General features: G+C 45.9%; 7 protein-coding genes and 1 pseudogene across 14 annotated transcripts; 6 read left to right on the top strand and 2 right to left on the bottom strand.

Moving 5' to 3' along the window:
- The first annotated feature begins 390 nt into the window (after positions 1 to 390).
- bcl10 (BCL10 immune signaling adaptor) lies at positions 391 to 4,077 on the top strand. Of its 2 annotated transcripts, none has more exons than XM_029642992.2 (3): positions 391 to 724; positions 1,992 to 2,280; positions 2,461 to 4,077. In XM_029642992.2, exons 1-3 carry the CDS (start codon positions 674 to 676, stop codon positions 2,901 to 2,903), a joined length of 783 nt encoding a protein of 260 aa, XP_029498852.1. In that variant the 5' UTR covers positions 391 to 673; the 3' UTR covers positions 2,904 to 4,077. The 2 variants fall into 2 exon arrangements, with proteins under 2 accessions (XP_029498852.1, XP_029498851.1); XM_029642991.2 differs by having other exon boundaries at positions 393 to 724; positions 2,458 to 4,077.
- An 8,106-nt stretch (positions 4,078 to 12,183) lies between these two features.
- Positions 12,184 to 35,518, top strand: LOC115114598 (afadin- and alpha-actinin-binding protein-like). Of its 2 annotated transcripts, none has more exons than XM_029642989.2 (14): positions 12,184 to 13,303; positions 19,031 to 19,145; positions 19,304 to 19,476; positions 19,714 to 19,926; positions 20,209 to 20,319; positions 20,557 to 20,692; positions 20,862 to 20,937; positions 21,066 to 21,285; positions 22,001 to 22,148; positions 25,821 to 25,960; positions 28,465 to 28,641; positions 32,978 to 33,095; positions 33,213 to 33,363; positions 33,864 to 35,518. In XM_029642989.2, the coding sequence occupies exons 3-14, from the start codon at positions 19,333 to 19,335 to the stop codon at positions 34,015 to 34,017; spliced, it is 1,788 nt and encodes a 595-aa protein (XP_029498849.1). In that variant the 5' UTR covers positions 12,184 to 13,303; positions 19,031 to 19,145; positions 19,304 to 19,332; the 3' UTR covers positions 34,018 to 35,518. The 2 variants fall into 2 exon arrangements, with proteins under 2 accessions (XP_029498849.1, XP_029498847.1); XM_029642987.2 differs by having other exon boundaries at positions 12,185 to 13,303; positions 19,031 to 19,149.
- Positions 35,519 to 43,947: 8,429 nt separating this feature from the next.
- On the top strand, positions 43,948 to 45,128 carry LOC115114597 (guanine nucleotide-binding protein G(I)/G(S)/G(O) subunit gamma-5-like). Its single transcript, XM_029642986.2, has 3 exons — positions 43,948 to 44,113; positions 44,505 to 44,668; positions 44,843 to 45,128. The coding sequence occupies exons 1-2, from the start codon at positions 43,979 to 43,981 to the stop codon at positions 44,628 to 44,630; spliced, it is 261 nt and encodes an 86-aa protein (XP_029498846.1). The 5' UTR covers positions 43,948 to 43,978; the 3' UTR covers positions 44,631 to 44,668; positions 44,843 to 45,128.
- Positions 44,842 to 48,168, bottom strand: samd13 (sterile alpha motif domain containing 13). Of its 3 annotated transcripts, none has more exons than XM_029642985.2 (5): positions 48,030 to 48,168; positions 47,458 to 47,559; positions 46,661 to 46,703; positions 46,437 to 46,548; positions 44,842 to 46,344 (listed from the first exon to the last, which is right to left on the bottom strand). In XM_029642985.2, exons 3-5 carry the CDS (start codon positions 46,696 to 46,698, stop codon positions 46,195 to 46,197), a joined length of 300 nt encoding a protein of 99 aa, XP_029498845.1. In that variant the 5' UTR covers positions 46,699 to 46,703; positions 47,458 to 47,559; positions 48,030 to 48,168; the 3' UTR covers positions 44,842 to 46,194. The 3 variants fall into 3 exon arrangements, with proteins under 3 accessions (XP_029498845.1, XP_029498844.1, XP_029498843.1); XM_029642984.2 differs by having other exon boundaries at positions 47,462 to 47,559; positions 48,030 to 48,167; XM_029642983.2 differs by lacking the exon at positions 47,458 to 47,559 and having other exon boundaries at positions 48,030 to 48,165.
- Positions 48,169 to 48,302: 134 nt separating this feature from the next.
- On the top strand, positions 48,303 to 52,115 carry fuz (fuzzy planar cell polarity protein). Its single transcript, XM_029641915.2, has 2 exons — positions 48,303 to 48,523; positions 48,882 to 52,115. Exon 2 carries the CDS (start codon positions 48,964 to 48,966, stop codon positions 50,296 to 50,298), a length of 1,335 nt encoding a protein of 444 aa, XP_029497775.2. The 5' UTR covers positions 48,303 to 48,523; positions 48,882 to 48,963; the 3' UTR covers positions 50,299 to 52,115.
- A 5,456-nt stretch (positions 52,116 to 57,571) lies between these two features.
- LOC115114594 (alanine aminotransferase 2-like) lies at positions 57,572 to 108,819 on the top strand. 4 transcript variants are annotated; one of them, XM_029642981.2, is made up of 11 exons: positions 57,572 to 57,658; positions 103,765 to 103,854; positions 104,090 to 104,198; positions 104,382 to 104,515; positions 104,754 to 104,997; positions 105,387 to 105,466; positions 105,572 to 105,708; positions 105,868 to 106,042; positions 106,430 to 106,585; positions 108,074 to 108,186; positions 108,388 to 108,819. In XM_029642981.2, exons 1-11 carry the CDS (start codon positions 57,587 to 57,589, stop codon positions 108,476 to 108,478), a joined length of 1,401 nt encoding a protein of 466 aa, XP_029498841.2. In that variant the 5' UTR covers positions 57,572 to 57,586; the 3' UTR covers positions 108,479 to 108,819. The 4 variants fall into 4 exon arrangements, with proteins under 4 accessions (XP_029498841.2, XP_064869597.1, XP_029498840.2 ...); XM_029642980.2 differs by lacking the exon at positions 57,572 to 57,658 and adding an exon at positions 59,712 to 60,518; XM_029642982.2 differs by lacking the exon at positions 57,572 to 57,658 and adding an exon at positions 65,525 to 65,591.
- An 8,476-nt stretch (positions 108,820 to 117,295) lies between these two features.
- Positions 117,296 to 120,153, top strand: LOC115113982 (complement C1q-like protein 3). Its single transcript, XM_029641914.2, has 2 exons — positions 117,296 to 118,005; positions 118,331 to 120,153. The coding sequence occupies exons 1-2, from the start codon at positions 117,391 to 117,393 to the stop codon at positions 118,508 to 118,510; spliced, it is 795 nt and encodes a 264-aa protein (XP_029497774.1). The 5' UTR covers positions 117,296 to 117,390; the 3' UTR covers positions 118,511 to 120,153.
- Positions 120,154 to 120,383: 230 nt separating this feature from the next.
- Positions 120,384 to 121,896, bottom strand: part of LOC115114868 (phosphotriesterase-related protein-like) — a 17,008-nt pseudogene continuing 15,495 nt past the window's right edge.

The following is a 121,896-nucleotide window of genomic DNA, read 5'->3' as shown; positions in this document are numbered from 1 at the left end:
CTTTTTGAAGGTTTCTGTAACCAACAGATGCATGTCTGTATTCCATAGATCAATGAATTTATTTCAATTGATTGATTCCCTTATATCAGTGTAGAATAAACCTACTGGTACTTGCCTCAGTGGCACTGATATGATAGCCTGTTGCTTAGTGTTATAGCCCCATCCCAAGGTCTCTTTATGAAAGAACATTCTATTTATTTATTTTTTTGCAAATGTTTAGTAAAAAATATAATGGTAATTAAATAATTAATCAAATTGAGTTGCACATACATTTTTTTATGGTAATTACATTACATTATTTGAAGACTGGAATATGTGGTTTATCACCAGGGGAATTAACTGTGGTGGTGTGCTAGTACAAGTAGCGTTATTGAATGAAAAACACTCACTCGTCGTTCTCTTGCCCGCACATGATTTGGGTAAACCCGTTCATGGAATCAGGAAGTAATATTTTGCAGCTGTGCCCCTGGTGAGAAACTTTCCTGTACTGGGGCAGTCGAAGCTTTTGTTTTGTATCCGCAAATATAGGCTATTAGAGTTACACACTGGAAAATATAATATTCGTGGACGGGAGCCTATCTTTTGGTGTAAGTCTTTTTAGTGTGCATTTTTATTCTCTGAAAGTACCCGGAAGACTTGAATTTGACACCTTGGCTTAGGTAGGGTAAGTAGAATGGATGTTCCTCACCTGACAGAAGATGAAATGGCAGATATTAAAAAGGAGGTAAGTTGCCTATTTGTCTGACTAACAATTCAACTGTCCGGGAGTCTGTTTTACAATAATGATTTGCCAGAATGTTGTTAACTTACAGAGATGAGAACTTTAAATGTAGAAATGCGCAAAATGAAGAAGTGAAAGTAACGAACTTATGCCGCACCCTAGCAGGGCCGACCAAACCAGGGCACTAGGGGGTCCCAGAGTCCAAATGTTTTATTTTTTAGGAAGTCAGTCTCAACTTAATGTTGAGAGATATCATATTAGAACACACAACATGCAATTTCGAAATTAGGTAGTTCATTAGAAATGTTCCACTTGTTAATTCAGTCACATACAGTCAAATCAATTGGCCCATGTCAGCTAACATGTGTAGCCATCCCTCTAAACCTTGAGGTAATCATGGCCAAATTACTGACGGGCCCTGACCTCCAGTGGGCCTCCATAGATTTTGTTAGTCACTCTCACTACTTTAGGGCTCCCAAAGCCTTCCCACTGGGCACAGATGACAGTTCAATGTCTGGATTTGATTTACATTTGGTTGAGTTGTCAACTAAACATGAATTCAACGTGAAATCAACAAAAAAATGTCACCATGTCATTGGATTTAGGTTAAAAGTTGGGTGAAGAAAATATGAAATTTCAAATGAAATCAGTTTTCCATGATGATTCAACATCTTCACATATATCTTTTTGGTTGAAATTACGTGGAAACAACAATGGTGAATGACTTAATACATATTTAATACTGGCAATCAGAATGTGTTCTTAGGTGTCAAGTTATATGGCGACGATTGGATAATGTTTTAAGTGTAATTACTTTCAAAAAAGTATTATTTCAAGACTCTAAAAAATAGATTTTTATCATTCTAAATAAACAAGGTAAACAATGTATATTTGTCCGGCCTGTGGCCCACAACTCGGATTATGTACGAAGCCCAAACGTTTGAGCACCCATGCTCTATAGGCTACCCAATTTTTACAGTAGCCTATATGTGTGTATAGTGTAAATAAAGTTGAGTAATGATGTGCATATTATAACTAACCCCTTTCTCATAATGATCAACAAAGGCATACCCTTCCTCTAATTATTCTTTGTCCAGACATGTTTACATGTCCTTCAGTACAGTTACAGTATTGCCATCAGCAGTCTGTTCCCTGGTCACACACACTTGATAAAACACATTAACAAATTATGTCCCAATATAACATACAGACCCAACCCTCAACACAACACAAAACACCCACAGTTTCCATCTGGCTCATCTCTGTCCAGGTCCTAACGAGGCTGCGACCGTACCTCTGTGACAAGATCCGGGTCGACCGCCATTTTGACTACCTGCGCTCGCGCAAGATCCTTACGCGGGACGACACAGAGGAGATCAGCTGCAGGAGCACGCAGAGTAAACGGACAGGCATGCTGCTGGACTACCTGGCTGAGAACCCTCGGGGGCTGGACGCCCTGGTCGAGTCCATCCAGCAAGGACGTACCCTCAACTTCATCATCACCAAGATCACTGATGAGGTGCAGAAAGTGAAGAATGAGAGGATAGAGGCTCTCAGAGGTACGTTGTGTGTCTGTGTATAATGAAAGTACTGCAGTGAACCACACTTGAGTGATGAGTAATCTTGCATGAGACCTGAATATTTGTGTTAGCTCCCTAAGCTAATAGGCTTTAGCTCAGTGTGCTAACACAGTCTTAGAATCATTATCATGACCATCTCCCTTGGGTCCTCTACAGCAGGGGCTTCCAGTTCCTCCTCGAGCTTCCTGCCAACCCAGGACACATCCAGGGCCGCTAAAGACCTGTCCAGGACGCTGTCATATGAGACCAACCTGGCATCCACCATGCCGTACAACGGAGAAGGGAGCCCATCCACCTCTGACGCCCTAAGATCCCTCAACCTGCCCACTGCCTCCAGCCAAGGGAAGGTGTCATCATCCATGGGAGGAGATAGCATGGTTGCGTCTTCATCCCAGGCCTCGTCCAAACTGCCCAGGCCTGGAGACCCAGGAGCTCCCCACCTGCCACAGGAGGCCTTATCTAACATGGATGCTGGACCACACAGGAGCACAGCGATCAGCGGAGGGGACGCCAACTTCCAGCCCCTGAGGTCACGCTCCATCCCCCCCACTTCCACATCATACAGGGACCTCTCGCCTCGGCCCCCACCGAAATCTTACTGAGGATCGCCCCTTGCCCTGGAATGTCTCCCACATCATTACTCATCACAAACATTCACACTTCAATTTTATTGTTTGTACCAGTTTGTGTTTTCTCTTGGGTTTTAGTTCAGTGATACATCAAACAAATAGCAACTCGTAAAGTATATTCCATGCCTTACATTATACTCTGGATTATTAGAAAGCTGGACACGCTTATTTTGAATTCAATGAAGAAACCATACAAGTAACTACTTACTAATTATGTCTCAATCATAAGCTGTACCTTCATGAATTTTACTCTGCTCCTATCAAGTCATCTTTCATAAGATGCCCCTTACCCACAGAGAGACAGATTGAGATAGCTACACGTTATCCTGAACTTGGACTAAAGTTGTAGGTCATCATTCTCCATCAACACTACTGCTCATCTATTTTCCTATGAATTATGGGCGTTCTTCATGAGAGACTGGCATCAACATGCCACACCATGAATTATGGGGGTGTGAGTTCTTCATGAGAGACTGGCATCAACATGCCACACCATGAATTATGGGGGTGTGAGTTCTTCATGAGAGACTGGCATCAACATGCCACACCATGAATTATGGGTGTCTGGGTTCTTCATGAGAGACTGGCATCAACATGCCACACCATGAATTATGGGGGTGTGAGTTCTTCATGAGAGACTGGCATCAACATGCCACCATGAATTATGGGTGTCTGGGTTCTTCATGAGAGACTGGCATCAACATGCCACACCATGAATTATGGGGGTGTGAGTTCTTCATGAGAGACTGGCATCAACATACCACACCATGGCAGCTACAGTAGAGCTGTTTCCTTGTAAGGAGCCCAGAGCATCAGAAGACAACTTCTCTGTATTGAAACATAACACTGGAATTAATGGTTCAGCATATGCTTTATGGTACACAAACTGTAGCCACAAACTTTGGTAGACCTATGCTGAAATGGTTAATGTTTTTACTCTAGACTAAAGTATTCTTATACTATAGATACATTTTCTTATTGTGAAAGGGCATGAATGTGTAATGTAGTACAACGGTGTTACTTATTATTCAGAAAGTGAACTTTAATACCTGCTATTTTGATAATTGATGTACCAGTACTTTTTATATTTGAGATCTTGAAAATGTAGACCTTCTATAAATAAATCAAAGGAATATGAGACACAGGAGACATTTCCTGTAAAATGTGTGATTCATTAATGTTTGTTAAAGATGGCTCACAGGAATACATTCTATCCTTATTTTCTGAAGTTTCATTGTGATTTTATGACAATTAGATTAGGCAATTACATGCATGAAATTTAAGCTGATCAGTAACATAGGCCTACTGTATTAGATAACTTTATTTTTGTTTTGGGAAAACAGGTAAATCTCAGAATGCCGCTCGAGAATGACAGTCACAGTGATTGAGTGTCTCCTTCCCTGTTCTGTCCAATGTTGACAGAAGAAATTAGATTTGTCACATGTTAAACAAGCTGCTCTGTATAGCGTAAGCAAGTGCTTCTCTGGAGTACAGGTAAGTGATAAACCGTCGCCATTCCAATTATGTAAAAAGAAATTGAGGAGGCTTAACCTAACAAGTACAAGAAGTACCACAATGACCTCTGCAGAGTCATCAAATGAGCAAAAGGACAATATAGGAATAATGTGGGATCATATTACACAGGCTCAAATTAAATTGTATTAGTCGCATACACATATTTAGTAGATGTTATTTCTGTCACACCCTGATCTGTTTCACCTGTCTTTGTGCTTGTCTCCACCCCCCTCCAGGTGTCGCTCATTATCCCCAGTGTCTTTATACCTGTGTTCTCTGTTGCCAGTTCGTTTTGCTCGTCAAGCCTAACAGCGTTTTCCCCTTCCTCCTGTCTGTTTCTAGTTGTCCCGGTTTTGACCTTTTTGCCAGCACTGATGCTGAGCCTGCCTGCCGTTCTGTACCTTTTGGACTCTTTCCTGTTGCGAAATGCTTGTGTTCCTAGCTCCAACTGAGTAGTAATATCTAACAATACACAACAATACGCACAAATCTAAAAATGCAAAAGAATGAGATGAAGTAATATAGAAATATTAGGATGAGTAATCTCGGAGTCCGGAGTATAAAAAGCCTATGTACAGCACCAGTCAAAAGTTTGGACACACCTACTCATTCAAGGGTTTTTCTTCATTTTTACTATTTTAAAATTGTAGAATAATAGTGAAGACATCAAAACTATGAAAAAACAGTGTCAAACAAATCATAATAGATTTGAGATTTTTCAAAGTAGCCACCCTATGCCTTGATGACAGCTTTGTACAGTCTTGGCATTCTCTCAACCAGCTTCATTATGTATGCAGCACCGGAGAAGATGGTTGACGTGCTCCTAAACTATTGTTATGTTCCTTTTTTGCGTTGTTTGGAACTTATTTTTTTACTTATTTTGTACATAATTTTGCAGCTACCGTCTCTTATGACCGAAAATAACTTCTGGACATTTGAACAGCGGTTACTCACCACGAACTGGCAGAAGCTTTTTTATCCTTTAACGAGTCCGATGAGCCCGACATGATCGACATACTGCTTTCCCAGGGAACAGGCCCAAATCCACGTCATTTCCGTGAAGAGACGACAAAGAAAAAGAGGATGGAGGTCGGACTGCCTTCAGAGAATTCGTAGGCGATCAAATAAACCCCCCCCCCCAATGCCTTCCATTCTCCTAACTAACATGCAATCATTGGAAAATAAAATTTACGACCTATGGGGAAGATTAAACTACCAACGGGACATTAAAAACTAATATCTTATGCTTCATGGAGTCATGGCTGAACGATGACATTATCAACATACAGCTGGTTGGTTATTTGCTGTATTGGCAGGATAGAACAGCGGCGTCTGGTAAGACAAGGGGTGGAGGACTATGCATATATGTAAACAACAGCTGGTGCACGATATCTAAGGAAGTCTCAAGGTTTTGCTCGCCTGAGGTAAAGTATCTCATGATAAGCTGTCAACCACACCATCTACCAAGAGAGTTTTCATCTTGTAATGTTCGTCGTCCTCCTCCGATGAGGAGTAAGATAGATCGGACCAATTTGCAGCGTGGTATGTGTCCATAATTTAATAAGAAACTGAACACTACAAAATAACAACGTGAAACAAACAAAACAGTCCTGTGTGGCACGAACACAAACACGGAAAATAAACACCCACAACTCAAAAGTGAAACCAGGCTACCTAATTATGATTCTCAATCAGGGACAACGATTGACAGCTGCCTCTGATTGAGAACCATACTAGGCCAAACACAGAAATCCCAAATTATAGAATAACAAACATAGACAACCCACACCATTTTTTTATTTATTTTTTTTACATTTATTTAACTAGACAAGTCAGTTAAGAACAAATTCTTATTTTCAATGACAGCCTAGGAACAGTGGGTTAACTGCCTGTTCAGGGGCAGAATGAGAGATTTGTACCTTGTCAGCTCGGGGATTTGAACTTGCAACCTTCCGGTTACTAGTCCAACACTCTAACCACTAGGCTACCCCACCATACTAAAACAAAGATATAATAACAGAACTAAGGTCAGAACGTGACACATCTGTATTTTTTGTAGCTGTCTACATACCACCACAGATCGATGCTGGCACTAATACCGCACTCAATGAGCTGTATTCCGCCATAAGCAAACAGGAAAATGCTCACCCAGAGGCGGCACTCCTAGTGGCCGGGGACTTAATGCAGGGACACTTAAATCTGTTTAAGCAAATTTCTATCAGGATGTTAAATGTGCAAAAAAAACTCTAGACCACCTTTACTCCACACACAGAGACGCGTACAAAGCTCTCCCTTGCCCCCCCATTTGGCAAATCCAGACATAATTCTATCCTCATGATTAAAGCAGGAAGCACCAGTGACTCGGTCAATAAAAAAATGGTCAGATGAAGCAGATGCTAAGCTACAGGAATGGTTTGCTAGCACAGACTGGAATATGTTCCGGGATTCTTCCGATGGCATTGAGGAGTATACCACATCAGTCAATGGCTTCATCAATAAGTGCATCGAGGACGTCATCCCTGCAGTGACCGTATGTACATACCCCAACCAGAAGCCAAGGATTACAGGTAACATTCGCACTGAGCAAAAGGCTAGAGCTGACGCTTTCAAGGAGAGGGACTCTAACCTGGAACCTTGTAAGAAATCCTGCTATGCCCGCTGGCGAACCATCAAACAGGCAAAGTGTCAATACAGGACTAAGATCGAATCGTACTACACCAGCTCCGACACTCGTCGGATGTGGCAGGGCTTGCAAACCATTAAATACTACAACGGGAAGCACAGCCGAGAGCTTCCCAGTGACACGAGCCTACCAGACGAGCTAAACTACTTCTATGCTCGCTTCGAGGCAAATAACACTGAAACATGCATGAGAGTACCAGCTGTTCCGGACGACTGTGTGATGACGCTATCCGCAGCCGATGTGAGTAAGACCTTTTAACAGGTCAACATTCAGAAGGCTGCAAGGCCAAACGGATTACCAGGACCTGTACTGCGAGCATGCGCTGACCAACTGGCAAGTGTCTTCACTGACATTTTCAACCTCTCCCTGTCCAAGTCTGTAATACCAACATGTTTTAAGCAGACCACCACAGTCCCTGTGCCCAAGAACACTAAGGTAACCTGCCTAAATGACTACCGACCCGTAGCACTCAAGTCTGTAGCCATGAACTGCTTTGAAAGGCTGGTCATGGCTCACATCAACCGCCATAACAGATCCACAGATGATGCGATCTCTATTGCACTCCACACTGCCCTTTCCCACCTGGACAAAAGTAACACCTATGTGAGAATGCTGTTCATGACTCAAGCTCAGCGTTCAACACTATTGTCCCGTCCAAGCTATTCACAAAGCTTAGGACCCTGGGACTGAACACTTCCCTCTGCAACGATCCTGGACTTCCTGATAGGCCGACCCTAGGTGGTGAGGGTAGACAACATCCCCTCCGCCACGCTGACCCTCAACACACAAGGGTGTGTGCTTATTCCCCTCCTGTACTCCCTGTTCACCCATGACTGCGTGGCCACGCACGACTCCAACTCACTCGAGGTCAGTCGTTGTACAGAGGGTTTCAAAGCATAGTGCCCAGCATTTAACTAAAGAATTCGGGCTACTGTGTCAGAATTCTCAGGGTTTACCAGTTTGTTAGCTGATGTCAGCGAGCCAGTTAGTACAGGATCGAAAACCGCAACAAGCCAAAGTTTCAGGTAAGAGTTAAAAATAGGTGAACCTAGTTGTGGGTTTTGTTTCACCGGCGACGATGAGACAGCCTACGCACTCTTAATTTTTTGCACTGTCTCCATGCACACTCACAGGGCCCTACACACTACACACACTGATACTCCAACACACATACAAAAAGTCACACAATCATTTGCTCACACACATATAATATCCACATACATTTATACTGACTCTATACTCTATGTGTCGGGGGGCTAGGGTCAGTTTGTTATATCTGGAGTACTTCTCCTGTCCTATTCGGTGTCCTGTGTGAATTTAAGTGTGCTCTCTCTAATTCTCTCTTTCTCTCTTTCTTTCTCTCTCTCTGAGGACCTGTGCCCTAGGACCATGCCTCAGGACTACCTGACATGATGACTCCTTGCTGTCCCCAGTCCACCTGGCCGTGCTGCTGCTCCAGTTTCAACTGTTCTGCCTTATTATTATTGGACCATGCTGGTCATTTATGAACATTTGAACATCTTGGCCATGTCTGTTATAATCTCCACCCGGCACAGCCAGAAGAGGACTGGCCACCCCACAGCCTGGTTCCTCTCTAGGTTTCTTCCTAGGTTTTGGCCTTTCTAGGGAGTTTTTCCTAGCCACCGTGCTTCTACACCTGCATTGCTTGCTGTTTGGGGTTTTAGGCTGGGTTTCTGTACAGCACTTTGAGATATCAGCTGATGTACGAAGGGCTATATAAATACATTTGATTTGATTTGATTTACACACACCCACTCCCATACAATATTCATATGCGCTGCTGCTACTCTGTTTATCATATATCCTGATGCCTAGTCACCATACCCCTATACATATCTACCTCTATTGATCCAGTATCCCTGCTCATTGTAAATATGGTACTGGAACTGACCTTGTATATAGTATGCTTACTTACTTTAACCTGTTCTTCTTATTCTTATTTTTTATATCTTGTGTGTTTTTGTTCTACCTTGTTATTTTTAGTACTACATTGTTATTGATTACTGCATTGTTGGGGTTAAAGCTTGCAAGAAAGGCATTTCACTGTACTTGTGAATGTGAAAAAATAATAATAATAAAACTGTGAGGCGATAAAATGGGATTTCACTATTATGGAAGTTCCTAGAATGAGCATGTATAAAAATATATATTTTTTAATTCAAATATAATCTGAAATGGTTTGTGTTATGCAGAATTCATTTATGTATCTATTTCATGTTTGTTTTCCTCGGCATCTTTTGGATTGAGTAACGAGATGATGGAGACATACATTTACATTTACATTTAAGTCATTTAGCAGACGCTCTTATCCAGAGCGACTTACAAATTGGTGCTTTCACCTTATGACATCCAGTGGAACAGCCACTTTACAATAGTGCATCTAGGTCTTTTAAGGGGGGGGGGAGAAGGATTACTTTATCCTATCCTAGGTATTCCTGAAAGAGGTGGGGTTTCAGGTGTCTCCGGAAGGTGGTGATTGACTCCGCTGTCCTGGAGACCTTCAAAGAGGAAAACCTGATGGTGTTTAAACACCTCTTCTTGAAAGAACATAAGGATCAGCCTGTGGACAGATATGCCATGTACACCAAAACAGATATAGTATATTACCACCTCTATTGCATCATCAATTGTGTAATGTAGACTTCAATTTACCTAAAGTCAGTGAAGTATTTCCCACTGTTCGTTGACTGCCCGTGTAGAATCATTGTCTTCTGCAGATTACAGTGCAGTATTTAAAGCACACTGTAGTTTATTCACCAATGTGTCATCTACATCACTTACACAGTCATGTGGGACCTATCAAACAGTGGAGCAAGGTGTTGTTTACAGTGTTGTTTATAGTGAACCTGTAATATTTGCACCCAGAGGCAGTTTGGAAGTCTGTGGTAAGTGTTGCAACCGAGGACAGAATTCAGCACTCGGCAGTCCCGTTCTGTGAGTTTGTGTGGCCTACCACTTCGCAGCTGAGCTGCTGTTGCTCCTAGATGTTTCCATTTCAGAATAACAACACTTACAGTTCACAGGGGCAGCTCTAGCAGAGCAGAAATTAAATGAACACAACATAGTATGTTTCCTCATTTGCATCACTTAAAACAAATCTGGCCAAGAACATGTTTGTATATGTTGAGTTGAGTTTATATTATTTATTTTATTTTGTATTTTTACTGGGACAGTGCACATTAAACAACATTTCATGTAAAAATACCAATTTTAGCCAGCAGGCTAATTTTCAACCGCAGTCCCTGGGCAGATTATTAAAAACAATTACAATACAGACAATCAATGAGCAGTGAGCAACACACAGAGCAACATAGGACAAGCAAGACATAGCATACAGACAGAGCAACATGGCACAAGCAAGACATAGCATACAGACAGAACAACATAGCACAAGCAAGACATAGCATACAGACAGAACAACATAGCACAAGCAAGACATAGCATACAGACAGAACAACATGGCACAAGCAAGACATAGCATACAGACAGAACAACATAGCACAAGCAAGACATAGCATACAGACAGAGCAACATGGCACAAGCAAGACATAGCATACAGACAGAACAACATGGCACAAGCAAGACATAGCATACAGACAGAACAACATGGCACAAGCAAGACATAGCATACAGACAGAACAACATGGCACAAGCAAGACATAGCATACAGACAGAACAACTTAGCACAAGCAAGACATAGCATACAGACAGAACAACATAGCACAAGCAAGACATAGCATACAGACAGAGCAACATGGCACAAGCAAGACATAGCATACAGACAGAACAACATAGCACAAGCAAGACATAGCATACAGACAGAACAACATAGGACAAGCAAGACATAGCATACAGACAGAACAACATAGCACAAGCAAGACATAGCATACAGACAGAACAACATAGCACAAGCAAGACATAGCATACAGACAGAACAACATAGGACAAGCAAGATATAGCATACAGACAGAACAACATAGCACAAAAAGCAACAAGACAAAATCCATAAAAGCAACAAAGTGTTTCCACACCTCACAAGCTACAGACAACAGACAACATGGAAAGCGGCAATACACAGCTAGGGATTATGTTCACAAATCTGATTGGCCTTTAGCCATGTCTTCATGTTTTTTGTGAAAGTGTAATAGATGGTGCAGTTACGTGTGTCTGATGACAGTGTGTTCCAGACATGGGAAGCTCTCACAGAGAAATCAGATTGACTAAAGGTGCCTTAAAATCAGATACCACCTGAAGCTTCTCCCCTGACACATAGACATCTGGCTCAGTAGCATCGGTTGCCCTCTTTGTGAAGACCATGCACATTGAGATGCAAACACGAGTCACTGAGCCACTTTGTAACCTGGACCATTACAGTAGTGAGTTCTTGTGCAGCTTGTTGTTTGCTCTTTGCATGCATATATATCACTATCATCTGCATACATTTGAACTTCAGACCCAGTACAGACAGAAGGCAGATCATTAATGTACAAGCTGAACAGGAGGGGCCCAGTATTGACCCTTGGGGCATGATATGTTAATCATATCATGTCTCACTATACACTATTTTCCTATTTTCAGTTCATAAACCTGCAGAACCCGACAGCAGGGAACCATGCATATGAGAAGATAGAGGTGGAGTACACCCCTCTGTCCCTCTCAGAAATTCTACTGAAAATGCAGCATCTCTCCTGGCAACTACATCTTTGACATAGACTGATACGTCGACAAAGGTACAAGAGCACACCATTTCATGATTTTTTTTTTTTTTGGGTGATAGCCTCAGGTGTTCTGAATGAGAGGATAATAATATGGTTTAGATAGCTTTAAATATATATATATATAATGTATATATATGGTAAAGGGAGAAGAATCTGGAGTTTTAATATATGCACGTGCATCGACTGTGTGCATATATTACAGTTGGCACTATGCATTGGGGCAGGTAGGGTCCTCTTGGCAACCCAGATTCATCACTCGGACTCCCAGGTGGTGAAGCGGGATTCATCACTCCAGAGAACGTGTTTCCACTGCTCCAGAGTCTTTACACCACTCCAGCCGATGCTTGGTATTGCGCATGGTGATCTTAGGCTTGTGCGCGGCTACTCGGCCATGGAACCCCATTTCTTGAAGCTCCCGACAAACAGTTATTGTGCTGACGTTGCTTCCAGAGGCAGTTTGGAACCCTGTGGTGAGTGTTGTAACCGAGGACAGACGATTTATACTGCTATGTGCTTCAGCACTCGGCAGTCCTGTTCTGTGAGTTTGTGTGGCCTACCACTTCGCAGCTGAGCTGCTGTTGCTCCTAGATGTTTCCATTTCACAGCACTTACAGTTTACCTGGGCAGCTCTAGCAGAGCAGAAATGAACTGACTTGTTGGAAAGATGCCATCCTATGACTGTGCCAAGTTGAAAGTCACAGACTTTCAGTAAGGCCATTCTACTGCCAATGTTTGGAGATTGCATGGCTGTGTACTACATTTTATACGCCTGTCAGCAACAGCTGAAATAGCCGTATATATAACGTATAATCACTCATAGGGAGGATAAATGCACCTGACAGCATTCCTAATTTGCAAAAATGTCCGTAGAACGTCCAACTCTGAAGTCACCCCATTGAAGTTGACATTTAAAACGTTAAAGGTAAGGGATATATTTTTATTTATTTAACCTTTATTTAACTTGGCAAGTCAGTTAAGAACACATTCTTATTTACAATGACGACCTTATTTACAATGACGGGTTAAGATAAAGGTTATGGTTATATGGTTAGTGTAGGGGTTAAAGTCAGTGTTTAGGGTAGGGACTTCCCAAGGATCACAGATAGCCCTAACCTTTGGATAAATAGTCCTTCAGAGGAACGACGGTTGTGCACATGATCCAATACAGTGGACTGATACTGGTTGCTTGACAACGCGCCCGCCAATGACGGTGGTGTTTGTTTTGAAGCCAAGAAGAGGAGGACTTTAAAAAAAATCTATCTTGCCAATGTGGGCTAATATGGCATTCACGGTTAAGAACTACTTAGTTAGCTAACTATAACTCGATAGAGACGGATTTCACTTATTTAATAAAAATAAAAACTATTGTAGCCTTCTGGAATTGGCAGGCAGGCTAAACAATATAATCCCTCACTCCACGTCGGACCCAAAATCAAGTGAGTATCCATACTAAATTAACGCCGGCACCCAGCCATGGGGAGTTACAGAGAGTCCTAGCTAGTTAGCTACAAAAATATTTTGCAACGTTTCATCAAAACCTAACTAGCTGCTAGTACTCCAGCAGCTAACTATATATACTGTAGTAGCTTTCTACCTGGTTAGCTAGGTAAACCAGCCAGGCCAACAACGCCAACGGAACAGATTAGCGAACGTTAATAGTAGTTTACAGAGTTAACTTTTAGCTAACGTTAATCAAACTTTAGATGACGCCAACTTAATTTGCTAGCTAGTTAACGTTATCTCGCTAAGTGTTTACATGCGAGTGTGACTACGTTTTCAACTGAGCCTCCTGTTTATTGATCTCGCTTGCAGCATCTCAAAAAATGATAAGAAAATATAGTTTGGTGTGTTGATACTAACGTTCGGCTATAACGGTATACTCACACAATGTCTGCTATTGTCAACACTAAAATGTTTGCTTCTTGTCAGTTGCCTGCTCTTATTGGAATCAGATTTATTTTGGGACGTAACGTCGGGAGACTGTATTGGTTGGACTAACTAATACCGACTCTCAATGTTGTGTCCAAAATCATTGGTTGTGTCCCAAAGCTAAATTCAGATGGAGGCACATTGAGTGGTTTTGGCTCTGTAACTCCCCTGTTTTGGTTAAGCGTGACATAGGGAAACACTAACTCCCATTTAAGTTGAGTGCAGATAAGAGACCAATGCAGCCTGGTTAAATGGATAAGGACACCACATAGCTTCTGCCACTGTGGCTCGATTTACCTTCTACTCCGGTGCTATCAGCAGCGGTGTGTGGGTAAAATCACTGAGGAAGCCAAGCCAGTATAAAAACAATATTACAACCTATGTTGTGATAACTGTTTGCTCCCATTCGAACATCACCGTGATAAACAATAAGGCATGTAAATAAGTCAGTGGTTGAATAAATGTAACTACATATGTTTGTTTCATCACAAAACAGGTGAGCAACATCTGTTCTGTGAAGTCCACAAAGCAAATATTATACAATGAACAAAAATATAAACACATGTAGTGTTGATCCTCATGAGCTGAAATAAAAGATTCCAGAAATGTTCCATTTGCATAAAAAGCTTATTTCTCAAACAAATTGCTGAAATTTGTTTACAACCCTGTTAGTGAGAATTTCTACTTTGCCAAGATAATCCATCCACTGGACAGGTGTGGCATGATCATTACATGTGCAGTTTTGTCATACAACACAATGCCACAGAAGTCTCAAGTTTTGAGGGAGTGTGCAATTAGCATTCTGACTGCAGGAATGTCCACCAGCGCTGTTACTAGAGAATTGAATGTTCTCTACCATAAGCTGCCTCAACGTCATTTTAAGGAATTTGGCACAGCCTCTGCTATTTGACTCCTGAGTGGCGCAGTGGTCTAAGGCACTGCATCTCAGTGTATCACATCCGGGCATTGAAAAATCATAATAGGTCGACCTCTACTCTGTAATACAGTATGCTTTCATTTTTGTAATCGTAGGCTAGCTTAAATGCTGGCTAGCCTAGGATATCAACACAAGCAGACCAGAAACTAAAATGACCTTTAGGGGGCGGGTGTTTTGCTGCTCCCGTACAACCCACAGTTGAGCTCTACTCAATGCTGTTTCTTTTATTTAAAAAATGTATCAAGGGAAGCCAAATGCTTGCTGGCATCAGTCAATCAAATTCTACAGCTACAATGTCACTCTTTTTGTCCAGACAGCATTAGATACATGGGCTACACATACTGAGACAGAGGAGTGCGGTTTCCCTCGTGCGGTTAATTTCTCTGGTGAGATCCAGCCACTTGCTAATTGATGGAAAATGATAAAAACACTCATTGGTCAAATATTTGTGAAAGCCTGGGTTTCCTTTGGCATCCACAAATACATGCCACTGATCACGTGTTGCCCAAGGCTATCAAAACAGTCCAGTCTACAATGGAATGCACACCATGTTTAAACAGAGCACAATAACTACACCGGGGCCTATTTTTAAAGTGTAGTTACGAGAGTGTAGAATGTGGTTCAACTTGTTGCACCAGGAAAGTCTTAGGATCATATAGTCAAAGGGATCTGACAAATGGAAGGATCATACAGAGGCCCACTTGAAAAATGTGTCTGTAGTTGTCTATAGTTTGTTAAAGCACTTTTTCTCAATCTTAGCATTTTGAATTCTGTGACATTGTTAAACCTTGCACACATCACACAGGTGTGTGTGTGCCTAAAAGCCTCCCTCTGGCATACAGTCACACGAGCCCAGAGATGGCCACCTCCTTCGCGTTCCTAGGAAACTATGCAGTATTTTGTTTTTATTGTGTTATTTCTTACATTGTTGCCCCAGGAAATCTTAGGTTTCATTACATACAGTCGGGAGGAACTATTGGATATAAGAGCAACGTCAACTCCCCAACATTACGACCAGGAATACGACTTTCCCGAAGCGGATCCTCTATTTGGTTCACCACCCAGGACAATGGATCGGATCCCAGCCGGCGACCCAAAACAACGGCGCCGCAGAAGGGGCAGACGGCGCAGTCTTCTGGTCAGGCTCCGTAGATGGGCACATCGCGCACCGCTCCCGAGCATACTACTCGCCGATGTCCAGTCTCTTGACAACAAGGTAGACGAAATCCGAGCAAGAGGTGCCTTCCAGAGAGACATCAGAGATTGTAACTTTCTTTGTTTCATGGAAACATGGCTCACTCGGGATACGTCATCAGAGTCGGTACAGCCACCCGGTTTCTTCACGCATCGCGCCAATAGAAACAAACCTCTCTAGTAAGAAGGGCGAGGGTGTATGCCTTATGATTAACGAGACGTGGTGTGATCATAACAACATACAGGAACTCAAGTCCTTTTGTTCACCTGACCTAGAATTCCTCACAATAAAATGCTGACTGCATTATCTACCAAGAGAATTCTCTTAGATTATAATCAGTTGTGTATATTCCCCCTCCAGGCAGACACATCGACGGCCCTGAAATAACTTCATTTGACTATGTAAACTGGAAACCACATATCCTGAGGCTGCATTTATTGTTGCTGGGGATTTTAACTAGGCTTATCTGAAAACAAGGCTCCCTAAATTTTGTCAGCATATCGAATGCGCAACCCTGGATTATTGTTATTCTAACTTCCACGACGCATATAAAGCACTCCCCCTCCCTCCTTTCGGAAAATCTGACCACAACTCTATTTTGTTGCGCCCAGCCTATAGACAGAAACTAAAACAGGAAGCGCTCGGGTCTGTTCAATGCTGGTCCGACCAATCAGATTCCACGCTTCAAGATTGCTTCGATCACGTGGACTGGGATATGTTCCGCATAGCGCCGGGCAATAACATTGATGAATACGCTGATTTGGTGAGCGAGTTTATTAGCAAGTGCATCGGTGATGTTGTACCCACAGCGTCTATTAAAACGTTCCCCAACCAGAAACTGTGTATTGATGGCAGCATTGGCACAAAACTGAAAGCGCGAACCACTGCTTTTAATCAGGGCAAGGTGACCGGAAACATGACCGAATACAAACAGTGTAGCTATTCCCTCCAAGGCAATCAAACAAGCTATGCGTCAGTATAGAGACAAAGTAGAGTCGCAATTCAACGGCTCAGACATGAGGTATGTGGCAGGGGGTCTACAGTCAATCACGGACTACAAAAGGAAAACCAGCCCTGTCGCAGACCACGATGTCTTGCTCCCAGACAAACTAAACAACTTCTTTGCTCGCTTTGAGGACAATACAGTGCCACTAACACGGCCCGCTACCAAAACCTGCGGGCTCTCCTTCACTGCAGCCAACGTGAGTAAAACACTTAAGTGTTAACCCTCGCAAGGCTGCCGGCCCAGACGGCATCCCCAGCCGCGTCCTCAGAGCATGCGCAGACCAGCTGGCTGGTGTGTTTACTGACATATTCAATCAATCCTTATCCCAGTCTGCTGTTCCCACATGCTTCCAAGAGGGCCAGCATTGTTCCTGTTCCCAAGAAAGCAAAGGTAACAGCTAAATTACTATCGCCCCGTAGCACTCACTTCCTTCTTTATGAATTGCTTTGAGAGACTAGTCAAGGACCATATCACCTCCACCCTACCTGACACCCTAGACCCACTCCAATTTGCTTACTGTCCTAATAGGTCCACAGACGACGCAATCACTCTGCCCTAACCCATCTGGACAAGAGGAATATCTATGTAAGAATGATATTTGTCGACTACTGCTCAGCATTTAACACCATAGTATCTTCAACACGCCCTGTGAAACTGGGTCCTGGACTTCCTGACGGGCCGCCCCCAGGTGGTGAGGGTAGGTAACATCTCCACCCCGCTGATCCTCATCACTGGGGCCCCACAAGGGTGTGTTCTGAGCCCTCTCCTGTACCCCCTGTTCACCCATGATTACGTGGCCATGCACGCCTCCAACTCAATCATCAAGTTTGCAGACGACACTACAGTGGTAGGCTTGATTACCAACAACGATGAGATGGCCTACAGGGAGGAGGGGAGGGCCCTTGGAGTGTGGTGTCAGGAAAATAACCTCACACTCAATGTCAGCAAAACAAAGGAGATGATCGTGGACTTCAGGAAACAGCAGAGGGAGCAGCCCCCATCCACATCGACGGGACAGTAATGGAGAAGGTGGAAAGTTAAGTTCCTCGGCGTACACATCACAGACAAACTGAAATGGTCCACCCACACAGACAGCGTGGTGAAGGCGGCGCAGCAGCGCCTCTTCAACCTCAGGAGGCTGAAGAAATTCGGCTTGTCACCAAAAATTTGGCTTGTCACCAAAAACACCCTCAAACTTTTACAGATGCACAATCGAGAGCATCCTGTCGGGCTGTATCACCGCCTGGTACGGCAACTGCTCCGCCCACAACCGTAAGGCTCTCCAGAGGGTAGTGAGGTCTGCACAACGCATCACCGGGGGCAAAATACCTGCCCTCCAGGACACCTACAGCACCCGATGTCACAGGAAGGGCAAAAAGATCATCAAGGACAACAACCACCCGAGCCACTTCCTGTTCACCCCACTATCATCCAGAAGGCGAGGTCAGTACAGCTGCATCAAAGCGGGGACCGAGAGACTGAAAAACAGCTTCTATCTCAAGGTCATCAGACTTAAACAGCCATCACTAACATTGAGTGGCTGCTGCCAACATCCTGACCCATCTCTAACCACTTTAATAATAAAAAAATGTATGTAATAAATGTATCACTAGCCACTTTAAACAATGCCACTTTATATAATGTTTACATACCCTACATTACTCATCTCATATGTATATACTGTACTCTATACCATCTACTGCATCTTGCCTATGCCGTTCGGCTGTTGCTCATTCATATATTTTTATGGACATATTCTTATTCATTCCTTTACACGTGTGTGTGATATAAGGGAGTTGTTGTGAAATTGTTAGGTTAGATTACTGCATGGTCGGAACTTTCGCTACACTCGCATTAACATCTGCTAACCATGTGTATGTGACAAATAAAATTTGATTTGAAGTTAACATGCAAACCCTCTTTACTCAAGCTCAAAGTATCACTCTACAGTCCAGTGTAACAAGGCCTGAAAGCCCGTCCCATGCTGGCACGTCACACAGATGACGGTTAATCCTGCATGGTGTTGAAGAATTGACCCAGATTATCCTGCATTAGACGCTTATGTCATTGGCTTGCTGCTTGATGCTCTATTTCAGGATTCTGTTCCAGTGAGGGAAGCCTCCAGTTGGTCTCTCACAGATGATCTCCCTACTATCTTGACGCTGTGTTGGCATGGAAAACTAGTGGACTTCAGCAACTATAGAGCCATCAGTAGGTAAGTTAATTCAAATTGTGTCTCTGGGGGGGGGAATTGTTTGATTTTATGGGATGCATTTTTGTTACCTAATTTTAAACCTCTTAGTCAGCCAGTCTGAGTCAACTCTTAATGTATCAATTGGTTGTTCTCTGCATTTCCCTACTATGTTTAGAAACCCATGAGCTCTCCGGCATAGCAAGAATGACTATGTCCCCCTCGTGGCATCATAACAACCTTCCTACAATGCACTCCTCCACCATGCCACTGTCCAAGAGTTCCTACAATGTGTTAAGTGCCTTCTGCACTGAGGACAATGTTCCCCGGTGTATCTCTTACATTAATCAGGTACTGCACCATTGAAATGGCTATTATTTAGGTTACATTTAGAATATCAATACTTTCCCAATACTCTGAAGGTCGCATTGTGTAATGTGCTGCTTGCTTGTTTATATAGCCAGGTATCAATATTCTTCTTCACTACTTGATTTGAGGTTTTGTGTATCTGAAGCTTCATTTATCTCATGCACTGAATCCTCTGAGTGCTAACCTACTTGTCTGCCCTCTTTTGGGGACCTTGTACAGGAGATGGACTCTCTGGGGTTCTCCTCTGCATGTATTGAGGCCAGCTCACCAGAGGTAAGCGGGGGGCTGAACACTGTGCCAGCCCTGAACAGCATGTATGAGCTGCTCCAGATGCAGCGCCGCAGCCAACACTGCCTGCAGGAGCAGGAGGCGGAGAGTCTGAAGAGCTCCAGCGTCCTGGAACACCTGCAGATCACCAACTCCAGACTCAAGGTCAGGCTGTCTTTCCCATACATCGTTTTCCAGACAGGGTGCATATTGTCAATAGAAAGCTAGGTTGGGGCACCTATAGAATGACAGAAGAAACACTGAGACGGGGTTTTACCGCAACAACACTGACACTCATTTTACTATGTTTTCGATGTACAGTTCATTGTCCTTGGGTGAAGGGTGCTTGCTTACTGCTTATAGGAGAACTTAGTCTTAGTCAAGGTGAGCACAATCACATACACTAGACTATATAATGTTGACATGTACATTTGTGTTTGTTCCCAGGATCAGCTGGAGCTCTCTAAAAGAGAGACGTCAGGACTGCACGAGGCAGAGAGGCAGCTGCAACTCAAAATCAAGACTCTGCAGAACTGCCTTAAAACTGAAAAAGATGAGGTAGACTTTGAAATAAAATTGTTAATCATTACACTCTATATTTAATGATATGCTTATTTAACTGCAATCATCCATGGGAAATGTAGTTTCAGTGTGTGAGCCTGTCAAACCAGGGTCGTGTTCAGTAGGGCACACCGTAGCAAAGCATTATGCAACAGGAAATTGTGTTCATGTTGGACAAGTTCAGGTAGTACTTCCCCGTTTCAAAATGTTTTCTCCCTACTGAACACACCCCAGGTGCAGAAGCTCCAGAGCATCATCGCCAGCAGAGCCTCTCAGTACAGCCATGATGCCAAGAGGAAGGAGAGGGAGAGCACCAAACTCAAAGAACGCCTCAACCAGCTACTGGTGGAAAAGAGGGATAAGAAACTTGGTAGGGGTGCTGGACCATGTTCTCAAGACATAGTTTCCTCCTCCTTATTCCAAAGGTTGTTGGAAATGTGGATCTTTGCAACCAAGTATCTTAAATATACAAAATAAACACCCATGAAAAACGATCTGTCTTTATAAAAAGTCCCTCATTTTCTTTTTATCTCTACTAGCGATTGACGTATTGAACTACTTGGGACGGGCTGATGGGAAGAGAAGCCAATGGAAGACTGGAAAGGTCGAGGCCAGGTAGCAATACTCCTCAAACTGAACCATGTCTGTTTTTAAGTGCATTCATCAACTCTTGATGCAACAAATCCTACATTGCTTTGGAGAAGCCACTTTGATGGGGGTGTGTTTATTTGCCATTATTGTAGACATGAGGGGGAGATGTACAGGTCCCTGCTGAGTGACTATGAGGTTCGTCATAGAGCCCTGATGCTGGAGAACGTTGAGCTGAAGAAGGTGCTGCAGCAGATGAAGCGGGAGATGGTGTCCATTCTGAGTCCTAGTCCTAGGAAACCATGCTCCAGCTTCAGAGACCATGTGGAAGACAGCCTAGAACTGAGTACCAGAAGTCCCCTACGTGACAGTACAGTGAGCTCCAAAAGTATTGGGACAGTGACACATTTTAAATAAGAATAGAATGTTTCTAAACTTCTACATTATTGTGGATGTTACCATGATTACGGAATTCATCTTGGATAATGATTGAGAAAGTAATTATCATATCTGCAATCATGGTAGCATCCACATGAATGTAGAATTGTTTAGAAACATTCTATTCTTATTTACAATAAAAGGGACTCCAAAATGACATGTTATTTACCATTCATTTCTATTGGGCACAAAATAATATGAAACACAACCAAAACAAACAGCAAATGCATCCAACAAGTTTGTAGTGACAATCTTCATCTAATCATTGCGTGCTATGAATTTGGGAACAAATACTAAACTTTTGACTACTAATATAAATATGTGATTTGTTCAAATTCTTTTAGTCCCCTATGATGGACTTTGTACAAAAAGTGTTGTAATTTCTAAATGGTTCACCTGATATGTATGAAGAAAAAAAACTTGAATTAAAAATGTCTGCACTTGAACCTTATAGCCGTTGTATAGTTTAAAATCCAAAATGTTGGAGTACAGAGCCAAAACATTAAGATGTAGCGCTGTCCCAATACTTTTGGAGCTCACTGTAGATGCAAGACCTAATACATTTTGATAATACTCTTACAAGATCTCTAAGCACTTTACATTACGTATGGGAGTGACATCTGGTTAACATTGTTCATTGTTGTGCCTTCAGGCCGGCTCCGACAGGGATAAGGAGGTTGGCGACTGCAGTAGAGAGACCCTGGACCAGTCATGTGAACACGCCCGGGAGCAGCTGACCAATAGCATCCGGCAGCAATGGAGGAGACTGAAGAGCCACATGGAGAGACTGGACAGCCAGGGTACAGACATCATCACATCACCCATATTACCAAAGAAGTTAACAATAAATCTGTAACTCAGTGGTTATCAATGGTTTTCTCTGGGAATTAACTGGTGTTGTATGTTAGCAGTTGATGTTACTCTTCAATTGCACAGCAAATCAGGGGGAGAAAAATGGGTTTATTCAAAGAGGACAAATCATAGATGTTATGCTGAGAGGTAGATTTTAATTCTCCCCTGTCCTCAGTGATTCTCTTCACAGAACAAAGTGACAGGATGTAGTTTCATAACCCAACCCTAGCCTGTGGTTGACCAATTAAAATTCCTTACAATAAAACTGGGACATTGGCCAAATAAGTATCCGGTTTCAGGCTAACTGCCTTGACAAAATCCTCCCATGTCTCTGACCCATTGCTCATTAATTTCCTATTACAGAAAAACCACTGTTTCCATTGATTAAACACAAAGGGCATATTTTACTTCTTGTTACAATAAGAAATAGACTTCAAACAAAGTTATAGAAAATAAGTGTTAACAGGTGTAATGATGTCTCTTACGATTCCTACCACATCCTGCATTAGGAGAGAACTCATAAAATAAATAATTGTCTGCAAGACAATAATATTAAATCGTCCTATTGTCAAGGTAATCATTCATAAAGTCCTTAAAGTGACCAGCCGGTATTAACTGTAACCCATGATAAGGATGTAGTTTCTTACAGCGCTTACACGTCTGCCTTTACGACCCTCACCTGTAATTGTTGAATTTCTTCTTTTATCTGTTCACAAAGAGCCCTCAAACTATCTGTATCTCTCCAACGTCCGATCACGCTTATCAAGACATTTCTCATCCCGCTTCCTTACTTTGGCTAATACAGTTAGACCATCTTGTTTTTGTCAACGAGTTAGACGTTCTCTGTATTTTCCCCAAGCTTTTTGTATATCAGACCGATTCCATCTTTGTCAACAATGACAGAATATTTCTTTATTGCTTGCCTACACTTCTCCAGTTTGAAATGGTTCTTCATATCACTAGACCGTGACATTAATGTCTTTTTCATGCTCACATCCGGAGGAGCTGTTCTGCCCTTCTCCAGTGGTTCTCCAACTTAAAAATGGCATTACATTAACTTCAAAAGATGTATAATATATATCTCTGGTTATATACAGTTGAAGTCGGAAGTTTACATACACTTATGTTGGAGTCATTAACTCGTTTTTCAACCACTCCACAAATTTCTTGTTAACAAACTATAGTTTTGGCAAGTTGGTTAGGACATCTACTTTGTGCATGACACAAGTAAATTGTTTAGACATTATTTCACTATCACAATTCCAGTGGGTCAGTAGTTTACATGCACTAAATTGCCTTTAAACAGCTTGTAAAATTCCAGAAAACGATGCCATGGCTTTAGATGCTTCTGATAAACTAATTGACATAATTTGAGTCAATTGGAGGTGTACCTGTGGATGTATTTCAAGGCCTACCTTCAAACTCAGTGCCTCTTTGCTTGACAGCTTGGGAAAATCAAAAGAAATCAGCCAAGACCTCAAAAACATTGTGGATTGCCACAAGTCTGGGTCATCCTTGGGAGCAATTTCCAAATGCCTGAAGGTACCACGTTCATCTGTATAAACACCATGGGATCACGCAGCTGTCATACAGTTCAGGAAGGAGACGCGTTCTGTCTCCTAGAGATGAACGTACTTTGGTGGGAAATGTGCAAATCAATCCCAGAACAACAGCAAAGGACCTTGTGAAGATGCTGGAGGAAACGGGTACAAAAGTATCTATATCCACAGTAAAACTAGTCTTATATCGACAACCTGAAAGGCCTCTCAGCAAGGAAGAAGCCACTGCTCCAAAACCGCCATAAAAAAGACACACTACGGTTTTCAACTGCACATGGGGACAAAGATCGTACTTTTTGGGGAAATGTCCTCTGGTCTGATGAAACAAAAATTTAACTGTTTGGCCATAATGACCATTGTTATGTTTGGTGAAAAAAGGGGGATGCTTGCAAGCCGAAGAACACCATCCCAACCGTGAAGCACAGGGGTGGCAGCAACATGTTGTGGGGTGCTTTGCTGCAGGAGGGACTGGTGCACTTCACAAAATAGATGGCATCATGAGGTAGGAAAATTATGTGGATATATTGAAGCAACATCAAGACATCAGTCAGGAAGTTAAAGCTTGGTGGTAAATGGGTCTTCCAAATGGACAACGACCCCAAGCATACTTCCAGAGTTGTGGCAAAATGGCTTAAGGACAACAAAGCCAAGGTAATGGAGTGGCCATCGCAAGCCCTGACCTCAATCCTATAGAAAATCCGTGGGCAGAACTTAGTGTGTGCGAGCAAGGAGGCCTACAAACCTGTCTCAGTTACACAAGCTCTGTCAGGAGGAATGGGACAAAACTAACCCAACTTATTGTGGGAAGCTTATGGAAAGCTTCCCAAAATATTTGACTCAAGTTAAACAATTTAAACGCAACGCTACCAAATACTAATTGAGTGTATGTACACTTCTGACCCACTGGAAATGTGTTGAAATAAATAAAAGCTCAAATAAATCATTCTCTCTAATATCATTATTTCACGTTCTTTAAAATTAAGTGGTGATCCTAACTGACCTAAGATGGGACATTTTTACTAGGATTAAATGTCAGGAATTGTGAAACTGATTTTAAACGTATTTGGCTAAGGTGTATGTAAACTTCCGACTTCAACTGTATTTATTTAACCCTTCAGACTCAAACTTCCTTCTCAAACACGTTTCTGTAGGGCCTGGTTACCCATAACTTGTTTACTTCAATACATTGAAGTCTTTTATATTACCCACACGTGTAAAAATTGCTACTCAACTAGCAACTCACTTCTATGCAAAAAGGTTTCACAAAAAGGACTCACATTTTTTTAATAGAGGACTTGAATCGCTATAATAGAGATTTAACAAACCTAGAGCAAAGGACCCAAACCTTGTACATCACAGATGTGTATCACTCATTGCATGCACTAATTTTAACCTAATTTGGTTCTTTTAAATGATATCGGTCTAGACTCACCCAACAATATGTTAGCAGTCAATCAGGAGATTAAGAGTTGAATCCTGTGGGTTGTGCTCATCCCTCTCTTTCCCTGTATAAACACACAGTTGAGTTTTTCTGTGTTCAAGATCAATTCATCTGCATCAAGGCACCAAGTGTTAGCAGTTGATGTTACTCTTCAATAACAGACCCCAAAGCAAATCGGGGGGAGAAAAATTGGTTTATTCAAAGAGGATAAATCAGATCTGTCCTCAGTGATTCTCTGCACAGAACAAAGGGACCGGATGTAGTTTTATAACCCTATCCTGTGGTTGACCAACTAGAAGTCCTTGCAATAAAACTGGGCCAATTGCCAAATAACAAGTATCCTGTTTCAGGCTCACTGCCTTGACAAATTCCTCACGTGTCTCTGACCCATTGATCATTAATTCCCTATTACAGGAAAAACTACTGTTTCCATTGATTGTTAGTACTCTTGACCTTTAGTCCTCTGCATTGTGTATTTATCTTCAAAATATTCTTACATGTAGGTACTGTACAGGACAATCAATTTAAAATCACTACCAGTACTGTGGCATTTGAAACTATTCTGCTGCCAAAACATTCTATACTTCTTCACCGTTGATCAGAATGTGTTGTGTCATCAGCCTCCCTGGTGCAGCAGAGCCAGCAGCGTGCTGGTAAAGAGCTGGTCCCCAGACAGATCCATGAGGAGGAGATGGAGAGGATGAGACTGGAGGTCCAGCAGTGTAAAGATTTCATCCAGACACAGCAGCAGCTCCTACAGGTTAGTAAGACCCACATCACAACCCAAGGCTCTTTTCAAACCGAGCTACAAATATCTATAGTATATCTGGTTTTATTGCCTTGAATTTGAGCCTTACTAATCTTGTTCCCAGACACTTACGACCAAATGCGTGAAGGGTCTGGTGGACCAACGTGTGGAACTTGGCCTTCGTTAGAGAATACAGAAAGGGCGGGAGAACGTCCTGGTGCATATGCATTGGCTTAATCTACCAACCAATCATCTCCCACAACACCTTCCCCCTAACCCTCCCCTGTACGCTAGCACACCACAAGCACAGAGCCACACCTTGCAGTTGTGTCATTCGCTAAAATTAAATTGACACTTTACTCAGTAAGGTCACTCCCACTAAGGCCAACTTTGAACCATTGTTGTACCAGGGGTGTAATCATTAGTTCAAACATATTTGCAACTAAAATCAAATTTCAATCAAATTTATTTATAAAGCCCTTATCAGCTGATGTCACAAAGTGCTGTACAGAAACCCAGCCTAAAACCCCAAACAGCTAGCAATGCAGGTGTAGACGCACGGTGGCTAGGAAAAAGACCAGAACCTAGGAAGAAACCTAAAGAGGAACCAGGCTGAGGGGTGGCCAGTTCTCTTTTGGCTGTGCCGGGTGGCGACTATAACAGAATATGTTCAAATGTTCATAGATGACCAGCAGGGTCAAATAATAATAATCACAGTGGTTGTCGAGGGGTCAGTACCTCAGGAGTAAATGTCAGTTGGCTTTTCATTGCCGATTTTATATTTTTGTATCTCTCCTTCTACTGCTCCTGCTGTCTCTACAGATTTGAAAACAGCAGGTCTGGGAAAGGTAGCACGTCCGGTGAACAGGTCAGGGTTCCATAGCCGCAGGCAGAGCAGTTGAAACTGAAGCAGCAGCATGACCAGGTGGACTGGGGACAGCAAGGAGTCATCAGGCTAGATAGTCCTGAGGCATGGTCCTAGGGCTCAGGTCCTCAGTGTCAATTAGAGAGAGCATACTTAAATTAACACAGGACACCGGATAAGACAGGAGAAATACTCCAGATATAACAGACTGACCCTAGCCCCCCGACACAAACTATTGCAGCATAAATACTGGAGGCTGAGACTGGAGGGGTCGGGAGACACTGGCCCTGTCCGAAGATACCCCCGGACAGGGCCAAACGGGCAGGATATTACCCCACCCACTTTGCCAAAGCACAGCCCCCACACCACTAGAGGGATATCTTCAACCACCAACTTACCATCCTGAGACAAGGCCGAGTATAGCCCACAAAGATCTCCCCCATGGTTCAACCCAAGGGTGGGCGCCAACCCGGACAGGAAGATCACGTCAGTGACTCAACCCACTCAAGTGATGCACCCCTCCTAGGGATGGCATGGAAGAGCACCAGTAAGCTAATGACTCAGCCCCTGTAATAGGGTTTGAGGCAGAGAATTCCAGTGGAGAGAGGGGAACCGGCCAGGCAGAGACAGCAAAGGTGGTTCGTTGCTCCAGTGCCCTTCCGTTCACCTTCACACTCCTGGGCCAGACTACACTCAACCTACTGAAGAGATGAGTCTTCAATAAAGACTGTCTCACATGGTTAGGCACACCATTCCATGAAAATGGAGCTCTATAGGAGAAAGCCCTGCCTCCAGCCTTTTGCTTAGAAATTCTAGGGACAATAAGGCCTGCGTCTTGTGACCGTAGCGTACGTGTAGGTATGTACGGCAGGACCAAATCTGAAAGATAGGTAGTGCTTTGTAGGTTAGCAGTAAAACCGTAACCAGCAATGCCTTGACAGGAAGCCAGTGTAAGGAGGCTAGCACTGGAGTAATATGATCAAATTTTGGGGTTCTAGTCAAGAGTGCTAAACATGGCTGCTAGAATAACTGAAGTTTATTTAATGCTTTATCCGGGTAGCCGGAAAGTAGAGCATTACAGTAGTCTAACCTAGAAATGACCAAAGCATGGATACATTTTTCTGCATTTTTGGACAAAGTTTCTGATTTTTGCAATGTTACATCGATGGAAAAAGCTATCCTTGAAACAGTCTTGATATGTTAGTCAAAAGAGCGATCAAGGTCCAGAGTAACGCCGAGGTCCTTCAGTTTTATTTGAGATGACTGTACAACCATCAAGATGAATTGTCAGTCAACAGAAGATCTCTTTGTTTCTTGGGACCTAGAACTAGCATCTCTGTTTTGTCAGAGTATAAAAGTAGAACATTTGCCTGCCATCCACTTATGTCTGAAACACAGGCTTACAGGTAGGGCAATTTTGGGGCTTCACTAAATGAGTTAGTATTGGACAAATTCAGGTAGGTCCCTCCATTTCATTAGCTTCTGTTTAGGAAAGGTTTTGCAACAGAGTTGGTGTAATGAATACGCCCCAGACTTATGTGCGGTGTGCAATGCCCTGGGGATGAGGTTAGTCTAATAGACACTTACAGGAGTTATTCAGTCAAATGTTATGTCTGTTTCCTCTTCCTTGTGTTTGTCCGTGTGTGAGCAGCAGCAGTTAAACTCTCCCTGCTATGATGATGAGACTGCTGCTCTTCTGAATGACTGCTACACTCTGGAGGAGAAGGAGCGTCTCAAAGAGGAGTGGAGGCTCTTTGACGAGCAAAGGAAGAACTTTGAGAGGGAGAGGGAGAACTTCACTGAAGCTGCCATTCGCCTCGGATATGAGGTATCTATTTTTGTTTTTGGAAAGTTCTCGAGATGGAAGAAATATATTTGGCCAAGATGTGTCACTTAAAGGCCCAGTACAGTCAAATTCATTTTTCCTGTGTTGTATGTATATCCATACTAAACTCAGCATAAAAAGAAACATTCCCTTTTCAGGACCCTGTCTTTCAAAGATAATTAGTAAAAATCCAAATAACTTCACAGCTCTTCATTGTAAAGGGTTTATACACTGCTTGTTCAATGAACCATAAACAATTAAAGAATGTGCACTTGTGGAACGGTCGTTAAGACACTAACAGCTTACAGACAGTAGGCAATTAAGGTCACAATTATGAAAACTGGACACTGAAGAGGTCTTTCTACTGACTCTGGAAAAACACCAAAAGAAACATGCTCAGGGTCCCTACTCATCTGTGTCAACATGCCTCATCTGTGTCAACTGTGCCATCTGCAGTTCTCCTGCTCATCTGTGTCAACGTGCCAAGGAGGCATGAGAACTGCAGATGTGGCCAGGGAAATAAATTAGAATGTCCGTACTGTGAGACGCCTAAGACAACGCTACAAGGAGACAGGATGGACAGCTGATCGTCCTCGCAGTGGCAGACCACGTAACACCTGCACAGGATTTGGTACATCTGAACAGGACACCTGCGGGACGGGTACAGGATGGCAACAACAACTGCCCGAGTTACACCAGGAACGCACAATCCCTCCATCAGTGCCTAGACTGTTCGCAATAGGCTAAGAGAGGCTGGACTGAGGGCTTGTAGGCCTATTGTAAGGCAGGTCCTCACCAGACATTACCGGCAACAACACCGCCTATGGGCACAAACCCACCGTCGCTGGACCAGACAGGACTGGCAAAAAGTGCCCTTCACTGAAGTCGCGGTTTTGTCTCACCAGGGGTGATGGTCGGATTTGCGTTTATCGTCGAAGGAATGAACGTTACACCAAGGCCTGTACTCTGGAGCGGGATCAATTTGAAGGTGGAGGATCCGTCATGGTCTGGGGCGGTGTGTCACAGCATCATCGGACTGAGCTTGTCGTTGCAGGCAACCTCAATGCTGTGCGTTACAGGGAAGACATCCTCCTCCCTCATGTGGTACCCTTCCTGCAGGCTCATCCTGACATGACCCTCCAGCATGACAATGCCACCAGCCCTACTGCTCGTTCTGTGCGTGACTTCCTGCAAGACAGGAATGTCAGTGTTCTGACATTTCCAGCGACGAGCCCGGATCTCAATCCCTCAATCCCAATTGGTCCAGCGTCATCCGGGTTAGGGAGGGTTTGGCCAGCAGGGATGTCCTTGTTTCATCGTGCACTAGCGACACCTGTGGCGGGCCGGGCGCAGTACACGCTGACCAGGTCGCCAGGTGTACGGTGTTTCCTCCGACACTGGTGCGGCTAGCTTCCGGGTTGGATGTGCGTTGTGTCAAGAAGCAGTGCGGCTAGGTTGGGTTGTGTTTCAGAGGACGCATGGCTTCTTAACCTTTGCTTCTCCCAAGTCCGTACGGGAGTTGCAGTGATGAGACAAGACTGTAACTACTACCAATTGGATACCATGAAATTAGGGAGAAAAAAGGGGTTAAAAAAAAAAGAACTGGTAAATCTGGTGCAGTCCATGAGGAGGAGATGCACTGCAGTACTTAATGCAGCTGGTGGCCACACCAGATACTGACTGTTACTTTTGATTTTGACCCCCACCCCCTGTTCAGGGGCACATTATTCCATTTATGTTAGTCACATGTCTGTGGAACTTGTTCAGTTTGTCTCCATGAATCTTGTGTTCATACAAATATTTACACATGTTAAATTTGCTGAAAATAAATGCAGTTGACCGTGAGAGGTTTCTTTTTTGCTGAGTTGATGAGGTTGAAATCAGGGCTGTGGCGGTCAATGCATGTTGTCCGCTGGTGATTGTCAAGCAAATAACTGACTGTTAATGAACCTCTCTGGGATACGCTAGTGTCCCACCTGGCCAAAAGCCAGTGAAAATGCAGAGCGCCAAATTTAAATAAATTACTATAAAAATCGAACTTTCATGAAATCACACCCCAAATTAAAGCTACACTTGTTGTGAATCCAGCCAACATATCAGATTTCAAAAATACTTTTCGGCGAAAGCAAACAATGCTATTATCTGAGGATAGCACCTCCGTAAACAAAGAGAAAGCATTTCAACCCTGCAGGCTCGACACAAATCACAGAAATAAGAATATAAATCATGCCTTTTGCCGAGCTTCTTTTGTTGGCCCTCCAATATGTCCCATAAACATCACAAGTGGTCATTTTTGTTCGCTTAATTCCGTCGATATATATATATATCCAAAATGTCAATTTATTTGGCTAGTTTGATCCAGAAAAACACCGGTTCCAACTTGCGCAATGTGACTACAAAATATCTTAAAAGTTACCTGTAAACTTTGCCAAGACATTTCAAACTACTTTTGTAATACAACTTTAGGTATTTTTTAAAGTAAATAATCGATAAAATTGATGACTGGATGATCTGTGTTAAATACAGGAAGAAAGCAAACTGACGCTACATTTCTGGTCACGCACCTCTATCAGTACACACTAAGTGATCCTCGTTTTGAACAGGGCTGCTTCATTACACAAAGGAAAAACCTCAACCAATTTCTAAAGACTGGTGACATCCAGTGGAAGCGGTAGGAAGTGCAAGAAGGTCCCTTAGAAATCTGGGTTCCTAATGAAAACACATTGAAAAGAGTGACCTAAAAATTATCTTTTTTAAAATCTGAATGGTTTGTCCTCGGGGTTTCGCCTGCTACATAAGTTCTGTTATACTCGCAGACAAGATTCACAGTTTTAGAAACTTCAGTGTTTTCTATCCAAATCTACTAATAATATGCATATCTTCTGCGGATGAGTAGCAGGCAGTTGAATTTGGGCATGCATTTCATCTGGACGTGAGAATACTTCCCCCTGTCACCAAGAAGTTACCAAACACATTTAGCATCTCCTGGCTTCCACACATAGCTTACAAGCCACTTATGCAGACCTTTGGAACAGTTAAAACATTTTTAAAGTCTAATAAATCCATGTAATATAACATACACCATCACAATAAAGTACTTTATTTTAGACAAGTCTAAAGAAGCATGATATGAAGAAAATGTCTATCTCAGAAGAACAGAATAGCATTGTCCTGATCTGGCTATGCCAAATGGCTATGGGCTCCACTAGTTAATTTAGCAGACACGATTTGCTTAGAATTCCTTGGCATTATAGTATGAAGAATACAATTGAACATGGCTGAATAAAATATAAATAATATTTTCTCAATGATTTGAGGGAGTGCACACATGCAGTTATTGTGTTGAGCGGTTAACCAAAGACATAGGTACTCCTATATGCTTTGAGTTAATGTAACTTTAGTAGTTCTACAAACGTTGGGCTATATATTGATTTTTAATACATTGTAAGGCTGCATGATGCGACTCTAATGGGGATTTGAAAAAAAGTAGCTTGAAAGGCATGAGCTCTGCTTTGTTTTTAGTGCAGGCTGTTCATACTTCATCAGTCTCTCATTCACAATTTGACAAGCACTTGATAATGTATCGAATTCCCCAGCGGCATCCCATTTGTGTGGCCGTAATGTAAAGAGAAGCAATGTGCTTAATATTAAGAAAGTTGAGAAATAATTATAGTAGGCCTAGCCTATAGAAGCTGCTGTGATCCTTTTTTTAATAGAGTCCATCATTTGGTTTTCTCACAATTGCATAGCCTATAGAAATGTTGCGCAACATGAGCTCATGGGCTCAAGTGTTTTGATTCGATTTTCGTTAACATTTGCATTGACGTCGAGTGATAAGAGGGACAATGGAGTGCTGAGTACCAGGCAAATGGCAAGTTTGGTAGGCTACTAATGACCATCTGCAGCATCGGAGCTTGTAAAAGCCTAATTACCGTGACAAAATGGTCAAGTGGAATTGAACTGCCATCATAACTCGTGACCGCTGGTGTGGCAGTAATACGGCCACTTAACAGCCCTAGTTGGAATAATACTGTAAAATTGTGATGCCCTTTTAGTGTAAGAGCTGTTTGAAAAGACCACCTGAAATTTCAGCCTGTTTTGGTAGGATGGTGTAATCACCAGGTAATAAACCAATAAAAGTTTCAAAACTCTGCCAATAACAGCTAGTTTTCAGTTTTCCACTCCTTACTCAGACCACGCAGACAGTCCTAGCAAAATTCTTGCTTGAGAAATTTTTATTTTTGACCATTTTTAATAATTGAGTGAATTTTTTTTTTTAAAGTCTGCATTGGAACATTAACTGCATCTTAGCCCTGTTTTGTCCATTTTGTTTTCACAGAAAAGGGCTTTCGAGGAAGACCGTGCCTCGTGGCTCAAGAATCAGTTCTTGAACATGACTCCATTTGTGGACCGAAAAAGACATTCTGCATCAGAAACTATACATGCCTTATCAACTAGTACGTTGTATATTTATGCTGCAGTATTTAAAAATAATAATTTTAAAAAGTACATTAATATTCTAATGTGTGGTTTCTTTTATGCATGGTTGGTCATAATTGTGTTTTCCTTTCTAGGTAGTGAGCCCGATATGAGGATCCCCTCCACTCCAGCCAGGCTGACCAAATCCCGGACGTACGCTGCGTTCTCCACTCCTAAAGCTGTCGCTGGCATGCCCTCCACAGCTGATCTCTACCACACACTACGCCTCATACCAGACAGCAGCAGGTGCTCCATCCCAGCTTGCTATTGTCATAGGCAGTCATTTGAAGTTTTTGACACGTGTTTCAAGTTTTATTAGTTGTATATATGGGATACGCATGGTATACATCGTCCAATATAATTATTACTAGCAAGTACCTTCTCGACAATGCAACAACAAGAAATAATAAAAGATAAGAAATCGAACGTATAGTAAATGGCTCAGTACAACAGAATAAACTGTGGGCTCTCCAGAGGGTGGTGCGGTTGCAGTAATACAGCCCAACGGGATGCTCTCAATGGTGCATCTGTATAACTGTGTGTGGGTCTTGGGGGCAAAGCCAAATGTCTTCAGTCTCCTAAGGTTGAAGAGGCGCTATTGTGCCTTCACCACACTGTGTGAGTGGACAATTTCAGAATGTCAGTGATTTGTACTCCGAAGAACGTGAAGCTTTTCACCTTCTCCGCTGTAAGGCTCTCTTTCTGTGTGGTTTGTGATCAACCCTTGTTTGTGCTTTATTCCTCAGCTCTTCCAGAGGCAGTTCAAAACGAGGGAGCTGGCAGGAGTCCAACACCATCCATAGTAGAGAAGATTCTCGGGTCAGGTCCAGGGACAGATACGGAGGTGGAGACTGCTGCAGTATCTTCTCGCTAGGGTTAGAGGAAAACAGCCTCACCTGAAGACACTCCAGTGACATTTATATTACTGTGGACTCAACAGACCACTCAGATGGCAGTCCATGGCCGTGTTCATTAGGCACCAAACAGAAGGAAATGTAATGTAACGGAAGGGCTTCCTGGATTTGTCCAATATGTCACACTAATTTTTGTTTTCTATTGTGTGCCCTAATGAACATGACCCATGTTTCAACACCACCACTGTCTCAGGACGAACAGTGGTACATCGTTGTTCACCAAAACTCGATTGAATCAGAACTTTAATGAACATGTAGATTTGTTTTTTTCTCTCTTTATTTTAGATTTTTACTGAGTAAAGCATCTCCAAGTCTAAGTGTGAAGTGGCAGCCAAACCTTGATTTGGGTAAATCAGGGTTCTGCTAATACCAATTCGGTGCCTTTTTTAGATAAGTTACTTGGTCAACAAATTTGTCACAATTTTAACATTCTATCATAAATGGCACATGTTAAACTTTTTTTTTAACACTTTTTCCCATCAAGAGGTGTTGAATCTACAAATGATTATAGTAAGTGCTTATTAAGTTCCCAATAGGGTTGACGATGTCATCCTATATCAGCCATTAATGTCCTTGTGACAGGGGGAATGGAAGTTCGTGGTGTGCAACAGGGAGTGGCAATTGAATGCAAGCTTCACCATTTTTTTATTGTTAAAACATTTTCTAGCCTGTATCTATGGGTAGCAGGGTTGACTTGTTATGCTCGACCTGCTCAGTTTCAATACAAAACACCAGAAAATGGCCAAAAAGAATAGAACCAGCTCACCTGCTTTTACAGTATGATTTTACTATTAGATGTTCAATGTTTCCTTATAAATAAAAAATGATTAGTTTCATTAAAACAAAAGCTCAGTAACAGGGTTGACCTTAAAATGAGGGATAGACAAATGAATCACTAATCCATGAAATAAATAATCTTCAGAAATGGCTGTCAAAGCAACAATAACTGGGGCTTAACAATGATGGTGAAATGTTGGTTAAAATCTTCCTAAAAGTCACTGAGGGTGCATGGAGGGACATATCAAAATGCTGAATTTTGGCACTTTAGCAGGTCTTTACTCATTAAAAATAGGAATTATTTTATTCTCCATGAAAGAGAACTTCATTTAATATAACAGACTTCTAAAATACAATATTGGTGCACAATTTCTACTTAAACAGAAAATCCACTCAAACGATATTTCTGTAATTTTTTTTGTTATTAGTCGCATGTTTTATATGGGCCCCAAAATGTTTTGCATGTCAGCAGTCAAGTTTTCAAGATATTGGACTTTCAAGAGATGCAAAAGGCATTCTTTTTGTGGAACGAACCAGATATTTTCCGAAAATGTGCGAAAAGCTATCAATAGGCTACTGCCTAGTCCTGAATGTTTACACATTTGTTTTCACTCCAGATCATTAATATTATTTTAATTAGCTTTATTCTAAATGTTTGTTAAGTGATATGCTGCTCTGAAACTGCAATAAATTTATTTATTTTTAACTGACATCTCTACTACATCTTGTGCTTGGTGTTTAGCACCCCTTAGCGGTTCACGATGGGAGTCATGAAGATGGCACCATACTGTATGGCTGCAGTCTTGTGATTCTTTTTTTGCACTAAATGTATCCATTATCACTTATGATTGATAACTTTTGAACATCACATTGTCAGTTACTAACCTCAATTCTGGCTTCAACTTAGACTCATCTGCTCTGTAATTCTGACCACATTTTCGGGCTACACGAGGAATGGCTGGCGAAAGAGACAGGAGAGGGAGCCCTGGCGAGATTAAGGGAAAACTGGCCACCTCTAATCTTTTGGCCAATAGATAATCTTGATAATAAGATGGATGACCTCCAATTGCGAATTTGCTTTCAATGGGACTGGTAACTACAATAGTCTCTGCTTTTCTGAAACATGGCTTTCGGACAGATGCCTCGCATGGTTATCCAACTCAATGGATTCGCCATTCACTGAGCGGACAGGACATTGGATTCAGGGAGATCGAAGAGGGGTATGCCTCTTCATCAACAGCAAATGGTTTGCTGTCTACAGCGCAGTGGAATGAATACCTGATGGTCAAATTCTGACTTTTCTACCTCATGAGCGTTTAGCTGTTATCGTGACTGCTGTATACACTGAGTTAACCAAACATTAGGAACACTTTCCTAGTTTTGAGTTGCACCCCACTTTTGCCCTCAAAGTCTAAGTTCATTGGGACATGGACTCTACAAGCTGTCAAGATTTTCACAGGGATGCTTGCCCATGTTGACTCCAATGCTTCCCCCAGTTGTCAAGTTGGCTGGATGTCCTTTGGGTGGTGGACCATTCATGATACACATGGGAAACTGTTGCGCGTGGAAAATCCCAGTAGAGTTGCGGTCACTTGAGACAAACCGGTGTGCCTGGCACATACTACCATACCCTGTTCAAAGGCACTTAAATATTTTGTCTTGCAGATTCACCAGCTGAATGGCACAAATACACGATCCATGTCTGTCTCAAGGCTTAAAAAGCATTCTTTAACCTACCCTTCATCTACACTGATTTTGAAGTGGATTTAACAAGTTACATCAATAAGGGATCATAGCGTTCACCTGGTCACTCTCATGGAAAGAGCAGGTGTTAATGTTTTGTATATTCCTCAGGACAAGAAAAACAAGCTGGCACTGAACAAACTGTAGACGACTATAAACAAGCAGGAAACCATGCACGCGGAGGCTGCTTTTCTGGTTGCTGCGGAATTCAAATCGACAGCATCATTAAGATGTGATGCCTCTACTTCCATCCACATGTCTCCGTCACTAGTGGCGATAAAGTCCTAGACCACTGTTATTCTACCCGCAAACATATAAGGCCCCCCTTTGGTAAATCAGATTGATTCTATCCTCCTAATTTCCTTTCAAAGTGAAAATGTTTGACATTTTTGCTAATTCATTAAATGAAATACAGATCGAATTCACAAGTATTCACACCCCTGAGTTATTAATTTGTAGAAGCAGCTTTGGCAGCGATCACGGCCTTGTCATCTTGGGTATGTCTCACCTTTGCATATCTGGATTTGGGGATTTTCTTCCTTTTTGATTTTTTTTTGTTAAGTTTCCATGAGGCGGCGCACAATTCTCCCAGCGTCGTTCAAGTTAGGGGAGGGTTTGGCCGTCCGGAATTTTCTTGTCCCATCGCGCTCTAGCGGCGACTCCATATGGCGGGTTGGGCGCCTGCAAGCTGACTTCGGTCGCTAACTGGATTGTGCTTCCTCTGACATTGGAGCGGCTGGCTTACAGGTTAAGCTCGCAGTGTCTTTGGTAGTGTTTCAGAGTATGCATGGCTCTTCGCCTTTCCTGAGTCTGTAGGGGAGTTGCAGCGATGGAACAAGACTAACTACCAATTGGATATCATGCAATTGTAGAGGAAAGGTTAAAAGTACCCAAAAAATTGAAATATCAAGCTTTGCTGTTCACCACTGCTCTTTCCATAGATTTTCCATGGGATTCAAGTCTGGGCCACTCCAGGACTTCCACATTCTTGTTCTGATGCTATTCCAACATTGCTTTTGCTGTATGCCACAATCTTTTGCCTTATGATTTCAAGAGTCTTCCACGTGCCTTTTTGCAAGCTCCATGTGTGCGGTCACGTGCCTTTTTTCTCAGGCGTTTCTTCCATCTGGCCACTCTCCCATGAAGCCCAGACTGGTGAAGTGCTGTAAACAATGTTGTCCTTCTGGCAGGTTCCCCCATCTCAGCCAAGGACCTCTAGTTATGTCAGTGGTCATTGGGTTCCTGGTCATCTTCCTGACCAAGGTCCCTCGTGCCCGGTTGCTCATTTTTTGGGACGGACAGCTTTAGACAGTCGGAGTAGTTCCATTTTTTTCATTTCCCAATGATTGAGAACAAGGTGCTCTTGAAGACGTTCAACACGGTTTCATACACTTCCACAGATCTACAGTGCCTTTCAGACCGTATTCAGACCCCTTGACTTTTCCACATTTTTGTTAAGTTACAGCATTATTCTAAAATTGCTGCGATTTTGATTTTTGATTTTTTTTTCCCCCATCTGTACACAGTTAAAAAAAAAAAAAGTTTTGCAAATGTATTTAAGTGTGTGTGTGTGTAACTTTTTACTATGAGACTTGAAATTGAGCTCTGGTGCATTCTGTTTCCATTGTTCATCCTTCAGCTGTTTCTACAACTTGATTAGAGTCTACCTGTGGTAAATTACATTGATTGGACATGATTTGGAAAGGCACACACCTGTCTATATAAGGTCCCATAGTTGACAGTGCATGTCAGAGCAAAAACCAAGCTGTGAGGTCGAAGGAATTGGTCGTAGAGTTCCGAGACAGGATTGTGTCGACGCACAGATATGGGGAAGGGTAGCAACATTTTCTGCAGCATTGAAGGTCCCAAGAACATAGTGACCTCAATCATTCTTAAATGGAAGAAGTTTGGAACCTCCAAGACTCTTACTAGAGCTGTCCGCCCGGCCAAACTGAACAATCAGGGGAGAAGGGTTTTAGTCAGTGAAGTGAGGTCACTCAGGCCTTTATGGTAGTGGCCAGACAGAAGACACTCCTCAGTTAAAGGCACATGACAGCCCGCTTGAAGTTTGCCAAAAGGCACCTAAAGGACTCTGACCATGAGAAACAAGATTCTCTGGTCTAATGAAACCAATATTGAACTTTTAATTAGGATCCCCACTAGCTGTTGCAAAACCAGCTGCTACTCTTCCTGGGGTCCACACAAACATGAAAAATAATACATAATATAGAACATCAATAGACAAGAACGGGTCAAGGACAGAACTACATGAAAAAATGTAAATGCACACACAGCCTACATATTAATGCATACACACAAACTATCTAGGTCAAATATGGAAGAGGCGTTGTGCCGCGACGAGTTGCTTTCTGGTTTTTAAAAAAACCCAGTTTTGCTGTTTTTATTTGAGCAATATGAGATGGACGTTCCATGCAATAAGGGTTCTATATAATACTGTATGCTTTCTTGAATTTGTTCTGGATTTGGGGACTGTGAAGAGACCCCTGGTGGGATACATGTGTGTCAGAGCTGTGTGTAAGTTGACATTGCAAACAATTTGGGATGTTCAACACATTGTTTCTTTATAAAAAATAATTGATGCAGTCAGTCTCCAACTCTTAGCCAATGAACTGAGCTAATTTCACTTCACCTACTTTCTCTACGGTATTAGTTAGTCGGATAGGGTGTAAGCGAGGCCCTGTGGTCTCATCAAAGACCACTTTCCACTCCAACACATCACTACTCTTGCTTCCTTCCTTGGCCCTCTTTATGCTTTCTTTACTAGACACTCCACTGCTTTCTGTATCATGACGTCTCTTCTTCCTGTCTTTCCACTACCGACCATTCCAGTCCTTGACCCTCATCCTCTCGCTCCATACCCTCAGAACTGACACCCATATTGTTCGCATTTTTTACTTCACTACATTCTTAAAGAAAATAATGTACTGTTCACTCCATACTTTTTCCCCTGACACCCAAAAGTACTCGTTACATTTTTACATGAAAATGGTCCAATTCACACACTTATCGAGCGAACATCCCTGGTCATCCCTACTACCTCTGATCTGGAGGACTCACTAAACAGAGAACATCCCTGGTCATCCCTACTACCTCTGATCTGGAGGACTCACTAAACAGAGAACATCCCTGGTCATCCCTACTACCTCTGATCTGGAGGACTCACTAAACACAAATGCTTTGTTTGTAAATGTTACAAATGCATGGAGGCGTGTTATGCAATTAAATTGAACTTAAGATTAACTTTTGCTAAACTATCCCATCCTCATCGCCAAATGTTACAAATGCAGGGATGATTGTTGTGAAATTAATCTGAACTAGTGATGGGTTGTTCGCAAACGAGTCGGCTCTTGTAGGTGAACGTTGGGAGCCGGCTCACATATCAGAAGAGGCAAATCTATTTATAAAAATAGAAAAAAAATTAAGATATGAATAATCAAAATATTTGAACGAATAGAATTAACTCATTCAAAGAACATTATTTATTTTTTAAAACAATATAGGCCTAAATGCTCAAGCGCACACACATCTTATGTCTGCGGCAGGGTAGCCTAGTGGTTAGAGTGTGGGACTAGTAACTGGAAGGTTGCAAGTTCAAACCCCTGAGCTGACAAGGTACAAATCTGTCGTTCTGCCCCTGAACAGGCAGTTAACCCACTGTTCCTAGGCCATCATTGAAAATAAGAATTTGTTCTTAACTGACTTGCCTGGTTAAATAAAGGTAAAAAAATAAATAAAAAAACAGCCTCACCTGTTGTTCCTGTCAAACAGACACGCAGTGTCAAGCAATGAACAAAAGATCCGTGAGGGAGGGCCGAGCCAACACACAGTCACACACTTAGCAGCCGATGAGAGAGAGGAAGGACAGCTGTGAAAACAGCTGGAAAATGAGTCGGAAGCACAGTAGCATTTGGATGCATTTTAATAATGTAGACCATGTTGGAGCACAGTAGCATTTGGATGCATTTTAATAATGTAGACCATGTTGGAGCACAGTAGCATTTGGATGCATTTTAATAATGTAGACAATGTTGGAGCACAAAACAAAATCTCATATAAAGCCGGTTCTACGCACAACCTACACCGGCATATGTGAACTGTGCACTCAACTGTGAAGCTAGCTGGAGCGGAGCTTTGAGAAACTAGCGGGCCTGCTAGTGATAGTGGTGGAGCCAGCACCTCCACATGTGGAGATGTATCCACTTCGTCAAGCAGGCCTGCTCCATGACCCACAGCATTGTAGTCTTCTATGGGCCAGTTTATGCCAAAGTCTATGTCTGTAGCAAAACAAGGCCAAATTGATATTGCACTGGCTAAAATGATCACTACCGATTTCCAGCCATTTTCGATCGTGGAGGACAGAGGTTTTTAGAAATTATAGCAATAGTCTAAATCCAATGTACACAATTCCAAGCAGGAACATCCTTTCAAAATCACTTATTCCACCACTGTACAAGAGCACACAGGCTTCAGTGTGGGAAAGAGTCCAAAAAGCTACTGCAGTTTGTCTTACCACTGACTGCTGGACATCAAGAATAACCACTTCTTACATGTCAGTTACATGTCACTTCATTGAAGATTTTATGATGTCTAGCTGACTGCTTTGAGTTCAGTGACAGAAACACCTCAGAGAACTTGGCAGAGGAACTGTTGAGTGGCCAGAGAATGGCAAGTAGATGGAAAAGTGGTCTGTTGTGTTAGCAACAATGCAGCTAACATAACCAAAGCCATGAACATGTTTAAATGGACCCATCATCCATGTCTTGCCCACACAATCAACCTGATTGTAGGAGATGTTCTGAAGGAGATGAAGCCCACTGTGGACAAAGTGAAATCAGCTGTGGAATACTTCCACAGGAGCACAGTAGGTGCTGAAAAACTAAAGTCTACACAACGCCAGATGGGGATGCCTGAGCTGAGGCCTAAACCAGACTGCACTACAAGGTGGAATTCAACATTTTATATGTTGAAGCGGTTTCTTGAGTCAAAGGATGCCATCATCTCTACCCTGGCCATTGTCAATGCACCTGTTGATGCTCTGACCCAAGAGGAATGGCAGGTGGTGGAGGAGGAGTCCTGGAACCCTTTGAGCAGGTTACTGTGGAGATCAGTGGAGAGAAGTACAGTAAGCAGTTATTACTACATTATCCAGTATTATATATGTATATGAGCAGTAGATGAGAATGCAGTGTCAGTAGACAAAACATGAACCTGAACTAATAAGTTACTGTCTTTTCAGCTATGTGACAGCCTCAAAAATGATACTCCTGTGTAAGGGTCTGCAGCGAATCACAGCCAGCCGCCAGAGAGAAGCAAGTTTAACTACAGGACATGTGACAGAGTTGATGGACACACTATGTTCATCAATAGACAAAAAGTTCCACAGAATGGAATATAATCACGTGCTATCAGAAACCGCTGCACTTGAAAGTTAGCCTTCAGTGATGCCAGAGCGATTGATGAGGCTCTTCAAAGAATAACCTCAGCAGCAGGGAGAGACAGCCCCAGCAGTCAGATGTCTCGGGCACCAGGGCAACAGGAAGAAGAAAGAGCAGATGGAACAGAAGCACCAGCAGTAGTGCCACAAACGTCTGCTGTTTGGATGCTGTTTGACGAGAGAGCAACTGGGATGCAGCATGAAGTAATCCCTCAGCAGATGCCATAATGGAGGTCTGATCCTATTTGGAGGAGCCCCTCCTCCAAAGATCTTCAGATCCTCTGAGCTGGTGGAAGAACAAGGTCTCTGTCTACCCACGGCTTACTAAAGTCATGACAGGGAGACTACGTAGTGGCCACGTCTGTTCCCTTTGAGAGGGTCTTCTCAAAAACGGGACAAATCATTCCTGAGAGAAACCGCATCAGCCCCTCAAAAGGGAGGCAGCTTGCATTTCTGAATGCAAATCTCTCATAAAAGCTAAATATGGTCAGCATTGCTGTGTGCTGTTGGTTATAACATGGCAATAAAGAACAGAGAAAAAAGAGGGACCAGTTTAATGTTTTACGTGGGATGCTGCAGTTTTGCACATTGTTATTTATTTTTCTTTGGTGTGGTGCAATATTCTCTTATGCTGTTCCGATTGTATTCGTTTTGAATTGTTACGTTTATATGCACTTTGTTTATATACATTAAAAAGTTGTACTTTAAATACAAATGTTTAATATAATTTTTTAAATACATTGTGGTTAAGGTAGAGTATGGTTTCATTTAATAAGAATCGTTTTAACACCAATCATAGTCAAACTAACTGTTTGACTTGAAAAAATACAAAACATATTTTTTTAAAGAGCCGTTTGGGAGCCAGAAGAGCCGGTCCTTTTTGGTGAGCTGAGCCGAACGAGCCGGCTCACTGAAAAGACCCGGAATGCCCATCATTAACGAACGTCTTCTATTCGTACAAAACTAACGCCTCCGTTCACGCACCGTGCCTGATACATTCTTAAAGCAACAGTATTCAATATTCAACTGAGCTGCGACAACATATTACTGAACAAAACAGTAAATCTAGTAAGTCTATCCGTCAATAAAACTAACTGTGCCATCTCGTTTGAAAAGATTCACTTTTACTTTTGATAAAGATTATTTTAGCAATTACATTTCCTTTTGATACTTAAATATATTTCAAACCAAATACTTTCAGACTTTTACTCAAGTAAAATTTTACTGATTGAATTTCACTTTTACTTTAATCATTTTCTATTAAGGTATCTTTACTTTTACTCAAGTATGACAATGTATTACTTTTTCCACCACTGCCAGCACACCTGTTGCTTCACAAACTTTTTCTCCATTTCGTCCGCGCTTCTCGCCGCATTTTCCCATTAACTTGACGCATTTCTGCAATAGTGTAACAAGATTCAACGAAATCAAACAACTCTCACTTGTAGTCAAACAATCAGTCTCATTAGCTTCTAGACTCCTCCTTGCACAGTTTAACCGAGAACGTGTCTCTCTAAGTCATGTCCAAACAATTGAATTGGCTGATAGGTGCACTCCAATCAAGTTGTAGTGACATCTCAATGGTGATCACAGGAAATTGGATGCACCTGAGCTCAATTTGGAGTGTCATAGCAAAGGATGTGAATACTTGTAAATTAAATATTTATATTTAATTTTCAATATGTTTGCAAACATTTCTAAAATCACGTTTTCATTTTCTTTATGGGGTATTGTGTGTGTAGATGGGTGAGAGAAAAACATATATTTAATGAATGCAGGCTGTAACAACAAAATGAGTAAGCCAATTGGTGTGAATACTTTCTCGTGTTTATGTCCCACTGTAAATTTATAGTATATTTTTACTACGAATATATTAATTACTGCGGGCAAGAAAGGCGTGACAATATTTTGAAAGTTGAGTCGCGGTCGCTTACTGAGCCACACTGCGACTGCGCAGAAGATTCAAAACCGGATGTGTGATCAACTATTCGATTTGTCTCCGCTTCTTTTCTACAAAATAGCAAAGATGTCTGGCTCATCAAATCTCGTTGCGATGAAGAAAGTTGTTCAACAGCTGCGTTTTGAAGCGAGCATCAACAGAGTGAAGGTAATGTATTTCACACTCAAACATACTTGATAAACCTGTTCAGGGAAACTAGTCAGCTAGTATCAGTATCTAGCTAACAGTGGCTAATAGCTAGCTAAGGGCGTGGAATCTAGGCACAGAAATGGTGATCTTGCGATAACACAATATTTTGCTTAATCGTCTCTAATGGAATTGGAATTGTTGGTCATTATTGAGTGTTTCCTACCGCCCAATGATCATTCATAGCCTAATTAAGGATCTGTGTTCACACCTGATAGCTAGTATTGGCAACATCCATTCAAGGGGGATAGTTGTAGGAGTCTTAAAGCTAGCAATGAGTGCAATGTTACAGGTTGCAACAGGTCATTTTTTTTGTTCACAACTATATTCCTGTATTATGGTTTCTGTTCAGGTGTCCCAGGCAGCAGCAGACCTTCAGCAGTTCTGCATGCAGAATGCCCTCCAGGACCCCCTACTCACTGGGGTCTCCTCCAGCACCAACCCCTTCAGACCACAGAAGGTGTGCTCCTTCTTGTGAGACAGACCCATAGGACAGACAAACCACAGCATTATTTGGTGAGTCTCCCCTTGTGTCAAAACAAAAATGTGCTCTTCTGGTTGTCTATGTAGTCCTTCATTGGCCTGGAATCCAAACAGAATCAGTGTGGATTGCAGACTAGTATTTGGTTGCAATGCAGAGAAATTCAAGATACATGCATGTGCTTATCTCACTCTGTTCCTGTCTTGCAGGCCTTTGTTTTGATGCTACAGGGAAAAAGTTGACCTCAACACTGCTATTCATTTCCCATGGCATTCCACTGCCACAGAATCTCATGAAGTGTAGAATAACGTGTCAGAAATCATGTAAGGAAGACTTGCCATCTATTTTCAGCAAACCACCTTAGAGGAAATTATTACAGGTTTATTTTTTATGGCACAGGATGGTTTTCAAGTAAATTATTGTGCCTTTTTCTATTTTATTCATCATTGTTCTTGACTTTTTGTATTTAGAAATTAAAACATTATTCTTTCTCTACATGATTGTTTGCTAATCGTTCTTTGGTCCGACTGATAGTGGTATCTCAAATCTTAGATGCAAGTAGTTTATTTCATAACAGAATGCAAACAGAGCACCTTAACAATACAAAAGGGAAAGACTACTACTTTTGATAAAAACATCCATATCAATCAAAAAAAAAGCCACCATTTTAAGATGAAAGAATATGGTAAATAAGGAAATCAAAGAACACTTATGAACCTATATTCCCCACCCCCAAGTGCTTAAATATGCAGTCTGGGATCTTATGCACAAATTTGTAAAACAGTACACAAAATGGGGACCCGTTTTGGCTTGTAAGCACCACTTTCAAAACTACAGGCTGAGATTATACAAAGTTCCCAGAGCATCACTTTAAATAGATCATTGATGTACATGATGCTTAAAGATACTGATTTGATCATCTAATATTCATAGTGGCTCATTAGGGAAAAAAATTCAGTGATGGAGGAGCAATATTTCTAAGACTGCTTCAAACACATTTCCTCCAATTAATTACCATGCATTTTTTTTCTGAAATCAAAACCGTGTTCAAAAGTTTGTATATAATGAAAATATCAAGACAAGGTTAGGACATTTATCAGCAGGTCAGACATCTAGTGCACCTTTGCGTCCATCTGAAAAGGACTGTCTCCTAAATTAACCAATTCGGTTGAATCCGCTTCAGTAGCATGCTTGATTAGAATATTTTGAAACAAACTTAGGAAAAACTAAACAAACCTGTACAGTGTACTTTAAGACCTGTAAAATAATTTTATTCAAATAAAGGAATCAAGTCCTTACTTTCATAAACTAATATCACTCAGTTAACTAAAAACCGTATGATCACTGCCATGTCTTTTGTAAATTAATTTCACGGCGTAAACCATTTGGCATCGGTCATCACTTCAAGTAAAAGTACATTGACATTGCATAAGGATGCAAATAAGTTTTCTAAGCACCATCTTCTGCTGTCCATAAACGTCTTCAGCCTGGTCTGTCCGTCCAGCCTCTCAACCCTCCATAGATGACTGTCCTGTTGCACATGGAAGAGCATGGGGTGATGCTATGATGCATTAGCATTACTCTTCAGATGCTGGGTCTGGAGTGGCTTCACATGGTACTCGTAGATCTTCAGTGCTGGCCCCAGTTTGATGGACAGGCCTGTCAGGACATCGTTCCGCGTCATCAGAAGCAAAGACTTTCCATCGATTTCCTACGAAAAGAAGGGATTGGGAAGCTCTGACCCGCGCGAGAGAGAAGAATGTGCAACTTGCAAGGTTAGTAAATTATGTTCTGTTAATTTACCTGGTCCTGGAAAGCAGTAGCCTGCTCTTCAAATCCTGCAGCTTTGAAATAGTTAACGACATCAGTAACCGCCCAGTCAGCAGGATCCGGCAGCTGTCCATTCTCCACCTTACTAGAAAAACAGAACAGAGAGGACAGCATAATGGGTATAGGGACAAGGCAGAAGGCCATCAATCTTATCCCTCATCTATAGCCTCAGAAGGAAGACTACCCTCTAAACTTACGGCTTGGCTTCCACTGATCCATTGGTTTTGTTCTCCATTCCAGCTAGTAAAATAAAAAATAGAAGTTAGATTTGTAGAAAAGAGAACAAGAATCTAATCCAAAACTAGATTACGTTTACTAAATAAACCCAAGGTCTGTCATGAACTGAATACATTCACTACTTGCATGAAGTTTGTTCAATATGATGTGTTAAAAGGTTATCTGGAAATGGATCATTTGGGTTTCTGAAACCAACTACAGAGCATCTGATGAACTGAGTGTTGAACAGAGAAGCCAGAGTTGATTTGGAACAAAAAAATTAAATGATGCAATACTGACATGCATGAGTACACAGTTGCTAAGCGATGTGGAGAATGTGATACTGTTGAAATAGTAGGGTAAAAATGCATCGACCAGAAAGTGCATTTAATGATGCCCAAAAAGCACAGTCTTCATTGGATGATGGATATGGGCCATAAAGGGTATACATAACAAACGTGGAGGATATGATCATCCCATCACAGTAGTGGGCACACTGGAATACAAAGAGAGGTATGTGGGTTTATTAGTTGTGGATTCTGCTCTGATCAAAAGCCAAGGAACTCGTGCTCGGATGGGTCAATTTCAAAGACAGAGGAGCCATTTAAAGTCCCCTTATCTGCATTCTTAGAACTTCCCTATTCAATGAACATCTTCTACATGACCATGTGGTTTTATCATGAGCCGAATAGTCCAGAATTTACCCAAAGGCAATCTGTCTGTATTTGTGAAGCATTGTATATAGTTCAGTATTAGCTACCAATCTACCAGATGCTACCTACAGTCTTGGATTTTCAGCAGGTTATCTTTGGTTGGACAATTTCCAGCAGAAACTTCACTCTCACAGTTCTAACTTTAGACACTGCATTTCATTCAGGACCTATGCACATCAGTGGAAAGAAAGATCGCGGATCGTGATGATATTGTGGACAATATTACAATGTAACATTAATCAGGTGCAGCATGAAATATGGAGTAATTCATTACAATCTTGGAATAAGGAAAGCGCAATTCAGGCTACTTTATCTATTACTATAGCTTGATACCTTAAATTATATTATTGACACCATGAGCATTTCTTATTGACTTAAAAAAAAAGAAGAATTTCTCATCTAACATGTTATACGTTTTGTCAATAAGTATGTCTTGCTAATGCAGGGTTTACCAAACTCGGTGCACGTTTTGCACAGCCGATTAAAAATAATCAACTAATCATCTAGCTTTGATTATTTGAATCAACTGTGTAGTGTTAGGGCAAAAAACAAAACGTGCACCCCTTGGGGTCCCGAGGACCGAGTTCGGGAAACGCTGCGCTAACGTGTTCTGCTTCAGTCTATATTTGACACTTACCTTTTTATTGTTTATTAGTTGGCTTCGTTGATAGTTCTTCTGACAGCGTAAATGAATATCCTGTTTATTCACGAATGTATGCCTGGCGCTGCGCAGTTTATTCGATCTATAAACCACCTAAACTCCTCAAACTAATTCAATTATTCCGTTCTAATGTTGAAAGGATCTGCTAGTTGTCATGCGCCGCCTAGACAATACGCTCGTGAACAGCCGCAACATTCTCGAACCTGACTGGCCAGTTCACCAGAGGCAAAGGCGGAAATAGGAAGAGGGATTATGCGGCCGTAAACACTGATCTAAAGTCAGTTTATTTGATTTATTCTCCAAGTGGTAAATTAGGATTGTGGTATTATAAACTGATGTAAGATCTGCTTTAGAGACATCATCTGATTGATTGAATGAATGGATCATGTGAGAACGGCCAAGGCCAGTTGCTGTGGAAACGTGAATGGAGTCAACTCGTTTCGTGATGGAAGATATTCAACAAAGAAAAAGTAAGAGGGGAAGAAAACATTAGATAGTGAGCTAGCTATTTTACCGGCAACACCTCTTTTGGTGAAATAGCTAGCTACCAAGTTTATTTCGATCATTTTGTCCTGTTTACAGTGAAAAAGTTATTGCTACGTTAGCTAGCTAGCTATCTAGCGTTAGTTGACTTGAAAACAATGAACAAGAGGTCGTATTTTGCGTGTTTGCTTAGTTATAGTAATTGTCTAAATGCTTAAAAGTTGTCTACAAATACACATCTGCGACATGTTTGCATGACAAGTGATATCTGCTTGTATGCATTATGTAATCACGATCTATTATATAACTTCTTGTTGCGTGCATCTGCTCCTGTTTTCTTGCAAGTGTCCCATAACCATGGGCTAGAGCTGAATCTTCGCCATCATTAAACCAGAGGGCCACCGCCTAGCCTGGCCACCCCAGCCACATGATGCTCCAACAGGCAGGCTCTGTGCAGCTTCTCTGCCTCACTGCCAACAGTGGGGTTCCTTTCTTCACCCGGGGGGCCTCTAAGCAACTCCCCTTCTCCATCATCGGCTCCCTGAACGGTGTGCACATGTTCGGAGCGGGCCAGGGGGTGGTGCTGGCTGGCTGTGAGACTGATCGTGGAGGCCGGATGGTGTGGAGGGTATTTCAGGACAGCGTGATGCTCATAGCAGTGAGCAGCGGTAGGCAGGCCCAGCAGGAAGGTGGTGGTGCAGGTGAAGAAGACCTCCACCTGCGGCGCCTGCTGGAGAACGTGTGGAACTGCATGGTGCTGGTGCTGGGGCAGGATGAGCTGGCCAGCTTGAGGAACGTGGAGCGGCTGAAGAGGGACCTGCGCTCCTGCTACCGCCTCATCGACCAGCTCCTAGAGGGGGGACAAGGACAGGAGGGCATTATGGGGGACCTGACGCATTGCGCGGACTGCCTGCTGCCCCCCAATGCCACCCTGCTTCAGGAGGGCCTAGACGGCTTTACCCAGGCAGCAGATAGCGAGTTTGGCTGCCTGATGGTCCACGGACGGATAGCCACTGCCACGGAAAAATGGTGGCGTCTGGCGCCGCAGGAAGTGGTTCTCCTATCCGTTCTGACCCGCTCTCTCTCCCTCTCAGGCTCTGCATCCTGTGACACCCCTGTCTTCCTGCCCCAGGGCAGCCCCACCGTGGCACATCGCCTGCTCCGCTTCCAGCTGCTTCCGGGAGTGGATGTGTGCGTGCTGTGCGGCCCCAGTCCCACCCTGCACAGGGCTGAGAGCGAGCTGGTGGGTTGTTTCTGGTCTCCTCTACTGGAGGCCCTGAGAGGCAGCCTGGCCGTGGGGGAGCGCTGCCTGCCAGGCTCTGTGACCCTCCGCCCTGATGTCCTGGCTCTGTTGCTCATCAACAGAGAGTCCCGTCGCTCTGTCTCCTGTGTGAAGGCCATCATTACTAACCCCAACCATCCTCCCAGTGACCATCCTCTGCCCTCCAAGGCACGCTGCTGGGAGCTGCTCAGGCTCTTCTACACTTTCACCACCACTCGCTACTTTCCTCTGGAGGAGACCCCGGCCCTGACCCCAGGGGAGAAGGCCCAACGTGGGGACTCCCTCCGGGAGGACTTTGCCCTGGGCTTCTCCCACCAGCCGCTGCAGTGCTACCTGGTGACTGAGGAGTGTAAGTGTTTTGGCCTGCAGACTGCCCAACATCAGCTCTACCTGCTCACCCCTCTCTCAGTGCCTACCTTCGCCCTAAGCTCCGTGGCTACACAGACCCTCTCCGCCATCACTTTAGCCACAGGATTTTAGGCCATATTTTATAATGGGCATGGGCACATTGCTGTGAAACCTAGGGATAGCATTACACTGTTCACTATATGTACCACTTCTCAGGTGTGAATGGGGAGCAGGTGTGTTAAATTTGGTGTCATTGCTCTCACACTCCCTCATACTGACTTGGTCGTACATTGTAGCAAAGTGTCATTTCTTCAGTGTTGAAAAGTCATACTCAAATATTTACACAAATGTGAGGGGTGTACTCACTTTTGTGATATACTGTGTTATATATATATATACAGTGCCTTGCGAAAGTATTCGGCCCCCTTGAACTTTGCGACCTTTTGCCACATTTCAGGCTTCAAACATAAAGATATAAAACTGTATTTTTTTGTGAAGAATCAACAACAAGTGGGACACAATCATGAAGTGGAACGACATTTATTGGATATTTCAAACTTTTTTAACAAATCAAAAACTGAAAAATTGGGCGTGCAAAATGATTCAGCCCCTTTTACTTTCAGTGCAGCAAACTCTCTCCAGAAGTTCAGTGAGGATCTCTGAATGATCCAATGTTGACCTAAATGACTAATGCTGATAAATACAATCCACCTGTGTGTAATCAAGTCTCCGTATAAATGCACTCCATGAGGGTGGTATGAGGGCCCGCCGTCCACAGGTGGGGGTTGTGCTTTACAGCCCAACACCGTGCAGGATGTTTGGCATTTGCCAGAGAACACCAAGATTGGCAAATTCGCCACTGGCGCCCTGTGCTCTTCACAGATGAAAGCAGGTACACACTGAGCACATGTGACAGACGTGAAAGTCTGGAGACGCCGTAGAGAACGTTCTGCTGCCTGCAACATCCTCCAGCATGACCGGTTTGGCGGTGGGTCAGTCATGGTGTGGGGTGGCATTTCTTTGGGGGGCCGCACAGCCCTCCATGTGCTCGCCAGAGGTAGCCTGACTGCCATTAGGTACCGAGATGAGATCCTCAGACCCCTTGTGAGACCATATGTTGGTGCGGTTGGCCCTGGGTTCCTCCTAATGCAAGACAATGCTAGACCTCATGTGGCTGGAGTGTGTCAGCAGTTCCTGCAAGAGGAAGGCATTGATGCTATGGACTGGCCCGCCCGTTCCCCAGACCTGAATCCAATTGAGCACATCTGGGACATCATGTCTCGCTCCATCCACCAACGCCATGTTGCACCACAGACTGTCCAGAAGTTGGTGGATGCTTTAGTCCAGGTCTGGGAGGAGATCCCTCAGGAGACCATCCGCCACCTCATCAGGAGCATGCCCAGGCGTTGTAGGGAGGTCATACAGGCATGTGGAGGCCACACACACTACTGAGCCTCATTTTGACTTGTTTTAAGGACATTACATTAAAGTTGGATCAGCCTGTAGTGTGGTTTTCCACTTTAATTTTGAGTGTGACTCCAAATCCTCCAAATCCAGACCTCCATGGGTTGATAAATTTGATTTCCATTGATAATTTTTGTGTGATTTTGTTGTCAGCACATTCAACTATGTAAAGAAAAAAGTATTTAATAAGAATATTTCATTCATTCAGATCTAGGCTGTGTTATTTTAGTGTTCCCTTTACTTTTTTGAGCAGTGTGTGTGTGTGTATATATATATGTATATATCAACATGTCGAGTGCTTGAAACTTCAGTGCTGTTACTGTGTCTATTTTCTTATGATCATAAATAGTTTTGACATACGATGTTTGTTTAAAATATTGTTTAAAACTCCTGTTTCTATTGAGTTACTGCTGATAGAGATTATGGGTTATTTTCACTGTTTTTATACATCTATGTGGATGAATGTAATCTACTTTTGAGTTGTCTGTTGTGTTATTTCTTTGTGTGCAATAGTGATAAATACTTAACATGGCTAAGGTTGCCCCCTACTGGTAAAAGAAAACAACTTGTTGTTGACCATGGTGAGAAACCAGGACCAGGATTTGTGTGGACATTTTTAAAGGAACTGAAATATTGACTAAACTGGTGTCACCAGATGCCTGACCACAGAGAAAATATTTCTGAATGTTGGAAGTAAAGAAAAACTGAATAGCTTTTATATGCTGTAGTATCCTACATTTAAACATCAACATCTAAAAACACAGCACAAGAGACATATTTTCCATGGGTACCTGTTTTTGCATGGAAAACCTTAGCCATTTTGGGTTATTGACTATTTTTAGACTTCCTGTGGATGATGTTGAAAGTATCAATGGGAGTCTGAGACGATGTGGAAGAGGTTTTAGATCACGTAAACGGTCTGGTGTAGGAATCTAAAATGAATGTGCAGCTAAATCTTAATCAAACTGGATCTTTTATTTTTTTACTAGGCAAGTCAGTTAAGAACAAATTCTTATTTTCAATGACGGCCTAGGAACAGTGGGTTAACTGAACGACAGGGGCAGAACGACAGATTTGTAACTTGTCAGCTCGGGGATTTGAACTTGCAACCGTTCGGTTACTAGTCCAATGCTCTAACCACTAGGCTACCCTGCCGCCCCTACCCTGTTTCTCAGGTGTGCCAAAATCAAGTCAGGGTCAAATAGTTGGAACATCTGGCCCTACTTTACACAATAGTTGATGATATGTCATAACTGTTTACTTTGGCTGCAACACTTTCAAGCATCGCTGATACAATGATGATCGCATAGTTCAGGAGATTAACCATGAGGAAGATGGTTTCCCCCTGCTCTACCTGATTCCACTTTCTGTTCACTTCAGGCATGGATGAATGAGATTTTTTTTTAATTTTTATTTATTTTTTACCTTTATTTAACCAGGCAAGTCAGTTAAGAACACATTCTTATTTTCAATGACGGCCTGGGATGATGACTGAACCTCTGGTTCTTGATGACAAAATCTCATGTCGCAAGAAGGAAACAAATCAGAGTAAGCACTTGAGCCACACTGCTTTTACGTTTCAGTAGCTGGTGATAAATAGATGATACCATATGAGTACATTGAATATACTCAAATCGTTCCATTTATTTCTGAAGCTTCAATGGTGTGAACTTTCATATCTGTCTTGCTGTGTACTGCTCTCAACCCTTATCTTGTTTCCACTCAATGTACCTAGAGTCAAAGACCCAGATGAGTTTGTCATCAATTTTCATAAACTGAGAAGGTATGGTATGGAGCGAGCGGTCGCATCCGAGCGCTTCGGTCCGCAGGTAGTATAACTTTTCATTACATTTCATTATAGTACAACGGTTTGATTTGTCTAATCTTAGCAATTTCTTCTTAGCTAGCTACATAGCCGTCTTTGTATCAAAGATAATTGCGTAATTATCGTATTTCGTCGTCCTAACGTAGTCCACACTGCTATCTGCCCAGCAGCTAGCCAGCTAGCCAGCTAGCAAACGTCCACCGTCTTCCGAATAGCAGCACTGTAAAAACTATTACACTCAACTGAACGACTTGATTAGTGTAGTGTTAGCTAGCTACATAGTTGTCTTTGCTGTCTTCGTATCCAAGATAATTGTGTAGTTTAGAGTGTGTAGTCTTAGAGTGATTATCTTAATTTACCGAGGTTAGCTAGCCAGCTATTTGTCGTCCTTAACGTAGGAGACACTGCTAGCTAGCCAACAGCTAGCCAACGTCTACCGAATAGAACTTCCTCACTCAACAACCCGGTCGCATTCCGCTTCGCTCCACAGGTAGTATCACATTTTCATTTCATTTCATTACAGTACAACGGTTTGATTTGTTTGATCGTAGCTAGCTACATAGCTAGCTACATAGCCGTCTTTGTATCAAAGATAATTGTGTAGTCTAGAGCGATTTTCTAGGTTAGCTAGCCAGCTATTGTCGTTCTCTTAACGCAACGTAACGTAATCAACAGCCCCCGAATAGCAGCACTGTAGAAACTATCACACTCAACGGAACGACTTGATTAGTGTAGTGCCAACAACGCAGCCACTGCCAGCTAGCCTACAAAGTCAACAACGCAGCCACTGCCAGCTAGCCTACTTCAGCAGTACTGTATCATTTTAATCATTTTAGTCAATAAGATTCTTGCTACGTAAGTTTAACTTTCTGAACATTCGAGACGTGTAGTCCACTTGTCATTCCAATCTCCTTTGCATTAGCGTAGCCTCTTCTGTAGCCTGTCAACTATGTGTCTGTCTATCCCTGTTCTCTCCTCTCTGCACAGACCATACAAACGCTCCACACCGCGTGGCCGCGGCCACCCTAATCTGGTGGTCCCAGCGCGCACGACCCACGTGGAGTTCCAGGTCTCCGGTAGCCTCTGGAACTGCCGATCTGCGGCCAACAAGGCAGAGTTCATCTCAGCCTATGCCTCCCTCCAGTCCCTCGACTTCTTGGCTCTGACGGAAACATGGATCACCACAGATAACACTGCTACTCCTACTGCTCTCTCTTCGTCCGCCCACGTGTTTTCGCACACCCCGAGAGCTTCTGGTCAGCGGGGTGGTGGCACCGGGATCCTCATCTCTCCCAAGTGGTCATTCTCTCTTTCTCCCCTTACTCATCTGTCTATCGCCTCCTTTGAATTCCATGCTGTCACAGTTACCAGCCCTTTCAAGCTTAACATCCTTATCATTTATCGCCCTCCAGGTTCCCTCGGAGAGTTCATCAATGAGCTTGATGCCTTGATAAGCTCCTTTCCTGAGGACGGCTCACCTCTCACAGTTCTGGGCGACTTTAACCTCCCCACGTCTACCTTTGACTCATTCCTCTCTGCCTCCTTCTTTCCACTCCTCTCCTCTTTTGACCTCACCCTCTCACCTTTCCCCCCCTACTCACAAGGCAGGCAATACGCTCGACCTCATCTTTACTAGATGCTGTTCTTCCACTAACCTCACTGCAACTCCCCTCCAAGTCTCCGACCACTACCTTGTATCCTTTTCCCTCTCGCTCTCATCCAACACTTCCCACACTGCCCCTACTCGGATGGTATCGCGCCGTCCCAACCTTCGCTCTCTCTCCCCCGCTACTCTCTCCTCTTCCATCCTATCATCTCTTCCCTCTGCTCAAACCTTCTCCAACCTCTACATTTTCCTCTTCTGTCTCTGCTGCTAAAGCCACTTTCTACCACTCTAAATTCCAAGCATCTGCCTCTAACCCTAGGAAGCTCTTTGCCACCTTCTCCTCCCTCCTGAATCCTCCTCCCCCTCCCCCTCCTCCCTCTCTGCAGATGACTTCGTCAACCATTTTGAAAAGAAGGTCGACGACATCCGATCCTCGTTTGCTAAGTCAAACGACACCGCTGGTTCTGCTCACACTGCCCTACCCTGTGCTCTGACCTCTTTCTCCCCTCTCTCTCCAGATGAAATCTCGCGTCTTGTGACGGCCGGCCGCCCAACAACCTGCCCGCTTGACCCTATCCCCTCCTCTCTTCTCCAGACCATTTCCGGAGACCTTCTCCCTTACCTCACCTCGCTCATCAACTCATCCCTGACCGCTGGCTACGTCCCTTCCGTCTTCAAGAGAGCGAGAGTTGCACCCCTTCTGAAAAAACCTACACTCGATCCCTCCGATGTCAACAACTACAGACCAGTATCCCTTCTTTCTTTTCTCTCCAAAACTCTTGAACGTGCCGTCCTTGGCCAGCTCTCCCGCTATCTCTCTCAGAATGACCTTCTTGATCCAAATCAGTCAGGTTTCAAGACTAGTCATTCAACTGAGACTGCTCTTCTCTGTATCACGGAGGCGCTCCGCACTGCTAAAGCTAACTCTCTCTCCTCTGCTCTCATCCTTCTAGACCTATCGGCTGCCTTCGATACTGTGAACCATCAGATCCTCCTCTCCACCCTCTCCGAGTTGGGCATCTCCGGCGCGGCCCACGCTTGGATTGCGTCCTACCTGACAGGTCGCTCCTACCAGGTGGCGTGGCGAGAATCTGTCTCCTCACCACGCGCTCTCACCACTGGCGTCCCCAGGGCTCTGTTCTAGGCCCTCTCCTATTCTCGCTATACACCAAGTCACTTGGCTCTGTCATAACCTCACATGGTCTCTCCTATCATTGCTATGCAGACGACACACAATTAATCTTCTCCTTTCCCCTTCTGATGACCAGGTGGCGAATCGCATCTCTGCATGTCTGGCAGACATATCAGTGTGGATGACGGATCACCACCTCAAGCTGAACCTCGGCAAGACGGAGCTGCTCTTCCTCCCGGGGAAGGACTGCCCGTTCCATGATCTCGCCATCACGGTTGACAACTCCATTGTGTCCTCCTCCCAGAGCGCTAAGAACCTTGGCGTGATCCTGGACAACACCCTGTCGTTCTCAACTAACATCAAGGCGGTGGCCCGTTCCTGTAGGTTCATGCTCCACAACATCCGCAGAGTACGACCCTGCCTCACACAGGAAGCGGCGCAGGTCCTAATCCAGGCACTTGTCATCTCCCGTCTGGATTACTGCAACTCGCTGTTGGCTGGGCTCCCTGCCTGTGCCATTAAACCCCTACAACTCATCCAGAACGCCGCAGCCCGTCTGGTGTTCAACCTTCCCAAGTTCTCTCACGTCACCCCCGCTCCTCCGCTCTCTCCACTGGCTTCCAGTTGAAGCTCGCATCCGCTACAAGACCATGGTGCTTGCCTACGGAGCTGTGAGGGGAACGGCACCTCAGTACCTCCAGGCTCTGATCAGGCCCTACACCCAAACAAGGGCACTGCGTTCATCCACCTCTGGCCTGCTCGCCTCCCTACCACTGAGGAAGTACAGTTCCCGCTCAGCCCAGTCAAAACTGTTCGCTGCTCTGGCCCCCCAATGGTGGAACAAACTCCCTCACGACGCCAGGACAGCGGAGTCAATCATCACCTTCCGGAGACACCTGAAATCCCACCTCTTTAAGGAATACCTAGGATAGGATAAAGTAATCCTTCTCACCCCCCTTAAAAGATTTAGATGCACTATTGTAAAGTGGCTGTTCCACTGGATGTCTTAAGGTGAACGCACCAATTTGTAAGTCGCTCTGGATAAGAGCGTCTGCTAAATGACTTAAATGTAAATGTAATGTTATTTATTTTGTATGTCGTACAGAGGAACTGAGGAAGTGGTTTGCTCAGTATCTGCCACCAGCATATTGAGTCATTATCTCTGAAGCTTTACTTGGTTCATATGACCCATGGTTACATTTGTTAGAGAAACACTATAGTTGTGGTCACACACTCTAAATATTTACATTTGAGTCATTTAGTAGATGCTCTTATCCAAAGTGACTTACAGTTAGTTAGTGCATTCATCTTAAGATAGCTAAGTGAGGCAACTTCATCTCTGTTATTTTTCCTCAAAAATGTAGCTATCAGCAAAGCGAGTGCTAGTAGGAAAATGTTAATGAATGAGACTTGTGTGCAGACACTTGAACTGGAGTATGTAAAGGACCTAGTGGGAAAAAATGAGGTAAGTGATTTTATTGACCTGATCAAAGTTATGTAGAGGTGAAAATATATTATTGAGATGACTTTGATTGGGAGGAATATAACTCCTTTTTCCCAAGATGGTAGGCCTACGTAGATAAAAAATTATGTTTTGGTGTAGAAATTTGGACTTTATCACTATAGTGGGCAGGGTGCTGAGCAAAACTTGTTAGGACAAAAGAAACCATTAACAGATTGTATGCAGACGGTTGCAGGTATTAACAGCTCTATCATAACATTAGTTAATGATCACATGTTATCCATAGTTATATAACATCCATTGGGGACAGGGATCAAGCCATTGAGGGAAAAGACCAACTGCAAAGCAGGAAAATTGTCTTTAAATATATCCCCCTGTCTAAAACAATTTGGATCCGTCTCATACTGTCCTTGTAACACATATAGTGGTGGACCTCATTTAGATGCATGCAAATCAACAGTGCAATGATTTAGTTACGATAGGGACTGCTGCATATTGGAAGATACATGTATTGATTGTGAGCATAGCCCTTGGTAACTAAATTGTATGGTTGTATCTGAAACTGAGTGACTGATAAATATCCAGGGCGGGAAGGGAGGTGATATTGAACGGCATTGTATTGAGAAAATGATGTTGACACACTCAAGAGCCCACGCAAAGCAACTTATCTTATCACACTTATTTTTCAATTGCTACTAGGCTCTCTGCTGTGTTTTTACAACCATTGTGCTCAGTGTGTCTTTTGTACTAAGTTGAATTCTGTTTCATGGATGATTGTTTGGCCATGGAAGAAATTATCAGTGGAGTTTTCTCCAGGAAACACTGAAGATATGAAAGGTTGAATGGCTGGACTCTCCATTGGTGTCATGGTAATGCTGTAGTACAATGAGATGCTTACTTGCAGGTACACCCCTCAACTATGTGACAAAAATCAAAATAGAAGTTAAAAAAACAAACATACAAATTCAAGTTCAATAGAGTAAAATAGAATCACATTTGGCAGAGATATAAATCGACTAAATGGAAAGCACTCAAAACAAATGTATAGTAAAATATTGACTTACAGTATGTATGGAGAGCAAAGTGTTTGAATGGTGAAATACGTTGTGCAATAATAAAGGTGTGTATGGGTGCGTGTTGCAGAAGGACAGATGCTGTGTTTCTTCAGCAAATAGACAGGTTTGTTTGACAGCTGATATGTGACCCTATTCCTCTGTCAGGTCTGACCTTGTTCCTACACATTCCCAGAATACCACTGGCCTCAAATAACTGGACTCTAGCTTCCTTTCTGAGCTCCCAATCTTTTTAAAATGTATTTATTTAACTAGGCAAGTCAGTTAAAAACAAATTATTATTTACAATGATGGCCTAGCCTAGCCAAATCATAACCCGGATGACGCTGGGCCAATTGTGCGCCGCCCTATGGGACTCCCAATCACTGCCAGTTGTGATACAGCCTGGAAACTAACCAGGATCTGTAGTGATGTCTCTAGCACTGAGATGCAGTGACTTAGGGCTCCCGAGTGGCACAGCGGTCTATCTTAATACAGAACTAAATCACTTTGACTAAATGATGTCCCTTATCAGACCACTTTGATACTTGAAACTTTGTAAGTCAATAGTTGATCCGGTTCTTTGAGTCAAATCTGTCCACACTGTTGCAATGGAGATCTCCTATCCACTGTCACCATGCTCATCAACCCAATGATGTAATTAGGAAAATTGCACTAGGGGTAAGGCCTACTGAAAGTAGTCTATATGAAAGGTTATTTAGGAATGCTGTATCATTTGAATTTAGCATTTATGTTAAAGAACTGTCAGCTATAAATAAAGCAACATCTACCTCAGTCATTCACACTAAAACTAGCCTGGTGTGAAGGGCCCTTAAAACTTCACCAGTTGAGCACAGTGCACATTTCGTGTAAATATGCTGCTGCTACAAGCAGTGGGAGAACGGCTTGAGTTCAATTAGGAGGAGTTGCGCAAAATGTCTGCAGAATGGCCTTGTCAGCAGTCTAGAGTGCGCTGCCGGGTGTGTGTTAACAAACGAAAGAGAGGGAGTTCCATGGAAAGGGAGCAGGTTTGAAGCTGCGCCCGGTCTCCTCGCATTGGCTTATCGATTGTGTCTGTCGTCTCGGTAACCGGAGATCCTACCCTGACTGACAATTTATCCGTGCGTAGGCAAATGGGGATGCAGGTTGGATTCAACTCACAAAAGGGGTGTATGGGGGTGTAATGTTACAATGTGTGCGGTGTGCAGAAGAGAAAAGAGTGCACCAATCTGTGAATAACGGGTTGGGGAAACAGATCTTCTATCACTTCCCCTGAATAAAAAAAAAACTCACCTCATTCTATCGCAATTGCAAGGTTCAAAGCCCTGGTTGACTTTAAAAAAAATAATGTTTTTTGCCAACTGCACAACAAACAGTTGTCTGTGTGTGTGCATTCATTGAGCGTAGAGGGATCGCAGCACTTCACAGCTAAAGAGATAGAATATTGTAACATGTCTGCTTCGCGCATAGGACAAATTTTACCATCCAGAAGCGTGAGCGTTTTGAAACGAGGAAATGTATGGTTTTTCGGCGGCGGGGCGCAAGACCCCGCGGGGTACCTCGTCTCTGGGGTCCGCTCAATGCTGATTCCCTCTCAGCTGTCACCTTTCCCCCCCCAGAGTATAGCACTTTCAGGAGTCAGCGAACGGCGGCGTGGACTTGCCCAAGAGAAAATGACCGAGAATGGAGTGTTCTCCCGGGACAAGGTGTTGACCATCGACACCATGAACCCCAAGGTGAAGAACGTCGAGTATGCGGTGCGCGGACCCATTGTACAGCGCGCCATGCAGATCGAGAAAGAGCTGAGAGAGGTATGCTTAAAATAAACGTTATTAATTCAATCGTATTGTGATTTAGACTACCCTACACGCAAATGATTAGTTTCTCTCAGTTCGAAATATATTGCAGTTTTCAAAGTGGGAAAGCAATCTCTGACACTGTCCCATGCATTGTCAGTATTTTACCTAGACTCACTGCACCAGTCTGACTTTTAAGGCCTCACTGGCTCTGCTTTTCTGAAATTGCAACTGTAGCAGAGTGACACGCTTGTTAAACTTGCGTAATATAATTGACGAGACGATTTTGGTGGCCTGTCACTGGCTAAAGATGTCCCTGTAAATGCCATAAGAAAGAAACAAGCAACTCTGAAGTTAAATTGAGACTGATTATTTAAATAATCAAACGCTGATTCCAAGCAGATTTGCATGTACAAATTATGTACAGTACCTGTCAAAAGTTTGGACACACCTAATTATTCCATGGTTTTTCTTTATTTTTACGATTGTCTACATTGTAGAATAATAGTGAAGACATCAAAACTATGAAATAACACATATGGAATCATGTAGTAACAAGAAAAGTGTTAATTTGTGGAATTTCTTTCCTTTTTAATGCGTTTGAGCCAATCACTTGTTTTGTGACAAGGTAGGGGTGGTATACAGAAGATAGCCCTATTTGGTAAAAGATAAAGTCCATATTATGGAAATAACAGCTCAAATAAGCAATGGGAAACAACAGTCCTTTAAGACATGAATCTCAGTCAATTTAGAACATTTCTATGACTTTGAAAGTTTCTTCAAGTGCAGTCAGAAAACCATCAAGTGCTATGATGAAACTGGCTCTCATGAGGACCACCACAGGAAAGGAAGACCAGAGTTACCTCTGCTGCAGATGATATCTTCATTAGAGTTAACTGCACCTCAGAAATTGCAGCCCAAATAAAATCCTTCACAAAGTTTAAGTAACAGACACATCTCAACATCAACTCTTCAGAGGAGACTGCGTGAATCAGGTCTTCATGGTTGAATTGCTGCAAAAAAACACTACTAATGGACACCAATAATAAGAAGAGACTTGCTTGGGCCACGAAACATGAGCAATGAACATTAGACCAGTGGAAATCTGTCCTTTGGTCTAACGAGTCCAAATTAGAGATTTTTGTTTCCAACCACACAGAGTAGGTAATCGGATGATTCCCACCATGAAATGGATGATTCCCACCGATGATTCCCACCGTGAAGCATGGAGTAGGAGGTGTGATGATGTGGGGGTGCTTTGCCGCAGGCAGAACAGTTGAAACTGGAGCAGCAGCACGGCCTGGTGGATATGGGGACAGCAAGGAGTCATCATGCCAGGTAGTCCTGAGGCATGGTCCTAGGGCTCAGGTCCTCCGAGAGAGAGAAAGAAAGAGAGAATTATAAGACAGGAGAAGTACTCCAGATATAACAAACTGACCCTAGCCCCCGACACAAACTACTGCAGCATAAATACTGGAGGCTGAGACAAAAGGGGTCAGGAGACACTGTGGCCCCATCCTATGATACCCCGGACAGGGCCAAACAGGAAGGATATAACCCCACCCACTTTGCCAAAGCACAGCCCCCACACCACTAGAGGGATATCTTCAACCACCAACTTACCATCCTGAGACAAGGCCGAGTATAGCCCACAAAGATCTCCGCCACGGTAAGGGCTATTTGACCAATAAGGAGAGTGATGGTCCTGCATCACTGACCTGACCACAATCACCTGACCTCAACCCAATTGAGATGGTTTGGGATGAGTTGGACTGCAGAGTGAAGAAAAAGCAGCCATCAAGTGTTCAGCATATGTGGGAACTCCTTCAAGACTGTTGGAAAAGCCTTCCTCATATAGCTGGTTGAGAGAATGCCAAGAGTGTGCAAAGCTGTCATCAAGGCAAATGGTGGTTACTTTGAAGAATCTCAAATATAAAATGGTTACTACATGAGACAGAGGGTTACTACATGATATTGTTATTTCATAGTTTTGATGTCTTCACTCACTATTATTCTACAATGTAAAAAATAGTACAAATAAAGAAAAACCCTTGAATGAGTAGGTGTGTCCAAACTTTTGACTGATACTGTATATCCCTGTACCAAGCTCGTTTGCCATCACTGCTTTGCCACAGATCTGTTATGACAACATTTGATCCATAGGCGAAATTTCCACAATATATACAGTTCTTCAGAAAGTATTCACACCCCTAGAGTTTTTCCATGTTGTGTTAAAATGTGAGATTAAAATGGATTTAATTGTCATTTTTTTGTCAATGATCTACACAAAATACACTGTAATTTGAAAGTGGAAGAACAATTCTAATATTTGTAAAGAAATTATAAAAAATAAAACACAAATATATCTTCATTACATAAGTATTAACCTCCCTGAGTCAATACATTACATTACAGCGATTACAGTCTCTAAGAGCTTTGCACACCTGGATTGTACAATATTTGCACATTCTTATTTTCAAAATTCTTCAAGCTCTTTCAAGTTGGTTATTGTTCATTGCTAGACAGCCATTTTCAAGTCTTGCCATAGATTTCCAAGCCGATTTATGTCAAAACTGTAACTAGGTCACTCAGGAACATTCAATGTCATCTTGGTTAGTAACTCCAGTGTAAACTTGGCCTTGTGTTTTAGGGTGCGCTTTGTATTCAGGACATAAAGTTAGTTACTATATATATATATTGGTTGGGTGCCCACTGGAGGTCAGGGGGCCCCCAGATAGCATATGAACATGTTATGTTTGACATTGCTTATGTTATAAGCAATGTCAAAATGTACAGAATTGCGGGAAATGTAATTTAACTGTCGACTTGGCACTCCGGTACTGCTTGCCGTGTGGTAACAGAGAGAACAGTCTATGACTTGGGTGGCTGGATTCACACACACTCACACATACTGTGGACACACTTTCACACTCTTCACATATGCTGCTGCTACTCTGTTTATTATATATCCTTGATTGCCTAGTCACTTTTACCCCTACCTACATGTACATGTTACCTCAATTACCTCGACTAACCAGTGCCCCCGCACATTGACACGGTACCAGTACCCCCTGTATATAGCCTTGTTATTGTCATTTTATTGTGTTAAGTTTTTTACTTTAGTTTATTTAGTAAATATTTTCTTAACCAACAATGTAGTTTTAAGAAAATAAGAGTTTGTAAGTACACATTTCATGCTAAGGTTTACACCTGTTGTATTCAGCACATGTGATAAATAAAATTTGATTTGATTAGAATTCCTGTTGAGTACCTTTTCTTTCACTGAGACCGGAAGCTCAATAATTACTCACAGGTAAAAATCTGTCATTCTGCCCCGAGCAAGGCAGTTAACCCACTGTTCCCTGGGTGCCGAAGAGGTGGACGATTATGGCAGCCCCCCGCACTAGAGGTCGACCGAATATGAATACCGATTAATCGGACGATTACATTTTTTATTTATTTGTAATAATGACAATTACAACAATACTGAATAAACACTTATTTTAACTTAATATAATACATCAATAAAATCTATTTAGCCTCAAATAAATAATGAAACATGTTCAATTTGGTTTAAATAATGCAAAAACAAAGTGCTGGAGAAGAAAGTAAAAGTGCAATATGTGCCATGTAAGAAAGCTAACGTTTAAGTTCCTTGCTCAGAACATGAGAACATATGAAAGCTGCTGGTTCCTTTTAACATGAGTCTTCAATATTCCCAGGTAAGAAGTTTTAGGTTGTAGTTATTATAGGACTATTTCTCTCTATACCATTTGTATTTCATTAACCTTTGACTATTGGATTTTCTTATAGGCACTTTAGTATTGCCAGTGTAACAGTATAGCTTCCGTCCCTCTCCTCGCTCCTACCTGGGCTCGAACCAGGAACACAACGACAACAGCTACCCTCGAAGCAGCTTTACCCATGCAGAGCAAGGGAAACAACCACTCCAAGTCTCAGAGCGAGTGACGTTTGAAATGTTATTAGCGCGCACCCCGCTAACTAGCTAGCCATTTCACATCGGTTACACCAGCCTAATCTCGGGAGTTGATAGGCTTGAAGTCATAAACAGCTGCTGGCAAACGCTGTTGGTAAAGCTGCTGGCAAAGTGCTGTTTGAATGAATGCTTATGAGCCTGCTGCTGCCTACCATTGTTCAGTCAGTCAGACTGCTCTATCAAATCATAGACTTAATTATAACATAACACACAGAAATACGAGCTTTAGGTCATTGATATGGTCGAATCCGGAAACTATAATCTCGAAAACAAGACGTTAATTCTTTCAGTGAAAAACGGATCCGTTCCGTATTTTATCTAACGGGTGGCATCCATAAGTCTAAATATTCCTGTTACATTGCACAACCTTCAATGTTATGTCATAATTATGTAAAATTCTGGCAAATTAGGTGCCTCAAACTGTTGCATATACACTGACTGCGTGTGATGAACGCAAGAGAAGTGACACAATTTCACCTGGTTAACATTGCCTGCTAACCTGGATTTCTTTTAGCTAAATATGCAGGTTTAAAAATATATACTTCTGTGTATTGATTTTAAGAAAGTTTGTCGTTCTGCCCCTGAACGAGGCAGTTAACCCACCGTTCCTAGGCCGTCATTGAAAATAAGAATGTGTTCTTAACTGACTTGCCTAGTTAAATAAAGATGAACTAAAGGTGTAATAAAAAAATAAAAAAATCGGCCAAATCAGTGTCCAAAAATAATCGGCCATTCCGATTAATCGGTCAACCTCTACCCCGCACCTCTCTGATTAAGAGGTGTTAGGTTAACTGCAGTAAACACATTTCAGTTGAATGCATTCAGTTGTACAACTGACTAGGTATCCCCCTTTCCCTTTCTCTTTCCATTTCACTTGGATAAATCACATTTTGATCATGTGAATCCCATTTGTGTGTAGCCTTGTACTAGTTGTGCAATAACTGGTTTACAGTGACTTTAGCAACTCTTGTCATGTGCTTGCACTTCCCTTTGCCCTCCAGCCTAACTGTTCACCAAAATCTAGACTTTTTGGGTGCATTTACTCACACACCCAGTGTGTCATCCTCCTGCCAAAGTCTACTACCTTGAAGGTTAGTTGACATTTTTTCAGGTTTGTTGAGCCTTCTGTTGGTCATCTGTTGATTTTGAAGGCAGGCAGATTGACCCTCACCTCTGTCTCTGTGTCTCTCTCTCCCTCACCCTCTGTCTCTGTGTCTCTCTCTCTCCCTCAAACGCTGTCTCTCTCTCCCTCTGTCTCTGTGTCTCTCTCTCCCTCACCCTCTGTCTCTGTGTCTCTCTCTCTCCCTCACCCTTTGTCTCTCTCTCTCTCTCCCTCAAACTCTGTCTCTCTCACCATCTGTCTCTGTCTCTGTGTCTCTATCTCCCTCACCCTCTGTCTCTGTCTCTGTCTCTCTCTCTCTCTGTCTCTCTCTCTCTCACCCTTTGCCTCTCTCTCTCTCTCCCTCAAATTCTGTCTCTCTCTCCCTCACCCTCTGTCTCTGTGTCTCTCTCTCTCCCCCTCACCCTTTGTCTCTCTCTCTCTCTCTCCCTCTGTCTCTGTGTCCCTCTCCCTCTGTCTCTGTGTCTCTCTCTCTCCCTCACCCTTTGTCTCTCTCTCTCTCACCCTCTGTCTCTGTGTCTCTCCCTCCTTCACCCTCTGTCTCTGTGTCTCTCCCTCCTTCACCCTCTGTCTCTGTGTCTCTCCCTCCTTCACCCTCTGTCTCTGTCTCTCTCCTTCACCCTCTGTCTCTGTGTCTCTCCCTCCTTCACCCTCTGTCTCTGTCTCTCTCCTTCACCCTCTGTCTCTGTGTCTCTCTCACCTTCACCCTCTGTCTCTGTGTCTCTCCCTCACCCTCTGTGTCTTTCTCTCCCTCACCCTCTGTGTCTCTATCTCCTTCACCCTCTGTCTCTGTGTCTCTGTCTCCCTCGCCCTCTGTCTCTGTGTCTCTCTCCCTCGCCCTCTGTCTCTGTGTCTCTCTCTCCCTCTGTCTCTGTGTCTCTCCCTCACCCTCTGTCTCTGTGTCTCTCTCTCCCTCTGTCTCTGTGTCTCTCTCTCCCTCGCCCTCTACCTCTGTGTCTCTCTCTCCCTCTGTGTCTCTCTCGCCTTTGTCACTGTTTGTTCTCTGTTATACAGTATCAGAGTTATTCTCTGAGCTGAGAAAGATTCAGGTCAAAGTCCACAAGTCAAACAGAAAACTGAGAGATTCAGTTCAGTCTGTGGTCTGTTTTTACATCAGCTCTATTTAAACGTCTGACCTCACAATGTTGTACAGTATGTCATCTATCATCAGAGGTCAAATCCTCACTTTACCCCAGACCAATACCACTGTCTCCTTTAAAAGCAATAACTCATCACTCCTGTAGCCCCCCTGCAGTCCTGTGACATTTGTTATGTGAAATGGGTGAATGATCTAGACCAGAGATGGGAAACACTGATGGGGGTGGTGGCCATAAAAAAATCTGAACTCATCATGAGGGGCTTTAGTTGCTCGTGGGTCTGTGTACCCACATCCATACCCACACATGCAGTTGGAGCCGGCCTCAGCCTTTTGGGGGCCCTTAGTAAAATGTTTTACAGAAATGTTCCTGCAATTCTACAACTTCTGCCATAGGCTGGAGAGACATGTTAGCATTTTTAATATGAGAAATGGTTTTAATATGATATCTGATTGAGAATGACACACAAAATCAATGGGGGCCCCTCGGTCGGTAATCTACTTCTGTAACCGATGTGAAATGGCTAGCTAGTTAGCGGGGTGCGCGCTAATAGCGTTTCAATCGGTGACATCACTCGCTCTGAGATCTTGAAGTAGTTGTTCCCCTTGCTCTGCAAGGGCCGCGGCTTTTGTGGAGCAATGGGTAACGATGCTTCGGAGGGTGGCTGTTGTCGATGTGTGCAGAGGGTCCCTGGTTCGAGCCCAGGTAGGGGCGAGGAGAGGGACGGAAGCTATCCTGTTTCACTTGCTCCATAAAGATCCGATAATACCCCATGTGTAATCCTTACCTACCCCATGTGTAATCCTTACCTGCCCCATCCCCTCTTACTTTTAGGGGTTGACATGGAAACCCGGAGATACTTTACTGATTCCAGTGTAGTGTGCAAAGTGTCCCAATCTGAGTGCTATTTCTAGGAAAAAGATTGAAGTGTCTCTGTGGTTGAGAGAGAGAGAGGTACACTCTCTATCTGCGTAGGGGGGTGGAGGGACTGCCATATGGTCTATGGTGACCTTTGCCAGACGGCCCTATGGCTTTACCAAAATGCAAAACGTAATCTTCATGGATTTTCTCTTTCATTCAGGAGTCTACCTGGCTTTGGGGCAGGTTGGTCATTCAGGAACCTACCTGTCTTTGGGGCAGGTTGGTCATTCAGGAGCCTACCTGGCTTTGGGGCAGGTTGGCCATTCAGGAGCTTACCTGGCTTTGGGGCAGGTTGGTCATTCAGGAGCCTACCTGGCTTTGGGGCAGGTGGTCATTCAGGAGTCTACCTGGCTTTGGTGCAGGATGGTCATTCAGGAGTCTACCTGGCTTTGGGGCAGGTTGGTCAATCAGGAGCCTACGTGGCTTTGGTGCAGGATGGTCATTCAGGAGTCTACCTGGCTTTGGGGCAGGTTGGTCATTTGGGAGCCTACCTGGCTTTGGTGCAGGATGGTCATTCAGGAGTCTACCTGGCTTTGGGGCAGGTTGGTCATTCAGGAACCTACCTGGCTTTGGGGCAGGTTGGTCATTCAGGAGCCTACATGGCTTTGGGCCAGGTTGGTCATTCAGGAGCCTACATGGCTTTGGGCCAGGTTGGTCATTCAGGAGCCTACCTGGCTTTGGGGCAGGTTGGTCATTCAGGAGCCTACCTGGCTTTGGGGCAGGTTGGTCATTAAGGAGCCTACCTGGCTTTGGGGCAGGTTGGTCATTCAGGAGTCTACCTGGCTTTGGGGCAGGTTGGTCATTCAGGAGCCTACCTGGCTTTGGGGCAGGTTGATCATTCAGGAGCCTACCTGGCTTTGGTGCAGGATGGTCATTCAGGAGTCTACCTGGCTTTGGGGCAGGTTGGTCATTCAGGAGCCTACCTGGCTTTGGGGCAGGTTGGTCATTCAGGAACCTACCTGGCTTTTGGGAAGGTAGGTCATTCATGAGTCTACCTGGCTTTGGGGCAGGTTGGTCATTCAGGAACCTACCTGGCTTTGGGGCAGGTTGGTCATTGAGGAACCTACCTGGCTTTTGGGAAGGTTGGTCATTCAGGAACCTACCTGGCTTTGGGGCAGGTTGGTCATTCAGGAGCCTACCTGGCTTTGGGGCAGGTTGGTCATTAAGGAGCCTACCTGGCTTTGGTGCAGGATGGTCATTCAGGAGTCTACCTGGCTCTGGGGCAGGTTGGTCATTCAGGAGCCTACCTGGCTTTGGGGCAGGTTGGTCATTCAGGAACCAACCTGGCTTTGGGGCAGGTTGATCATTCAGGAGTCTACCTGGCTTTGGGGCAGGTTGGTCATTCAGGAGCCTACCTGGCTTTGGGGCAGGTTGGTCATTGAGGAACCTACCTGGCTTTTGGGAAGGTTGGTCATTCAGGAGTCTACCTGAATTTGGTGCAGGTTGGTCATTCAGGAGTTTACCTGGCTTTGGGGCAGGTTGGTCATTCAGGAACCTACCTGGCTTTGGGGCAGGTTGGTCATTCAGGAACCTACCTGGCTTTGGGGCAGGTTGGTCATTCAGGAGCCTACCTGGCTTTGGGGCAGGTTGGTCATTCAGGAACCTACCTGGCTTTGGGGCTGGTTGGTCATTCAGGAGTCTACCTGGCTTTGGGGCAGGTTGGTCATTCAGGAGCCTACCTGGCTTTGGGGCAGGTTGGTCATTCAGGAGCCTACCTGGCTTTGGGGCAGGTTGGTCATTCAGGAGTCTACCTGGCTTTGGGGCAGGTTGGTCATTCAGGAGTCTACCTGGCTTTGGGGCAGGTTGGTCATTCAGGAACCTACCTGGCTTTGGGGCTGGTTGGTCATTCAGGAGTCTACCTGGCTTTGGGGCAGGTTGGTCATTCAGGAGCCTACCTGGCTTTGGGGCAGGTTGGTCATTCAGGAGCCTACCTGGCTTTGGGGCAGGTTGGTCATTCAGGAGTCTACCTGGCTTTGGGGCAGGTTGGTCATTCAGGAGTCTACCTGGCTTTGGGGCAGGTTGGTCATTCAGGAACCTACCTGGCTTTGGGGCTGGTTGGTCATTCAGGAGTCTACCTGGCTTTGGGGCAGGTTGGTCATTCAGGAGCCTACCTGGCTTTGGGGCAGGTTGGTCATTCAGGAGCCTACCTGGCTTTGGGGCAGGTTGGTCATTCAGGAGTCTTCCTGGCTTTGGGGCAGGTTGGTCATTCAGGAGTCTACCTGAATTTGGTGCAGGTTGGTCATTCAGGAGTCTACCTGGCTTTGGGGCAGGTTGGTCATTCAGGAACCTACCTGGCTTTGGGGCTGGTTGGTCATTCAGGAGCCTACCTGGCTTTGGGGCAGGTTGGTCATTCAGGAGCCTACCTGGCTTTGGGGCAGGTTGGTCATTCAGGAGCCTACCTGGCTTTGGGGCAGGTTGGTCATTCAGGAGCCTACCTGGCTTTGGGGCAGGTTGGTCATTAAGGAGCCTACCTGGCTATGGTGCAGGATGGTCATTCAGGAGTCTACCTGGCTCTGGGGCAGGTTGGTCATTCAGGAGCCTACCTGGCTTTGGGGCAGGTTGGTCATTCAGGAACCAACCTGGCTTTGGGGCAGGTTGATCATTCAGGAGTCTACCTGGCTTTGGGGCAGGTTGGTCATTCAGGAGCCTACCTGGCTTTGGGGCAGGTTGGTCATTGAGGAACCTACCTGGCTTTTGGGAAGGTTGGTCATTCAGGAGTCTACCTGAATTTGGTGCAGGTTGGTCATTCAGGAGTCTACCTGGCTTTGGGGCAGGTTGGTCATTCAGGAATCTACCTGGCTTTGGGGCAGGTTGGTCATTCAGGAACCTACCTGGCTTTGGGGCAGGTTGGTCATTCAGGAGCCTACCTGGCTTTGGTGAAGGATGGTCATTCAGGAGTCTACCTGGCTTTGGGGCAGGTTGGTCATTCAGGAACCTACCTGGCTTTGGGGCAGGTTGGTCATTCAGGAGCCTACATGGCTTTGGGGCAGGTTGGTCATTCAGGAGCCTACCTGGCTTTGGGGCAGGTTGGTCATTCAGGAGCCTACCTGGCTTTGGGGCAGGTTGGTCATTAAGGAGCCTACCTGGCTTTGGGGCAGGTTGGTCATTCAGGAGTCTACCTGGCTTTGGGGCAGGTTGGTCATTCAGGAGCCTACCTGGCTTTGGGGCAGGTTGATCATTCAGGAGCCTACCTGGCTTTGGTGCAGGATGGTCATTCAGGAGCCTACCTGGCTTTGGGGCAGGTTGGTCATTCAGGAACCTACCTGGCTTTGGGGCAGGTTGGTCATTCAGGAGTCTACCTGGCTTTGGGGCAGGTTGGTCATTCAGGAGCCTACATGGCTTTGGGCCAGGTTGGTCATTCAGGAGCCTACCTGGCTTTGGGGCAGGTTGGTCATTCAGGAGCCTACCTGGCTTTGGGGCAGGTTGGTCATTAAGGAGCCTACCTGGCTTTGGTGCAGGATGGTCATTCAGGAGTCTACCTGGCTCTGGGGCAGGTTGGTCATTCAGGAGCCTACCTGGCTTTGGGGCAGGTTGGTCATTCAGGAACCAACCTGGCTTTGGGGCAGGTTGATCATTCAGGAGTCTACCTGGCTTTGGGGCAGGTTGGTCATTCAGGAGCCTACCTGGCTTTGGGGCAGGTTGGTCATTGAGGAACCTACCTGGCTTTTGGGAAGGTTGGTCATTCAGGAGTCTACCTGAATTTGGTGCAGGTTGGTCATTCAGGAGTCTACCTGGCTTTGGGGCAGGTTGGTCATTCAGGAACCTACCTGGCTTTGGGGCAGGTTGGTCATTCAGGAACCTACCTGGCTTTGGGGCAGGTTGGTCATTCAGGAGCCTACCTGGCTTTGGTGAAGGATGGTCATTCAGGAGTCTACCTGGCTTTGGGGCAGGTTGGTCATTCAGGAACCTACCTGGCTTTGGGGCAGGTTGGTCATTCAGGAGCCTACATGGCTTTGGGCCAGGTTGGTCATTCAGGAGCCTACCTGGCTTTGGGGCAGGTTGGTCATTCAGGAGCCTACCTGGCTTTGGGGCAGGTTGGTCATTCAGGAATCTACCTGGCTTTGGGGCAGGTTGGTCATTCAGGAACCTACCTGGCTTTGGGGCAGGTTGGTCATTCAGGAGCCTACCTGGCTTTGGTGAAGGATGGTCATTCAGGAGTCTACCTGGCTTTGGGGCAGGTTGGTCATTCAGGAACCTACCTGGCTTTGGGGCAGGTTGGTCATTCAGGAGCCTACATGGCTTTGGGGCAGGTTGGTCATTCAGGAGCCTACCTGGCTTTGGGGCAGGTTGGTCATTCAGGAGCCTACCTGGCTTTGGGGCAGGTTGGTCATTAAGGAGCCTACCTGGCTTTGGGGCAGGTTGGTCATTCAGGAGTCTACCTGGCTTTGGGGCAGGTTGGTCATTCAGGAGCCTACCTGGCTTTGGGGCAGGTTGATCATTCAGGAGCCTACCTGGCTTTGGTGCAGGATGGTCATTCAGGAGCCTACCTGGCTTTGGGGCAGGTTGGTCATTCAGGAACCTACCTGGCTTTGGGGCAGGTTGGTCATTCAGGAGTCTACCTGGCTTTGGGGCAGGTTGGTCATTCAGGAGCCTACATGGCTTTGGGCCAGGTTGGTCATTCAGGAGCCTACCTGGCTTTGGGGCAGGTTGGTCATTCAGGAGCCTACCTGGCTTTGGGGCAGGTTGGTCATTAAGGAGCCTACCTGGCTTTGGTGCAGGATGGTCATTCAGGAGTCTACCTGGCTCTGGGGCAGGTTGGTCATTCAGGAGCCTACCTGGCTTTGGGGCAGGTTGGTCATTCAGGAACCAACCTGGCTTTGGGGCAGGTTGATCATTCAGGAGTCTACCTGGCTTTGGGGCAGGTTGGTCATTCAGGAGCCTACCTGGCTTTGGGGCAGGTTGGTCATTGAGGAACCTACCTGGCTTTTGGGAAGGTTGGTCATTCAGGAGTCTACCTGAATTTGGTGCAGGTTGGTCATTCAGGAGTCTACCTGGCTTTGGGGCAGGTTGGTCATTCAGGAACCTACCTGGCTTTGGGGCAGGTTGGTCATTCAGGAACCTACCTGGCTTTGGGGCAGGTTGGTCATTCAGGAGCCTACCTGGCTTTGGTGAAGGATGGTCATTCAGGAGTCTACCTGGCTTTGGGGCAGGTTGGTCATTCAGGAACCTACCTGGCTTTGGGGCAGGTTGGTCATTCAGGAGCCTACATGGCTTTGGGCCAGGTTGGTCATTCAGGAGCCTACCTGGCTTTGGGGCAGGTTGGTCATTCAGGAGCCTACCTGGCTTTGGGGCAGGTTGGTCATTAAGGAGCCTACCTGGCTTTGGGGCAGGTTGGTCATTCAGGAGTCTACCTGGCTTTGGGGCAGGTTGGTCATTCAGGAGCCTACCTGGCTTTGGGGCAGGTTGATCATTCAGGAGTCTACCTGGCTTTGGTGCATGATGGTCATTCAGGAGCCTACCTGGCTTTGGGGCAGGTTGGTCATTCAGGAACCTACCTGGCTTTGGGGCAGGTTGGTCATTCAGGAGTCTACCTGGCTTTGGGGCAGGTTGGTCATTCAGGAGTCTACCTGAATTTGGTGCAGGTTGGTCATTCAGGAGTCTACCTGGCTTTGGGGCAGGTTGGTCATTCAGGAACCTACCTGGCTTTGGGGCTGGTTGGTCATTCAGGAGTCTACCTGGCTTTGGGGCAGGTTGGTCATTCAGGAGCCTACCTGGCTTTGGGGCAGGTTGGTCATTCAGGAGCCTACCTGGCTTTGGGGCAGGTTGGTCATTCAGGAGTCTACCTGGCTTTGGGGCAGGTTGGTCATTCAGGAGTCTACCTGGCTTTGGGGCAGGTTGGTCATTCAGGAACCTACCTGGCTTTGGGGCTGGTTGGTCATTCAGGAGTCTACCTGGCTTTGGGGCAGGTTGGTCATTCAGGAGCCTACCTGGCTTTGGGGCAGGTTGGTCATTCAGGAGCCTACCTGGCTTTGGGGCAGGTTGGTCATTCAGGAGTCTACCTGGCTTTGGGGCAGGTTGGTCATTCAGGAGTCTACCTGGCTTTGGGGCAGGTTGGTCATTCAGGAACCTACCTGGCTTTGGGGCTGGTTGGTCATTCAGGAGTCTACCTGGCTTTGGGGCAGGTTGGTCATTCAGGAGCCTACCTGGCTTTGGGGCAGGTTGGTCATTCAGGAGCCTACCTGGCTTTGGGGCAGGTTGGTCATTCAGGAGTCTTCCTGGCTTTGGGGCAGGTTGGTCATTCAGGAGTCTACCTGAATTTGGTGCAGGTTGGTCATTCAGGAGTCTACCTGGCTTTGGGGCAGGTTGGTCATTCAGGAACCTACCTGGCTTTGGGGCTGGTTGGTCATTCAGGAGCCTACCTGGCTTTGGGGCAGGTTGGTCATTCAGGAGCCTACCTGGCTTTGGGGCAGGTTGGTCATTCAGGAGCCTACCTGGCTTTGGGGCAGGTTGGTCATTCAGGAGCCTACCTGGCTTTGGGGCAGGTTGGTCATTAAGGAGCCTACCTGGCTATGGTGCAGGATGGTCATTCAGGAGTCTACCTGCCTCTGGGGCAGGTTGGTCATTCAGGAGCCTACCTGGCTTTGGGGCAGGTTGGTCATTCAGGAACCAACCTGGCTTTGGGGCAGGTTGATCATTCAGGAGTCTACCTGGCTTTGGGGCAGGTTGGTCATTCAGGAGCCTACCTGGCTTTGGGGCAGGTTGGTCATTGAGGAACCTACCTGGCTTTTGGGAAGGTTGGTCATTCAGGAGTCTACCTGAATTTGGTGCAGGTTGGTCATTCAGGAGTCTACCTGGCTTTGGGGCAGGTTGGTCATTCAGGAACCTACCTGGCTTTGGGGCAGGTTGGTCATTCAGGAACCTACCTGGCTTTGGGGCAGGTTGGTCATTCAGGAGCCTACCTGGCTTTGGTGAAGGATGGTCATTCAGGAGTCTACCTGGCTTTGGGGCAGGTTGGTCATTCAGGAACCTACCTGGCTTTGGGGCAGGTTGGTCATTCAGGAGCCTACATGGCTTTGGGCCAGGTTGGTCATTCAGGAGCCTACCTGGCTTTGGGGCAGGTTGGTCATTCAGGAGCCTACCTGGCTTTGGGGCAGGTTGGTCATTAAGGAGCCTACCTGGCTTTGGGGCAGGTTGGTCATTCAGGAGTCTACCTGGCTTTGGGGCAGGTTGGTCATTCAGGAGCCTACCTGGCTTTGGGGCAGGTTGATCATTCAGGAGCCTACCTGGCTTTGGTGCAGGATGGTCATTCAGGAGCCTACCTGGCTTTGGGGCAGGTTGGTCATTCAGGAACCTACCTGGCTTTGGGGCAGGTTGGTCATTCAGGAGTCTACCTGGCTTTGGGGCAGGTTGGTCATTCAGGAGTCTACCTGAATTTGGTGCAGGTTGGTCATTCAGGAGTCTACCTGGCTTTGGGGCAGGTTGGTCATTCAGGAACCTACCTGGCTTTGGGGCTGGTTGGTCATTCAGGAGTCTACCTGGCTTTGGGGCAGGTTGGTCATTCAGGAGCCTACCTGGCTTTGGGGCAGGTTGGTCATTCAGGAGCCTACCTGGCTTTGGGGCAGGTTGGTCATTCAGGAGTCTACCTGGCTTTGGGGCAGGTTGGTCATTCAGGAGTCTACCTGGCTTTGGGGCAGGTTGGTCATTCAGGAACCAACCTGGCTTTGGGGCAGGTTGGTCATTCAGGAGCCTACCTGGCTTTGGTGCAGGATGGTCATTCAGGAGCCTACCTGGCTTTGGGGCAGGTTGGTCATTGCGGAACCTACCTGGCTTTTGGGAAGGTTGGTCATTCAGGAGTCTACCTGAATTTGGTGCAGGTTGGTCATTCAGGAGTCTACCTGGCTTTGGGGCAGGTTGGTCATTCAGGAACCTACCTGGCTTTGGGGCAGGTTGGTCATTCAGGAACCTACCTGGCTTTGGGGCAGGTTGGTCATTCAGGAGCCTACCTGGCTTTGGTGAAGGATGGTCATTCAGGAGTCTACCTGGCTTTGGGGCAGGATGGTCATTCAGGAACCTACCTGGCTTTGGGGCAGGTTGGTCATTCAGGAGTCTACCTGAATTTGGTGCAGGTTGGTCATTCAGGAGTCTACCTGGCTTTGGGGCAGGTTGGTCATTCAGGAACCTACCTGGCTTTGGGGCTGGTTGGTCATTCAGGAGCCTACCTGGCTTTGGGGCAGGTTGGTCATTCAGGAGCCTACCTGGCTTTGGGGCAGGTTGGTCATTCAGGAGCCTACCTGGCTTTGGGGCAGGTTGGTCATTCAGGAGTCTACCTGGCTTTGGGGCAGGTTGGTCATTCAGGAGCCTACCTGGCTTTGGGGCAGGTTGGTCATTCAGGAACCAACCTGGCTTTGGGGCAGGTTGATTATTCAGGAGCCTACCTGGCTTTGGTGCAGGATGGTCATTCAGGAGTCTACCTGGCTTTGGGGCAGGTTGGTCATTCAGGTGCCTACTTGGCTTTGGGGCAGGTTGGTCATTCAGGAACCTACCTGGCTTTTGGGAAGGTTGGTCATTCAGGAGTCTACCTGGCTTTGGGGCAGGTTGGTCATTCAGGAACCTATCTGGCATTGGGGCTGGTTGGTCATTCAGGAGTCTACCTTGCTTTGGGGCAGGTTGGTCATTCAGGAGTCTACCTGGCTTTGGGGCAGGTTGGTCATTCAGGAGCCTACCTGGCTTTGGGGCAGGTTGGTCATTCAGGAGCCTACCTGGCTTTGGGGCAGGTTGGTCATTCAGGAGTCTACCTGGCTTTGGGGCAGGTTGGTCATTCAGGAGTCTACCTGGCTTTGGGGCAGGTTGGTCATTCAGGAACCTACCTGGCTTTGGGGCTGGTTGGTCATTCAGGAGTCTACCTGGCTTTGGGGCAGGTTGGTCATTCAGGAGCCTACCTGGCTTTGGGGCAGGTTGGTCATTCAGGAGCCTACCTGGCTTTGGGGCAGGTTGGTCATTCAGGAGTCTTCCTGGCTTTGGGGCAGGTTGGTCATTCAGGAGTCTACCTGAATTTGGTGCAGGTTGGTCATTCAGGAGTCTACCTGGCTTTGGGGCAGGTTGGTCATTCAGGAACCTACCTGGCTTTGGGGCTGGTTGGTCATTCAGGAGCCTACCTGGCTTTGGGGCAGGTTGGTCATTCAGGAGTCTACCTGGCTTTGGGGCAGGTTGGTCATTCAGGAGCCTACCTGGCTTTGGGGCAGGTTGGTCATTCAGGAACCAACCTGGCTTTGGGGCAGGTTGATTATTCAGGAGCCTACCTGGCTTTGGTGCAGGATGGTCATTCAGGAGTCTACCTGGCTTTGGGGCAGGTTGGTCATTCAGGTGCCTACTTGGCTTTGGGGCAGGTTGGTCATTCAGGAACCTACCTGGCTTTTGGGAAGGTTGGTCATTCAGGAGTCTACCTGGCTTTGGGGCAGGTTGGTCATTCAGGAACCTATCTGGCATTGGGGCTGGTTGGTCATTCAGGAGTCTACCTTGCTTTGGGGCAGGTTGGTCATTCAGGAGTCTACCTGGTTTTGGGGCAGGTTGGTCATTCAGGAGCCTACCTGGCTTTGGGGCAGGTTGGTCATTCAGGAGCCTACCTGGCTTTGGGGCAGGTTGGTCATTCAGGAGTCTACCTGGCTTTGGGGCAGGTTGGTCATTCAGGAGTCTACCTGGCTTTGGGGCAGGTTGGTCATTCAGGAACCTACCTGGCTTTGGGGCTGGTTGGTCATTCAGGAGTCTACCTGGCTTTGGGGCAGGTTGGTCATTCAGGAGCCTACCTGGCTTTGGGGCAGGTTGGTCATTCAGGAGCCTACCTGGCTTTGGGGCAGGTTGGTCATTCAGGAGTCTTCCTGGCTTTGGGGCAGGTTGGTCATTCAGGAGTCTACCTGAATTTGGTGCAGGTTGGTCATTCAGGAGTCTACCTGGCTTTGGGGCAGGTTGGTCATTCAGGAACCTACCTGGCTTTGGGGCTGGTTGGTCATTCAGGAGCCTACCTGGCTTTGGGGCAGGTTGGTCATTCAGGAGCCTACCTGGCTTTGGGGCAGGTTGGTCATTCAGGAGCCTACCTGGCTTTGGGGCAGGTTGGTCATTCAGGAGCCTACCTGGCTTTGGGGCAGGTTGGTCATTGCGGAACCTACCTGGCTTTTGGGAAGGTTGGTCATTCAGGAGTCTTCCTGGCTTTGGGGCAGGTTGGTCATTCAGGAGTCTACCTGAATTTGGTGCAGGTTGGTCATTCAGGAGTCTACCTGGCTTTGGGGCAGGTTGGTCATTCAGGAACCTACCTGGCTTTGGGGCTGGTTGGTCATTCAGGAGCCTACCTGGCTTTGGGGCAGGTTGGTCATTCAGGAGCCTACCTGGCTTTGGGGCAGGTTGGTCATTCAGGAGCCTACCTGGCTTTGGGGCAGGTTGGTCATTCAGGAGTCTACCTGGCTTTGGGGCAGGTTGGTCATTCAGGAGCCTACCTGGCTTTGGGGCAGGTTGGTCATTCAGGAACCAACCTGGCTTTGGGGCAGGTTGATTATTCAGGAGCCTACCTGGCTTTGGTGCAGGATGGTCATTCAGGAGTCTACCTGTCTTTGGGGCAGGTTGGTCATTCAGGAGCCTACCTGGCTTTGGGGCAGGTTGGCCATTCAGGAGCTTACCTGGCTTTGGGGCAGGTTGGTCATTCAGGAGCCTACCTGGCTTTGGGGCAGGTGGTCATTCAGGAGTCTACCTGGCTTTGGTGCAGGATGGTCATTCAGGAGTCTACCTGGCTTTGGGGCAGGTGGTCATTCAGGAGTCTATCTGGCTTTGGTGCAGGATGGTCATTCAGGAGTCTACCTGGCTTTGGGGCAGGTTGGTCAATCAGGAGCCTACGTGGCTTTGGTGCAGGATGGTCATTCAGGAGTCTACCTGGCTGTGGGGCAGGTTGGTAATTCGGGAGCCTACCTGGCTTTGGGGCTGGTTGGTCATTCAGGAGTCTACCTGGCTTTGGTGCAGGATGGTCATTCAGGAGTCTACCTGACTTTGGGGCAGGTTGGTCATTCAGGAACCTACCTGGCTTTGGGGCAGGTTGGTCATTCAGGAGCCTACCTGGCTTTGGGGCAGGTTGGTCATTCAGGAGCCTAGTTGGCTTTGGGGCAGGTTTGTCATTCAGGAGTCTTCCTGGCTTTGGAGCAGGTTGGTCATTCAGGAGTCTACCTGAATTTGGTGCAGGTTGGTCATTCAGGAGCCTACCTGGCTTTGGGGCAGGTTGGTCATTCAGGAGCCTACCTGGCTTTGGGGCAGGTTGGTCATTCAGGAGTCTACCTGGCTTTGGGGCAGGTTGGTCATTCAGGAGTCTACCTGGCTTTGGGGCAGGTTGGTCATTCAGGAACCTACCTGGCTTTGGGGCTGGTTGGTCATTCAGGAGTCTACCTGGCTTTGGGGCAGGTTGGTCATTCAGGAGCCTACCTGGCTTTGGGGCAGGTTGGTCATTCAGGAGCCTACCTGGCTTTGGGGCAGGTTGGTCATTCAGGAGTCTTCCTGGCTTTGGGGCAGGTTGGTCATTCAGGAGTCTACCTGAATTTGGTGCAGGTTGGTCATTCAGGAGTCTACCTGGCTTTGGGGCAGGTTGGTCATTCAGGAACCTACCTGGCTTTGGGGCTGGTTGGTCATTCAGGAGCCTACCTGGCTTTGGGGCAGGTTGGTCATTCAGGAGTCTACCTGGCTTTGGGGCAGGTTGGTCATTCAGGAGCCTACCTGGCTTTGGGGCAGGTTGGTCATTCAGGAACCAACCTGGCTTTGGGGCAGGTTGATTATTCAGGAGCCTACCTGGCTTTGGTGCAGGATGGTCATTCAGGAGTCTACCTGGCTTTGGGGCAGGTTGGTCATTCAGGTGCCTACTTGGCTTTGGGGCAGGTTGGTCATTCAGGAACCTACCTGGCTTTTGGGAAGGTTGGTCATTCAGGAGTCTACCTGGCTTTGGGGCAGGTTGGTCATTCAGGAACCTATCTGGCATTGGGGCTGGTTGGTCATTCAGGAGTCTACCTTGCTTTGGGGCAGGTTGGTCATTCAGGAGTCTACCTGGTTTTGGGGCAGGTTGGTCATTCAGGAGCCTACCTGGCTTTGGGGCAGGTTGGTCATTCAGGAGCCTACCTGGCTTTGGGGCAGGTTGGTCATTCAGGAGTCTACCTGGCTTTGGGGCAGGTTGGTCATTCAGGAGTCTACCTGGCTTTGGGGCAGGTTGGTCATTCAGGAACCTACCTGGCTTTGGGGCTGGTTGGTCATTCAGGAGTCTACCTGGCTTTGGGGCAGGTTGGTCATTCAGGAGCCTACCTGGCTTTGGGGCAGGTTGGTCATTCAGGAGCCTACCTGGCTTTGGGGCAGGTTGGTCATTCAGGAGTCTTCCTGGCTTTGGGGCAGGTTGGTCATTCAGGAGTCTACCTGAATTTGGTGCAGGTTGGTCATTCAGGAGTCTACCTGGCTTTGGGGCAGGTTGGTCATTCAGGAACCTACCTGGCTTTGGGGCTGGTTGGTCATTCAGGAGCCTACCTGGCTTTGGGGCAGGTTGGTCATTCAGGAGCCTACCTGGCTTTGGGGCAGGTTGGTCATTCAGGAGCCTACCTGGCTTTGGGGCAGGTTGGTCATTCAGGAGCCTACCTGGCTTTGGGGCAGGTTGGTCATTGCGGAACCTACCTGGCTTTTGGGAAGGTTGGTCATTCAGGAGTCTTCCTGGCTTTGGGGCAGGTTGGTCATTCAGGAGTCTACCTGAATTTGGTGCAGGTTGGTCATTCAGGAGTCTACCTGGCTTTGGGGGCAGGTTGGTCATTCAGGAACCTACCTGGCTTTGGGGCTGGTTGGTCATTCAGGAGCCTACCTGGCTTTGGGGCAGGTTGGTCATTCAGGAGCCTACCTGGCTTTGGGGCAGGTTGGTCATTCAGGAGCCTACCTGGCTTTGGGGCAGGTTGGTCATTCAGGAGTCTACCTGGCTTTGGGGCAGGTTGGTCATTCAGGAGCCTACCTGGCTTTGGGGCAGGTTGGTCATTCAGGAACCAACCTGGCTTTGGGGCAGGTTGATTATTCAGGAGCCTACCTGGCTTTGGTGCAGGATGGTCATTCAGGAGTCTACCTGTCTTTGGGGCAGGTTGGTCATTCAGGAGCCTACCTGGCTTTGGGGCAGGTTGGCCATTCAGGAGCTTACCTGGCTTTGGGGCAGGTTGGTCATTCAGGAGCCTACCTGGCTTTGGGGCAGGTGGTCATTCAGGAGTCTACCTGGCTTTGGTGCAGGATGGTCATTCAGGAGTCTACCTGGCTTTGGGGCAGGTGGTCATTCAGGAGTCTACCTGGCTTTGGTGCAGGATGGTCATTCAGGAGTCTACCTGGCTTTGGGGCAGGTTGGTCAATCAGGAGCCTACGTGGCTTTGGTGCAGGATGGTCATTCAGGAGTCTACCTGGCTGTGGGGCAGGTTGGTAATTCGGGAGCCTACCTGGCTTTGGGGCTGGTTGGTCATTCAGGAGTCTACCTGGCTTTGGTGCAGGATGGTCATTCAGGAGTCTACCTGACTTTGGGGCAGGTTGGTCATTCAGGAACCTACCTGGCTTTGGGGCAGGTTGGTCATTCAGGAGCCTACCTGGCTTTGGGGCAGGTTGGTCATTCAGGAGCCTAGTTGGCTTTGGGGCAGGTTTGTCATTCAGGAGTCTTCCTGGCTTTGGAGCAGGTTGGTCATTCAGGAGTCTACCTGAATTTGGTGCAGGTTGGTCATTCAGGAGTCTACCTGGCTTTGAGGCAGGTTGGTCATTCAGGAACCTACCTGGCTTTGGGGCTGGTTGGTCATTCAGGAGTCTACCTGGCTTTGGGGCAGGCTGGTCATTCAGGAGCCTACCTGGCTTTGGGGCAGGTTGGTCATTCAGGAGCCTACCTGGCTTTGGGGCAGGTTGGTCATTCAGGAGTCTTCCTGGCTTTGGGGCAGGTTGGTCATTCAGGAGTCTACCTGAATTTGGTGCAGGTTGGTCATTCAGGAGTCTACCTGGCTTTGGGGCAGGTTGGTCATTCAGGAACCTACCTGGCTTTGGGGCTGGTTGGTCATTCAGGAGTCTACCTGGCTTTGGGGCAGGTTGGTCATTCAGGAACCTACCTGGCTTTGGGGCAGGTTGGTCATTCAGGAGTCTACCTGGCTTTGGGGCAGGTTGGTCATTCAGGAGTCTACCTGGCTTTGGGGCAGGTTGGTCATTCAGGAGTCTACCTGGCTTAGGGGCAGGTTGGTCATTCAGGAGTCTACCTGGCTCTGGGGCAGGTTGGTCATTCAGGAACCTACCTGGCTTTGGGGCTGGTTGGTCATTCAGGAGTCTACCTGGCTTTGGGGCAGGTTGGTCATTCAGGAGCCTACCTGGCTTTGGGGCAGGTTGGTCATTCAGGAGCCTACCTGGCTTTGGGGCAGGTTGGTCATTCAGGAGTCTTCCTGGCTTTGGGGCAGGTTGGTCATTCAGGAGCCTACCTGGCTTTGGGGCAGGTTGGTCATTCAGGAGCCTACCTGGCTTTGGGGCAGGTTGGTCATTCAGGAACCAACCTGGCTTTGGGGCAGGTTGATTATTCAGGAGCCTACCTGGCTTTGGTGCAGGATGGTCATTCAGGAGTCTACCTGGCTTTGGGGCAGGTTGGTCATTCAGGAGCCTACTTGGCTTTGGGGCAGGTTGGTCATTCAGGAACCTACCTGGCTTTTGGGAAGGTTGGTCATTCAGGAGTCTACCTTGCTTTGGGGCAGGTTGGTCATTCAGGAGCCTACCTGGCTTTGGTGCAGGATGGTCATTCAGGAGTCTACCTGGCTTTGGGGCAGGTTGGTCATTCAGGAGCCTACCTGGCTTTGGTGCAGGATGGTCATTCAGGAGTCTACCTGGCTTTGGGGCAGGTTGGTCATTCAGGAGCCTACCTGGCTTTGGGGCAGGTTGGTCATTCAGGAGCCTACCTGGTTTTGGGGCAGGTTGGTCATTCAGGAGCCTGCCTGGCTTTGGGGCAGGTTGGTCATTCAGGTGCCTACCTGGCTTTGGGGCAGGTTGGTCATTCAGGAGTCTTCCTGGCTTTGGGGCAGGTTAGTCATTCAGGAGCCTACCTGGCTTTGGGGCCTGTTGGTCATTCAGGAGCCTACCTGGCTTTGGGGCAGGTGGTCATTCAGGAGTCTACCTGGCTTTGGGGCAGGTTGGTCATTCAGGAACCTACCTGTCTTTGGGGCAGGTTGGTCATTCAGGAGCCTACCTGGCTTTGGGGCAGGTTGGCCATTCAGGAGCCTACCTGGCTTTGGGGCAGGTGGTCATTCAGGAGTCTACCTGGCTTTGGTGCAGGATGGTCATTCAGGACTCTACCTGGCTTTGGGGCAGGTTGGTCATTCGGGAGCCTACCTGGCTTTGGGGCTGGTTGGTCATTCAGGAGCCTACATGGCTTTGGGGCAGGTTGGTCATTCAGGAGCCTACCTGGCTTTGGTGCAGGTTGGTCATTCAGGAGGCTACCTGGCTTTTGGGCAGGTTGGTCATTCAGGAGCCTACCTGGCTTTGGGGCAGGTTGATCATTCAGGAGCCTACCTGGCTTTGGTGCAGGATGGTCATTCAGGAGTCTACCTGGCTTTGGGGCAGGTTGGTCATTCAGGAGCCTACCTGGCTTTGGGGCAGGTTGGTCATTCAGGAACCTACCTGGCTTTTGGGAAGGTTGGTCATTCAGGAGTCTACCTGGCTTTGGGGCAGGTTGGTCATTCAGGAGCCTACCTGGCTTTGGGGCAGGTTGGTCATTGAGGAACCTACCTGGCTTTTGGGAAGGTTGGTCATTCAGGAGTCTACCTGAATTTGGTGCAGGTTGGTCATTCAGGAGTCTACCTGGCTTTGGGGCAAGTTGGTCATTCAGGAACCTACCTGGCTTTGGGGCAGGTTGGTCATTCAGGAGCCTACCTGGCTTTGGTGCAGGATGGTCATTCAGGAGTCTACCTGGCTTTGGGGCAGGTTGGTCATTCAGGAACCTACCTGGCTTTGGGGCAGGTTGGTCATTCAGGAGCCTACATGGCTTTGGGCCAGGTTGGTCATTCAGGAGCCTACCTGGCTTTGGGGCAGGTTGGTCATTCAGGAGCCTACCTGGCTTTGGGGCAGGTTGGTCATTAAGGAGCCTACCTGGCTTTGGGGCAGGTTGGTCATTCAGGAGTCTACCTGGCTTTGGGGCAGGTTGGTCATTCAGGAGCCTACCTGGCTTTGGGGCAGGTTGATCATTCAGGAGCCTACCTGGCTTTGGTGCAGGATGGTCATTCAGGAGTCTACCTGGCTTTGGGGCAGGTTGGTCATTCAGGAGCCTACCTGGCTTTGGGGCAGGTTGGTCATTCAGGAACCTACCTGGCTTTGGGGCAGGTTGGTCATTCAGGAGCCTACCTGGCTTTGGGGCAGGTTGGTCATTCAGGAGTCTTCCTGGCTTTGGAGCAGGTTGGTCATTCAGGAGTCTACCTGAATTTGGTGCAGGTTGGTCATTCAGGAGTCTACCTGGCTTTGGGGCAGGTTGGTCATTCAGGAACCTACCTGGCTTTGGGGCTGGTTGGTCATTCAGGAGTCTACCTGGCTTTGGGGCAGGTTGGTCATTCAGGAGTCTACCTGGCTTTGGGGCAGGTTGGTCATTCAGGAGCCTACCTGGCTTTGGGGCAGGTGGTCATTCAGGAGTCTACCTGGCTTTGGTGCAGGATGGTCATTCAGGAGTCTACCTGGCTTTGGGGCAGGTTGGTCAATCAGGAGCCTACGTGGCTTTGGTGCAGGATGGTCATTCAGGAGTCTACCTGGCTGTGGGGCAGGTTGGTAATTCGGGAGCCTACCTGGCTTTGGGGCTGGTTGGTCATTCAGGAGTCTACCTGGCTTTGGTGCAGGATGGTCATTCAGGAGTCTACCTGACTTTGGGGCAGGTTGGTCATTCAGGAACCTACCTGGCTTTGGGGCAGGTTGGTCATTCAGGAGCCTACCTGGCTTTGGGGCAGGTTGGTCATTCAGGAGCCTACCTGGCTTTGGGGCAGGTTGGTCATTCAGGAGTCTTCCTGGCTTTGGAGCAGGTTGGTCATTCAGGAGTCTACCTGATTTCGGTGCAGGTTGGTCATTCAGGAGTCTACCTGGCTTTGGGGCAGGTTGGTCATTCAGGAACCTACCTGGCTTTGGGGCTGGTTGGTCATTCAGGAGTCTACCTGGCTTTGGGGCAGGTTGGTCATTCAGGAGCCTACCTGGCTTTGGGGCAGGTTGGTCATTCAGGAGCCTACCTGGCTTTGGGGCAGGTTGGTCATTCAGGAGTCTTCCTGGCTTTGGGGCAGGTTGGTCATTCAGGAGTCTACCTGAATTTGGTGCAGGTTGGTCATTCAGGAGTCTACCTGGCTTTGGTGCAGGATGGTCATTCAGGACTCTACCTGGCTTTGGGGCAGGTTGGTCATTCGGGAGCCTACCTGGCTTTGGGGCTGGTTGGTCATTCAGGAGCCTACATGGCTTTGGGGCAGGTTGGTCATTCAGGAGCCTACCTGGCTTTGGTGCAGGTTGGTCATTCAGGAGGCTACCTGGCTTTTGGGCAGGTTGGTCATTCAGGAGCCTACCTGGCTTTGGGGCAGGTTGATCATTCAGGAGCCTACCTGGCTTTGGTGCAGGATGGTCATTCAGGAGTCTACCTGGCTTTGGGGCAGGTTGGTCATTCAGGAGCCTACCTGGCTTTGGGGCAGGTTGGTCATTCAGGAACCTACCTGGCTTTTGGGAAGGTTGGTCATTCAGGAGTCTACCTGGCTTTGGGGCAGGTTGGTCATTCAGGAGCCTACCTGGCTTTGGGGCAGGTTGGTCATTGAGGAACCTACCTGGCTTTTGGGAAGGTTGGTCATTCAGGAGTCTACCTGAATTTGGTGCAGGTTGGTCATTCAGGAGTCTACCTGGCTTTGGGGCAAGTTGGTCATTCAGGAACCTACCTGGCTTTGGGGCAGGTTGGTCATTCAGGAGCCTACCTGGCTTTGGTGCAGGATGGTCATTCAGGAGTCTACCTGGCTTTGGGGCAGGTTGGTCATTCAGGAACCTACCTGGCTTTGGGGCAGGTTGGTCATTCAGGAGCCTACATGGCTTTGGGCCAGGTTGGTCATTCAGGAGCCTACCTGGCTTTGGGGCAGGTTGGTCATTCAGGAGCCTACCTGGCTTTGGGGCAGGTTGGTCATTAAGGAGCCTACCTGGCTTTGGGGCAGGTTGGTCATTCAGGAGTCTACCTGGCTTTGGGGCAGGTTGGTCATTCAGGAGCCTACCTGGCTTTGGGGCAGGTTGATCATTCAGGAGCCTACCTGGCTTTGGTGCAGGATGGTCATTCAGGAGTCTACCTGGCTTTGGGGCAGGTTGGTCATTCAGGAGCCTACCTGGCTTTGGGGCAGGTTGGTCATTCAGGAACCTACCTGGCTTTGGGGCAGGTTGGTCATTCAGGAGCCTACCTGGCTTTGGGGCAGGTTGGTCATTCAGGAGTCTTCCTGGCTTTGGAGCAGGTTGGTCATTCAGGAGTCTACCTGAATTTGGTGCAGGTTGGTCATTCAGGAGTCTACCTGGCTTTGGGGCAGGTTGGTCATTCAGGAACCTACCTGGCTTTGGGGCTGGTTGGTCATTCAGGAGTCTACCTGGCTTTGGGGCAGGTTGGTCATTCAGGAGTCTACCTGGCTTTGGGGCAGGTTGGTCATTCAGGAGCCTACCTGGCTTTGGGGCAGGTGGTCATTCAGGAGTCTACCTGGCTTTGGTGCAGGATGGTCATTCAGGAGTCTACCTGGCTTTGGGGCAGGTTGGTCAATCAGGAGCCTACGTGGCTTTGGTGCAGGATGGTCATTCAGGAGTCTACCTGGCTGTGGGGCAGGTTGGTAATTCGGGAGCCTACCTGGCTTTGGGGCTGGTTGGTCATTCAGGAGTCTACCTGGCTTTGGTGCAGGATGGTCATTCAGGAGTCTACCTGACTTTGGGGCAGGTTGGTCATTCAGGAACCTACCTGGCTTTGGGGCAGGTTGGTCATTCAGGAGCCTACCTGGCTTTGGGGCAGGTTGGTCATTCAGGAGCCTACCTGGCTTTGGGGCAGGTTGGTCATTCAGGAGTCTTCCTGGCTTTGGAGCAGGTTGGTCATTCAGGAGTCTACCTGATTTCGGTGCAGGTTGGTCATTCAGGAGTCTACCTGGCTTTGGGGCAGGTTGGTCATTCAGGAACCTACCTGGCTTTGGGGCTGGTTGGTCATTCAGGAGTCTACCTGGCTTTGGGGCAGGTTGGTCATTCAGGAGCCTACCTGGCTTTGGGGCAGGTTGGTCATTCAGGAGCCTACCTGGCTTTGGGGCAGGTTGGTCATTCAGGAGTCTTCCTGGCTTTGGGGCAGGTTGGTCATTCAGAGTCTACCTGAATTTGGTGCAGGTTGGTCATTCAGGAGTCTACCTGGCTTTGGGGCAGGTTGGTCATTCAGGAACCTACCTGGCTTTGGGGCTGGTTGGTCATTCAGGAGTCTACCTGGCTTTGGGGCAGGTTGGTCATTCAGGAGCCTACCTGGCTTTGGGGCAGGTTGGTCATTCAGGAGCCTACCTGGCTTTGGGGCAGGTTGGTCATTCAGGAGTCTACCTGGCTTTGGGGCAGGTTGGTCATTCAGGAGTCTACCTGGCTTTGGGGCAGGTTGGTCATTCAGGAACCTACCTGGCTTTGGGGCTGGTTGGTCATTCAGAGTCTACCTGGCTTTGGGGCAGGTTGGTCATTCAGGAGCCTACCTGGCTTTGGGGCAGGTTGGTCATTCAGGAGCCTACCTGGCTTTGGGGCAGGTTGGTCATTCAGGAGTCTACCTGGCTTTGGGGCAGGTTGGTCATTCAGGAGTCTACCTGAATTTGGTGCAGGTTGGTCATTCAGGAGTCTACCTGGCTTTGGGGCAGGTTGGTCATTCAGGAACCTACCTGGCTTTGGGGCTGGTTGGTCATTCAGGAGCCTACCTGGCTTTGGGGCAGGTTGGTCATTCAGGAGCCTACCTGGCTTTGGGGCAGGTTGGTCATTCAGGAGCCTACCTGGCTTTGGGGCAGGTTGGTCATTCAGGAGTCTACCTGGCTTTGGGGCAGGTTGGTCATTCAGGAGCCTACCTGGCTTTGGGGCAGGTTGGTCATTCAGGAACCAACCTGGCTTTGGGGCAGGTTGATTATTCAGGAGCCTACCTGGCTTTGGTGCAGGATGGTCATTCAGGAGTCTACCTGGCTTTGGGGCAGGTTGGTCATTCAGGAGCCTACTTGGCTTTGGGGCAGGTTGGTCATTCAGGAACCTACCTGGCTTTTGGGAAGGTTGGTCATTCAGGAGTCTACCTGAATTTGGTGCACGTTGGTCATTCAGGAGTCTACCTGGCTTTGGGGCAGGTTGGTCATTCAGGAACCTATCTGGCTTTTGGGCTGGTTGGTCATTCAGGAGTCTACCTTGCTTTGGGGCAGGTTGGTCATTCAGGAGCCTACCTGGCTTTGGTGCAGATGGATGGTCATTCAGGAGTCTACCTGGCTTTGGGGCAGGTTGGTCATTCAGGAGCCTACCTGGCTTTGGGGCAGGTTGGTCATTCAGGAGCCTATCTGGTTTTGGGGCAGGTTGGTCATTCAGGAGCCTGCCTGGCTTTGGGGCAGGTTGGTCATTCAGGTGCCTACCTGGCTTTGGGGCAGGTTGGTCATTCAGGAGTCTTCCTGGCTTTGGGGCAGGTTAGTCATTCAGGAGCCTACCTGGCTTTGGGGCATGTTGGTCATTCAGGAGCCTACCTGGCTTTGGGGCAGGTGGTCATTCAGGAGTCTACCTGGCTTTGGGGCAGGTTGGTCATTCAGGAGCCTACCTGGCTTTGGGGCAGGTTGGTCATTCAGGAGTCTTCCTGGCTTTGGAGCAGGTTGGTCATTCAGGAGTCTACCTGAATTTGGTGCAGGTTGGTCATTCAGGAGTCTACCTGGCTTTGGGGCAGGTTGGTCATTCAGGAACCTACCTGGCTTTGGGGCTGGTTGGTCATTCAGGAGTCTACCTGGCTTTGGGGCAGGTTGGTCATTCAGGAGTCTACCTGGCTTTGGGGCAGGTTGGTCATTCAGGAGCCTACCTGGCTTTGGGGCAGGTGGTCATTCAGGAGTCTACCTGGCTTTGGTGCAGGATGGTCATTCAGGAGTCTACCTGGCTTTGGGGCAGGTTGGTCAATCAGGAGCCTACGTGGCTTTGGTGCAGGATGGTCATTCAGGAGTCTACCTGGCTGTGGGGCAGGTTGGTAATTCAGGGAGCCTACCTGGCTTTGGGGCTGGTTGGTCATTCAGGAGTCTACCTGGCTTTGGTGCAGGATGGTCATTCAGGAGTCTACCTGACTTTGGGGCAGGTTGGTCATTCAGGAACCTACCTGGCTTTGGGGCAGGTTGGTCATTCAGGAGCCTACCTGGCTTTGGGGCAGGTTGGTCATTCAGGAGCCTACCTGGCTTTGGGGCAGGTTGGTCATTCAGGAGTCTTCCTGGCTTTGGAGCAGGTTGGTCATTCAGGAGTCTACCTGAATTTGGTGCAGGTTGGTCATTCAGGAGTCTACCTGGCTTTGGGGCAGGTTGGTCATTCAGGAACCTACCTGGCTTTGGGGCTGGTTGGTCATTCAGGAGTCTACCTGGCTTTGGGGCAGGTTGGTCATTCAGGAGCCTACCTGGCTTTGGGGCAGGTTGGTCATTCAGGAGCCTACCTGGCTTTGGGGCAGGTTGGTCATTCAGGAGTCTTCCTGGCTTTGGGGCAGGTTGGTCATTCAGGAGTCTACCTGAATTTGGTGCAGGTTGGTCATTCAGGAGTCTACCTGGCTTTGGGGCAGGTTGGTCATTCAGGAACCTACCTGGCTTTGGGGCTGGTTGGTCATTCAGGAGTCTACCTGGCTTTGGGGCAGGTTGGTCATTCAGGAGCCTACCTGGCTTTGGGGCAGGTTGGTCATTCAGGAGCCTACCTGGCTTTGGGGCAGGTTGGTCATTCAGGAGTCTACCTGGCTTTGGGGCAGGTTGGTCATTCAGAGTCTACCTGGCTTTGGGGCAGGTTGGTCATTCAGGAACCTACCTGGCTTTGGGGCTGGTTGGTCATTCAGGAGTCTACCTGGCTTTGGGGCAGGTTGGTCATTCAGGAGCCTACCTGGCTTTGTGGCAGGTTGGTCATTCAGGAGCCTACCTGGCTTTGGGGCAGGTTGGTCATTCAGGAGTCTACCTGGCTTTGGGGCAGGTTGGTCATTCAGGAGTCTACCTGAATTTGGTGCAGGTTGGTCATTCAGGAGTCTACCTGGCTTTGGGGCAGGTTGGTCATTCAGGAACCTACCTGGCTTTGGGGCTGGTTGGTCATTCAGGAGCCTACCTGGCTTTGGGGCAGGTTGGTCATTCAGGAGCCTACCTGGCTTTGGGGCAGGTTGGTCATTCAGGAGCCTACCTGGCTTTGGGGCAGGTTGGTCATTCAGGAGTCTACCTGGCTTTGGGGCAGGTTGGTCATTCAGGAGCCTACCTGGCTTTGGGGCAGGTTGGTCATTCAGGAACCAACCTGGCTTTGGGGCAGGTTGATTATTCAGGAGCCTACCTGGCTTTGGTGCAGGATGGTCATTCAGGAGTCTACCTGGCTTTGGGGCAGGTTGGTCATTCAGGAGCCTACTTGGCTTTGGGGCAGGTTGGTCATTCAGGAACCTACCTGGCTTTTGGGAAGGTTGGTCATTCAGGAGTCTACCTGAATTTGGTGCACGTTGGTCATTCAGGAGTCTACCTGGCTTTGGGGCAGGTTGGTCATTCAGGAACCTATCTGGCTTTTGGGCTGGTTGGTCATTCAGGAGTCTACCTTGCTTTGGGGCAGGTTGGTCATTCAGGAGCCTACCTGGCTTTGGTGCAGGATGGTCATTCAGGAGTCTACCTGGCTTTGGGGCAGGTTGGTCATTCAGGAGCCTACCTGGCTTTGGGGCAGGTTGGTCATTCAGGAGCCTATCTGGTTTTGGGGCAGGTTGGTCATTCAGGAGCCTGCCTGGCTTTGGGGCAGGTTGGTCATTCAGGTGCCTACCTGGCTTTGGGGCAGGTTGGTCATTCAGGAGTCTTCCTGGCTTTGGGGCAGGTTAGTCATTCAGGAGCCTACCTGGCTTTGGGGCATGTTGGTCATTCAGGAGCCTACCTGGCTTTGGGGCAGGTGGTCATTCAGGAGTCTACCTGGCTTTGGGGCAGGTTGGTCATTCAGGAACCTACCTGTCTTTGGGGCAGGTTGGTCATTCAGGAGCCTACCTGGCTTTGGGGCAGGTTGGCCATTCAGGAGCCTACCTGGCTTTGGGGCAGGTGGTCATTCAGGAGTCTACCTGGCTTTGGTGCAGGATGGTCATTCAGGACTCTACCTGGCTTTGGGGCAGGTTGGTCATTCGGGAGCCTACCTGGCTTTGGGGCTGGTTGGTCATTCAGGAGCCTACATGGCTTTGGGGCAGGTTGGTCATTCAGGAGCCTACCTGGCTTTGGTGCAGGTTGGTCATTCAGGAGGCTACCTGGCTTTTGGGCAGGTTGGTCATTCAGGAGCCTACCTGGCTTTGGGGCAGGTTGATCATTCAGAGCCTACCTGGCTTTGGTGCAGGATGGTCATTCAGGAGTCTACCTGGCTTTGGGGCAGGTTGGTCATTCAGGAGCCTACCTGGCTTTGGGGCAGGTTGGTCATTCAGGAACCTACCTGGCTTTTGGGAAGGTTGGTCATTCAGGAGTCTACCTGGCTTTGGGGCAGGTTGGTCATTCAGGAGCCTACCTGGCTTTGGGGCAGGTTGGTCATTGAGGAACCTACCTGGCTTTTGGGAAGGTTGGTCATTCAGGAGTCTACCTGAATTTGGTGCAGGTTGGTCATTCAGGAGTCTACCTGGCTTTGGGGCAGGTTGGTCATTCAGGAACCTACCTGGCTTTGGGGCAGGTTGGTCATTCAGGAGCCTACCTGGCTTTGGTGCAGGATGGTCATTCAGGAGTCTACCTGGCTTTGGGGCAGGTTGGTCATTCAGGAACCTACCTGGCTTTGGGGCAGGTTGGTCATTCAGGAGCCTACATGGCTTTGGGCCAGGTTGGTCATTCAGGAGCCTACCTGGCTTTGGGGCAGGTTGGTCATTCAGGAGCCTACCTGGCTTTGGGGCAGGTTGGTCATTAAGGAGCCTACCTGGCTTTGGGGCAGGTTGGTCATTCAGGAGTCTACCTGGCTTTGGGGCAGGTTGGTCATTCAGGAGCCTACCTGGCTTTGGGGCAGGTTGATCATTCAGGAGCCTACCTGGCTTTGGTGCAGGATGGTCATTCAGGAGTCTACCTGGCTTTGGGGCAGGTTGGTCATTCAGGAGCCTACCTGGCTTTGGGGCAGGTTGGTCATTCAGGAACCTACCTGGCTTTTGGGAAGGTAGGTCATTCAGGAGTCTACCTGGCTTTGGGGCAGGTTGGTAATTTAGGAGCCTACCTGGCTTTGGGGCAGGTTGGTCATTGAGGAACCTACCTGGCTTTTGGGAAGGTTGGTCATTCAGGAACCTACCTGGCTTTGGGGCAGGTTGGTCATTCAGGAGACTACATGGCTTTGGGCCAGGTTGGTCATTCAGGAGCCTACCTGGCTTTGGGGCAGGTTGGTCATTCAGGAGCCTACCTGGCTTTGGGGCAGGTTGGTCATTAAGGAGCCTACCTGGCTTTGGGGCAGGTTGGTCATTCAGGAACCTACCTGGCTTTTGGGAAGGTTGGTCATTCAGGAGTCTACCTGGCTTTGGGGCAGGTTGGTCATTCAGGAGCCTACCTGGCTTTGGGGCAGGTTGGTCATTGAGGAACCTACCTGGCTTTTGGGAAGGTTGGTCATTCAGGAGTCTACCTGAATTTGGTGCAGGTTGGTCATTCAGGAGTCTACCTGGCTTTGGGGCAGGTTGGTCATTCAGGAACCTACCTGGCTTTGGGGCAGGTTGGTCATTCAGGAGCCTACCTGGCTTTGGTGCAGGATGGTCATTCAGGAGTCTACCTGGCTTTGGGGCAGGTTGGTCATTCAGGAACCTACCTGGCTTTGGGGCAGGTTGGTCATTCAGGAGCCTACATGGCTTTGGGCCAGGTTGGTCATTCAGGAGCCTACCTGGCTTTGGGGCAGGTTGGTCATTCAGGAGCCTACCTGGCTTTGGGGCAGGTTGGTCATTAAGGAGCCTACCTGGCTTTGGGGCAGGTTGGTCATTCAGGAGTCTACCTGGCTTTGGGGCAGGTTGGTCATTCAGGAGCCTACCTGGCTTTGGGGCAGGTTGATCATTCAGGAGCCTACCTGGCTTTGGTGCAGGATGGTCATTCAGGAGTCTACCTGGCTTTGGGGCAGGTTGGTCATTCAGGAGCCTACCTGGCTTTGGGGCAGGTTGGTCATTCAGGAACCTACCTGGCTTTTGGGAAGGTAGGTCATTCAGGAGTCTACCTGGCTTTGGGGCAGGTTGGTAATTCAGGAGCCTACCTGGCTTTGGGGCAGGTTGGTCATTGAGGAACCTACCTGGCTTTTGGGAAGGTTGGTCATTCAGGAACCTACCTGGCTTTGGGGCAGGTTGGTCATTCAGGAGCCTACATGGCTTTGGGCCAGGTTGGTCATTCAGGAGCCTACCTGGCTTTGGGGCAGGTTGGTCATTCAGGAGCCTACCTGGCTTTGGGGCAGGTTGGTCATTCAGGAGCCTACCTGGCTTTGGGGCAGGTTGGTCATTAAGGAGCCTACCTGGCTTTGGTGCAGGATGGTCATTCAGGAGTCTACCTGGCTTTGGGGCTGGTTGGTCATTCAGGAGTCTACCTGGCTTTGGGGCAGGTTGGTCATTCAGGAGCCTACCTGGCTTTGGGGCAGGTTGGTCATTCAGGAGCCTACCTGGCTTTGGGGCAGGTTGGTCATTAAGGAACCAACCTGGCTTTGGGGCAGGTTGATCATTCAGGAGCCTAACTGGCTTTGGGGCAGGTTGGTCATTCAGGAACCCACCTGGCTTTTGGGAAGGTTGGTCATTCAGGAGTCTACCTGGCTTTGGGGCAGGTTGGTCATTGAGGAACCTACCTGGCTTTTGGGAAGGTTGGTCATTCAGGAGTCTACCTGAATTTGGTGCAGGTTGGTCATTCAGGAGTCTACCTGGCTTTGGGGCAGGTTGGTCATTCAGGAACCTACCTGGCTTTGGGGCAGGTTGGTCATTCAGGAACCTACCTGGCTTTGGGGCAGGTTGGTCATTCAGGAGCCTACCTGGCTTGGTGAAGGATGGTCATTCAGGAGTCTACCTGGCTTTGGGGCAGGTTGGTCATTCAGGAACCTACCTGGCTTTGGGGCAGGTTGGTCATTCAGGAGCCTACATGGCTTTGGGCCAGGTTGGTCATTCAGGAGCCTACCTGGCTTTGGGGCAGGTTGGTCATTCAGGAGCCTACCTGGCTTTGGGGCAGGTTGTTCATTAAGGAGCCTACCTGGCTTTGGGGCAGGTTGGTCATTCAGGAGTCTACCTGGCTTTGGGGCAGGTTGGTCATTCAGGAGCCTACCTGGCTTTGGGGCAGGTTGATCATTCAGGAGCCTACCTGGCTTTGGTGCAGGATGGTCATTCAGGAGTCTACCTGGCTCTGGGGCAGGTTGGTCATTAAGGAGCCTACCTGGCTTTGGTGCAGGATGGTCATTCAGGAGTCTACCTGGCTCTGGGGCAGGTTGGTCATTCAGGATCCTACCTGGCTTTGGGGCTGGTTGGTCATTCAGGAGTCTATCTGGCTTTGGGGCAGGTTGGTCATTCAGGAGCCTACCTGGCTTTGGGGCAGGTTGGTCATTCAGGAGCCTACCTGGCTTTGGGGCAGGTTGGTCATTAAGGAACCAACCTGGCTTTGGGGCAGGTTGATCATTCAGGAGCCTAACTGGCTTTGGGGCAGGTTGGTCATTCAGGAACCCACCTGGCTTTTGGGAAGGTTGGTCATTCAGGAGTCTACCTGGCTTTGGGGCAGGTTGGTCATTGAGGAACCTACCTGGCTTTTGGGAAGGTTGGTCATTCAGGAGTCTACCTGAATTTGGTGCAGGTTGGTCATTCAGGAGTCTACCTGGCTTTGGGGCAGGTTGGTCATTCAGGAACCTACCTGGCTTTGGGGCAGGTTGGTCATTCAGGAACCTACCTGGCTTTGGGGCAGGTTGGTCATTCAGGAGCCTACCTGGCTTGGTGAAGGATGGTCATTCAGGAGTCTACCTGGCTTTGGGGCAGGTTGGTCATTCAGGAACCTACCTGGCTTTGGGGCAGGTTGGTCATTCAGGAGCCTACATGGCTTTGGGCCAGGTTGGTCATTCAGGAGCCTACCTGGCTTTGGGGCAGGTTGGTCATTCAGGAGCCTACCTGGCTTTGGGGCAGGTTGTTCATTAAGGAGCCTACCTGGCTTTGGGGCAGGTTGGTCATTCAGGAGTCTACCTGGCTTTGGGGCAGGTTGGTCATTCAGGAGCCTACCTGGCTTTGGGGCAGGTTGATCATTCAGGAGCCTACCTGGCTTTGGTGCAGGATGGTCATTCAGGAGTCTACCTGGCTCTGGGGCAGGTTGGTCATTCAGGAGCCTACCTGGCTTTGGGCCAGGTTGGTCATTCAGGAACCTACCTGGCTTTGGGGCAGGTTGGTCATTCAGGAGTCTACCTGGCTCTGGGGCAGGTTGGTCATTCAGGAGCCTACCTGGCTTTGGGCCAGGTTGGTCATTCAGGAACCTACCTGGCTTTGGGGCAGGTTGGTCATTCAGGGGCCTGTCTGGCTTTGGGGCAGGTTGGTCATTCAGGAGCCTGTCTGGCTTTGGGGCAGGTTGGTCATTCAGTAGCCTACCTGGCTTTGGGGCAGGTTGGTCATTCAGGAGTCTTCCTGGCTTTGGGGCAGGTTAGTCATTCAGGAGCCGACCTGGCTTTGTGGCAGGTTGGTCATTCAGGAGCCTACCTGGCTTTGGGGCAGGTGCTCATTCAGGAGTCTACCTGGCTTTTGGGCAGGTTGGTCATTCAGGACCCTACCTGGCTTTGGGCAGGTTGGTCATTAAGGAACCTACCTGGCTTTAGGGCAGGTTGGTCATTAAGGAGCCTACATGGCTTTGGGCCAGGTTGGTCATTCAGGAGCTGTTACATTGCACAACCTTCAATGTTATGTCATAATTATGTAAAATTCTGGCAAATTAGGTGCCTCAAACTGTTGCATATACACTGACTGCGTGCAATGAACGCAAGAGAAGTGACACAATGTCACCTGGTTAACATTGCCTGCTAACCTGGATTTCTTTTATCTAAATATGCAGGTTTAAAAATATATACTTCTGTGTATTGATTTTAAGAAAGTCTGTCGTTCTGCCCCTGAACGAGGCAGTTAACCCACCGTTCCTAGGCCGTCATTGAAAATAAGAATGTGTTCTTAACTGACTTGCCTAGTTAAATAAAGATGAACTAAAGGTGTAATAAAAAAATAAAAAATAAAAAAATCGGCCAAATCAGTGTCCAAAAATAATCGGCCATTCCGATTAATCGGTCAACCTCTACCCCGCACCTCTCTGATTCAGAGGTGTTAGGTTAACTGCAGTAAACACATTTCAGTTGAATGCATTCAGTTGTACAACTGACTAGGTATCCCCCTTTCCCTTTCTCTTTCCATTTCACTTGGATAAATCACATTTTGATCATGTGAATCCCATTTGTGTGTAGCCTTGTACTAGTTGTGCAATAACTGGTTTACAGTGACTTTAGCAACTCTTGTCATGTGCTTGCACTTCCCTTTGCCCTCCAGCCTAACTGTTCACCAAAATCTAGACTTTTTGGGTGCATTTGCTCACACACCCAGTGAGTCACCCTCCTGCCAAAGTCTACAACCTTGAAGGTTAGTTGACATTTTTTCAGGTTTGTTGAGCCTTCTGTTGGTCATCTGTTGATTTTGAAGGCAGGCAGATTGACCCTCACCTCTGTCTCTGTGTCTCTATCTCCCTCACCCTCTGTCTCTCTCTCTCCCTCACCCTTTGCCTATCTCTCTCTCTCTCCCTCAAACTCTGTCTCTCTCTCCCTCTGTCTCTGTGTCTCTCTCACCCTCTGTCTCTGTGTCTCTATCTCCCTCGCCCTCTGTCTCTCTCTCTCTCTCTTCCTCACCCTTTGCCTCTCTCTCTCTCTCTCCCTCAAACTCTGTCTCTCTCTCCCTCACCCTCTGTCTCTCTCTCTCCCTCACCCTTTGCCTCTCTCTCTCTCTCCCTCAAACTCTCTCTCTCCCTCACCCTCTGTCTCCGTGTCTCTCTCTCACCCTCACCCTTTCGCTCTCTCTCTCTCTCCCTCAAACTCTGTATCTTTCTCCCTCTGTCTCTGTGTCCCTCTCCCTCTGTCTCTGGGTCTCTCTCTCCCTCACCCTCTGTCTCTGTGTCTCTCTCTCTCTCTCCCTCAAACTCTGTCTCTCTCTCCCTCTGTCTCTCTCTCTCCCTCTGTCTCTGTGTCTCTCTCCCTCTGTCTCTGTGTCTCTCTCTCCCTCACCCTCCGTGTCTCTCTCCCCCTCACCCTCTGTCTCTGTGTCTCTCCCTCCTTCACCCTCTGTCTCTGTGTCTCTCCTTCACCCTCTGTCTCTGTGTCTCTCTCTCCTTCACCCTCTGTCTCTGTGTCTCTCCCTCACCCTCTGTCTCTGTGTCTCTCTCTCCCTCACCCTCTGTGTCTCTCTCTCCTTCACCCTCTGTCTCTGTGTCTCTATATCCCTCACCCTCTGTCTCTCTCTCTCTCTCCCTCACCCTTTGCCTCTCTCTCTCTCTCTCTCTCTCTCTCTCTCTCGCTCTCTCAAACTCTGTCTCTCTCTCCCTCACCCTCTGTCTCTGTGTCTCTCTCTCCCTCACCCTCTGTGTCTCTCTCTCCTTCACCCTCTGTCTCTGTGTCTCTCTCTCCTTCACCCTCTGTCTCTGTGTCTCTCCCTCACCCTCTGTCTCTGTGTCTCTCTCTCCCTCACCCTCTGTGTCTCTCTCTCCTTCACCCTCTGTCTCTGTGTCTCTCTCTCCTTCACCCTCTGTCTCTGTGTCTCTCCCTCACCCTCTGTCTCTGTGTCTCTCTCTCTCCCTCACCCTTTGTCTCTCTCTCGCTCTCCCTCAAACTCTGTCTCTCTCTCCCTCTGTCTCTGTGTCTCTCTCACCCTCTGTCTCTGTGTCTCTATCTCCCTCACCCTCTGTCTCTCTCTCTCTCTCTTCCTCACCCTTTGCCTCTCTCTCTCTCTCTCCCTCAAACTCTGTCTCTCTCTCCCTCACCCTCTGTCTCTCTCTCTCTCCCTCACCCTTTGCCTCTCTCTCTCTCTCTCCCTCAAACTCTTTCTCTCTCTCCCTCACCCTCTGTCTCTGTGTCTCTCTCTCTCCCTCACCCTTTGTCTCTCTCTCTCTCCCTCAAACTCTGTCTCTCTCTCCCTCTGTCACTGTGTCCCTCTCCCTCTGTCTCTGTGTGTCTCTCCCTCTGTCTCTGTGTGTCTCTCTCTCTCTCCCTCAAACTCTTTCTCTCTCTCCCTCTGTCTCTGTGTCTCTCTCCCTCTGTCTCTGTGTCTCTCTCTCCCTCACCCTCTGTCTCTGTGTCTCTCCCTCCTTCACCCTCTGTCTCTGTGTCTCTCCTTCACCCTCTGTCTCTGTGTCTCTCTCTCCTTCACCCTCTGTCTCTGTGTCTCTCCCTCACCCTCTGTCTCTGTGTCTCTCTCTCCCTCACCCCCTGTCTCTCTCTCTCTCTCTTCCTCACCCTTTGCCTCTCTCTCTCTTTCTCTCTCTCTCTCCCTCAAACTCTGTCTCTCTCTCCCTCACCCTTTGCCCCTCTCTCTCTCTCTCTCTCTCTCTCTCTCTCTCTCTCTCTCTCTCTCTCTCCCTCACCCTCTGTCTCTGTGTCTCTCTCTCTCCCTCACCCTTTGTCTCTCTCTCTCTCTCCCTCAAACTCTGACTCTCTCTCCCTCTGTCTCTGTGTCCCTCTGTCTCTGTGTCTCTCTCTCCCTCACCCTCCGTCTCTGTGTCTCTCTCTCTCCCTCACCCTTTGTCTCTCTCTCTCTCTCTCCCTCACCCTCCGTGTCTCTCTCTCCCTCACCCTCTGTCTCTGTGTCTCTCCCTCCTTCACCCTCTGTCTCTGTGTCTCTCCTTCACCCTCTGTCTCTGTGTCTCTCTCTCCCTCACCCTCTGTCTCTGTGTCTCTCTCTCCTTCACCCTCTGTCTCTGTGTCTCTCCCTCACCCTCTGTATCTGTGTCTCTCCCTCACCCTCTGTCTCTGTGTCTCTCTCTCCCTCACCCTCTGTGTCTCTCTCTCCTTCACCCTCTGTCTCTGTGTCTCTCTCTCCTTCAGCCTCTGTCTCTGTGTCTCTCCCTCACCCTCTGTCTCTGTGTCTCTCTCTCCCTCACCCTCTGTGTCTCTATCTCCTTCACCCTCTGTCTCTGTGTTTCTCTCTCCCTCGCCCTCTGTCTCTGTGTCTCTCTCTCCCTCGCCCTCTGTCTCTGTGTCTCTCTCTCCTTCAGCCTCTGTCTCTGTGTCTCTCCCTCACCCTCTGTCTCTGTGTCTCTCTCTCCCTCACCCTCTGTGTCTCTATCTCCTTCACCCTCTGTCTCTGTGTCTCTCTCTCCCTCGCCCTCTGTCTCTGTGTCTCTCTCTCCCTCTCTCTCTGTGTCTCTCTCGCCCTTGTCACTGTTTGTTCTCTGTTATACAGTATCAGAGTTATTCTCTGAGCTGAGAAAGATTCAGGTCAAAGTCCACAAGTCAAACAGAAAACTGAGAGATTCAGTTCAGTCTGTGGTCTGTTTTTACATCAGCTCCATTTAAACGTCTGACCTCACAATGTTGTACAGTATGTCATCTATCATCAGAGGTCAGAGGTCAAATCCTCACTTTACCCCAGACCAATACCACTGTCTCCTTTAAAAGCAATAACTCATCACTCCTATAGCCCCCCTGCAGTCCTGTGACATTTGTTATGTGAAATGGGTGAATGATCTAGACCAGAGATGGGAAACACTGATGGGGGGTGGTGGCCACAAAAAAATCTGAACTCATCATGAGGGGCTTTAGTTGCTCGTGGGTCTGTGTACCCACATCCATACCCACACATGCAGTCGGAGCCGGCCTCAGCCTTTTTGGGGGTCCTTAGTAAAATGTTTTACAGAAATGTTCCTGCAATTCTACAACTTCTGCCATAGGCTGGAGAGACATGTTAGCATTTTTAATATGAGAAATGGTTTTAATATGATATCTGATTGAGAATGACACACAAAATCAATGGGGGCCCCTCGGTCGGTAATCTACTTCTGTAACCGATGTGAAATGGCTAGCTAGTTAGCGGGGTGCGCGCTAATAGCGTTTCAATCGGTGACATCACTCGCTCTGAGATCTTGAAGTAGTTGTTCCCCTTGCTCTGCAAGGGCGGCGGCTTTTGTGGAGCAATGGGTAACGATGCTTCGGAGGGTGGCTGTTGTCGATGTGTGCAGAGGGTCCCTGGTTCGAGCCCAGGTAGGGGCGAGGAGAGGGACGGAAGCTATCCTGTTTCACTTGCTCCATAAAGATCCGATAATACCCCATGTGTAATCCTTACCTGCCCCATCCCCTCTTGCTTTCAGGGGTTGACATGGAAACCCGGAGATAGTTTACTGATTCCAGTGTAGTGTGCAAAGTGGCCCAATCTGAGTGCTATTTCTAGGAAAAAGATTGAAGTGTCTCTGTGGTTGAGAGAGAGAGAGGTACACTCTCTATCTGCGTAGGGGGGTGGAGGGACTGCCATATGGTCTATGGTGACCTTTGCCAGACGGCCCTATGGCTTTACCAAAATGCAAAACGTAATCTTCATGGATTTTCTCTTTTATTTGTTCTGACTCATCCTCAATCACCCCAGGCAACCAGGAGCCTACCTGGCTTTGGGGCAGGTTGGTCATTCAGGACCCTACCTGGCTTTGGGGCAGGTTGGTCATTCAGGAGCCTACCTGGCTTTGGGGCAGGTTGGTCATTCAGGAGCCTACCTGGCTTTGGGGCAGGTTGGTCATTCAGGACCCCACCTGGCTTTGGGGCAGGTTGGTCATTCAGGAACCTACCTGTCTTTGGGGCAGGATGGTCATTCAGGAGCCTACCTCAGGGGTTTCCCAATAAGTTATTACATCGTTATGTCATACTGAGCACCTAGAAATAGAAACAATGTTTCTGTTTTGTCAGGTATGGGGACATCCAAATATCCAACTAACACACAAACCATGTGCTGTATCAGGTGTAGTCTATCTGTAGACTCTTCCAAGTATAGCTGGGCCAAACTAGTCTTGTCTTTTGTAACTAAGAATACCTGCTTTTTAAACTGAGCTCTGGTGAGTGTTAGGCTTGTATGTGAAAACAGGGCACAAAGCTTACATTCACTTGCTTGCCTTTATCTAAACTAGGTAAGGAAATAACACACACTTTCAACAAAATACATTTAGTCTTTCTCTGCTCTCTCTCTATCCTCTTTTCACCCTGTCTCTATGTTGTCTTTCTCTGCTCTCTCTCTATCCTCTTTTCACCCTGTCTCTATGTTGTCTTTCTCTGCTCTCTCTCTATCCTCTTTTCACCCTGTCTCTATGTTGTCTTACTAACATACAAACCTTTTTTTTGAGATAAAGTTCAGGAAAATGTTCTGATACCTGAGCCGACTTAAATAGTCATCATTAGTTAATTCCCCTCTTAGCCAAGCAGAAAGAGAAAAAACAGTGTGAGCACAACAACGTCACATCAACAAATCTGTTGTGTACTTTGGTGGTCATTGCTGGTTCAGCTGACCCAATTAGATTGGATAAAGTCTCTGGTGAGTAGAACAACAGCGGGCCTGCTTTGCTTCCCACTGAGTTTGAATGAGTTCCACTTGAGGCCACCAACCGCTGTCTATCTTGTTATATAGGGTGTCAAATACCAAACATCTGGACACTCACTGAGGAGTCTGTGTTCTTGGCCAGTTCAGTTCCATCATCCATCAAGGCCAGTTTGATACGTTCAACTGCTTGACATATTGTTCTCCGTTACTGTATTCTGAGAGAAGTAGCTAAGTAGTTGCATTTTATTGACCTATAAGGACAGAGAAAATGGTACAGGCAGCTACCCGTTGTTTCTATTGGCTTATAAGGACATAATGTCACCACACTCCCAAAAAACCTCCCCAAATTCAGTTTTTACCGTTCTCCATGTCTCTTTTGAGTCTATTTTTAAAAAACTCTGCAGTTGACACCTGCTTTACTACTTAACGTCTGTATGTTTCTACAGCTGGAGTCTAGCTGATGCAACACTTGACAAGGCTTTCAGGCAGCCTGGGAATGTGTGTCTCTTTTTGTTTTCCAGATAGCATTTTCTCTGCTTTAATATACACTGAGTGTACAAAACATTATGAACACCTGTTCTTTCCGTGATACAGACTGACCAGGTGAATCTAGGTGAAAGCTGTGAACCCTTATTGATGTCACTAATTAAATTAACTTAAATCAGTGTAGATGAAGGTAAGGAGACAGGTTAAAGAAGGATTTTCAAGCCTTTAGACAACGGAGACATTGATTATGTATGTTTACCATTCAGAGGGTGAATAGTCAAGACAAAAGATTTAAGTGCCTATAAACGGGGTATGGTGGTAGGTGCCAGGTGCTCCAGTTTGAGTGAACACTGCTGGGATTTTCACGCTCAACAGTTCCTGTGTGTATCATGAATGGTCCACTACCCAAAGGACATCCAGCCAACTTGACACAACTGTGGGAAGCATTGGAGTCAACATGGGCCAGCATCCCTGTGGAACGCTTTCGACACCTTGTAGAGTCCATGCCCTGACACATTGAGGCTGTTATGAGGGCAAAAGGTGGTGCAACTCAATATTAGGACAGTGTTCCTAATGTTTTGTACACTCAAGGTGAGTCTTGTTTTGACTCTCTCCAGCCTGCTTCCAAACACACGTAGACGCACATTACGTGGTATGTATTTGTAGGTAGGTGTGTCTTATCTTATCATTTGCGAACCCTGCCTCCCTTTACACATTACACCTTCACAGAGACCGCTAACATTGGATTGTATTACTCCCGTTTTATGTTTTTTTTTACAGTGCTAATGTCCTACATTTTAGGACAAAAGGCAAGGGGAGTGGAGAGCATGTATTGAACCAGTTTGCATAATACCTGATGTTTGCAAAAGACTATACCTGATGTTTGCATAAGACTATACCTGATGTTTGCAAAAGACTATACCTAATGTTTGCAAAAGACTATACCTGATGTTTGCAAAAGACTATACCTGATGTTTGCAAAAGACTATACCTGATGTTTGCATAAGACTATACCTGATGTTTGCAAAAGACTATACCTGATGTTTTCAAAAGACTATACCTGATGTTTGCAAAAGACTATACCTGATGTTTGCAAAAGACTATACCTGATGTTTGCAAAAGACTATACCTGATGTTTGCAAAAGACTATACCTGATGTTTGCAAAAGACTATACCTGATGTTTGCATAAGACTATACCTGATGTTTGCAAAAGACTATACCTGATGTTTGCAAAAGACTATACCTGATGTTTGCAAAAGACTATACCTGATGTTTGCATAAGACTATACCTGATGTTTGCATAAGACTATACCTGATGTTTGCATAAGACTATACCTGATGTTTGCATAAGACTATACCTGATTTTGTGTTTGTGCTTGAGAGTTGAATAAGTAAAAACACTTGGTAAAGAAAATTATAAAGAGCTGTTTGGCTGTTACTAAGGGTTGTCTATTTTAGTGCATTTGCTATCGACTAACATTGTTTGAGAGAGAGAGAGAGAGAGAGAGAGAGAGAGAGAGAGAGAGAGAGAGAGAGGTTGGGAGAGGAGAGGAGGGAGGGAGAGAAAGAACGAGACAGTGTGTGAGAGGGAGGGAGAAAGAGAGAGGGAGAAAGAGAGTGAGACAGAAAGAGAAATATAGCTGACGCCAATGCCAAGCCTTTTCCAGAGCTCTTGTTTGTTCTCCTGATAGCATGACTACAGTAGATGGGCACCGTTAGCTTTACCTGAGGTAGTGGAGACATCTGAGATTAGAGCCGTGGCTGGAGTCTAGGAGGACGTGACCTCATACTCATGTCTTAGTTATAGAGGGACACACTCAGATTAAGTAGTTAGAAATGGTTAAGTATGAGTTTATAGGTTTATAAAGAATAAGGTAACGTATTGGTCTGCATTTCTGCACTGCACACCCCTGGGATCCAGCAAATCCTTCATCCATCTCTTTCTTCCTTGCCCTAGTCTTTTCATCGTTTTGTGTCTTGTTTCTGTGTCCTGAAGGGAGTGAAGAAGCCTTTCACTGAGGTCATCAAGGCCAACATCGGTGACGCCCATGCCATGGGCCAGCAGCCAATCACCTTCTTCCGACAGGTCTGCTTTTATTCCCTAAGTTCCAAACCATTTATTTAATACCTCAGTTCTCTTTTTGATTACAGGATGTCTTTCATTCTCCTTTATCATTTGAAACCGTTCTGTCAAAGGCAAAAACACATTGTGACCTTTTCATGCAGATTCATGTGGTGTTTCATGCAGATTTGTGTACGTTATTCAGCATCAACTTCTGCCTGTTCCTCACCTTACTCTCTGTCCTCCCTTCCTCCTCAAGGTCTTGGCACTCTGCTCCTACCCGGAACTATTGAATGAAAACATGTTTCCAGAGGATGCCAAAAACAGAGCACGACGCATTCTGCAGGCTTGTGGAGGCGGTAGTGTGGGTATGTTGTTCATGCACTGGATGGAATGTGTATTGTAAGGATGTAAGTTAAAATATAATTATGTTTTGGCCAATAGGCCTGTGTTAGCCTTTTGGTGACCGCATAAATAATGAAATGACCTCCAACTCCGGTCCTGGAGCACTGTAGTGTATTGAGTTCTCTCTCTCTCTCTCTCTCTCTCAGGTGCATACAGTGCCAGCCAGGGAATAGACTGTGTGCGGCAGGACGTGGCTCGCTACATCGAGCGTCGGGACGGGGGTGTACCCTGTGACCCAGACAACGTCTACCTCACCACCGGCGCCAGCGACGGCATCGTAGTAAGAACTCAATACAAAATCAAATAATTGTGTTTTAAAGTAACATTCTCACTGCAGATAAAGAGGAAGGCGTAAGGAGAGCTTTGAGGATTATAGGTTTGAGGTGCACCTATCAGTCGGTCTATCTCCCAGCAACTTTATCACCTATTATTCTTGATTGATTGATTGATTGATTGCATGAATGACCTACCATTTGCTCACCAACTCACTCCCTTCTCCTCTCCCCTGTCTTTCCTAGACCATGCTGAAACTATTGGTGCGTGGTGAGGGTGCATCGAGGACAGGGGTGATGATCTCCATCCCTCAGTACCCTCTGTACTCGGCTGCCCTGGCTGAGCTGGGCGCTGTACAGGTCAACTACTACCTGAACGAGGAAAAGTGCTGGAGCATGGACCTTAGTGAGCTAGAGAGCTCCCTAGCGGAGGCCAGGAAGCACTGCAACCCCAAAGCCCTCTGCATCATCAACCCTGGTAACCCCACTGGTAAGTAGCCAAGCTTAACGGGGGGTTGAACTTCCTGATTTAGCCTTGGTTTCAATTCTCCTCATTAAGAAATGCGACTGAGAACGAGATTTGAGTCTTGAAGACGTGCTTTGATGTGGGTGTCTCTCTTGTGTGTTCAAACATTAGAAGTGTATGTATTTTTGCTCTGCCAAAACAGTTACACTCACCCTTCTAGATAACTTGCAACTTTCTAAACAGTTCTTGTGTCTGTTCTTGCGTTATTCCTAATTATCTTGCAAAATATCAGTTTTCCTCCCAGTCATGACACTAGATGGGGCCAGAGGACAAAGATCCCACTTGGACAGAAACCAAAATGCCCAGTTCTACTAATATGATTCTGAACCTTTCCCTCTCCAACTCTGTGATAGGTCAGGTCCAGAGCAGACAGTGTATTGAGGACGTGATCCGATTCGCTGCTAAAGAGCGACTCTTCCTGATGGCTGATGAGGTAAACCAATCAGACCTTTTTGTCATCCTCCTCATAAACATAATTTCACCTCTACATTCATCTCTTAACTCCTGACATCCCTCTCTCTCTGTCCCTCTCCTCCAGGTGTACCAGGATAATGTGTATGCGGAGGGTTGCCAGTTCCATTCCTTTAAGAAGGTGCTTTTTGAGTTGGGACCAGAGTACTCTGACAATGTAGAACTGGCGTCCTTCCACTCCACCTCCAAGTGCTACATGGGAGAGTAAGATCATTCTCATTACTTTAACATGACCTGAAATATCAACCATTATATGACCTTACTACTTCAACCAATATAGAAATAGGGAGACCTGTAGATATGGTGCAGTTGTGTCTTGCCTTCTGAGTCTCTGGTTTCTCTCTCTCTTCTCCTGCCTGCTAGGTGTGGTTTCCGTGGGGGTTACATGGAGGTGATTAATATGGATGCGGAGGTGCAGGCCCAGCTCTCTAAGCTGGTGTCGGTCAGACTGTGTCCCCCCGTCCCTGGTCAGGCTCTGATGGACCTGGTGGTCAACTCTCCCCAGCCTGGAGAACCTTCCCACATCACCTTCATGAAGGTAATGATATATGGTCATTAAGCAGACATTGACTTAAATGACATACCAGACTGTCAACATTGATAGGGACACACATTCAATATATACTGAGTATACAAAACATTAAGAACACTGGCTCTTTCCCTGACATAGACTGACCAGGTGAATCCAGGTGAAAGCTGGGATTATTGATGTCACTTGTTAAATCCACTTCAATCAGTGTAGATGATTAAATGTAAATGTATGAAGGGGAGGAGACATGTTAAAGAAGGATGTTTAAGCCTTGAGACAATTGATACATGGATTGTGTATGTGTGCCACACACACACACACACACACACACACACACACACACACACACACACACACACACACACACACACCACACACACTCTTCTCCATGTCCAGGAGCGCACAGCCACCCTCAGTCTCCTGGCAGAGAAGGCTAAACTGACAGAGCAAATTCTGAACACAGTACCTGGGATCACATGTAACCCTGTTCAGGGAGCCATGTACTCATTCCCTAACATCAGCCTACCAGAGAAATCCATCGAGGAAGCTAAGGTCAGTTAATACCACTATAATTTACCAGGGCCCCCTTTGTGGGGTTAGCCCTGTATACACATGAATAAACAACAATTACACTATATATATTATATACACATCAATTACCCAATTATTCATTTGGTTGCAAAACACAATCATATGAAACAAACACATTCTTCAGTAGATGTACAACACAGCAGCTCTGGTGTTGAGGACTGAAATACTAATCCAGGAAATTAGAAAATTATAATTATGGAGTTTATGGTCCCATCACCTGTTGAAATAAATACACCAATTAAGTTGATATATTTGATTGTGAGATGCGTTTCCTGTATACAGTATGTACAGTACCAGTCAAAAGTTTGGACACCCCTACCTACTCATTCAAGGGTTTTTCTTTATTTGTACTCTTTTCTACATTGTAGAATAATAGTGAAGACATCAAAACTATGAAATAACACATATGGAATCATGTAGCAACCAAACAAGTGTTAAACAAATCAACATATATGTAATATTTTAGATTCTTCAAAGTAGTCATCCTTTGCCTTAAGGACAGCTTTGCACACTCTTGGCATTCTCTCAACCAGCTACACGTGGAATGCTTTTCCAACCGTCTTGAAGGAGTTCCCACATATGCTGAGCACTTGTTGGCTGCTTTTCATTCACTCTGCAGTCCAACTCATCTCAAACCATCTTAATTGGGGTGAGGTCAGGTGATTGTGGAGGCCAGGTCATCTGATAAAGCACTCCATCACTCTCCTTGGTCAAATAGCCCTTAAACAGCCTGGAGGTGTGTTGGGTCATTGTCCTGTTGAAAAACAAATGATAGTCCCACTAAGCGCAAACCAGATGGGATAGTGTATCACTACAGAATGCTGTGAATTCAGACAGTGTCACCAGCAAAGCACCCCCACACCATCACTACTCCATGCTTCACGGTGGGAACCACACATGCAGAGATCATCCGTTCACCTACTCTGCATCTCACAAAGACATGGCGGTTGGAACCAAAAATGTCCAATTTGGACTCGTCAGACCAAAGGACAGATTTCCACCGGTCTAATGTTCATTGCTGGTGTTTCTTGGCTCAAGCAAGTCTCTTCTTCTTATTGGTGTCCTTTAGTAGGAAATTCCACAAATTAACTTTTAACAAGGCACACCTGTTAATTGAAATCCATTCCAGGTGACTACCTCATGAAGCTGGTTGAGAGAATGCCAAGAGTGTGCAAAGCTGTCTTCAAGGCAAATGGTGGCTACTTTGATGAATCTCAAATCTAAAATATACTGTATTTTGAATTGTTTAACACTTTTTTGTTTACTACATGATTCCATGTGTTTTTTCATAGTTTTGATGTCTTCACTATTATTCTACAATGTAGAAAATAGTAAAAATAAAGAAAAACCCTTGAATAAGTAGGTGTGTCCAAACTTTTGACCAGTACTGTATGTGTCATCCCACTGTAATACCTCTTTTCCTCTTTGTCTCTCTCTCTCTCCCCCCAGGCGCTTGGCCAGGCTCCAGACATGTTCTACTGTATGAAGCTGTTGGAGGAGACTGGCATCTGTCTGGTCCCAGGAAGTGGCTTCGGACAGAAGGACGGCACCTACCACTTCAGGTCTGGACAACCCAGTTTACTCAAACATTTTACCACAGCCTTTCACATCCTTAGATAGGCATATCAAAAAGGGAAATTATACCCAACAAGGTAGAAATGTATGCAACAGAAAAATAGTGTATATGGCCTTTAGTTTCCAATGCCCTGCATTTCGTTCAAAGTTCCCTTTCTCTCTCTCTCTTCCTCTTTCCCTCGTTCCAGGATGACCATTCTGCCGCCCACAGACAAGCTGAAGATCTTACTGGCTAAAGTAAAAGAGTTCCACCAGAAATTCACTCAGCAGTACTCTTAACTATCTTCCTTGACTTCCTAACTTTCACCCAATCAGAAGAGAATAGCACACTGAACACTATGCGCAGTCTACCAGCCAACCTAACAGAATTTCTGTCACTAAGTGCCTACTGTGTTAGTGACTCTGTCGCCAGTCACCTTGATCATGCACTTTAGCCCCTTAGCTTATAAGATTCCAATAAATGGTGGACTCCGACTGTACATGTAAAACTGTAGTGATTATGAACACCCGGGATATTGGGAGATGTAGTTTTTAGAAATCAGGACAAGAGCTGTAGTTTTTTGGGACATATCAAATTCAGTTCAATCTGGCATACTTGATAAAATGTATATTAATTGTCATCTCAGTTGTGTTTTTGTGTGTGTGCGTGCGTGTGTGTGGGAAAGAGGTTATGTGTCCTTTTGTGTGTTTCATGATTACAACTCAAGGCCAGTATGATGGTACAGTAGTGCTGTATGAAATGAAGAAACTGAAAGCACTAGTACATTATTTCCAAACTCTGTAGAAATGATTTTGTCAGTATTGTAGACAAAGGCACAGGGAAGTATTGTATATTCTAGAAGCTTTCACAATGATTTTAAATTGAAAGTTGATTTTATTGTTTTGAAAATCTCCATCATATAGTCTTTTATAATCATAGTTTCAGTTTGGCCCTTTTTTGTGTGTACATTTTCACCATCGTACATTCTATATAGCAAACTAATGGAAAAACCTGGACAAAGAAAAGACAGCAGGGAGAAGAATTTTGAATAGCAGGAGTATGAAATTCAAGGTTAGTGCGATTCTTTTTTTTAAATGCAGTCAGGGATTTTCTGAATTATGAACAGCCGTGCATGACAATTATCATGGGAGTGAGTGAGGAGGTTCCTGAACAAACACACACACACTCCCTTGGGAGAGGCTGTAAGTCCACCTGTCTGTCCCCTGTGGAGTCTGTCAGATCTAGAGGATAAAAGCACATCATGTTCCACAACTACCTACATTACATGGTACATAACAACCACCGTACAATACACCAGCCAGCACCACCTTACAACCATACATCCAACCCCTCCTCTCCAGCCATACAGACAGCCCTCCTGAGCTCCCATACCTACAGAGTGGGAAAGGGAGTTGGGTTGAGTCCATTAAAACTCAAGCTTTTAGTCTGTAAAGATTTTTCTCCCTCCTTCTCTCTACAGGGGATGCCAGCCTTCATTATCCATGACAAAGCACAGCCCCTTTCTTAATTAACCACCTTTTAGTATTTCTATATCCCTTACAATCCCCCCTCACAGCCCTTACAATCTCCCCTCACAGCCCTTACATCCCCTCACAGCCCTTACAATCTTTCCTCACAGCCCTTATATCTCCTCTCACAGCCCTTACAATCTCCCCTCACAGCCCTTACAATCTCCCCTCACAGCCCTTACATCTCCTCTCACAGCCCATACAATCTTCCCTCAGCCCTCACATCTGCCCTAATAATCTCCCCTCACAGCCCTTACAATCTCAACTCACAGCCCTTACATCTCCTCTCACAGCCCTTACAATCTCCCCTCACAGCCCTTATAATCTCCCCTCACAGCCCTTACATCCCACATCACAGCCCTTACATCTCCTCTCACAGCCCTTACAATCTTCCCTCACAGCCCTTACATCTCCTCTCACAGCCCTTGCAATCTTCCCTCAGCCCTTACATCTGCCCTTACAATCTCCTCTCACAGCCCTAACATCTCCCCTCACAGCCCTTACAATCTCCCCTCACAGCCCTTACAATCTCCCCTTACATCTCCTCTCACAGCCCTTACAATGTCCCCTCACAGCCCTTACAATCTCCCCTCACAGCCCTTACAATCTTTCCTCACAGCCCTTACAATCTCCCCTTACATCTCCTCTCACAGCCCTTACAATGTCCCCTCACAGCCCTAACATCTCACCTCACAGCCCTTACAATCTCATCTCACAGCCCTTACAATCTCATCTCACAGCCCTTACATCTCCCCTCACAGCTCATACAATCTCCCCTCACAGTCCTTACATCCCACCGCACAGCCCTTACATCTCCTCTCACAGCCCTTACAATCTCATCTCACAGCCCTTACATCTCCCCTCACAGCTCCTACAATCTCCCCTCACAGTCCTTACATCCCACCGCACAGCCCTTACATCTCCCCTCACAGCCCTTACAATCTCCCCTCACAACCCTTACAATCTCCCCTCGCAGCCCTTACAATCTCCCCTCACATCTCCCCTCACAGCCCTTACATCTCCCCTCACAGTCCTCACTAATTTAATTGGGTGCGCTTGTTTTACACAGTCACCGTTCTACATCTTCGTTCCCTGAGAGACAGAAAAAATGTTCTCTTTGTCATGATAGTGGTAACTCCTCTTTCGGATAATAATTCAGATATGAATGATATTCAAGTGGGTGAATAAGTGATTGAAACAATCAAGCCAACAAGATTGAAACAAATCATTTGAGAGAGAGAGACTGAGGGGGACCATCTGTCCAGAAAGCCTTTTCTCCATGTCCAGCAGATGTCCTGATATTGGATGGTATTTATCTACATGGTATTAACTCACAAGTGGAGAAATGGGGTGTCAACAACATACTAGTACTATTGTTCAAATATGACAACTTCAGATAAGGATGGATTCCCAGTGGATTATCTGTGTAAAGGTTTTCCTCCTCTTCGTCTGAAGAGGAGGTGTAGCAAGGATCGGACCAAGATGCGGCGTGGTAAGTGTCCATGGTTGTTTATTTAAAAACATGAACTGAACACTCAATGAATACAAAACAATAAACGTGAACAAAACCGAAACAGTACCGTGTGGCGAACAAACACAGACACGGAAACAATCACCCACAAACACACAGTGAAACCCAGGCTACCTAAGTATGATTCTCAATCAGAGACAACTAATGACACCTGCCTCTGATTGAGAACCATACTAGGCCGAAACATAGAAATTCCCAAAACCTAGAAAAACAAACATAGACAACCCACCCAACTCACGCCCTGACCACACTAAATAAATACAAAACAAAGGAAATTAAGGTCAGAACGTGACAATCTGACCCTTATATCTGACCATAACCTACTTTGCCATACTATCTACATGTATAATTTTGAATATTAACATGTAATAATGTTAATTTACAAATGAACTTCAAAACATTTTCACAACCACTACCAAACTATTTTATATAGCAATACAAAATTACAGAAATCTCTATATTGCAGGCTCATGAACACAAGAAAACACAAGCTTAACTAGCAATTGTCTCATGATGACACTGTATCGGTTTCTCTGCCTCTACTACTACAGACCTGGCCCAATATATGATTTCCTCTCCTTTCACTGCATGTTGTCATTTTAGTGCAATTAAAGCGGCACTAAGATATGTGCTTCCTGTTGCATTGTGGGAACTCAGATCAACTGTTGGACCGAACACTCATCTTCAATCAGGGACTCCATTGTTTTCGTACATGCTTATTCAAGGTCATGTGCGACAGATGATAGTGTAGTTTGCTAAGCGTGACTACTGTCAGAGCTGGGACCAAACCAAATGCAGACACCACTCATGTTGCAATCAGAGAGGGTGTGGTGGAGCGATTACTGAACTGAACTGAAGTGTAATGACTTGAAGAGTGAATGAGAGGGGAAAGCAATTAACTTCTGATTGTGATTTGTGTTTTTCCTGTAATTGTTGTGTACTGTATGTATTCTCTCTCTCTCTCTCTCTCTCCCTTTCTCTCTCTCCCTTTCTCTCTCTCTCTCTCTCTCTCTCTCTCTCTCTCTCTCTCAAAACATAGTAAACAAAAATCTGGGACACTCAAATTAGTATGATATGTTACGTTTGGTATGGCATGTATTAATTTGTGGACGTCCATTATGTTACGAATTACAATTTGAATTATATTTTACGAATTGCAATTCCTACGTTATGTTGCAAATTTGCTATACGAATGATTAGATAAGAATTCCAATTTGTTGTGGCTAACATTAGCTAGGTGGCTAATGCTAACCTTAGCTAGATGGCGAAGGTTTTTTTATTTTTTTTATTTTACCTTTATTTAACTAGGCAAGTCAGTTAAAAACAAATTCTTATTTTCAATGACGGCCTAGTGGGTTAACTGCCTGATCAGGGGCAGAACGACAGATCTGTACCTTGTCAACTCGGGGGTTTTGAACTTGCAACCTTCCGGTTACTAGTCCAACGCTCTAACCATTAGGCTACCCTGCCGCCCCTTAAGGGTTAAGGTTAGGGTTAGGAGTTAATGGAAGGATTAGCTAATATGCAAAGTAGATAAAAAGTAGTTGAAAGGTTTCCAATTAGTTGCTAGACGTTCGCGTTATACCTCTACACATCCACCACGACCAACCACACTTTTTTTTTCTTAAGTAACCTTATTGTCTTATGTAACCACTTGCTGTTTTCCTCCTCTCCTTTCACACTCATTCATAAACCTCTACCATCACACGTTAACATGATAGCCCAATGACTCTGCATTTTTGAATAACACATGTATTATTCTACCTAGTCTACTTATCATTCTATAATTCCTATCATTCTACCTAATAAAAGGGGTATACAAATATAAAGTGTGAGAGAGCTAGTGGAGATTGGTGGGAGGTGATCTATCTTTTTCTGATCAGGTTTCTCTATCACTCCAGCAGCACCTCAGAACCTCTCGCAGCCAGAGTAATTAATCAATCTCAGACTGGCCTGATCGATTGGTGTCTCTGTGTTCTCCTGGCGTGTTTACAATCCTCCATCTCATTTGCCACTAAGCTCCTCGCCACCGCTCAATCTCATTGGCAGAGAGTGTGACACCCCGCCCCACTGATGTCACCAGCAAGTGAAGCATGGATCGGTGCCCCTCTAAGAATCCATCCTCTCTTTTTCATTTGGGGGATTTGTTTTTGTCTAGTGTCTACCTGTCACATGCCTTTGCAGTTAGGGTGTGCCAGGTCCATTTTACTGTCTGTTTCAGAAGGCCTACTTTAAAGTCTGTGTAGCACCTCATATTCAATGCCAGAATGCATAATCAGCTAAGACCCCAAAATGCATTATCTAAATATATGACCAATAGTAGTAATTTTGCTTTTGAGATGCTTCTATTTCAGTCAGTGATAAGACTTGATAGGTTCTAGAGATGATGTAACCACCATTGATCAGCTAGCCTGGTAAGCTACAGGACACACTTTGGTATAGGACACGCTTTGAGGGGGTGGTGGTGTGGTCACGCTTGCGTCTCCTTCCTGCTGAGTTGAACTGTTATCTATCTGTGCCATTCTCTGTTGTATGGAGAGAAAAAGGTTTACAAAGAGATTCTGCAGAAAGAGCAGAATGTGTGACAAGCATCATTTGAAACATGCAGCCATCCAACAAACAGGACAGATTATTAATTGATAAAATGACTAATTGAATCAATATCTTAACTTTGACACAGGCATTTGTGTCATTGGCATGAGATTCCTAACGGCCGTGAGGAATATATTGTATATTTTGCTATCCAAACATGTGGAATAGTAATGACAAGATTCTTTAGACTACAATGTTATCCACTTGATACTTCTTATAGGCATATAGAGTTGTATTGACTCAGGCAGCAATGAATATTGTTTTGCCACTCTAGTCATGTTATCCACCTGTCATTCATATTTCATGGAACTCTCTCACTAACTGACAAGGAGAAGTTTAGGTGAACTGACAGCGCACCTCATATCTCGTTAGAATACTGAAAAAGTCTTCATTTTGATCAATTGGCTTGATGTTTTATTCATTCATTCTTCGAAGGAGCCCTTCCCCATCACTGTCCCAGGCTGATTGTAAATGAACTGCATATTGCAAAATGTGAAGTCTCCCAAGCAACCTGTCGAAGCTTAGCATTAAGCCTCGTTTTTATATCTTATCCACTGGATCTTTTATATTCTACAGCAAAGGGGTTCTTATGAACTGAACAACATTCTGGGTTGGATACTTCAGACACACATAGCATATTCACATGACATACTGTATATGTATAGATGTGCATGTACATACATAACACACACACGTGAGCACGTGTCCACACACCCACATATGGAGGCTGAGTCAGTGAACACTTGTTGCAGGTTGGCCTCTTCCCCCCCCCCTGCTGGCATGGGCCTTCTGTGATTCAGTGTGACTAAAAGATCATGAGTTTAAATTAGACCACAGTAGGCTACTATATCACTATAATGTCACTGTGATGTACTGTAATGCAGACCTGGGATAACTGTAGTTTCAAGTATTCTTTTTGGAAATAAACTATTTTTCCAGGGTAACAAACAAACTTTGGAGGTGACCACAACTATTTGAATACAGATCCCCAAAAAATGACTACTTTTCAAAACTATTTGAATACAGATCTGAGAAATCAACTACTTTAAAAAAAAACTATTTGAATACAGATCTGAGAAATCAACTACTTTAAAAAAAAACTATTTGAATACAGATCTGAGAAATCAACTACTTTAAAAAAAAAACTATTTGAATACAGATCTCAGGAAGTGATTACTTTTCTGAAACTATTGGATTGGCAGCTTTTAACTAATGGCAGGGCTGAATCTGGAACTACATCAGATAACATACAATCTCCTATACTATTCCAATCTCTCTGAGTTATATTTCATCTACACAATACATTTATATCTGAAAATCTCTAAATGTCCATTCTCCTGAATGTCCATTGCCCCAGGTGTATTTAATCAAGTCAAACCAATTAACCAATTATATTTTGTACAGATAAGTATAAATAAGTTGTGACACATAAATACTGTAAGAGTCTTTCAACATGCCACTGAAAAGGGTGAAAGTTGAAATAAATGGTATGATATCTGAAAATACTGCAGGGGAAGGTGGTATCTGAGGGTAAGCGTTCTTGTTTCAAACACACACCATCTTTAAAGGGATAGTTTACTCAGAATACAAACTAACATGATTTTGAACCTACCTTAGCTGTTTTGAAGGCAGTTTTGGGATATTTTTTTCCCTTTCAACACTTTTAACAACCATATTTTGTTACCGTTAGCATTCTCCTTAACACTTAACATTAAATTGTTCTTGTGCCTGTGTAATCAAACTGTAATTACTTTTGGAGCAAGATTTTATTAGCATGTTGTTACATAACAGTTTGGTAATTGCATAGAAATGAGCTGTGAGTTTCTGTAACTACTGTACACAAGAGGAATAGTGACTGTTCCTTATTCCACTTATGTAATAACTCCATTATTATGCAGTCATAAAACATTTTCCAAAGTCCTATGTAACCACAATGTTGCTATTGTAATATTCACTAAGTTACTACACATGTACAAGAACTGGATGTCAAGTGTTACTGGATATGTCACTCATTAGGAACATATTAGTCATTTTGTTAGTCTACTCTAATGTCTACGTGATTCCATGTCCCTCATGTATTTAATTCTAGGCTAAAGGCTATGTTAAGATGAATATCTAAGAGCCTTCCAACCCATGTGCTTATGCTAATATACAGTATTTAGACTAATTCAACTAACTGTTGACGTTTTTGGTTCTTCATTAAATATTTGGCAGCCATCAAGTAAATATTTTTTGATTATTTGGTTTTCTGAGAGGTATCCAAAATCGTTACAATTTTAAGAGACCTGTATTTGAATATCAAAGAAAAGTTGCCTTTTTGTTAAAATGCTATATAAATTCGACTACCTTTGAGTATTTGAAAAGTTGGTATTTTCAAATAAACTACAAAATACAACTATTTTCTGCCCAAGTCTGCAGTAATGTACACAACTACAGTGAAGAAACGAACAACTTATATCAGTACAGTTTTACCTTATCAATATTACCCTACCGCATTGTTGTTGCAATGCCGTTCTTCCCAAAATATGTCTTTCCTCTGCCTCTCCGCAGCCACACCACCCATGGTAACCCATGGCAACATCCTAACGTCATCCCTCCCCGACTGCACCAATTAGCCCTTCATCAGTCAAACAACACTCCGACACACCTTCTGTGGTTCTAAAGTTACCTCACATCCATGCCATGGGATCTTTAATTACCACGGTGAGATAGGACATCGGTTTAACCTCTCGCCCTAAGACTGAATCTGACATCTGAACCTCAAAAAATTAAATGTCTCTCAGTTGATTGCGTCATCATTCCGAGGTATCCCGTCATTTCATCTTTCAATGTATATGGGGTCATACACCCACCCCCACCCAATGCCCTCTGTCTCTATGACTTTATTGATTTCCTCCAGAATGATTAATTGGACACAGGGGGAGCTGAGGTGTGACCAGGTACCAATTGTACAACCGATGTCCTCTGTAGCCATCCAGAAAGGCCATTCTACAAACAACATCACTCCGTTAGTGGACATTCAAATATGAGACTACACCCCCCCCCCCCCCCCCCCCCCTCCCCTCTGAGTACCTTTCCCTTAACATCCATCTGATATCAGAGCTAATCTCCTCCCCTCTCCAAACATTCACGAAAAGGTAATCACTGTGACCATCTCGAAGACATCGTAGCATGGTGAACTTGTATGTGTCTGCTTTATCCCAATTGGCGCAAAAGCGTAGGCAGAAAGTGGATGCTACATCTATAAACTATTGCGAGTGTTAGTTTAATACAAATTTAAGGCTCCAATGTGATGTTATTGAGCCATACCAGTGCGGAAAGGAGAAAAAATAATGGACTTTGTGGGGCGTAAAAGTTGAATGTATCAATACCATTTCAAGACAAGGACGCGGGATAACATTTCAATAGCCTGCCTTGTATAGATTACGCACACACATTTATTCGTTATTTTCTGATCGTTAAAGTGCACCGGCAACAAGAATCCCTCTCATCCGGCAAGATTTCGTCCAGAAGCAGACTGGAAGACCGTCCACTTCGGAGGTTGGCCGGTAGGACGCGGATGATCGCCACAGGTGTTTGTGGAGTAGTCATGGTGCTAGTGTTGGTTATCCTGATTCCGGTGCTGGTCAACTCCGCCGGCATATCCGCGCGCTACGAAATGCTCGGATCCTGTCAGATGGTGTGTGATCCCCACGGGACCAAGTCCACGGCCACGGCCACGGACAAAGCCAATACCATCAGAGACAGCCGCTTGGTCCAGTCTCTACCAACCTTAATCCAAGGTCCAAAAGGGGAGCCCGGACGCACAGGAAGAATTGGCCCTAGGGGTCCTCTTGGCGAGCCAGGACCACCCGGACCTGCCGGCCCGCCTGGGGAGAGAGGAGGGCCCGGTCCGCCAGGACTACCCGGAACGCCCGGAGCCACAGGTGCCATAAGCGCAGCCACATACAACACGTTTCCAAAGATAGCTTTCTACGCCGGGCTGAAAAAACAACATGAGGGCTACGAAGTGCTGAAATTTGACGACGTAGTCACCAACCTTGGCAACCACTACGACCCTACGACGGGGAAATTCACCTGCTCGATACCGGGCATCTACTTCTTCGTTTACCATGTGCTGATGCGAGGCGGGGATGGCACCAGTATGTGGGCTGATCTTTGTAAGAACAACCAGGTGAGACATATACTGACTTGTTCAATCAAATGAAACTGAAACATAACACTTCTCATCTATAATATGTAACTGTTGATTAGGATTCAAAACATAAAACAGCTTAGACTACAATTTTACGCACACAAACTGCGTTTTACGCACGTAATCCGCTTTCATCAAAGCGTCGCTGTCAGTGGTGTTGAAGTTCCAGCTCTACGCCCCTTTCATTACTGAAACTCCAGTTCACTAACATGACCAAATGATACTGCATTGATTGTTGTGTTAACGGAACATAAATAAAAACATGGTATCAGAAAGATTGGTGACTAATAACAATGCTCTCCAGGTGCGAGCGAGCGCCATCGCCCAAGACGCCGATCAGAACTACGATTATGCCAGCAACAGCGTTGTCCTGCATCTCGAACCCGGCGATGAGATCTACATCAAGCTGGACGGGGGCAAGGCGCACGGGGGCAACAACAACAAGTACAGCACCTTCTCCGGATTCATTGTCTACGCCGATTAACAGAACACCATATATTCTACATTAGGCTGTTCACTGCACCTTCATCTGCTATTATTCTCTCCTTTGGATTGGCTACACCGCTGTCGTTTAGAAGACATGTGGTTACAGAGAGACAGGGGGATCTTGACGCAGAAGTGAACATTAACACGCTTAAATAGACCTTTCCTTTCGTGCGTAAAACCCCAAATTATGCAATGCCCAGTGATGAACTTGCAAACGTGGAAACATGGAAGGAGATGAGTCAAAGTTGCATGTGTATAAGCTCATATTATGTACAACAGGTTAAACAGGAATGGTGTTAATGCTTCATTGCTTTTGCCATTGGGTCAATTAATTCATGTTTCAAATGGTCTTGTAACGCATCTCAGTTCATGTTAGAGTCTATGGAATAGGAAAACATAGGCAACGCATATAGGTGATTAAAAGTGTACTGCAGGAAGTAATGATTGGTGTGTTTCTGTCTGCATCTTCTTACTTTAGTTGGGTTACTTACTGCAGTGTTGTTCTGACCATTACTAGTGTTTTATCAGCCTACTGCATGAGTGTAAAATAGCTATCATGATCATAATGTATATATATGCCTTCTGTCCAATTCAACATTTTCCTGAAGAATGAATTAAGTGCTCAGTGCTTGACTAAGATTGATTAGGCCTACAGCCAGTTTTTGATATGGAAACAGCTACATTATCTGGAAGAAAAACATGCCACCAGAGAAAATAAATCTAACTATTTGAATGATTTCTGCACAGTATTCCTGTTCTACAAACAGCAACAAATCAAAAAGTAAATTATAATTTAAACAGAGCATTGAAAATAGAAAAAATATTCCGTGGTCACATTTTTCCTCTGAATGTTCCATTTGGTGATGTATCAGAACACAGGAGACTTTCCTACTGTACCTGCACTTCCTAACTTTTTTATCCTATCACACACTGTCCTGAAGTGACATAATGGTTATGTATTGTCTGCTGTGATGTCATTGATCATGTGGTGAAGTCACTCTGTGATGCCACCTGTTCCCAGAAGGAGAGACCATGTCCTTCAGGATGACCTACCGTCCAACCAGCTCCCTCCCATAGCCACCCCACCATGTGACATCACAACAACTCATCTAACAAGCTTTGAATGCCCAGTATGTTGATGAAGAAAACTGTGAAAGAGTTAGCTCTGTCAGTGCCCTTTTGGTACCCTAGTCTCTATTAGCAATACAAAAATATCAAATGGGGAATACATATTTATTAATGCTACTACTTATCAAAGACTGTTTGTGAAATGTCATTACTACTGACAAAGCTGTTACTGCTTTCAATAAAACTAATCAGCACAATATTTACAAGTAAAGCACCATGTGCAGACCATGTCCTTGAGTTTGATTGGACAGAAATTGTGGCTTTGTCTTGTTAAATTACATTGGGCTTCTGTGTTGCTGCCGCATTTACATTTAGTCTTCCATTTCTTTTCAAACTGAGATTTTGGATGGAAATTAGGCCTTTTGTGCGACTAAGGCTATAGTATTGAGGATCACTCTACAAAGCAGATGGTTTTGGTTTTTTGCTTACAGTATTAATGATTAATTACAAACATTACTTGAAGCTTTGATTCAGTCATAGCTCTTATGTGAAATAAATTGAATAATTTCCTCACTCAGCTGTCAGAAGGTTCAACAATTCAATTTTTTCCCCATGTTTACTTCTCCATAATACATTTCAATTCAGTACATCCCAGCGAAGTAGCAACAATAAAAAGTGTCAACTTCTGACGTCAATTTTGTTTGGTGATTTGCAAGTATTTTTTACTGTGTTCAATAGCTGATACAAAAGACAAAGGCCTACGGAGCAGGCTTCCTCTGTCTGGGTGATCGGATTCTGATCCTTCATTTGAATGTGAGCCAGCGTTTAGAGTTTTCTATGAGGGCCTTGTCCATCTGGGTCTGGTTGATCACTGTGTGAGTAGTCCTGGCCTCCGTACTTGGTGAGACGGTTCTTGGTGTGGATGTCATAGGCGATGACAATGTTGTCCTCATAACCTTCCTGGACCAGGAACGCCACACTGGAGAGATGGAGGTCTACACTCGCACATGAACACACAACGAAACAGATACATGGGTGTTATTTCGCTGTTTACATTTTGTAAAGTATCGTGAAGTAGATAGAGACAACCACATAGACCTTGTTAGGCTGTTGGTTGTCTAGTGCAGGATGTATGGTCTTCATTTGATCACCCTTTAGTTGCAGGAAATGCAAACCTGTAGTGTATTTGAGATTTTAAAATGCTTCTAAAGTTAGTAATTTCAACTTAAAATGTTCAGACTTGATTTGTCCTAACTAAACATGAATCAACCTCTACAAAAATGTCCATAAATTATAATCCACACAATAATTCACATTTCCTGTTCCTGCAGGATTATGTTCATGCTGTGGAAAACAGGGTTAAATTAAGATCCTAAATCTGTAGGTCGTTTGGTAGCAACATAAAGAGTTCTCACAGTTTGACTCTCTGGCTGTCACTGGGCATGTCCACCTCCAGGTTATAGGCATAGTTCAGCATCTCTGTTCCAAACAGGTTGTACTCCAGGTTATAGGCATAGTTCAGCATCTCTGTTCCAAACAGGTTGTACTCCAGGTTATAGGCATAGTTCAGCATCTCTGTTCCAAACAGGTTGTACTCCAGGTTATAGGCATAGTTCAGCATCTCTGTTCCAAACAGGTTGTACTCCAGGTTATAGGCATAGTTCAGCATCTCTGTTCCAAACAGGTTGTACTCCAGGTTATAGTTGGTTATAAGTTATAAGTTGGTGGTTGAAGATATCCCTCTAGTGGTGTGGGGGCTGTGCTTTGGCAAAGTGGGTGGGGTTATATCCTTCCTGTTTGGCCCTGTCCGGGGGTGTCCTCGGATGGGGCCACAGTGTCTCCTGACCCCTCCTGTCTCAGCCTCCAGTATTTATGCTGCAGTAGTTTATGTGTCAGGGGGCTAGGGTTAGTTTGTTATATCTGGAGTACTTCTCCTGTCCTATTCGGTGTCCTGTGTGAATCTAAGTGTGCGTTCTCTAATTCTCTCCTTCTCTCTTTCTTTCTCTCTCTCGGAGGACCTAAGCCCTAGGACCATGCCCCAGGACTACCTGACATGATGACTCCTTGCTGTCCCCAGTCCACCTGGCTGTGCTGCTGCTCCAGTTTAAACTGTTCTGCCTTATTATTATTCGACCATGCTGGTCATTTATGAACATTTGAACATCTTGGCCATGTTCTGTTATAATCTCCACCCGGCACAGCCAGAAGAGGACTGGCCACCCCACATAGCCTGGTTCCTCTCTAGGTTTCTTCCTAGGTTTTGGCCTTTCTAGGGAGTTTTTCCTAGCCACCGTGCTTCTACACCTGCATTGCTTG

This window comes from Oncorhynchus nerka, linkage group LG9b, assembly GCF_034236695.1.
Source record: "Oncorhynchus nerka isolate Pitt River linkage group LG9b, Oner_Uvic_2.0, whole genome shotgun sequence".
In the NCBI taxonomy this organism is placed as follows: Eukaryota; Metazoa; Chordata; class Actinopteri; order Salmoniformes; family Salmonidae; genus Oncorhynchus; species Oncorhynchus nerka.
The sequence above is the reverse complement of the archived record's forward strand: the minus strand, read 5'-3'. Positions and strand labels throughout refer to the sequence as shown.

Excerpts from the sequence above, each read along its gene's own strand:
- fuz (XM_029641915.2), top strand. The coding sequence starts at position 48,964 with ATGATGCTCCAACAGGCAGGCTCTGTGCAGCTTCTCTGCCTCACTGCC.
- bcl10 (XM_029642991.2), top strand. The coding sequence starts at position 674 with ATGGATGTTCCTCACCTGACAGAAGATGAAATGGCAGATATTAAAAAG. Across the intron at positions 725-1,991 it reads TGGCAGATATTAAAAAGGAG|GTCCTAACGAGGCTGCGACC; the intron begins GTAAGTTGCCTA and ends ATCTCTGTCCAG. Across the intron at positions 2,281-2,457 it reads GAGGATAGAGGCTCTCAGAG|CAGGGGCTTCCAGTTCCTCC; the intron begins GTACGTTGTGTG and ends GGTCCTCTACAG.
- samd13 (XM_029642985.2), bottom strand. The coding sequence starts at position 46,698 with ATGGAGAACAAAACCAATGGATCAGTGGAAGCCAAGCC. Across the intron at positions 46,549-46,660 it reads GGATCAGTGGAAGCCAAGCC|TAAGGTGGAGAATGGACAGC; the intron begins GTAAGTTTAGAG and ends CTGTTTTTCTAG. Across the intron at positions 46,345-46,436 it reads CTACTGCTTTCCAGGACCAG|GAAATCGATGGAAAGTCTTT; the intron begins GTAAATTAACAG and ends TTCTTTTCGTAG.
- LOC115114597 (XM_029642986.2), top strand. The coding sequence starts at position 43,979 with ATGTGTGATCAACTATTCGATTTGTCTCCGCTTCTTTTCTACAAAATA. Across the intron at positions 44,114-44,504 it reads CGAGCATCAACAGAGTGAAG|GTGTCCCAGGCAGCAGCAGA; the intron begins GTAATGTATTTC and ends GTTTCTGTTCAG.
- LOC115114598 (XM_029642989.2), top strand. The coding sequence starts at position 19,333 with ATGACTATGTCCCCCTCGTGGCATCATAACAACCTTCCTACAATGCAC. Across the intron at positions 20,320-20,556 it reads TTAAAACTGAAAAAGATGAG|GTGCAGAAGCTCCAGAGCAT; the intron begins GTAGACTTTGAA and ends AACACACCCCAG. Across the intron at positions 28,642-32,977 it reads CCATTCGCCTCGGATATGAG|AAAAGGGCTTTCGAGGAAGA; the intron begins GTATCTATTTTT and ends TTGTTTTCACAG.
- LOC115113982 (XM_029641914.2), top strand. The coding sequence starts at position 117,391 with ATGATCGCCACAGGTGTTTGTGGAGTAGTCATGGTGCTAGTGTTGGTT. Across the intron at positions 118,006-118,330 it reads ATCTTTGTAAGAACAACCAG|GTGCGAGCGAGCGCCATCGC; the intron begins GTGAGACATATA and ends AATGCTCTCCAG.
- LOC115114594 (XM_029642980.2), top strand. The coding sequence starts at position 60,159 with ATGTCTGCTTCGCGCATAGGACAAATTTTACCATCCAGAAGCGTGAGC. Across the intron at positions 104,998-105,386 it reads CAACCCTGGTAACCCCACTG|GTCAGGTCCAGAGCAGACAG; the intron begins GTAAGTAGCCAA and ends ACTCTGTGATAG. Across the intron at positions 108,187-108,387 it reads GACGGCACCTACCACTTCAG|GATGACCATTCTGCCGCCCA; the intron begins GTCTGGACAACC and ends CCCTCGTTCCAG.